The sequence below is a fragment of the Coregonus lavaretus genome (assembly GCF_964263955.1).
Source record: "Coregonus lavaretus genome assembly, contig: HAP1_SCAFFOLD_843, whole genome shotgun sequence".
Classification (NCBI taxonomy): Eukaryota; Metazoa; Chordata; class Actinopteri; order Salmoniformes; family Salmonidae; genus Coregonus; species Coregonus lavaretus.
In genome coordinates, this window is record NW_028165129.1 from 1 (window position 1) to 144,179 (window position 144,179).

General features: G+C 44.0%; 1 protein-coding gene across 1 annotated transcript; it reads left to right on the forward strand.

Moving 5' to 3' along the window:
- Positions 1-451: 451 nt before the first annotated feature.
- On the forward strand, positions 452-103,967 carry LOC311116245 (contactin-5-like; the record flags this gene model as incomplete). Its single annotated transcript, XM_084191355.1, has 11 exons — positions 452-520; positions 1,401-1,473; positions 5,063-5,221; positions 10,728-10,877; positions 14,907-14,977; positions 35,085-35,319; positions 39,695-39,804; positions 39,965-40,151; positions 41,437-41,549; positions 73,595-73,763; positions 103,849-103,967. The coding sequence occupies 11 exons, from the start codon at positions 452-454 to the stop codon at positions 103,965-103,967; spliced, it is 1,455 nt and encodes a 484-aa protein (XP_084047481.1).
- Positions 103,968-144,179: the final 40,212 nt, after the last annotated feature.

The following is a 144,179-nucleotide window of genomic DNA, read 5'->3' on the forward strand; positions in this document are numbered from 1 at the left end:
CTTATTAGAAGCTACCATGTTTTGTTTTCTGACACACTATCGAACCCATTTAATTGAGCGTGACATAGATATCGGAGATGCTAAGCCTATTAAACAGAGATTTTATCGTGTATCTCAGGAGAAGAGACTGCAGTTGGAAACAGAGGTGCAGTATATGTTGGACAATGGTATTGCGGAGCCATGTTGTTCAAATTGGGCTTCACCCTGTCTTCTGGTCAAGAAGTCTGATTCCACTTTTAGACATTGCACTGATAATAGAAAAGTTAACAATGTTACTAAAGCAGACCTTTACTCTCTTCCTAGGATGGAGGACTGTATTTATCAAGTTGGGTCGGCAAAGTATGTTAGCAAATTTGATCTCTTAAAGGGATATTGGCAAGTACCCCTTACCAAAAGAGCTTGTGAGATTGCTGCCTTTATAACTCCATCTGGTTTGTTCTCATATACAGTGATGCCTTTCGGCTTGCGGAATGCTCCAGCCACCTTCCAGAGGCTGCTGGGTGGTCTCAGGTCTGGAAGGGTGTGCCGTCTATTTGGATGACGTGGTCGTATACTCAGACTCTTGGGAGGAGCATGTCTGTAGAGTGCAAGCCCTGTTCAAAAGACTGGTGTGGGCCAGGTTGACTATCAATTTGACAAAGTGTGAGTTTGCTAAAGCTACAGTCACATACCTGGGCAAGGTTGTGGGTCAGGGTGTTTGTCCCGTGGAAGCCAAGGTTCAGGCTGTGAAGCAGTTCCCACAGCCCTCCACAAAGAAATAACTGATGCGCTTCCTGGGAATGGTGGGGTACTACCGTGCTTTCTGTAAAGACTTTTCGGTAGTAGTGTCCCCCCTGACCAATCTGTTGAAGGCTGAATTTATCTGGTCCACCCAGTGTCAAGAGGCATTTGATGCAGTTAAGGCTCTTTTGTGTTTGGCACCTGTGTTGGCAGCACCACATTTTGGGAAACTTTTCAAATTGCAGGTACATGCCAGTCAAATTGGTGCTGGGGCTGTGCTTCTCCGGGAAAATGATGACAATGTTGAGTGTCCAGTCAGTTTCTTTTCCCAGAAATGTAATAAGTATCAGCAAAACCATTCTGTAATTGAAAAGGAGGCTTTATGTCTCATTTGGGCTTTACAGCACTTCGAGGTCTATGTTGGTTCTGGTTTAACCCCTGTAACTGTGTTTACTGACCACAACCCACTTATTTTTCTGAAGTCCCTGCAAAATCCAAACCAGCGCCTGATGCGTTGGGCTTTGTTCTTGCAACCATTCAACCTTGATATTAGACATATTAGTGGTAAGGATAATATCATTGCTGATGCTCTGTCCCGTGCTCCTTTAGCCTGTTTGTATTCTCTCTCTGCTGACCCCTGCGGGCTGTCTGCGCCTCTTTTCTCTTAAATTGCTCCCCAGGTACCAGGGCTGCTGAGTTTGAGGACGGACAGTCAGCTAGGGAACACGGGGCTACTGTTAGAAGCCGGGACTGGTATCCGTTTTTTTTGGTTTTTGGGAGGAATTTTGGATTGTTTTAAATATGTTGGGTCGTAATTTGGGTTGAGGGTGGGACCCTCATTTTAAGGAGGGGGGTGTCACGGCCCCTCTGCAGTGCAGGGGCGGTTCCTCCTGCAGACAGAGGAGGGTCGTTAGTGATTGGTGTGATTGGAGCCACCTGGGCTCAGGGTATTTAAAACTGCTTCACTAACCCCTCTCTCTCTCTCTCTCTCTCTCTCTCTCTCTCTCTCTCTCTCTCTCTCTCTCTCTCTCTCTCTCTCTCTCTCTCTCTCTCTCTCTCTCTCTCTCTCTCTCTCTCTCTCTCTCTCTCTCTCTCTCTCTCTCTCTCTCTCTCTCTCTCTCTCTCTCTCTCTCTCTCTCTCTCTCTCTCTCTCTCTCTCTCTCTCTCTCTCTCTCTCTCTCTCCATGCTCCTCCAGGTATGATCCTGTTTTGTTTGTTCCTTTGTAGGTTTACTTAGTTTCCACTCAGTCATGTTCACACACACAGATTCATGCATCCATGAACCTTACCTACACCCTACATCATGACATTTCCCCACCTCATTCCTTTTCTCTTTGTTTCAAGTTAATCGTTTTTGGTTTACAATAAAGAACCTTTTGATTGGCCTATACCTGTTCATGTCTCCTCATTTTTGCCACAGGCTCTGAGCCGGTTTCTCTGGTCAAGGGTCCTGATATTACTCCTGTGTTCTGCTGTCCTTGTTTTCAGAGCTCGTTTTGTTTTACCTACATAGCATAGACCACTTGATCAGGTGTATCACATTTTTGTGTGGAACATGTAATGATGCCCTTAATCTTAATGGCCTGGCCCGTAAAAGGGTGATTGAACATTGTACATTTGTTCGTGAAGTTACACTGGGTACATCCTCCACATCTATAGATGCCGTCCGGAACATTAGTGGTTTCATACACCTCGGTTTTAATGACTGACTGACTGCTGCGGAGCCATACAGACCAGACAGGGAAGCATATTTCACACTGTTCATCCAGACTAAAAAATTAATCCTCCCCTGCTGGCTAGCTGGTTCCCATGGCGACACAGAATGCATATTAATATCCCTCCTCGGAATGCAAATGTACTTTTCAAACCGACCCTTTTATGGACCCTTTGAGACACACAATGTTGGTTTTCATTGGCCAGCAGCAGAACCCTTGACACCAGCACCAGCTGTCAGGCGCAGTCGTTTACAGCTGGTCTCTCACGGCTCCTCTTGTCCTCTCCTTCAGACTGTTTGGTGGATGTGTTGCACCACTTATAGATTATATTTACTGCAGATGAAGCTGCTGAGGTAAGCATATGTTTGGCAGTTTGAAACAGAAGAAGGGTCGACTGCCACACCACCACACAATCATAAAGTAAATAAAATGTAAACCCTCATTCCGTATTGCGGGGTGCACAGGCTTGCAGATTCGGCCTTTAAATGAATACGGAATGAGGGTTTACATTTTATTTACTTTATGATTGTGTGGTGGTGTGGCAGTGATTGTGTGGTGGTGTGGCAGGCCTCCCACTTCTTGTGTTGTGTTTTCACTTTGAATGAAAACAAGGGGGTGGAGCCCTGAGCCCACTTGGGCTGGCCTTCTGGGCAAGATGTGTCTTTGCGCTAAATCAAACGACCCTGCTGGAGTAGGAGAGGAAGGGAAAGCCAATTGCTACAGCCGCCAGAAACAAACACCGAAGAATCCAACAAGCTGAACTGTCTGGTAGCAGGGACAACGTTTTCAGAACATTTTGACAGAGACAAACATCATCCTCCGTTCTTGGATCTGCATCAACTCGACCCCAAAAGATAAATTTGATGTGGTGCTGTAAGCAGTGTTACATGTGTCATGCGAATGTAACCATCCTATGACTTGATGACCCATGATGCACCATGTAACGCAGATGAGCCATTGTTTACTTAACTGACCATGTTGGATATTCATTCACTGTGTAGGAATCAATGCCATAATATATAGGTCTTTGTCCCCCTGTGTGCTGAGGGTGTCAGGTTCTTGTCCAGTTCTGGCATTTAGGTCACCATAGACTAGTACATGTCCCTGGGCCTGGAAATTATTGATTTCCCTCTTTCCTGGATGGACCCATCCCAGCCTTGTGCAGGTCTACCATTTAAGGGATTTTAGTCGGGGGATATATAGGTAGCACACAGGAGGACATTTTTCTCTGTTGAGATAATTTCCTTTTGAATTTCTAACCAAATGTAAAATGTTCCTGTTTTGATGAATTTAATAGAGTGAGTTAGGTCTGCTCTATACCAAATTAGCATACCCCCGGAGTCCCTTCCCTGTTTCACACCTGGTAGTTTGGTGGATGGGACTACCAGCTCTCTGTAACCTAGAGGGCAACCAGTGGGTCCATCTCCTCTATACCATGTTTCTTGTAGGATGACAATGTCTGTATTTCTGATTTCTTTGGTCAAGTCCAGGTTCCTGCTCTTTAGGCCAAAGGCAGATAACCTCAGGCCTTGGATATTCCAGGATGAAACAGTAAAAGCTTTGTGAGATAGTGAAGGCTTTGTGTTTTGAGGCACAGTCACGGGAAATACTTGCGTTTACCCGCTGTATTTTTTTAAAATCTTTGAAATGCAAGAGAAAGGCCACAATATAACATCGCAGTTTAGGCGCAATTTAGATTCTGGCCACTAGATGGCATCATTGTCTGTGCAAAGTTTCAGATTGATCCATTGAAGCATTGCAAGACTGGACTATTTTGTATCAAGTATGCCCAAATGTGCCGAATTGGTAAATTGATAAATTTTCAAGTACATAACTATAGAGAACATACAAAAATGATATGGTAATACAAAATGTAAGTTTACACACTCCCAGGAAAGTCATACATGATGGATCATTAGCTTATACACTAACTTTCACACATCTAGATGGCCCGGGCAGGGTGGGTGTGGAGCCAGAGACAGCAGGGGTTCAAACTGTAGAACCCAGATCCTACATTTGAATATAAAAATTGATTTTATCAAACAAAACCATGCTACATTTTATCTCTGGGAACCTTAGGATGACAAATCAGAGCAAGATTACTGAATGTAAGTACATTATTTACCTTCAGAGGTGAATGTATCAAACCAGTTGCCGTGATAATTTTGTTGTTGTTGTGCACTCTCCTCAAACAATAGCATGGTATTTTTTCACTGTAATAGCTACTGTAAATTGGATATCGCAGTTAGATTAACATGAATTTAAGCTTTCTGCCCATATAAGACATGTCTATGTCCTGGAAAGTTTGCTGTTACTTACAACAGTCATGCTAATCACATTAGCGCACATTAGCTCAACCGTCCCGTATATGGGACACCAATCCCGTAGAGGTTAAAGTACAAAAGGGAGAATAAACCAACATAAATATGGGTTGTATTTATAAAGGTGTTTGTTCTTCACTGGTTGCCCTTTTCTTGTGGCAACAGGTCACAAATCTTGCAAACTGTGGTATTTCACCCAATCTCTCTCTCTCTCTCTCTCTATCTATCTATCTATCTATCTATCTCTCTCTCTCTCTATCTATCTATCTATCTCTCCTCACCTCTTTCTCTCTCTGATCCCTCTAGGCCCTCCAGGACCCCCTGGTGTGGTGATAGTAGAGGAGATCACAGCCACTACAGCCACCCTGTCGTGGAGTAGAGGGGTGGACAACCACAGCCCCATCAGCAGCTACAACCTTCAGGCCCGGAGCCCCTTCTCCCTGGGCTGGCAGACCCTCAGGACAGGTATGTTGTCCTGTTTTAGGCCAGAGATGTTAAGCTGCATAGAGGATGTATTGCCTTGTGGAAACCAATATGGAGGCCAGAGAATTTCAGTTGCATAGACAATGTATTGCCTTGTGGAAACCAATATGGAGGCCAGAGAATTTCAGTTGCATAGACAATGTATTGTCTTGTGGAAACCAATATGAAGGAAATAAAAACTCTACATTCAGGATGGCCCCAAATGGTGACTAATGCTTTTTGTTCCAGACCCCCACATGCTTCTGCTGCTCTGTTAATGTCAGAGGATGACTGCTGACTCAGTAGGTGTAATCTGCTGCTGCTGCTCTGTTAATGTCAGAGGATGACTGCTGACTCAGTAGGTGTAATCTGCAGCTGCTGCTGCTCTGTTAATGTCAGAGGATGACTGCTGACTCAGTAGCTGTAATCTGCTGCTGCTCTGTTAATATCAGAGGATGACTGCTGACTCAGTAGGTGTAATCTGCTGCTGCTGCTGCTCTGTTAATGTCAGAGGATGACTGCTGACTCAGTAGCTGTAATCTGCTGCTGCTCTGTTAATGTCAGAGGATGACTGCTGACTCAGTAGCTGAAATCTGCTGCTGCTGCTCTGTTAATGTCAGAGGATGACTGCTGACTCAGTAGCTGTAATCTGCTGCTGCTGCTCTGTTAATATCAGAGGATGACTGCTGACTCAGTAGGTGTAATCTGCTGCTGCTGCTCTGTTAATGTCAGAGGATGACTGCTGACTCAGTAGGTGTAATCTGCTGCTGCTGCTGCTCTGTTAATGTCAGAGGATGACTGCTGACTCAGTAGGTGTAATCTGCTGCTGCTGTTCTGTTAATGTCAGAGGATGACTGCTGACTCAGTAGGTGTAATCTGCTGCTGCTGTTCTGTTAATGTCAGAGGATGACTGCTGACTCAGTAGGTGTAATCTGCTGCTGCTGTTCTGTTAATGTCAGAGGATGACTGCTGACTCAGTAGGTGTAATCTGCTGCTGCTGCTGCTCTGTTAATGTCAGAGGATGACTGCTGACTCAGTAGGTGTAATCTGCAGCTGCTGTTCTGTTAATGTCAGAGGATGACTGCTGACTCAGTAGCTGAAATCTGCTGCTGCTGCTGTTCTGTTAATGTCAGAGGATGACTGCTGACTCAGTAGGTGTAATCTGCTGCTGCTCTGTTAATGTCAGAGGATGACTGCTGACTCAGTAGGTGTAATCTGCTGCTGCTCTGTTAATGTCAGAGGATGACTGCTGACTCAGTAGGTGTAATCTGCTGCTGCTCTGTTAATGTCAGAGGATGACTGCTGACTCAGTAGGTGTAATCTGCTGCTGCTGCTGTTCTGTTAATGTCAGAGGATGACTGCTGACTCAGTAGGTGTAATCTGCTGCTGCTGCTGCTCTGTTAATGTCAGAGGATGACTGCTGACTCAGTAGGTGTAATCTGCTGCTGCTCTGTTAATGTCAGAGGATGACTGCTGACTCAGTAGGTGTAATCTGCAGCTGCTGCTGTTCTATTAATGTCAGAGGATGACTGCTGACTCAGTAGGTGTAATCTGCTGCTGCTGCTGTTCTATTAATGTCAGAGGATGACTGCTGACTCAGTAGGTGTAATCTGCTGCTGCTGCTGTTCTATTAATGTCAGAGGATGACTGCTGACTCAGTAGGTGTAATCTGCTGCTGCTGCTGTTCTATTAATGTCAGAGGATGACTGCTGACTCAGTAGGTGTAATCTGCAGCTGCTGCTGTTCTGTTAATGTCAGAGGATGACTGCTGACTCAGTAGGTGTAATCTGCTGCTGCTGCTCTGTTAATGTCAGAGGATGACTGCTGACTCAGTAGGTGTAATCTGCTGCTGCTGCTGCTCTGTTAATGTCAGAGGATGACTGCTGACTCAGTAGGTGTAATATTCTGCTGCTGCGTACGGAGGATGAGAATAATAGTAAAGTTTAGAGTTTAGAGTTTAGAGTTTAGAGCTCCATAATGAATAATGTCCATAGATGTAGGATGATTCACACTGAATGGGAGGACAGAGTATTAGGCTTTGTTCAACAACATGGATTGGGAGGAAAGACCATTAGGCCTTGATCAACAACACAGAACCGGAGGAAAGACCATTAGGCCTTGATCAACAACACTGACTTGGAGAAAATAGTATTAGGGTCCCAGTGATGCATGTGGAAAGAGCATACAGGGAATGAGGGCTTTTAGCTGTAGGGTTGTATCCTGAATGAAACCCTATTCCCTATATACTGCACAATCTTTGACCAGGGCCCATTGGGTTCTGCTTAAAAGCAGTGTACTATATAGGTGATACGATGCCATTTGGGACACACTGTTCTCCTTTCTTGCCAACAGAGTTATCAGCATGTGTTTGAAGAGCAGTTAGCTTGCAGAGTGCCCTGGTGTTAATGTGGAATGGCTTGATAAGAGGAGAGAGGCAGTAGCTCTACACAGTGATCTGAAGACATGGGGGATGGGAGACTTGATAAGAGGAGAGAGGCAGTAGCTCAGCGACTAATGTGCGCATACACTTTTACATATGGGTGGTCCCGGGGATCAAACCCACTACCCTGGCATTACAAGCGCCATGCTATGTTCCGGCATTCTTCCGATGGCATTGAGGACTACACCACATCAGTCATTGGCTTCATCAATAAGTGCATCGATGACGTCGTCCCACAGTGACCGTACGTACATACTCCAACCAGAAGCCATGGATTACAGGCAACATCCGCATTGAGCTAAAGGGTAGAAATGCCGCTTTCAAGGAGCGGGACTCTAACCGGGACGCTCATAAGAAATTCCGCTACGCCCTCCGACGAACCATCAAACAGGCAAAGAGTCAATACCGGACTAAGATTGAATCGTACTACACCAGCTCCGACGCTCGTCGGATGTGGCAGGGCTTGCAAAATATTACAGACAAAGGGAAGCACAGCCGCGAGCTGCCCAGTGACACGAGCCTTACAGACTTCTATGCTCGCTTCGAGGCAAGTAACACTGAAACATGCATAAGAGCATCAGCTGTTCCGGACAACTGTGTGGTCACGCTCTCCGTAGCCGATGTGAGTAAGACCTTTAAACAGGACAAAATTTACAAGGCCGCGGGGCCAGATGGATTACCAGGACATGTACTCTGAGCATGCGCTGACCAACTGGCAAGTGTCTTCACTGACAGTCTGTAATAAAAACATGTTTCAAGCAGACAACCATAGTCCCTGTGCCCAAGAACACTAAGATAACCTGCCTAAATGACTACCGACCCGTAGCACTCACGTCTGTAGCCATGAAGTGCTTTGAAAGGCTGGTCATGGCTCACATCAACATCATTATCCCAGAAACCCTAGACCCACTCCAATTCGCATACAGCCCCAACAGATCCACAGAAGATGCAATCACTATTGCACTTCACACTACCCTTTTCCCACCTGGACAAGAGGAACACCTACGTGAGAATGCTATTCATTGACTACAGCTCAGCGTTCAACACCATAGTGTCCTCAAAGCTCATCACTAAGCTAAGGACCCTGGGACTAAACACCTCCCTCTGCAACTGGATCCTGGATATCCTGATGGGCCGCACCTAGGTGGTAAAGATTGGTAACAACACATCTGCCACGCTGATCCTCAACACGGAGGCCCCTCAGGGGTGCATGCTCAGTCCCCTCCTGTACTCCCTGTTCACCCATGACTGCATAACCAGGCACGACTCCAACACCATCATTAAGTTTGCCGACGACACAACAGTGGTAGGCCTGATCACCGACAACGATGAGACAGCCTATAGGGAGGAGGTCAGAGACCTGGCCGTGTGGTGCCAGGATAACAATCTCTCCCTCAACGTGATCAAGACCAAGGAGATGATTGTGGACTACAGGGGAAAAAAGAGGACTGAGCACGCCCCCATTCTCATCGACAGGGCTGTAGTGGAACAGGTTGATAGCTTCAAGTTCCTTGGTGTCCACATCACCAACAAACTATCATGGTCCAAACACACCAAGACAGTTGTGAAGAGGGCATGACAAAGCCTATTCCCCCTCAGGAGACTGAAAAGATTTGGCATGGGTCCTCAGATCCTTAAAATGTTCTACAGCTGCACCATCGAGAGCATCCTGACTGGTTGCATCACTGCCTGGTATGGCAACTGCTCGGCATCCGACCACAAGGCACTACAGAGGGTAGTGCATACGGCCCAGTACATCACTGGGACCAAGGTTCCTGCCATCTAGGACCTCTATACCATGCGGTGTCAGAGGAAGGCCCTAAAAATTGTCAAAGACTGTAGCCACCCTAGTCATAGACTGTTCTCTCTGCTACCGCACGGCAAGCGGTACTGGAGCGCCAAGTCTAGGTCCAAAAGGCTTCTTAACAGCTTCTACCCCCAAGTCATAAGACTCCTGAACAGCTAATCATGGCTACCCGGACTATTTGCATTGTCTTTTACGCTGCTGCTACTCTGTTTATTATCTATGCATAGTCACTTTAACTCTACCCACATGTACATATTACCTCAATTACCTCAACTATCCGGTGCCCCCGCACATTGACTCTATACCGGTACCCCCCTGTGTATAGCCTCCCTACTGTTATTTTACTGCTGCTCTTTAATTATTAATTATAATTTTTTACTTATCTATTTTTTACTTAACACTTATTTTTCTTAAAACGGCATTGGTGGTTAAGGGCTTGTAAGTAAGCATTTCACTGTAAGGTCTACACCTGTTGTATTTGGCGCATGTGGCAAATACAATTTGATTTGATTTGATAATTGGTCAAAAGTACTGCTCTATAAAGGCAATTGGGTGCCATTTCAGACAAATCCATGTACTATTTTAGCCAACTGTTCATTGACTTGCCCTATGGGTAATTGTTTTAACATTAATAAGCTGAGTTTGTGGCTAGCTTGCCGTCATTGGCTAACCCAGCCAGCCAGTCAGCCAGCCAGCCAGCCAGTCAGCCAGCCAGCCAGTCCTGTCCTGTCCTGTCCTGTCATAGTTATCTTTATATTATTGAAAAGTAAGCCATAATAAGGAATCGGAGAGTACGATACAATATAACTGTAGTGGATTATCAGATCGTATAGTATTCAGTTCAAATGTAGAGGAAGTGTATCTGCATTGTGGCAGGATTACATCATGTCATTCCATGAGTGCATTTCAATAACAGGGTTATGATTCCAATAGACAATGTTTTCCCTACTGTACAGTACTGTGGTGTCAACATGTTCTGTTTAATTCTGAGTCAACATCTCTGTTCTTGCTTCTGATGTATTTCTACTGTTCTGGCCCTGTTTATCATGCAGTTCTGGCCGCGAAACCAATGTCTGTCTCTCTGTCTCTCTATCTCTGTCTCTCCCCTCTCCCTCTCTCCCTCCCTCCCTCACTCCCTCCCTCCTCTCCCTCCCTCCCTCCCTCCCTCCCTCCCTCCCTCCCTCCCCCTCCCTCCCTCCCTCCCTCCCTCCCTCTCTCCCTCCCTCCCTCCCTCCCTCCCTCCCTCCCTCCATCCTCTCCAGACCCAGAGCCAGTGACAGGGGACATGGAGTCAGCCATGGCTGTGGAGCTCAACCCCTGGGTGGACTATGAGTTCAGGGTTGTAGCCAGTAACGCTATCGGGACAGGAGACCCCAGTGCCCCATCCAGGGGGGTCCGCACTAAAGAAGCAGGTAACTTCTCTCTCTCTGTGTGTGTGTGTGTGTGTGTGTGTGCGTGCGTGTAACTGTACACCAACACCACCTCTGTGGGTCCCTAATGGTTGAGTATAACTCCCCTTCAGGTGTTGGAGGTCTGGGTTGGGGTGTGGGACTAGTTGGTGTTGGACGTTGGGGTGTGGGTCTAGTTGTTGTAGGAGGTCTTGGTTGGGGTGTGGGTCTAGTTGGTGTTGGAGGTCTGGGTTGGGGTGTGGGTCTAGTTGGTGTTGGAGGTCTGGGTTTGGGTGTGGGTCTAGTTGGTGTTGGAAGTCTGGGATGGGGTGTGGGTCTAGTTGGTGTTGGAAGTCTGGGTTTGGGTGTGGGTCTAGTTGGTGTAGGAGGTCTTGGTTGGGGTGTGGGTCTAGTTGGTGTTGGAGGTCTGGGTTGGGGTGTGGGTCTAGTTGGTGTTGGAGGTCTGGGTTTGGGTGTGGGTCTAGTTGGTGTTGGAAGTCTGGGATGGGGTGTGGGTCTAGCAGGTGTTGGAGGTCTGGGTTGGGGTGTGGGTCGAGCAGGTGTTGGAAGTCTGGGTTTGGGTCTAGCAGGTGTTGGAGGTCTGGGTTGGGGTGTGGGTCTAGTTGGTGTTGGAGGTCTGGGTTGGGGTGTGGGTCTAGTTGGTGTTGGAGGTCTGGGTTGGGGTGTGGGTCTAGTTGGTGTTGAAGGTCTTGGTTGGGGTGTGGGTCTAGATGGTGTTGGGGGTTTGGGTTTCGGTCTAGCTGCGTGAGAACATACAGTATCTGACTACAGTTCAATCCAAAATAATTGTTTTCTCACTAAGCAAAAGCATGAATCTCACTCACGTGTTTTACTAACGTTTTTTTTTCTTACTCAAACTAGCAAAACAAAAGCACCCGTCTCAGCAGTAAACTAATTTAAAAATATAAATAAACAAAGCATTCATGAAATAAGTATATCCTTTTCAAAACGCTATGCAATAAAGTTGCTGGTAAAATAGGCGATTTACACTAGTGAACGTTGCTACGGTATGTGTGCATTCCAAATGACACCCTATGCCCTATGTAGTCCACTACTTTTGACCAGGGTTTGAAGCCTTCCACTTAGGACACAGCCTGTTTCTGTTCCGGACCGTGCTGACATATGGAATCATGTAGTAACCAAAAATGTTTTCAACAAATCTAAATATATTTTATATTTAAGATTCTTCAAGTATCCACTCTTTGCCTTGATGACAGCTTTGCACACTCTTGGCATTCTCTCAACCAGCTTCACCTGGAATGCTTTTCCAACAGTCTTGAAGGAGTTCCCACATATGCTGAGCACTTGTTGGTCAAATAGCCCTTACACAGCCTGGAGGTGTGTTGGGTCATTGTCCTGTTGAAAAGCAAATGATTGTCCCACTAAGCGCAAACCAGATGGGATGGCGTATTGCTGCAGAATGCTGTGGTAGCCATGCTGGTTAAGTGTGCCTTGAATTCTAAATAAATCACTGACAGTGTCACCAGCAAAGCATCCCCACACCATCACACCTCCTCCTCCATGCATCACGGTGGAAACCACACATGCGGAGATCATCCGTTCACCTACTCTGCGTCTCACAAAGTGGAACCAAAAATCTCAAATTCATACTCATCAGACCAAAGGACAGATTTCCATCGCTCTAATTTCCATTGCTCGTGTTTCTTGGCCCAAGCAAGTATCTTCTTATTATTGGTGTCCTTTAGTAGTGGTTTCTTTGCAGCAATTCGACCATGAAGGCCTGATTCACGCATGCTCCTCTGAACAGTTGATGTTGAGATGTGTCTGTTACTTGAACTCTGTGAAGCATTTATTTGGGCTGCAATTTCTGAGGCTGGTAACTCTAATGAACTTATCCTCTGCAGCAGAGGTAACTCTGGGTCTTCCATTCCTGTGGCGGTCATCATGAGAGCCAGTTTCATAATAGCGCTTGATGGTTTTTGCAAGTTCTAGACATTTTCCGGATTGACTGACCTTCAAATCAAATCAAATGTTATTTGCCACATGCTCCGAATACAACAGGTGTGGACCTTACAGTGAAATGCTTACTTACAAGCCCTTAACCAACAATGCAGCCCCCCCAAAAAATATATATATATTTGTAAAATAATCAGAAAAAATAACTAAAAAATCTGTACAAATATAAAAACAAAATAAAGGTAATGATGGACTGTAATTTGTCTTTGCTTATTTGAGCATTTATTTGGGCTGCAATTTCTGAGGCTTGTAACTCTAATGAACTCTTGGTCTTCCATTCCTGTGGCGGTCCTCATGAGAGCCAGTTTCATCATAGCTCTTGATGTTTTTTGTGACTGCACATGAAGAAACGTTCAAAGCTCTTGACATTTTCCATATTGACTGACCTTCATGTCTTAAAGTAATGATGGACTGTCGTTTCTCTTTGCATATTTGAGCTGTTCTTGCCATATGGACTTGGTCTTTTACCAAATAGGGCTATCTTCTGTATACCCCCCCCCCCCCCCCCCACCTTGTCACAACACAACTGATTGGCTCAAACGCATTGAGAAGGAAAGACATTCCACAAATTAACTTTTAACAAGGCACACCTGTTAATTGAAATGCATTGCAGGTGACTACCTGTCACAAGTGTCAGTGTAATGTGATGGATTGAAGTCAGGCGCAGGACACAGAACTCAATGAAAACGTACTTTACTGAATAAGTAAAGAATACAACACAGACTACCTCCACACAGGGAGGAACAAACCCGCTCACCAAACGGGAGGAACAAACCCGCTCACCAAACGACACACGAAACGAAAAACAAACACGCACAAAACACATTGGGAGCCGCTGGGTTAAATAGGGAAGGAGTAATCACATGGGGCAACAGGTATGTGACAATAGACAACAGGTAGATCATAGAAACATAGAACATAGATCGGCGGTAGCTAGTACTCCGGTGACGACGAACGCCGAAGCCTGCCCGAGCAAGGAGGAGGGGCAGCCTCGGCAGAATCCGTGACACTACCTCATGTGGCTGGTTGAGAGAACGTCAAGAGTGTACAAAGCTGTCATCAAGGCAAAGGGTGGCTACTTTGAAGAATCTCAAATATAAAATAGATTTTGATTTGTTTAACACTTTTTGGGTTACTACATGATTCCATATGTGTTATTTCATAGTGTTGATGTCTTCACTATTATTCTACAATGGAGAAAATAGTCCAAACAAAAGGAGGTGTGTCCAAACTTTTGACTGGTAGTGTATATATATATATATATATTTTTTTTAAAATATATTTTCCTTTGTTATTTCCCCCTAACCCTACCATCCTCCTAACTGAAAGGAAATCTTAACGCTACAGCATACAATGACATTATAGATGATTCTGTGCTTCCAAATTTGTGGCAACAGTTTGGGGAAGGCCCTTTCCTGTTTCAGCATGACAATGCCCCCGTGCACAAAGAGAGGTCCATACAGAAATGGTTTGTTGAGATTGGTGTGGATCGAACACGTTCGGGATGAATTCGAACGTCGACTGCGAGCCATGCCTAATCGCCCAACATCAGTGCCCGGCCTCACTAATGCTCTTGTGGCTGACTGGAAGCAAGTCCCTGAAGCAATGTTCCAACATCTAGTGGAAAGCCTTCCCAGAAGAGTGGAGGCTGTTATAGCAGCAAAAGGGGGGACCAACTCCATATTAATGCCCATGATTTTGGAATGAGATGTTTGAGGAGGTGTCCACATACTTTTGGTCGTGTAAAATATAAATAGTGATTTTTTTTATAATAAAAAAGTGTGTTCTAAATGGCATATACTGGTATTTTTCTACTTTTATGATTCCGTTTCGGTTTCTTGGGACAAGAGCTATGGGTCACCGATACTGTAGCTCTAGTGGTATTGAGTCCTGTTTTTCCACATTACAACTGGTCTTGAGCCTCTTGAAATGAGCAGCGCTATGGGTTGAGCAGAGTTGAACTGACTTGGTAAATAACAGTCAGCTATGGTCTTACAGGAGAGAATATATGACTTGTGATTGCTGGTGTTGTTTTTCTTGTGCCCTAACTTCCAGTCCCGTCGGTGGCCCCAGCTAACGTCAGTGGAGGCAACGGCCGCAGGCATGAACTGGTAACTTCCTGGGAGGTAAGGGCCTTTTTTAACCTCTACTCCACAACAACACTGCCCTCGCTAGCTCGCTCACACACACAGATATTCTCTCTCTCTCTCTCACTCACTCACTCACTCACTCACTCACTCACTCACTCACTCACTCACTCACTCACTCACTCACTCACTCACTCACTCACTCACTCACTCACTCACTCACTCACTCACTCACTCACTCACTCACTCACTCACTCACTCACCCTACCCTGTTAACCCCACTCCATAAAAACAGAACTCTCCTATTTCAGGTGCCTAGCTACTAGCATGTGACCCAGGAACTGTGTGTCTTTGATCCAAACCGAGGGCTCGAGTCAGAATAAGGCTATAAAGATAGCATATATACCCACAGCCTGGAGCTCCTACCCACAGCCTGGAGCTCCTACCCTCAGCCTGGAGCTCCTACCCTCAGCCTGGAGCTCCTACCCTCAGCCTGGAGCTCCTACCCTCAGCCTGGAGCTCCTACCCTCAGCCTGGAGCTCCTACCCTCAGCCTGGAGCTCCTACCCTCAGCCTGGAGCTCCTACCCACAGCCTGGAGCTCCTACCCTCAGCCTGAAGCTCCTACCCTCAGCCTGGAGCTCCTACCCTCAGCCTGGAGCTCCTACCCTCAGCCTGGAGCTCCTACCCTCAGCCTGGAGCTCCTACCCTCAGCCTGAAGCTCCTACCCAAGTTTGACGCGTTTACATATTTTAAAGTTTGGTTTGATAAGAGTAAGATTATAATACATTTGTCTCAATGTCCTGACGCAGGTATCAGCAGCGTTGCCTGTCTCAATGTCCTGGCGCAGGTATCAGCAGCGTTGCCTGTCTCAATGTCCTGGCGCAGGTATCAGCAGTGTTGCCTGTCTCAATGTCCTGGCGCAGGTATCAGCAGCGTTGCCTGTCTCAATGTCCTGGCGCAGGTATCAACAGCGTTGCCTGTCTCAATGTCCTGACGCATGTATCAGCAGCGTTGCCTGTCTCAATGTCCTGGCGCAGGTATCAGCAGCGTTGCCTGTATCAATGTCCTGGCGCAGGTATCAGCAGCGTTGCCTGTCTCAATGTCCTGACGCAGGTATCAGCAGCGTTGCCTGTCTCAATGTCCTGACGCAGGTATCAGCAGCGTTGCCTGTCTCAATGTCCTGGCGCAGGTATCAGCAGCGTTGCCTGTCTCAATGTCCTGGCGCAGGTATCAGCAGCGTTGCCTGTCTCAATGTCCTGGCGCAGGTATCAGCAGCGTTGCCTGTCTCAATGTCCTGATGCAGGTATCAGCAGCGTTGCCTGTCTCAATGTCCTGGCGCAGGTATCAGCAGCGTTGCCTGTCTCAATGTCCTGGCGCAGGTATCAGCAGCGTTGCCTGTCTCAATGTCCTGGCGCAGGTATCAGCAGCGTTGCCTGTCTCAATGTCCTGGCGCAGGTATCAGCAGCGTTGCCTGTCTCAATGTCCTGGCGCAGGTATCAGCAGCGTTGCCTGTCTCAATGTCCTGACGCAGGTATCAGCAGCGTTGCCTTTGTCGTGGAAATTACCACGAGGGACACCTGAAGTCAATCTTAAATGAATCATTCTTTATTATCAGCAAGCTGGAGAGGTCACAGTCAAACTTAGATGCATAAAGTACCGGTCTGAAGGGAGCTCTGCCGGGGAAGTCCCATTAGATCTCTTATATACTACTTACACAGACAAGTTACATGGTTCAAAGGGTTGGTTTCTGCATGTGACTGGCACCATCTCCTATCTTAACTTATAGAACATATTGTGGGCGTTCTGACAAAAGGTTAGAGGAGGGGGTCATGACCATCTGCCAAAAGGTCTGAGGAGGGGGTCATGACCGTCTGCCAAAAGGTCTGAGGAGGGGGTCATGACCGTCTGCCAAAAGGTCTGAGGAGGGGGTCATGACCGTCTGCCAAAAGGTCTGAGGAGGGGGTCATGACCGTCTGCCAAAAGGTCTGAGGAGGGGGTCATGACCGTCTTCCCCTTATATCTCTACCCAGCACCTACAGGAACCAATGATTGTATGAGACAAGATATACAATTCAAGGCTGTCTCCAGACTATACATTTTCCCTCCACATTCCCTACTTTTATCACTTCTATGATAATAATCGTTCAAAATGTATGAGATAGACACTTCATTCTGGGTTACACAATCTAATTAGCATGGTGATACTATCATCATAATAAAGGTTATACATCTATTAACGAGTGAATTTATCCAAAATACACAAACATACACAGCATGTTAATAACACAATTAGGCAAACTAAGCAAAAAAATAAACGCTGCAGCCCATTTGGCAACTTCCAAACAGGGATTCCAATCAAGTTGCAAGCATCTGGTTGTGGGGAATTATTCTTACTAACAGTGGCGATGTAGTCGGTGAGATCAGTCATATTAGAAGAGTGATCTGGGACAAAAGTGCAACATTCATTGCCAATGATTGCATGAGTGCCCCCCAATTTACACCATTTTTTTTTGTTCCCCATTCAATTGTTCCAAGGCATTTCGAGTAGCATTGCCAATTTTCTTTACGTGTCTAGGGATGTCAGGAATTTGGTCTAGGGCACATGCAACTCCATACCCAGAAAAAAAAAACACACCAAAGAACCTGGAGGCAGGTGCCTGAGTGTGAGTGATGTCAGCTAAAGACCTCTTATCTCTCCACATTCCAGGATGAGATTCCTCTCTCTCTCTCTCTCTCTCTCTCTCTCTCTCTCTCTCTCTCTCTCTCTCTCTCTCTCTCTCTTTGTCTCTCTCTCTCCTCTCTCTCTTCTCTCTCTGTCTCTCTCTCCTCTCTCTGTCTCTCTTCTCTCTCTGTCTCTCTCTGTCTCTCTCTGTCTCTCTCTGTCTCTCTCTGTCTCTCTCTGTCTCTCTCTCCTCTCTCTCTTTGTCTCTCTCTCTCCTCTGTCTCTCTCTCTCTGTCTCGCTCTCTCTGTCTCTCTCTCTCTCTCTGAATCATAGGACTTCTTCCTAATTATCAGTGTTTACATATTACATTTAAATGTCACCCAATGTCTCTAGCCTTTCTAGTGAGGGTGATCAGGCCTCACCAGAAAGTCAGAACAGAGGTCAGAGGTCATTCAACCCCATTAAGTGAGTGTTTCTTTCCCTTTTCTTCCCCTGTACCTCAGACTCATTTCAAACATTCCAAACATCTAGTGTACCAGGTTTACATTGGGGTTTTTCAGTACATTTCTTATCAAGAGAATTTACATGTGTGCAACGAAATCTCGGACAACAGATACTTCAGAATATTTCATTTGTGTGCCCTTTAAGGTGCATCCTTTCTAACCCTTTCTAACCCACTAAAACCAAAATGGAAATCAAACACAGTTTTGACACCACTAACAAATATTGATAACAGGTGTGTTGTGTGTGGGTGCTGGCGTGTGTGGTAAAACAAACAAAATGGCCGGGTCTTACTTAATTTGGGAGCTCCCTTAACAGCCGGATCCGAGTACCTTTATACTGTATAGTACACAGTCTCAATAACTGCTCTCCTAAGGCACCTGCCTCAGGAAGCCTTTCAAAGGGAGAGATACAGAATCATTGGTAAACCTGGTAGTGGACATTCATCAGTCCTGGAAGAAAATCAAGTTTACTGCATCTTGGGCAGGAAGTCTTCATAAAACATTGCGTATACAGAATCCTACTTCAGACACATCAGAGGATACAGTGTCCCGTTAAGATGTATTGGCACCTTCTAAAGTAAACAATCCCAGAGCCCCTTTCTTGTAATCTTATCATTTTGGCCTGTTGCATTGACATATGATCTGTACTGACTGTGACATCAACTAGTCAAAATGTGAAACCTGTTGTTTGACAAATCTGCTGGGTCCTTCAGAAAGCTGGTGCTTATCAGCTCAATATTCGGTACTAAAAACATTTACTTGGATCTACTTTAATTCCCGACACAGTTCCACGTAATGGAAACAGATTATTGTTTTAGATGACATGACCTTCTTACTTAACTCACTGGTGCTACCCGAATTACAGCTAACTTTTTCAAACAGAAATTTGCATCCTGTAGCACTAACTCCAAAAAGTTTTGGGACACTGTAAAGTCCATGGAGAATAAGAGCACTTCCTCCCAGCTGCCCACTGCACTGAGGCTAGGAAACACTATCACCACCGATAAATCTACAATAATCGAGAATTTCAACAAGCATTTTGCTACAGCTGGCCATGCTTTCCATCTGGCTACCACTAACCCGGCCACCAACTCTGCACCCTCTGCTGCAACTTGCCCATGCCCCCACCGCTTCTCCTTCACACAAATTCAGACAGCTGATGTTTTGAAAGCGCTGCAAAATCTGGACCCCTACAAATCAGCTGGGCTAGACAATCTGGACCCTTTCTTTCTAAAACTAGCCGCCGAAATTGTCGCTACCCCTATTACTAGTCTGTTCAACCTCTCTTTCATAACGTCTGAGATCCCCAGAGATTGGAAAGCTGCTGCGGTCATCCCCCTCTTCAAAGGGGGTGACACTCTAGATCCAAATTGCTACAGACCTATATCCATCCTGCCCTGCCTTTCGAAAGTATTCGAAAGCCAAGTTAACAAACAGATAATTGACCATTTCGAATACCACCGTACCTTCTCCGCTATGCAATCCGGTTTCCGAGCTGGTCACGGAAGCACTTCAGCCACGCTCATGGTCCTAAACAATATTATAACCGCGATTGATAATAGACAGTACTGTGCAGCCGTCTTCATCGACCTGGCCAAGGCTTTCGACTCTGTCAACCACCGCATTCTTATTGGCAGACTAAATAGCCTTGGTTTCTCAAATGACTGCCTCGCCTGGTTCACCAACTACTTCTCAGATAGAGTTCAGTGTGTCAAATCGGAGGGCCTGTTGTCTGGACCTATGGCAGTCTCTATGGGGGTGCCACAGGGTTCAATTCTTGGGCCGACACTTTTCTCCGTGTATATCAATGATGTCGCTCTTGCTGCTGGTGACTCTCAGATCCACCTCTACGCAGACGACACCATTTTGTATACATCTGGCCCTTCATTGGACACTGTGTTAACAAACCTCCAAACGAGCTTCAATGCCATACAACAATCCTTCAGTAGCCTCCAACTGCTCTTAAACACTAGTAAAACTAAATGCATGCTTTTCAATCGAACGCTGCTGGCACCCGCCCACCCGACTAGAATCACCACTCTCGACGCGTCTGACCTAGAGTATGTGGACAACTACAAATACCTAGGTGTCTGGTTAGACTGTAAACTCAACTTCCAGACTCACATAAAGAATCTCCAATCCAAAGTTAAATCTAGAATCGGCTTCCTATTTCGCAACAAAGCCTCCTTCACTCATGCTGCCAAACATGCCCTCGTAAAACTGACTATCCTACCGATCCTTGACTTCGGCGATGTCATTTACAAAATAGCCTCCAACACTCTACTCAGCAAATTGGATGTAGTCTATCACAGTGCCATCCGTTTTGTCTCCAAAGCCCCATACACTACCCACCACTGTGACCTGTACGCTCTTGTTGGCTGGTCCTCACTACATGTTCGTCGTCAAACCCACTGGCTCCAGGCCATCTATAAATCACTGCTAGGCAAATCCCCGCCTTATCTTAGCTCATTGGTCACCATAGCAGCACCCACCCGTAGTCTGCGCTCCAGCAGGTGTATCTCACTGGTCATTCCCAAAGCCAACACCTCCTTTGGCCGCCATTCCTTCCAGTTCTCTGCTGCCAATGACTGGAACGAATTGCAAAAATCTCTGAAGCTGGAGACTCTTATCTCCCTCAATAACTTTAAGCATCAGTTGTCAGAGCACCTTACCGATCACTGCACCTGTACACAGCCCATCTGAAATTAGCCCACCCAACTACCTCATCCCTATATTGTTATTTATTTTGCTCATTTGCACCCCAGTATCTCTATTTGCACATAATCTCTTGCACATCTAGCATTCCAGTGTTAATACTATTGTAATTATTCTGCACTATAGCCTATTTATTGCCTTACCTCCATAACTTGCTACATTTGCACACACTGTATATATATTTTCTGTTGTATTTCTGACTTTATGTTTTTTACCCCATATGTAACTCTGTGTTGCTGTTTTATTGCACTACTATGCTTTATCTTGGCCAGGTCGCAGTTGTAAATGAGAACCTGTTCTCAACTGGCTTACCTGGTTAAATAAAGGTGAAATAAAAAATAAAATAAAAATAAAAAACAGAACTGAGTAATAATAATTGGAAATTGTCAAGAACGTCTCTTATTCAATTACTCATACCTCTGTCCCACTGTGTCCCTTACAGCCTGTTTGAGTTCAGTGAGTACTGGCGGCCAATCTATTTGTCCTCAGGAAGCTTATCTCTAACCCAAACACCAGATTGCAGCCTCTAATATAATGTCCCAAGACTCAATCCCTCTGTTCGTCATGTGACCTTGTATTGAAACATTTATTTCTTCATATTACTAAGATATTATATTATTAGCGCGCTACAGTGGCTTGTGAAAGTATTCACCCCCCTTGGCATTTTCCCTATTTTGTTGCCTTACAACCTGGAATTGAATTTTTTTTTGGGGGGGTTTGTATTATTTGATCTACACAACATGCCTACCACTTTGAAGATGCAAAATATTTTTTTATTGTGAAACAAACAACAAATAAGACAAAAAATATATAAAAAACTTTAACCGTATCTTTATCAAATGATCCATAAAGGGACCAACCTGAACTTCTCAGAATACTTTTTACTTACGTACATCTACTTGTGGGTGTGCCAGTTCTATATTATGATAATTTTGTCCATTCTTACTTTATCAAATCTCTAGTCACCCATTATACTCTTCTTCACAAATTCTTCCTTTACATTTCTTACATTTTTAGTCATTTAGCAGACACTCTTATCCAGAGCGACTTACAGTTAGTGAGTGCATGCATTTTATTTCATACACTAGTGTTCTTTTCATACAGGGGTTTAAATATTTACACTAGTGTTCTATTCATACAGGGATTTAAATATTTACACTAGTGTTCTATTTAACAGCGTATTCGGGAATAGTACTTTCTCCTTTAATCTCTTCACATACACAATAACGCTATAAATCAAACTCCACTGGTGAGACATGTTATCCTCTGTTGAGACATATTATCCTCTACCTGTAGATCTGACAGGCGGTGGTGGACAGAACCCGTAGATAACGTCATCTGACCAGAGTACCTTTTTTCATATGTTTGGGGAGTCTCCCACATGCCTTTTGGCAAACACCAAACGTGTTTCCTTATTTTTTGTCTTTAAGCAATGGCTTTTTTCTGACCACTCTTCCGTAAAGCCCAGCTCTGTGGTGTGTACGGCTTAAAGTGGTCCTATGGACAGATACTCCAATCTCCGCTGTGGAGCTTTGCAGCTCCTTCAGGGTTATCTTTGGTCTCTTTGTTGCCTCTGATTAATGCCCTCCTTGCCTGGTCTGTGTGTTTTGGTGGGCGGCACTCTCTTGGCAGGTTTGTTCTGGTGCCATATTCTTTCCATTTTTTAATAATGGATTTAATGGTGGTCCATGGGATGTTCAAAGTTTCTGATATTTTTTTATAACCCAACCCTGATCTGTACTTCTCCACAACTTTGTCCCTGACCTGTTTGGAGAGCTCCTTGGTCTTCATGGTGCCGCTTGCTTGGTGGTGCCCCTTGCTCAGTGGTGTTGCAGACTCTGGGGCCTTTCAGAACTTGTGTATATACACTGCTCAAAAAATTAAGGGAACACTTAAACAACACAATGTAACTCCAAGTCAGTCACACTTCTGTGAAATCAAACTGTCCACTTAGGAAGCAACACTGATTGACAATACATTTCATATGCTGTTGTGCAAATGGAATAGACAACAGGTGGAAATTATAGGCAATTAGTAAGACACCCCCAATAAAGAAGTGGTTCTGCAGGTGGTGACCACAGACCACTTCTCAGTTCTTATGCTTCCTGGCTGATGTTTTGGTCACTTTTGAATGCTGGCAGTGCTTTCACTCTAGTGGTAGCATGAGATGGAGTCTACAACCCACACAAGTGGCTCAGGTAGTGCAGCTCATCCAGGATGGCACATCAATGCGAGCTGTGGCAAGAAGGTTTGCTGTGTCTGTCAGCGTAGTGTCCAGAGCATGGAGGCGCTACCAGGAGACAGGCGAGTACATCAGGAGACATGGAGGAGGCCGTAGGAGGGCAACAACCCAGCAGCAGGACTACTACCTCCACCTTTGTGCAAGGAGGAGCAGGAGGAGCACTGCCAGAGCCCTGCAAAATGACCTCCAGCAGGCCACAAATGTGCATGTGTCTGCTCAAACGGTCAGAAACAGACTGGGTGGTATGAGGGCCCGACATCCACAGGTGGGGGTTGTGCTTACAGCCCAACACCGTGCAGGACGTTTGGCATTTGCCAGAGAACACCAAGATTGGCAAATTCGCCACTGGCGCCCTGTGCTCTTCACAGATGAAAGCAGGTTCACACTGAGCACATGTGACAGACGTGACAGAGTCTGGAGACGCCGTGGAGAACGTTCTGCTGCCTTAAACATCCTCCAGCATGACCGGTTTGGCGGTGGGTCAGTCATGGTGTTGGGTGGCATTTCTTTGGGGGGCAGCACAGCCCTCCATGTGCTCGCCAGAGGTAACCTGACTGCCATTAGGTACCGAGATGAGATCCTCAGACCCCTTGTGAGACCATATGCTGGTGCGGTTGGCCCTGGGTTCCTCCTAATGCAATACAATGCTAGACCTCATGTGACTGGAGTGTGTCAGCAGTTCCTGCAAGAGGAAGGAATTGATGCTATGGACTGGCCCGCCCGTTCCCCAGACCTGAATCCAATTGAGCACATCTGGGACATCATTTCTCGCTCCATCCACTAATGCCACGTTGCACCACAGACTGTCCAGGAGTTGGCGGATGCTTTAGTCCAGGTCTGGGAGGAGATCCCTCAGGAGAACATCCGCCACCTCATCAGGAGCATGCCCAGGCGTTGTAGGGAGGTCATACAAGCACGTGGAGGCCTCACACACTACTGAGCCTCATTTTGACTTGTTTTAAGGACATTACATTAAAGTTGGATCAGCCTGTAGTGTGGTTTTCCACTTTAATTTTGAGGGTGACTCCAAATCCAGACCTCCATGGGTTGATACATTTTATTTCCATTGATAATTTTTGTGTGATTTTGTTGTCAGCACATTCAACTCTGTAAAGAAAAAAGTATTTAATACGATTATTTCATTCATTCAGATCTAGGATGTGTTATTTTAGTATTCCCTTTATTTTTTTGAGCAGTGTATATATATTGAGATCATGTGACACTTAGAGTGCACACAGGTGGACTTTATTTAACTAATTATGTGACTTCTGAAGGTAATTGGTAGCACCAGATCTTATTTAGGGGTTTCATAGCAAAGTGGGTGAATACATATGCACGCACCACTTTTCCGTAATTTTTTAATTTTCTATTTTTTGAAACAAGTTATTTTTTTCATTTCACTTCACCAATTTGGACTATTTTGTGTATGTCCATTACATGAAATCCAAATAAAAATCAATTTAAATTACAGGTTGTAATGCAACAAAATAGGAAAAACGCCAAGGGGGATGAGTAGTTTTGCAAGGAACTTTAATTGCATATCAAACGAATTGCTATATCCCCCTCTTACTATGTAAAACACTTTATATGAATCTAATAAATTATTATTTATTATGGTTCAATGTAGGTTTTTCCTTTCTTGTTTAAAAAGTGATTTGGTTTATTCAGTCGTCGGTTTCAGTTGATATTTCTTATATTATTTTATATAATTATTATATTTGTTCTTTAGTGTAAAATGTGGATAATATTTGGTACCGTCTCTTACATGAGTATGTCGTACCAAGTAGCAGTTAGTTGTTTCAGATTTCCTGCTTTAATAAGAGACAATCTTGTTATTACAACATTATTGTTATAAAGCTGTTACATGTTTGTTGACATCTGATGGACTATATTGTTGTGCGCCGACAGTTCGGTTGCTAGTTAGTGTGTGCGGTGCCTGCATGTTTTGGTCTTATCTGCAGCAGTGTGGAATGAAAGATTATGAAGCTGTAGTCTCCCTAGAGAGCGGTAATCATCATTAACCTTCAGTCTCCATCCAATCCCCCATAAAGCCATGCAGGGATGTTTAGGAACCACTGCTGTCCCTCTCCTTCTTTACAACACAACTTCATCAATCTGCAGCCACGTTACCACCATATTAGGGTGGAATGTTTGTCATCTGAGAGAGCACCTTTGGCTCTATCTCAAGAGTAGTGGGGATAGAGAATTGGCTGAGTCTCAAATGGCACCGTAGGGATCTGGTCAAAAGTAGTGCACAATATAGGGAATAGGGTGCCATTTCGGATGCAGTCATTGTGATTGTGCAGAGGAAAGGACGCATAGTCAAGTGAACAAAGCTGTAGGATATGAAATGGGGGCAGTTAAAGGTGCTATTGACTGGGGAGTGAGGGACCAGATGTGGATGTAGGTGATGGTTATACTTATTAAGTACACCATGCAGGTCCAACTGTCACTGATATATCACCTATGGTTCATGGTCAAAAGTTGTACACTATATAGGGAATAGGGTGCCATTTGGAACGCATGGCAGGAGAAGCACACCTTAGTGTAGCATTATGGGGGATAAAGGCCCAGGTTCCAGATAGTAGGATGTTTATCTGGGCTGTTCGGCAGTGCTCTGATGTTCGGCAGTGCTCTGCTCCAGATAGTAGGATGTTTATCTGGGCTGTTCGGCAGTGCTCTGATGTTCGGCAGTGCTCTGCTCCAGATAGTAGGATGTTTATCTGGGAAAAGAAGAGGACCATTCCAATCTACGGAGCTGTAGTGGAGCAGGTTGAGAGCTTCAAGTTCCTTGGTGTCCACATCACCAACAAACTATCATGGTCCAAACACACCAAGACAGTCGTGAAGAGGGCACGACAAAGCCTATTCCCCCTCAGGAGACTGAAAATATTTGGCATGGGTCCTCAGATCCTCAAAGGGTTGTACAGCTGCACCATCGAGAGCATGCTGACTGGTTGCATCACTGCCTAGTATGGCAACTGCTCGGCCTCCGACCGCAAGGCGCTACAGAGGGTAGTGTGTACAGCCCAGTATATCACTGGGATATAAGCTCCCTGCCATCTAGGATGTGTGTGTGTGTGGGTGGGTGTGTGTGGGTCGGGGGGGGGACTGCTAAGGCTGGCTAAGGGAGCAGCCATCACACACGCACACACGCACGCACACACGCACCCACACACACATTCATCCTGCTTAATAACCTGACTGAGCCCAATACCTTGGCTGCCCCAGCCCCACACACAGCCCAAGCCCCACCCCCAGCCCACTCACACGCTCTGGCTGCCAGAAGCAGCTCTCACACCATCCTGCTCCGTCTGTTTCAATATTCATCTCCATTGATCACAGACATGCTGCAGCCAGAAAAATGTAGCTGGATCTGGACCCAGGGCTTAGTCCCAAATGCCACCTTATTCTCTATATAGTGCACTGCTTTAGACCAGGACCCATAGGACCCATAGGGCTCTGGTCAAATGTAGTGCACTATATAGAGAACAGGGTATCATTTGGGACACAGCCCAGGATAAATAATATGACTCAAAATGACAAGTCCTGAGAAAGAGGGACACGTCACACATGTAAGTAGGTCATGAGGACATTGACTTGTGATGCCCTCCAAATGGATGAGGACCTCCAAATGGATGATCATCACTGATGAGTGATCAGTTCTTACATCAGTGTTCGGTTTAAAGTGATTCATCATTCCACTTAGTAAGGGAAGGGAATCAGTAGTAAGGGAATCATAGTAAGGGTATCAGAATCAATCAGTAAGGGAATCAGAATCAATCCACTTGTATCTATAGTAAGGGAATCAGAATCAATCAGTAAGGGAATCAGAATCAATCAGTAAGGGAATCAGAATCAATCCACTTGTATCTATAGTAAGGGAATCAGAATCAATCAGTAAGGGAATCAGAATCAATCCACTTGTATCTATAGTAAGGGAATCAGAATCAATCCATGTGTATCTATAGTAAGTGAATCAGAATCAATCCACTTGTATCTATAGTAAAGGAATCAGAATCAATCCACTTGTATCTATAGTAAGGGAATCAGAATCAATCCATGTGTATCTATAGTAAGTGAATCAGAATCAATCCACTTGTATCTATAGTAAGGGAATCAGAATCAATCCATGTGTATCTATAGTAAGTGAATCAGAATCAATCCACTTGTATCTATAGTAAGGGAATCAGAATCAATCTACTTGTATCTATAGTAAAGGAATCAGAATCAATCTACTTGTATCTATAGTAAAGGAATCAGAATCAATTCACTTCTATCTAAAGTAAGGGAAACAGAATCAATCCACTTCTATCTAAAGTAAGGGAAACAGAATCAATCCACTTCTATCTAAAGTAAGGGAAACAGAATCAATCCACTTCTATCTAAAGTAAGGGAATCAGAATCAATCCACTTCTATCTAAAGTAAGGGAATCAGAATCAATCAGTAAGGGAATCAGAATCAATCAGTAAGGGAATCAGAATCTCTCAATGTGAGAAAGACGGGGGTAGGTTTGAGGTTGGGAAAACCAAAGTCATGAGATGAACAGTCAACGTTTACAAAATATTCACACAATAGCTTACACCTCTAAGAATTTACCGACAGTAAACCCTACAAGTGCTTTATTGAGAGACAGGATATCTTCAGAAACAACACCAGTAAACCCTGTGCTATATTGAAAGACAGGATATCTTCAGAAACAACACCAAAGTGTTACTTGCTGATCACAATGAACAGAAGTGATGCTTGTCATCAAAGAGCATGACATTTACATTTCAGCCTGGGAAGCTACTGGGATTCAGCTGGGACTTTGTGACATTATGATTTAATTACTGTCTGTTTAGTGTTTCATTTGCAGACATTCATTTAATCATATCACCAAAGAGGTTATTGAAAAAAATCTAATGTAAATGAAGCATGCGAGTAATACAAAACGTAGTACATGGATGTTATTTCTAGATAAACCGCTGATGGTATTGTGTGACAGGGGCCGTAGACACAAGCGTCATTTCAAGGGAGCAGTGATTTACATTTTAACATTTTAGTCGTTTAGCAGACGCTCTTATCCAGAGGATTCGAACCAAGATCTCCAGGGGCACAGCTAGCACTGGGAGGCCAGTGATGTAGCGGTAAAGAAAATATGTGTTTAAACACTGTTCGCCCTTCCCCGTTCCTGAGTAAAGTAACGCTCCCTATATTTTCAATACATTTTTCCGGGATATAAACAAGGTATGTAAACAGAGTTTATGTGCGTTTACCCTCCACTACACCACTGTAAGGGAAGAATATATATGTACCTGACTGTCAGCTTGGGTCTCCTGCATGCCACAAAACTGTGTTAATCCACCGAGCTAGAGACTAACATTAGAATTAGTGTTCAAGCTAGATTAGATGAGATGCGCTTGTCTGCTTTGCTGCATGGTTGATTGGTCAGGTCTTCACTATTATTCTACAATGGAGAAAGTAGGAAAAATAAAGACAAACCCTGGAATGAGTAGGTGTGTCCAAACTTTTGACTAGTACTGTATGTTACCTCAGGGGTCCAACAAAGCAGAAGGGTTAAAGGGATGACATTTCCATATACTGTAGCTGTGACAGATTCCTCTCATTTCTCTACTCTGTTTTTGATTTGCTCTAGGTACAAGGTGATGTATATACAAGTTGCTCTAGGTACAAGTTGCTCTAGGTACAAGGTGCTCTTGGTACAAGGTGCTGTAGGTACAAGGTGCTCTAGGTAAAAATTGCTCTAGGTAAGAGTTGCTCTAGGTACAAGGTGCTGTATATACAAGGGTCTCTAGGTACAAGGTGCTGTATATACAAGGTGCTCTAGGTACAAGGGGCTCTAGGTACAAGGTGCTGTATATACAAGGGGTTCTAGGTACAAGGGGCTCAAGTACAAGTTGATCTAGATACAAGGTGTTCTAGATAAAAGGTGCTCAAGATACAAGGTGCTCTAGGTACAAGGTGCTCTAGGTACAAGGTGCACTCTGTACAAGGTGCTCTAGGTAGAAGTTGCTCAAGGTACAAGGTGCTCTAGGTACAAGTTGCTCTACGTACAAGGTGCTCTAGGTACAAGGGTCTCTAGGTAAGAGTAGCTCTAAGTACAAGGTGCTGTATATACAATGGGCTCTAGGTACAAGGTGCTGTATATACAAGTTGGTCAAGGTACATGGTAATCTAGGTACAAGTTGCTCTAGGTACAAGGGTATGTAGGTACAAGGTGCTCTAGGTACAAGGTGCTCTAGGTACAAGGTGCTCTCGGTACAAGGGGCTCTAGGTACAAGGTGCCATATATACAAGGGGCTCTAGGTACAAGGTGCTGTATATACAAGGTGGTCAAGGTACAGGGTGCTCTAGGTTCAAGGGTCTGTAGGTACAAGGTGCTCTAGGTACAAGTTGCTCTAGGTTCAAGGGTCTGTAGGTACAAGGTGCTCTAGGTACAAGGTGCTCTAGTTACAAGTTGCTCTAGTCAGAAGGGTCTCTAGGTAGAAGGGTCTCTAGGTACAAGTTGCTCTAGGTACAAGTTGCTCTAGGTACAAGGTGCTCTAGGTACAAGGTGCTGTATATACAAGGGGCTCTAGGTACAAGGTGCTCTAGGTACAAGGTGCTGTATATACAAAGTGCTCTAGGTACAAGGTGCTCAAGATACAAGGTGCTCTAGGTCAAGGTGCTCTAGGTACAAGTTTCTCTAGGTCAGGTGCTGTATATACAAGGTGGTCTAGGTACAGGGTGCTCTAGGTACAAGTTGCTCTAGGTTCAAGGGTCTGTAGGTACAAGGTGCTCTAGGTACAAGGTGCTTCCGGTACAATGTGCTCTAGGTACAAGGTGCTCTAGTTACAAGCTGCTCTAGGCAGAAGGGTCTCTAGGTACAAGTTGCTCTAGGTACAAGGTCCTCTAGGTACAAGGTGCTCTAGGTAAAATGTGCTCTTGGTACAAGGTGCTCTAGGTACAAGGTGCTGTATATACAAGGTGCTCTAGGTACAAGGGGCTCAAGATACAAGGTGCTCTAGGTACAAGGTGCTCTAGGTACAAGTTTCTCTAGGTCAGGTGCTGTATATACAAGGTGGTCTAGGTACAAGGTGCTCTATGTAAGAGTTGCTCTAGGTACAAGGTCCTCTAGGTACAAGGTGCTCTAGGTAAAATGTGCTCTTGGTACAAGGTGCTCTAGGTACAAGGTGCTGTATATACAAGGTGCTCTAGGTACAATGTGCTCAAGATACAAGGTGCTCTAGGTACAAGTTTCTCTAGGTAAAAGGTGCTGTATATACAAGGGTCTCTAGGTACAAGGTGCTGTATATACAAGGGGCTCTAGGTACAAGGTGCTGTATATACAAGGGGCTCTAGGTACAAGGTGCTCTAGGTACAAGGTGCTGTATATGCAAGGGCCTCTAGGTACAAGGTGCTCTAGGTACAAGGTGCTCTAGGTACAAGGTGCTCTAGGTACAAGGTGCTCTAGGTACAAGGTGATGTATATGCAAGGGCCTCTAGGTACAAGTTACTCTAGGTACAAGGTGCTCTAGGTACAAGGTGCTGTATATACAATTTGCTCTAGGTACAATGCACTCTAGGTACAAGAAGCTGAATATACAAGGGGCTCTAGGTACAAGGTGCTGTATATACAAGTTGCTCTAGGTACAATTAACTCTAGGTACAAGGTGCTCTCGGTACAAGGTGCTGTATATACAAGGGTCTCTAGGTACAAGGTGCTGTATATACAAGCTGCTCTAGGTACAAGGTGCTCTAGGTACAAGGTGCTCTAGGTACATGGTTCTGTATATACAAGGTGATCTAGGTACAAGCTTCTCAAGGTACAAGGTGCTCTAGGTACAATGTGCTCTAGGTACAAGGGGCTCTAGGTACAAGGTGCTCTAGGTACAAGGTGCTCTAGGTACAAGGTGCTCTAGGTACAAGGTGGTCTATGTACAAGGTGCTTTAGGTACAAGGTGCTCTATGTACAAGGTGCTCTAGGTACAAGGTGCTCTAGGTACAAGGTGCTCTAGGTACAAGGTGCTCTATGTACAAGGTGCTCTAGGTACAAGGGGCTCTAGGTACAATGGGCTCTAGGTACAAGGTGCTCTAGGTACAAGGGGCTCTAGGTACAAGGTGCTGTATATACAAGGGGCTCTAGGTACAAGGTGCTGTATATACAAGGGGCTCTAGGTACAAGGTGCTCTAGGTACAAGGTGCTGTATATGCAAGTTTCTCTAGGTACAAGGTGCTCTAGGTACAAGGTGCTCTAGGTACAAGGTGCTCTAGGTACAAGGTGCTCTAGGTACAAGGTGCTCTATGTACAAGGTGCTGTATATGCAAAGGGCCTCTAGGTACAAGTTACTCTAGGTACAAGGTACTCTAGGTACAAGGTGCTCTAGGTACAAGGTGCTCTATGTACAAGGTGCTTTAGGTACAAGGTGCTCTATGTACAAGGTGCTCTAGGTACAAGGTGCTCTAGGTACAAGGTGCTCTAGGTACAAGGTGCTCTATGTACAAGGTGCTCTAGGTACAAGGGGCTCTAGGTACAATGGGCTCTAGGTACAAGGTGCTCTAGGTACAAGGGGCTCTAGGTACAAGGTGCTGTATATACAAGGGGCTCTAGGTACAAGGTGCTGTATATACAAGGGGCTCTAGGTACAAGGTGCTGTATATACAAGGGGCTCTAGGTACAAGGTGCTCTAGGTACAAGGTGCTGTATATGCAAGTTTCTCTAGGTACAAGGTGCTCTAGGTACAAGGTGCTCTAGTTACAAGGTGCTCTAGGTACAAGGTGCTCTAGGTACAAGGTGCTCTATGTACAAGGTGCTGTATATGCAAAGGGCCTCTAGGTACAAGTTACTCTAGGTACAAGGTGCTCTAGGTACAAGGTGCTGTATATACAATTTGCTCTAGGTACAAGGGGCTCTAGGTACAAGGTGCTGTATATGCAAGGGCCTCTAGGTACAAGTTACTCAAGGTACAAGGTGCTCTAGGTACAAGGTGCTCTAGGTACAAGGGGCTCTAGGTACAAGGTGCTCTAGGTACAAGGTGCTCTATGTACAAGGTGCTCTAGGTACAAGGTGCTCTATGTACAAGGTACTTTAGGTACAAGGTGCTCTATGTACAAGGTGCTCTAGGTACAAGGTGCTCTATGTACAAGGGTCTCTAGGTACAAGGTGCTCTAGGTACAAGGGGCTCTAGGTACAAGGTGCTGTATATACAAGGGTCTCTAGGTACAAGGTGCTGTATATACAAGGGGCTCTAGGTACAAGGTGCTGTATATACAAGGGCCTCTAGGTACAAGGTGCTCTAGGTACAAGGTGCTCTAGGTACAAGGTGCTCTAGGTACAAGGTGCTGTATATGCAAGGGCCTCTAGGTACAAGTTACTCTAGGTACAAGGTGCTCTAGGTACAAGGTGCTGTATATAAAATTTGCTCTAGGTACAAGGGGCTCTAGGTACAAGGTGCTGTATATGCAAGGGCCTCTAGGTACAAGTTACTCTAGGTACAAGGTGCTCTAGGTACAAGGTGCTGTATATACAATGTGCTCTAGGTACAAGGCGCTCTAGGTACAAGAAGCTGTATATACAAGGGGCTCTAGGTACAAGGTGCTGTATATACAAGTTACTCTAGGTACAATTAACTCTAGGTACAAGGTGCTCTTGGTACAAGGTGCTGTATATACAAGGTGCTCTAGGTACAAGGTGCTCTAGGTACAAGGTGCTCTAGGTACAAGGTGCTCTATGTACAATGTGCTCTAGGTACAAGGTGCTCAAGGTACAAGGTGCTCTAGGTACAAGGTGCTCTAGGTACAAGGTGCTCTAGGTACAATGTGCTCTAGGTACATGGTTCTGTACATACAAGGTGATCTAGGTACAAGCTTCTCAAGGTACAAGGTGCTCTAGGTACAAGGTGCTCTAGGTACAAGGTGCTCTATGTACAAGGTGCTCTAGGTACAAGGTGCTCTAGGTACAAGGTGCTCTAGGTACATGGTTCTGTATATACAAGGTGATCTAGGTACAAGCTTCTCAAGGTACAAGGTGCTCTAGGTACAAGGTGCTCTAGGTACAAGGGGCTCTAGGTACAAGGTGCTCTAGGTACAAGGTGCTCTATGTACAAGGTGCTCTAGGTACAAGGTGCTGTAGGTACATGATTCTGTATTTACAAGGTGATCTAGGTACAAGCTTCTCAAGGTACAAGGTGCTCTAGGTACAAGGTGCTCTAGGTACAAGGTGCTCTATGTACAAGGTGCTCTAGGTACAAGGTGCTCTAGGTACAAGGTGCTCTAGGTACATGGTTCTGTATATACAAGGTGATCTAGGTACAAGCTTCTCAAGGTACAAGGTGCTCTAGGTACAAGGTGCTCTAGGTACAAGGGGCTCTAGGTACAAGGTGCTCTAGGTACAAGGTGCTCTATGTACAAGGTGCTCTAGGTACAAGGTGCTCTATGTACAAGGTGCTCTAGGTACAAGGTGCTCTAGGTACAAGGTGCTCTAGGTACAAGGTGCTGTATATACAAGGGGCTCTAGGTACAAAGTGCTCTAGTTACAATGTGCTCTAGGTACAAGGTGCTGTATATACAAGGTGCTCTAGGTACAAGTTACTCTAGGTACAAGGTGCTCTAGGTACAAGGTGCTGTATATACAAGGGTCTCTAGGTACAAGGTGCTGTATATACAAGGTGCTCTAGGTACAAGGTGCTGTATATACAAGGTGCTCTAGGTACAAGGTGCTCTAGGTACAATGTGCTCTAGGTACAAGGTGCTTCATATACAAGGTGCTCTAGGTACAAGGTGCTCTATGTACAAGGTGCTCTAGGTACAAGGTGCTGTATATACAAGGGTCTCTAGGTACAAGGTGCTGTATATACAAGGTGCTCTAGGTACAAGGTGCTCTAGGTACATGGTTCTGTATATACAAGGTGCTCTAGGTACAAGCTTCTCAAGGTACAAGGTGCTCTAGGTACAAGGTGCTGTATATACAAGGGGCTCTAGGTACAAGGGGCTCTAGGTACAAGGTGCTCTAGGTACAAGGTGCTGTATATACAAGGGTCTCTATGTACAAGGTGTTCTAGGTACAAGGTGCTCTAGGTACAAGCTTCTCAAGGTACAAGGTGCTCTAGGTACAAGGTGCTGTATATACAAGGGTCTCTAGGTACAAGGTGTTCTAGGTACAAGGTGCTCTAGGTACAAGCTTCTCAAGGTACAAGGGGCTCTAGGTACAAGGTGCTCTAGGTACAATGTGCTGTATATACAAGGGTCTCTAGGTACAAGGTGTTCTAGGTACAAGGTGCTCTAGGTACAAGCTTCTCAAGGTACAAGGTGCTCTAGGTACAAGGTGCTGTATATACAAGGGTCTCTAGGTACAAGGTGTTCTAGGTACAAGGTGCTCTAGGTACAAGCTTCTCAAGGTACAAGGGGCTCTAGGTACAATGTGCTCTAGGTACAAGGTGCTGTATATACAAGGGTCTCTAGGTACAAGGTGTTCTAGGTACAAGGGGCTCTAGGTACAAGGTGCTCTAGGTACAAGGTGCTGTATATACAAGGGTCTCTAGGTACAAGGTGTTCTAGGTACAAGGTGTTCTAGGTACAAGGTGCTCTAGGTACAAGCTTCTCAAGGTACAAGGTGCTCTAGGTACAAGGTGCTGTATATACAAGGGGCTCTAGGTACAAGGTGCTCTAGGTACAAGGTGCTCTAGGTACAAGGTGCTGTATATACAAGGGTCTCTAGGTACAAGGTGCTCTAGGTACAAGGTGCTCTAGGTACAAGGTACTCTAGGTACAAGGTGCTCTAGGTACAAGGTGCTCCAGGTACAAGTATCTGTATTATGATATTGTAAGCTAGATACGGGCGGCACGATATGCTCCTATAAGGCTCCTACTTGTATACAGTACAAATATTAATATCTACAGCAGGCTGGGCTGATATTTGAACGGATTAATGAACTTATGAATGTAAATGAATGTATTTGGTTCTTTACATGACCATTGTTGTGTCCATTGATTTGGGCTTCATGTCCAATCAAATAAAACATATCTTTCCTTGTTTTCCAGCCTGTGTCTGAGGAGTTTCAGAATGGCGAGGGATTTGGCTACATCGTGGCATTCCGAGCCAATGGTACGCGAGGCTGGAAGGAGAAAATGGTGACATCAGCAGATTCCACTACATACAAGTACAGAGACGAGACCTTCCCTCCCCTCACCCCCTTCCAAGTGAAGGTGGGAGTGTACAACAACATGGGAGACGGACCCTTCAGTGGAGTGGTCACTGTGTACTCTGCAGAGGGGGGTGAGTTCTCACACTCCCACATCTAAGGATGGCTTTGCAGGGGTTGGGAAGGTTGAAGTTCTTCAAAGAGAAGTGGCTCCTTCACCCCCTGTTTTATTTGTCCAATGTATTAGTGTTTGCTGAGGGGCTGACTTCTTATGTCATGTCCTAGGACAGGGTTCTTCAATTCCGGTCCTGGAGGGCCGAAACACCTCTGTTTTTCATCCTCTCCTTCTAATCAGGGGCTAATTCAGACCTGGGACACCAGGTGAGTGCAATTAACTACCAGGTAGAAATAAAAAACAGAAGTGTTTCGGCCCTCCAGGACCGGAATTGAAGAACCCTGTCCTATGAGTTCTTATGTCATGTCCTATGAGTTCTTATGTCATGTCCTATGAGTTCTTATGTCATGTCCTATGAGTTCTTATGTCATGTCCTATGAAAAGATCAGACCAAAAGATCAAAAGAGCACATCTTAGTCATCTAGGCAATGGGTTGCTTTGTTGATTTTGGAAATGTTGAACAGTTATTCAAAGAGAAGGACCTCCTACACTTAGGGGGCGTCCCAAATGACACCGTATTCCCTTTATAGTGCACTACTTTAGACCAGGGCCCATAGTAGTGTACTGTATCCTAGTCCCTTCATAGTGCACTACTTTAGACCAGGGCCCATAGTAGTGTACTGTATCCTAGTCCCTTCATAGTGCACTACTTTAGACCAGGGCCCATAAGGCACAGTTGTCAAACTCATTCCATGGAGGGCTGAGTGTCTGCAGGTTTTTACTCCTTCCTTGTACTTGAGTGATGAATGAAGATCACTGATTAGTAAGGAGTAGAGTGACTGAACCAGAGAACTCCCCTCACCTGGTTCTCTAGGTATTAAAGAGTGACTGAACCAGGGAACTCCCCTCACCTGGTTCTCTAGGTCTTAAAGAGTGACTGAACCAGGGAACTCCCCTCACCTGGTTCTCTAGGTCTTAAAGAGTGACTGAACCAGGGAACTCCCCTCACCTGGTTCTCTAGGTCTTAAAGAGTGACTGAACCAGGGAACTCCCCTCACCTGGTTCTCTAGGTCTTAAAGAGTGACTGAACCAGGGAACACCCCTCACCTGGTTCTCTAGGTCTTAAAGAGTGACTGAATGTACTGTGATGAGTATGTACTGATTGATCTTTACTGTGATGAGTATGTACTGATTGATCTTTACTGTGATGAGTATGTACTGATTGATCTTTACTGTGATGAGTATGTACTGATTGATCTTTACTGTGATGAGTATGTACTGATTGATCTTTACTGTGATGAGTATGTACTGATTGATCTTTACTGTGATGAGTATGTACTGATTGATCTTTACTGTGATGAGTATGTACTGATTGATCTTTACTGTGATGAGTATGTACTGATTGATCTTTACTGTGATGAGTATGTACTGATTGATCTTTACTGTGATGAGTATGTACTGATTGATGTTCACTGTGATGAATACAGTGAGGGAAAAAAGTATTTGATCACCTGCTGATTTTGTACGTTTGCCCTCTGACAAAGACAAGATCAGTCTATAATTTTAATGGTAGGTTTATTTGAACAGTGAGAGACAGAAAAACACATGTCAAAAATTTTATAAATCGATTTGCATTTTAATGAGGGAAATAAGTATTTGACCCCTCTGCAAAACATGACTTATTTGGTGGCAAAACCCTTGTTGGCAATCACAGAGGTCAGACGTTTCTTGTAGTAGGCCACCAGGTTTGCACACATCTCAGGAGGGATTTTGTCCCACTCGAACCTTCAGCTCCCTCCACAGATTTTCTATGGGATTAAGGTCTGGAGACTGGCTAGGCCACTCCAGGACCTTAATGTGCTTCTTCTTGAGCCACTCCTTTGTTGCCTTGGCCGTGTGTTTTGGATCATTGTCATGCTGGAATACCAATCCACGACCCATTTTCAATGCCCTGGCTGAGGGAAGGAGGTTCTCACCCAATATTTGACGGTACATGGTCCCGTCCATCGTCCCTTTGATGCGGTGAAGTTGTCCTGTCCCCTTAGCAGAAAAACACCCCCAAAGCATAATGTTTCCACCTCCATGTTTGACGGTGGGGATGGTGTTCTTGGGGTCATAGGCAGCATTCCTCCTCCTCCAAACACGGCGAGTTGAGTTGATGCCAAAGAGCTCCATTTTGGTCTCATCTGACCACAACACTTTCACCCAGTTCTCCTCTGAATCATTCAGATGTTCATTGGCAAACTTCAGACGGGCATGTATATGTGCTTTGTTGAGCAGGGGGACCTTGCGGGCACTGCAGGATTTTAGTCCTTCATGGCATAGTGTGTTACCAATTGTTTTCTTGGTGACTATGGTCCCAGCTGCCTTGAGATCATTGACAAGATCCTCCCGTGTAGTTCTGGGCTGATTCCTCACCGTTCTCATGATCATTGCAACTCCACGAGGTGAGATCAGTATGTACTGATTGATATTTACTGTGATGAGTATGTACTGATTGATCTTTACTGTGATGATTATGTACTGATTGATCTTTACTGTGATGAGTATGTACTCATTGATCTTTACTGTGATGAGTATGTACTGATTGATGTTCACTGTGATAAATATACAGTACCATGATGGGAGATTTGCACACTCTTGGCAAACTCTCAACCAGCTTCAATGATGAAGTCACCTGGAATGCATTCCAATTTACAGGTGTGTCTTGTTTAAAGTTAATTAGTGGAATTTGTTTCCTTCTTAATGCGTTTGAGCCGATCAAATTGGAGTGGGTCTAGAGTTTCTGGGATAATGGTGTTGATGTGAGCCATGACCAGCCTTTCAAAGCACTTCATGGCTACAGACGTGAGTGCTATGGGTCGGTAGTTATTTAGGCAGGTTACCTTGGGCACAGGGACTGTTTTCCTGTTCTGGAGTGTTCTTGGGCACAGGGACTATAGTGGTCTGTTTGAAACATGTTGGTATTACAGACTCAGTCAGGGACAGGTTGAAAATGTCAGTGAAGACTCTTGCCAGTTGGTCAGCGCATGCTCGGAGTACACGTCCTGGGAATCCATCTGGCCCTTCGGCCTTGTGAATGTTGACCTGTTTAAAGGTCTTCCTCACATCGGCTACGAAGAGCGTAATCACACAGTCGTCCGGAACAGCTGATGCTCTCAAGCGTGCTTCAGTGTTGCTTGCCTCGAAGCGAATTTAGAAATAATTTAGCTCGTCTGGTAGGCTCGTGTCACTGGGCAGCTTGCTGCTGTGCTTCCCTTAGTAATCTGTAATAGTTTGCAAGCCCTGCCACATCTGACGAGCGTCGGAGCCGGTGTTGTACGATTAAATCTTAGACCTGTATTGATGCTTTGCCTGTTTGATGGTTAGTCGGAGGGCATAGCGGGATTTCTTATAAGCTTCCGGGTTAGAGTCCCGCTCCTTGAAAGCGGCATTTCTACCCTTTAGCTCAGTGCGGATTTTGCCTGTAATCCATGGCTTCTGGTTGGGGTATGTACGTACGGTCACTGAGGGGACAACGTCATCGATTCACTTATTGATGAAGCCGGTGACTGATGTGGTGTACTCCTCAATGCTATCTGAAGAATCCCGGAACATGTTCCAGTCTGTGCTAGCGAAACAGTCTTGTAGCTTAGCATCTGCGTCATCTGACCACTTTTTTATTAACCGAGTCACTGGTGCTTCCTGCTTTAGTTCTTGCTTGTAAGCAGGAGGACAGAGTTATGGTCAGATTTTCCAAATGGAGGGTGAGGAAAAGCTTTGTACGCGTCTCTGTGTGTGGACAAAAGGTGGTCTAGAGTTTTTCTTCCTTTGGTTGCACATTTAACATGCTGGTAGAAATGAGGTAAAACGGATTTAAGTTTCCCTGCATTAAAGTCCCCGGCCACTAGGAGCGCCGCCTCTGGATGAGCGTTTTCCTGTTTGCTCATGGCCTTATACAGCTCATTGAGTGCGGTCTTAGTGCCAGCATCGGTTTGTGGTGGTAAATAGACAGCTATGAAAAATATAGATGAAACTCTCTTGGTAGATAGTGTGGTCTACAGCTTATCATGAGAAACTCTACCTCAGGCGAGCAAAACCTTGAGACTTCCACCAGCTATTAGTGTCTGTAGTGTAAATATTACAATTTCAACACCTCTATGCATCATTCTGTATCAATGTATCTTGTGTAAATATCTCAATTCAACACCTCTATGCATCATGCTGTATAAATATATAAGAGCTAGCATCAGTTATAGTGTAACACCATAATTCCTGTGTGTGTGTGTGTGTGTGTGTGTGTGTGTGTGTGTGTGTGTGTGTGTGTGTGTGTGTGTGTGTGTGTGTGTGGGTGTGTGTGTGTGTGTGTGTGTGTGTGTGTGTGTGTGTGTGTGTGTGTGTGTTTCCCTCCACAGAGCCCAGGGATGCCCCATCAGAGGTGAAAGCTTCCAGCATTTCCTCTTCGGAAATTAAAGTTACTTGGAGACCGCCCAACCCTGGTCATGGGAGACCACTTGGATACGAGGTGTGTGTGTGGGTGTGTGTGTGTGTGTGTTTGGGTGCATGTACTATATTCTCAAAGATTTTAATATTTTGCATTAGAGACATTTCACCTCTGTACTAAATACTAGGATAAAGGAAACAGTAATTCGAAAGAACCATGTCCAACTCTTCCTTTCTCTCAGGTGAGCTACTGTAAGGACAGTGAGCAGGAGGGGTCAAGGAACAAGAAGAAGACAGCAGGGAACGAGACGTCTATGGTGCTGACAGGGCTGGAGGGGAACAGAGTGTACCACATCACAGTCAGAGGCTTCAACAGTATCGGCCAGGGCCCTGCATCAACCGCTAGCACCGCCAGGACCAGGAAAGACCGTGAGTACAGCAACTCATACACTACCAACTCACACACTACCCACTCTCACACTACCAACTCTCACACTACCAACTCTCACACTACCAACTCTCACACTACCAACTCTCACACTACCAACTCACACACTACCAACTCTCACACTACCAACTCACACACTACCAACTCACACACTACCAACTCACACACTACCAACTCACACACTACCAACTCACACACTACCAACTCTCACACTACCCACTCTCACACTACCCACTCTCACACTACCAACTCACACACTACCAACTCTCACACTACCAACTATCACACTACCAACTCACACACTACCAACTCACACACTACCAACTCTCACACTACCAACTCTCACACTACCAACTCACACACTACCAACTCTCACACTACCAACTCTCACACTACCAACTCACACACTACCAACTCTCACACTACCAACTCACACACTACCAACTCACACACTACCAACTCACACACTACCAACTCTCACACTACCAACTCACACACTACCAACTCTCACACTACCAACTCTCACACTACCAACTCTCACACTACCAACTCTCACACTACCAACTCTCACACTACCAACTCTCACACTACCAACTCACACACTACCAACTCACACACTACCAACTCACACACTACCAACTCACACACTACCCACTCTCACACTACCAACTCACACACTACCAACTCAGACACCTAGCTCTGCAAAGTCCAGGAAACACAGTGTACACCAATACCAGCCATACTGTATATAGAGTCATTCCCTCATACCAGCCATACTGTATATAGAGTCATTCCCTCATACCAGCCATACTATATATAGAGTCATTCCCTCATACCAGCCATACTGTATATAGAGTCATTCCCTCATACCAGCCATACTATATATAGAGTCATTCCCTCATACCAGCCATACTGTATATAGAGACATTCCCTCATACCAGCCATACTGTATATAGAGTCATTCCCTCCTTTGATATACTGTATGTGCTGTTTATTGTAGCCAGCACCATTCCAGCAAGTCAAATTCCTTGTACATGTAAATGCCAATTAAATGTGATGCTGATTCTGATGCTGACTCTGATAAAGGTGATTCTGATAAATATAATTCTGATATGGAGACATTTTCTCATTCGACATGTTAATATTAGACATATTATATTTTATTTTGCGTACAAGAAACATGAATGTACCATAATTGACCTAACAGATTAAACCTCCCTGTGCATTTAGTTTTATTATTAACTGATAACTGTGCTTTCTCCTCAGCTCCAGTCCATCCTCCAGCCAATCTCATGTGGATTCAGGAAGGGACGAACGTGTCTCTAAACTGGGACCCAGTCAAGTCTAAAGACAACGAGTCAGATGTCATAGGATACAAGGTATGCCCACCTTACTGTACTCTACTGCCATTTCAGCTCATACTCATCCTATCTAGGAGCTGGTGTCCTGGCTCAATATCCATCCTGACCTGGTGTCCTGTCTCAATATCCATCCTGACCTGGTGTCCTGGCTCAATACCCATCCTGACCTGGTGTCCTGTCTCAATACCCATCCTGACCTGGTGTCCTGGCTCAATATCCATCCTGACCTGGTGTCCTGGCTCAATAGCCATCCTGACCTGGTGTCCTGTCTCAATACCCATCCTGACCTGGTGTCCTGTCTCAATACCCATCCTGACCTGGTGTCCTGGCTCAATATCCATCCTTTAATATATAATATGCCATTTAGCAGACACTTTTATCCAAAGCAACTTACAGTCATGCATGCATATTTTTTTTTTACATATGGGTGGTCCCGGGGATCGAACCCACTACCCTGGCGTTACAAGCGCCATGCTCTACCAATTGAGCTACAGAGGACCACACATATCCTGACCTAGTGTCCTGGCTCAATACCCATCCTGACCTGGTGTCCTGGCTCAATACCCATCCTGACCTGGTGTCCTGGCTCAATACCCATCCTGACCTGGTGTCCTGGCTCAATATCCATCCTGACCTTGTGTCTTGGCTCAATATCTATCCTGACCTGGTATCCTGGTTAAATACCAATCCTGACCTGGTGTCCTGGCTCAATACCCATCCTGATCTGGTGTCCTGGCTCAATATCTATCCTGACCTGGTGTCCTAGCTCAATATCCATCCTGACCTGGTGTCCTGGCTCAATACCCATCCTGATCTGGTGTCCTGGCTCAATATCCATCCTGACCTGGTGTCCTGGCTCAATATCCATCCTGACCTGGTCTCTTGGCTCAATATCTATCCTGACCTGGTGTCCTGGCTCAATACCAATCCTGACCTGGTGTCCTGGCTCAATACTCATCCTGATCTGGTGTCCTGGCACAATATCCATCCTGACCTGGTGTCCTGGCTCAATATCTATCCTGACCTGGTGTCCTAGCTCAATATCCATCCTGACCTGGTGTCCTGTCTCAATACCCATCCTGATCTGGTGTCCTGGCTCAATATCCATCCTGACCTGGTGTCCTGGCTCAATATCCATCCTGACCTGGTCTCTTGGCTCAATATCTATCCTGACCTGGTGTCCTGGCTCAATACCCATCCTGACCTTGTGTCCTGGCTCAATATCCATCCTGACCTGGTGTCCTGGCTCAATATCTATACTGACCTGGTGTCCTAGCTCAATATCCATCCTGACCTGGTGTCCTGGCTCAATACCCATCCTGATCTGGTGTCCTGGCTCAATATCCATCCTGACCTGGTGTCTTGGCTCAATGTCCATCCTGACCTGGTGTCTTGGCTCAATATTCATCCTGATCTGGTGTCCTAGCTCAATACCCATCCTGACCTGGTGTCCTGGCTCAATATCCATCCTGACCTGGTGTCCTGACTCAATACCCAACCTGACCTGGTGTCCTGACTTAATACCCATCCTGACCTGGTGTCCTGGCTCAATATCCATCCTGACCTGGTGTCCTGTCTCAATACACATCCTGACCTGGTGTCCTGGCTCAATATCCATCCTTTAATATATAATATGCCATTTAGCAGACACTTTTATCCAAAGCGACTTACAGTCATGCATGCATAATTCTTTTTTACATATGGGTGGTCCCGGGGATCGAACCCACTACCCTGGCGTTACAAGCGCCATGCTCTACCAATTGAGCTACAGAGGACCACCCATATCCTGACCTAGTGTCCTGGCTCAATACCCATCCTGACCTGGTGTCCTGGCTCAATACCCATCCTGATCTGGTGTCCTGGCTCAATATCCATCCTGACCTGGTGTCCTGGCTCAATATCCATCCTGACCTGGTGTCCTGGCACAATATCCATCCTGACCTGGTGTCCTGGCTAGATATCCATCCTGACCTGGTGTCCTGGCTCAATACACATCCTGACCTGGTGTCCTGGCTCAATATCCATCCTGACCTGGTGTCCTGGCTCAATATCCATCCTGACCTGGTGTCCTGACTCAATACCCATCCTGACCTGGTGTCCTGATTAATACCCATCCTGACCTGGTGTCCTGGCTCAATACCCATTCTGACCTGGTGTCCTGGCTCAATACCCATTCTGACCTGGTGTCCTGGCTCAATATCCATCCTGACCTGGTGTCCTTGCTCAATATCTATCCTGACCTGGTGTCCTGGCTCAATAACCATCCTGACCTGGTGTCCTGGCTCAATACACATCCTGACCTGGTGTCCTGGCTCAATATCCATCCTGACCTGGTGTCCTGACTCAATACCCAACCTGACCTGGTGTCCTGACTCAATACCCATCCTGACCTGGTGTCCTGGCTCAATATCCATCCTAACCTGGTGTCCTGGCTCAATACCCATTCTGACCTGGTTTCCTGGCTAAATATCCATCCTGACCTGGTGTCCTTGCTCAATATCCATCCTGACCTGGTGTCCTGGCTCAATACCCATCCTGACCTGGTTTCCTGGCTCAATACCCATCCTGACATAGTGTCCTGGCTCAATACCCACTCTGACCTGGTGTTCTGGCTCAATACCCATCCTGACCTGGTGTCCTGGCTCAATACCCATCCTGACCTGGTGTCCTGGCTCAATATCCATCCTGACCTGGTGTCTTGGCTCAATATCCATCCTCACCTGGTGTCCTGGCTCAATACCCATCCTCACCTGGTGTCCTGGCTCAATACCCATCCTGACCTGGTGTCCTGGCTCAATATCCATCCTGACCTGGTGTCCTGGCTCAATATCTATCCTGACCTGGTGTCCTAGCTCAATATCCATCCTGACCTGGTGTCCTGGCTCAATACCCATCCTGATCTGGTGTCCTGGCTCAATATCCATCCTGACCTGGTGTCCTGGCTCAATATCCATCCTGACCTGGTCTCTTGGCTCAATATCGATCCTGACCTTGTGTCCTGGCTCAATACCCATCCTGACCTTGTGTCCTGGCTCAATATCCATCCTGACCTGGTGTCCTGGCTCAATATCTATACTGACCTGGTGTCCTAGCTCAATACACATCCTGACCTGGTGTCCTGGCTCAATATCCATCCTGACCTTGTGTCTTGGCTCAATATCTATCCTGACCTGGTATCCTGGTTAAATACCAATCCTGTATATATCCATTTAATCACCCCCTGATAACTCATCCAACCATAGTATCATTCTGTATATATCCACTTAATCACCCCCTGATAACTCATCCAACCATACTATAATACTGTATAGATCCACTTAATCACCCCCTGATAACTCATCCAACCATACTATCATTCTGTATATATCCACTTAATCACCCCCTGATAACTCATCCAACCATACTATCATTCTGTAAATATCCACTTAATCACCCCCTGATAACTCACCCAACCATACTATCATACTGTATATAGCCAGTTAATCACCCCCTAATAACTCATCCAACCATACTTTCATACTGTATAGATCCACTTAATCACCTCCTGATAACTCATCCAATGTCACGATCGTCGTTAGAGGATGACCAAGGCGCAGCGTGATATGCGTACATTCTTTATTTTAAGTACACACATGAACCAAACCAACAAAACAAACGAAACGTGAAGTCCTGGGTTGAACACAAACCTTCCGGAACAAGATTCCACACCAAACTAGTGAAAACAGGCTGCCTAAGTATTTTCCCCAATCAGAGACAACGAGCTACAGCTGCCTCTGATTGGGAACCACCCTGGCCAACATAGATCTAAACGATCTAGAACACAACATAGAAACTAAACATAGAAAAATCCACACCCTGGCTCAACATATAAGAGTCCCCAGAGCCAGGGCGTGACATCCAACCATTCTATTATTCTGTATATATCCACTTAATCACCCCCTGATAACTAATCCAACCATAATGTCATTCCGTATATACCCACTTAATCACCCCCTGATAACTCATCCAACCATAATTTCATACTGTATAGATCCACTTAATCACCCCCTGATAACTCATCCAACCATACTATCATACTGTATAGATCCACTTAATCACCCCCTGATAACTCATTGTTATGTGAATTATTTAACAAACTATTTTAGTGTCTCTGTGCGTCTCCCAAAAGGTTGTAAGTTTTTTGGGATTTAAGTAACGGCCAGAGTCCCGGTCTGCATAGTCAGAGATATTTATTCATTGAGAATTCTGCCATCACAATTTCAGAGTCCATCTTTTATACTCATACGTCATACAAAAAGAAATCCCTCCCCTCTGTAGGCGGGCTGTAGTTTTCCACTCTAAAACTGCTCTACTGACCTTCAGTTCACACACACACACATATACACACATGCATACACACATACATACACACACACATATCCTACTCCCTGCATTACTCAGTTATTGCCGTTCTCACAATATTCTGCACCATGTTTTCATAACAGTTTCTCCCCTCCCTAAATTGGGAGGCCTCTTTTTCTTAGTTTCTCAGTTGTCTTTGTTGTCTGGCCTAACTCTTACTCACATTGCTAAATAGTGGCTCAATGCCATAGCCTTTACTGGTCCTACACTCACACATTTCTAACACATTATACACAGTTTCAGGGTGTAATAATTAGTCATTAATAATTAATCTATCAATTCCACCCTTTGACTAAATATTACACACATACAAAATATATGTTGTTATAGAAATGAATCACACTCATTGAAGTATATAAGTTGGTTTGCATATTAAAACATTACAGGTTCATCAGGTTACCCCATGATTAAAAGCATAACGTTACTTTTTAGCAATGGTAACTAGTACATCATACTTAAAATGAGACTTTAATACACAAAAGATCATTACAATAACTTTTAAACTAGAGATTTATAGTTCTAGGAAAACATCCAGTCTCAAATTATCTGGATCGTCGTCGTCCTCCACCAAGCCTGGTAGGTCATATCCTTCAGTTGGAGTCCGGGATTGGGCCGTATCTCACCATCTGTTGGGAAACCGCCTTGCTCACCAACCCTCAGACACAGGGAATAAGACAACATCCACAAAGAACAAGTATACCCATAGAAGCTATAACTTCACCCAGAATAGTTACAACAATAGTTTTCCATTTACCAAATATGTTATCAATCAATTTTCAATCAATTTTATTTTATATAGCCCTTCTTACATCAGCTAATATCTCGAAGTGCTGTACAGAAACCCAGCCTAAAACCCCAAACAGCTAGTAATGCAGGTGTAGAAGCACGGTGGCTAGGAAAAACTCCCTAGAAAGGCGAAAACCTAGGAAGAAACCTAGAGAGGAACCAGGCTATGAGGGGTGGCCAGTCCTCTTCTGGCTGTGCCGGATGGAGATTATAACAGAACCATGCCAAGATGTTCAAAAATGTTCATAAGTGACAAGCATGGTCAAATAATAATCAGGAATAAATCTCAGTTGGCTTTTCATAGCCGATCATTAAGAGTTGAAAACAGCAGGTCTGGGACAGGTAGGGGTTCCATAACCGCAGGCAGAACAGTTGAAACTGGAATAGCAGCAAGGCCAGGCGGACTGGGGACAGCAAGGAGTCACCACGGCCGGTAGTCCCGACGTATGGTCCTAGGGCTCAGGTCTCTCAGTTGGCTTTTCATAGCCGATCCTTAAGAGTTGAAAACAGCAGGTCTGGGACAGGTAGGGGTTTCGTAGCCGCAGGCAGAACAGTTGAAACTGGAATAGCAGCAAGGCCAGGCGGACTGGGGACAGCAAGGTGTCATCATGCCCGGTAGTCCTGACGTATGGTCCTAGGGCTCAGGTTCTCAGAGAGAAAGAGAGAACGAGAGAATTAGAGAGAGCATACTTAAATTCACACAGGACACTGGATAAGACAGGAGAAGTACTCCAGGTATAACCAACTAACCCCAGCCCCCAGGTATAACCAACTAACCGTTTAGGGAGCTATCAATACCAGAGTTCTCAGCCAGTTCGTTCGCCAGCGTGGTGAGTCCCTGAAGCGATTTGGTCACGGACCCGTCCGGTGCTGTATTGTTGGGGATGAAAGTACAGCACATAGATCCAAACAGAACACAAACTCCGTCCCGTTCAGCCAAAAGCATATCTAAAGCTATTCTATTCTGCCATGTCATTAAGCTAGTTGCCGCTGTCTGCTCAGCTAATCCCTTTATTGCATCACGAGTGTGGTTTATAAATCTTTGCTGGTTATAGTGAACATAATTCATCCAATCTACGTTTTTATTAATTGTTGACCACCAGAAAATACTTGATTCAAACCCAGCTGCGATCTGATTCCTAGCTTTAAATTGTTCTGGAACCCTCGAGGTACTGCTATCCCATCAATATATATCCTTTCATCAAAGGATCCCAGGAGGAGGTCCTACTTTCTACGTGACAACTCACCAGTCTCTGACACGTTAGATTTTTTGCATATGTAGGTGAGTTCACAATCTGTTATCACCACACAACCATCAGATGTCAGCACGGGCCTGGTTTTGGGTCCTAAAATCCTCTGGCTTCAACAAAGAGGAGAGATTAGTCATGGTCTCTTTAGGTGTGACATTCTCTGTGTGGGAGCAGGAGCTAAGATGCCCTACCCTGTATCCTATCCTTACTAGTCCTAGAAAAACAATAATAAGAATCCCCTGAGACTTCAAACGGAGGCAACCTAGGTCAGGGTGACTTTGTTATCAGGGGATACAGAAAGTGCAAGTTACTACAAGACTCTTTCACCACATTCCCAGGTGGCTTGCATGGAGGATAAACCTGACACAGAGTTAAAGCCTGTCAAGGGGAACGGAGTAGTTGTTAACCTTGGTTTGGCTGTCCTACAGGCATAACAGTCCTCTTTAGACCGTATACTGAATCCATTCCAACCACAGGTTAAAATCTATTTACTCCGTTTCCATCTGTACTACTTCCTTCAGGTCTATAGTTTGCACTGTCTCACTACCTCCCTCAGAGAGGTTTACTCTATAGTTGAAGAAGATATCTCACTTGTCAGGTCTGTAATTTTTTTTTAGCATAATTCAGACTTTCAGACAGTACCTACCCTCATATGGGTCGCACTGCCATTTCTGATAATTCCCTACTTCCACAATACTACACCTGTCCCTAAACAGTGTATGGAGATTGACATATCCCCCCCCGCTTGGTATAAGCAACTACATAGTCCCAGGATGTACATAGTGACATACATATGGTGATGTCCTTCCCTAAAGTCCCTAGTATTTCCCCTTTCCCTACGTCTAGCTGTCTCCTATGCCTTTTCAACTTGTGTTAGGTTAACTACCACTTCTGGCTGAAACAGGAGGGTCCGTGTGTGTTAGGAATATGGCCCCCACAATCAGACAGCTACCTACCGTCGGGAGACCTGTGAATCCCCACCCTCGCCCTGAGAACATGTCAGACGCCAGAAGCCAACCCATTGCTTCACCTTCTATTGAACTCACACAGGGATGATCAGACAGGGTAAGGGAATCTTCGTTAAGGAGCCAACCCCCGAGCCCTAGTGGTGATCGGTTCTTTCTCCTAACTCTGTGTTTGTTCGTCAGGTGTAACTGGGTTTACCTTTTTGCCATGTGTGACATGCACCCAGGTGGATCTAATAGGACTTGGTAGGGCCCTTCCCAACAGACCTGCTTCCAGTTTTTCTTCTTTAGGGACTGGATCCACACCTAGTCTCCTGGTTAGATAGAGTGGGTCACCTTCTCCTTTAGTTCACCTGTGGGGCACAAAACCTCTGACATACAGGTGTGGTTAATAAACTACCTTCTCACGTGTTCTGCTAGGGTGCTCTCTAGTTCTATGTCTGCCTGTCTGGTCCTGCCAACTGTGGCATTCTGTAAGGTCTTCCAAACACTTTCTCAAAGGGGGATAACCCATCTTCATCTGGGGTTACTCTAAATTTCTTCCCTTCACTCCGTGATAACTCTATAAAATCAATTTCCAATTGCTGGAAAGGGTACTTAGCCGGAGGATACTCACCCTGAGGTGCCCTTTGTCTGCCCTGGTGATTATTTTGAGCACAGATAACACATCTTTTTTTAAATAATTAGTAATCCCATGTGCAACAAAGTGTTGTCTAATCTGTTCTACCATCCATCCCTCCTTTTGACACATGTCACTGCCCATGTGTCAATATTATCACCTACCTAACAATCACTTAGGTAATATTGGTAATTTATCATCCAATTGCCATCCCTTATTTTTATTTATTGGTAAAATAAACTATCTTAAAGTCCTCCTCTCATGCCTTTAGAATGTACCAGTGTGGATGATTAATTAACACCAGAAAGTTAAAACAGAGTTCAGAGGCAATTGAAATTCCATCCCATAGTATACCAAACATTACCATTATTCTAAATATTTAATAAATGTTACTTATCCCAAGTGTTCATTAATCCTCATGACATTCATTCTCATAAGAAATCATATATACCCCAAACTCAGCCAAAACCTAAAAAACTCCATAAAATTCACTGTGTGCTCCTCTAAGACCTATCACCCTTGACCTGCTGAAACCCCCCCAAAATTGAAACAACAAGGCTTTATAAACATCATACTAGGTGTGTTGTTTTTTATTTGAAAACCCCAATTAAAAAACAACAACCAAACAGCCAGGTCATGAGGACTCCTGATTTCTCTCTTCCCCTTCTGCCTACAGTTTCTTAACTGGTGCCCTTTCCTTGCACAGTAACTACACGGTTCCTCACATTCTCTAGCAAAATGTCCCGTTTTGTCACAATTGTAACACTTCCACTCACTCCTGTCTCCACTATTACCATTTCCTTCTTGTCTGTCTTTGCTACCGTAACCTCTCTTCTCTCCTAGGTATTGACTAATAGTCTCACTGTCTCTAATTCAACACAAAACCCCATCATCCAATGTACTCCCAGCAGAACTGAAAAACCCCCAAAACAGACTGTGATTTCCAGGACACTGCACCTTTGTTTCTGGCCTCACTATCTCCCCGGGAATTGGCCCTCCCTCAAGGTCCCTCCCAATCTGCTCTTGGTAAACTGCAAACCTTTTATTGCTTCTGGTTTCATAGGGTATTGCTTCTGATATGGCCTATGATTAGATTTGGGTATCACCTGTACTGGAATTACCCCTTTTATTAATCCTACGTCTGCTGGACCCCGGGACCACAAATGCTCTGGAACTTCTTTTAAATCTGACTCCTGTTGTTCTGTCAACAGGTATTCCTCTCCTCAGCATCTGCTATTCTCATCTAAATGTACTATCTGTGGATGGGCTGTGTTGATCGCCACTCACAATATTGACCCAATCAGTGATCCTCTTACCCTTGGATACCCACTGGCCCATGTCTTTCCAGTCCTCTGCTGGCTCCTTTGCTAGGGACACATGTGGGCTCCATATTTCCCTGAACAGTCTCTGACTTTGGGGCCCTATTTCCACCTCCACTACTGCGTGGGTGTTGTCATAGTGAAACCATTTCAAGGCTATAGTCCTTTCTGTGGTTTTAAATAATGCTTTCTCATAGATTGCATCTGGACCTGGGTGTTTGTTATACCAGAGAGTACAGTGTAGGTCATCGGGGGACATTTTAGTGGGGCCTGGTACTACATCATCAGCAAGTTCCATCAAGGTTCGGGGAATATCAGTTATTCCCCCCCTAAACAAATCTTGCCTATCCCAATAACATGGCTCCCCTTCCCCACAGACCACCATATTGTCTCTGACTATGTGTACTTTCATTCCCCTCTCAGCGGAAATGACAGCCACATTCAATTTAGTCATTACATCACGTCCTAGTAAATTTACCCGACACAGCTTAGATATCAGGATGGGTATGGTTGCCTCTCATCCTGATTGGTCATGTTTTAGGGTTATTGGGGCTGATAACCTTTCAATAAATTGATGACCAGAGGCAGATCGCACTATGATTTTCTCCCCATCAATCCTGACTCCATCTGGCTTGTCTGTTGCACAGGTTGCTGTCCTGCAGGCTCCCGTATCACAAAGGAATTTAATTTTTATACCCATTACTGTCAATGTCAAATAAGGTTTATGTTCCTGTTGAAGTGCTAAGTCAATAGTAGCCAATTCAAACACCTCACAATTTGGATCAAAGGGTTCCTTAGTCTTCCCCCCACTAGAGTCTACTATTTCTCCCTCAAGGACTAGTCACGCCTTATCTTCCTCTTCCTCACGCTCAAAGCTGGGGGATGGACTTCTCTCTCTCTCTCTTCTATCTTTTCTCTCTTTTCTCTCCTGTCTGACTTTCTCTGCCCTTGTCCTGTACTCCTCTACCTCTGGCTCTTCCTCACCTTCATCTTCCCTTCCTCCTCCAGCCCCTTCTTCCTCATAGGGAGGGTGGGGGGGCAACATTATTCCCCTGCACTCTCCTTCTCCTCCCTACGTATTCATCATCTGGATTTTCTCTCCATGCCTGGTCTGCCAAGTTTGGATATAACCTTTCTGCCCTCTGCTCTGGGGGAGGCACGGAGACCTCAACCTTCACTTCTCTTTCCCTCTCACTCACTTCTCTTTTCTTCCTGCCTTCTTTCTTGGCTCTGTCCTGTCTGTTATTCTGCTCATGATGGATTGCATGTCTCTCTGAGGCTATTACACAATTCAGTTATTTTCCCAACATACTCTCCGTGATCGGCCCATGGCAAAAGTGTCCTCTGGGCATCCCCTGAAACCCACTGCCCTCTAACGGCAGCCCAAACCTTACTATTCCTGTTTCGGGGTGGGTCATTCCTTCTACCGCTCTGGCCACGTCCTCTGTGTTCATGGCCTGTCTGCTAAATGGCATATTATTATTATTACTGTATACATCTAAGGTTGCTGGGGCCCCTTTCATTCCCCGCCAATAGATTAGGTAAGGCTATCAGTGGGTACTGGCCCCCTCCTACTCTCTCTCTCTCTCACTGCTTATTTCTCCTTTACACACCTTATGTATCTGTTTAAGCATGGATTCGAGTTTATCTGCGTCTAGACGTCCCTCAAAACCATACCTCTCCCTCCACCTGGTTACATAATGGAGATTTCTTCTATCCCTGGATTCCATTTTAATTACATCAAGCATTTCTCGTCCCCAGTAAATTCTGGGACCTCTTGTGAGGATTTGCCCCCCCATGGATGGTACTGTTAAAAATCCCTTAGCCACCTCTTCTATATAACAAGTCAATTTAACAAGTAATTCAAAATAGCTTCACACAACAATTCCTTGAATCACCCCTTCCTGCATATGTAATCTTGACTAGTCCCCCAGAATTATCTCATACTTTTACAGAGGGATTGATCCCCACAATGTAATCTTGATAATTCCTGACAGTCTCATACAACAGGAATGGGTTCTCCCTCCTCTATACAACCACCTCTCCCTGTATATGTAGTCTTGACTAGTCCCCCAGAATTATCTCATACTTTTACAGAGGGATTGATCCCCACAATGTAATCTTGATAATTCCTGACAGTCTCATACAACAGGAATGGGTTCTCCCTCCTCTATACAACCACCTCTCCCTGTATATGTAGTCTTGACTAGTCCCCCATAATTATCTCATACTTTTACAGAGGGATTGATCCCCACAATGTAATCTTGATAATTCCTGACAGTCTCATACAACAGGAATGGGTTCTCCCTCCTCTATACAACCACCTGGAATTATTCATGTGACTTTTGAGCAAACATTAGGTCTCACACGTATACAACCTTACATGATTATTGGTGTTGTATCGGTAACATGGAGTTTATAAGGCTCCAGAACGGATAGAGTTACAGCAAAATCTACAGTTGTTTGTGACTTTTGACTTTACTAATATTCTATTTCTCACACATGCTACTTTAATTCCTTCTGGTGTACTTTTTGTATTTGTTTAACTCGGATTATTTGTTGACTGTTCAATAATCTCTCACAGGTTACATCCCATAGGTGTACTTTTAATAGTTCCTTCTATTTCAACACTGGGTAGTTTCTTTTGGTAATGGCCTATTACCGTGAATCATTACGGACCCACCAACAGGTTGACTAGTCCCCCAGAATTATCTCCTACTCTACGGAGGAGTCTATCCTCACAATGTAATCTTGATAATTTACTCCTGAGTGGCGCAGTGGTCTAAGGCACTGCATCGCAGTGCTAACTGTGCCACTAGAGATCCTGGTTCGAATCCAGGCTCTGTCGCAGCCGGCCGCGACCGGGAGACTCAAGGGCGGCGCACAATTGGTCCAGGGTAGGGGAGGGAATGGCCGGCAGGGATGTAGCTCAGTTGATAGAGCATGGCGTTTGCAATGCCAGGGTGGGGGGCCAGTATAAAAAAAATATATATATATGTATTCACTAACTGTAAGTCGCTATGGATAAGAGCGTCTGCTAAATGACTAAAATGTAAATGTATAATTCCTGACAGTCAACCCCACATTTCACTTAAAATGGCTACGCATTGATCAATTTGCTACTTTTCAATATTTTAGCAAGTCCTCAAATCAATTTCACCAAGTTAATGAATAAAGACTACTGACCTTATCCTTGCAGCCGAGATTCAATGTAGGTTTGGATTCCGTCACCGTCTCTGTCATTAATCAGGTGTCCTCTGGCCTGTTTTAACCCTTAATGTCAAAGGGCAGGACTTTCTATTTACGAATGTATCATTCGCCCGTCGAAAGTTTTCAGAGTTACCTGGAATGACAGAAACAGGGTATTGGAATCCGGCTCGAAGGACCAAGCTGTTATGTGAATTATTTAACAAACTATTTTAGTGTCTCTGTGCGTCTCCCAAAAGGTTGTAAGTCTTTTGGGATTTAAGTAATGGCCAGAGTCCCGGTCTGCATAGTCAGAGATATTTATTCATTGAGAATTCTGCCATCACAATTTCAGAGTCCATCTTTTATACTCATACGTCATACAAAAATAAATCCCTCCCCTCTGTAGGCGGGCTGTAGTTTTCCACTCTAAAACTGCTCTACTGACCTTCAGTTCACACACACACACACATATACACACATGCATACACACATACATACACACACACATATCCTACTCCCTGCATTACTCAGTTATTGCCGTTCTCACAATATTCTGCACCATGTTTTCATAACAGTTTCTCCCCTCCCTAAATTGGGAGGCCTCTTTATCTTAGTTTCTCAGTTGTCTTTGTTGTCTGGCCTAACTCTTACTCACATTGCTAAATAGTGGCTCAATGCCATAGCCTTTACTGGTCCTACACTCACACATTTCTAACACATTATACACAGTTTCAGGGTGTAATAATTAGTCATTAATAATTAATCTATCACTCATCCAATTGCTCAATATCTATCCTGACCTGGTGTCCTGGCTCAATATCCATCCTGACCTGGTGTCCTGGCTCAATAACCATCCTGACCTGGTGTCCTGGCTCAATACACATCCTGACCTGGTGTCCTGGCTCAATATCCATCCTGACCTGGTGTCCTGGCTCAATATCCATCCTGACCTGGTGTCCTGACTCAATACCCAGCCTGACCTGGTGTCCTGACTCAATACCCATCCTGACCTGGTGTCCTGGCTCAATATCCATCCTAACCTGTTGTCCTGGCTCAATACCCATTCTGACCTGGTTTCCTGGCTAAATATCCATCCTGACCTGGTGTCCTTGCTCAATATCCATCCTGACCTGGTGTCCTGGCTCAATACCCATCCTGACATGGTTTCCTGGCTCAATACCCATCCTGACATAGTGTCCTGGCTCAATATCCATCCTGACCTGGTGTCCTGGCTCAATACCCACTCTGACCTGGTGTTCAGCTCAATATCCATCCTGACCTGGTGTCCTGGCTCAATATCCATCCTGACCTGGTGTCCTGGCTCAATATCCATCCTGACCTGGTGTCCTGGCTCAATACCCATCCTGATCTGGTGTCCTGGCTCAATATCCATCCTGACCTGGTGTCTTGGCTCAATACCCATCCTAACCTGGTGTCCTGGCTCAATACCCATCCTGATCTGGTGTCCTGGCTCAATAACCATCCTGACCTGGTGTCCTGGCTCAATATCCATTCTGACCATCTTACTATTATGGCCTCCTAATCACCCCTTGATAACTCATCCAACCATACTATCATACTGTATATATCCACTTAATCACCCCCTGATAACTCATCCAACCATACTATATATATCCACTTAATCACCCCCTGATAACTCATCCAACCATACTATCATACTGTATATATCCACTTAATCACCCCCTGATAACTCATCCAACCATACTATCATACTGTATATATCCACTTAATCAGCCCCTGATAACTCATCCAACCATACTATCATTCTGTATATATCCACTTAATCACCCCCTGATAACTCATCCAACCATACTATCATACTGTATATATCCACTTAATCACCCCCTGATAACTCATCCAACCATACTATCATACTGTAAATATCCACTTAATCACCCCCTGATAACTCATCCAACCATACTATCATACTGTATAGATCCACTTAATCACCCCCTGATAACTCATCCAACCATACTATCATACTGTAAATATCCACTTAATCACCCCCTGATAACTCATCCAACCATACTATCATACTGTAAATATCCACTTAATCACCCCCTGATAACTCATCCAACCATACTATCATACTGTATATATCCACTTAATCACCTCCTAATAACTCATCCAACCATACTATCATACTGTATATATCCACTTAATCACCCCCTGATAACTCATCCAACCATACTATCATTCTGTATATATCCACTTAATCACCCCCTGATAACTCATCCAACCATACTATCATACTGTATATATCCACTTAATCACCCCCTGATAACTCATCCAACCATAATATCATTCTGTATATATCCACTTAATCACCCCCTGATAACTCATCCAACCATACTATCATACTGTATATATCCACTTAATCACCCCCTGATAACTCATCCAACCATACTATCATACTGTATATATCCACTTAATCACCCCCTGATAACTCATCCAACCATACTATCATACTGTATATATCCACTTAATCACCCCCTGATAACTCATCCAACCATACTATCATACTGTAAATAGCCACTTAATCACCCCCTGATAACTCATCCAACCATACTATCATTCTGTATATATCCACTTAATCACCCCCTTATAACTCATCCAACCATGCTATCATACTGTATATATCCACTTAATCACCCCCTGATAACTCATCCAACCATACTATCATACTGTATATATCCACTTAATCACCCCCTGATAACTCATCCAACCATACTATATATATCCACTTAATCACCTCCTGATAACTCATCCAACCATACTATATATATCCACTTAATCACCCCCTGATAACTCATCCAACCATACTATATATATCCACCTAATCACCCCCTGATAACTCATCCAACCATACTATCATACTGTATATATCCACTTAATCACCCCCTGATAACTCATCCAACCATACTATCATTCTGTATATATCCACTTAATCACCCCCTGATAACTCATCCAACCATACTATCATTCTGTATATATCCACTTAATCACCCCCTGATAACTCATCCAACCATACTATCATACTGTAAATAGCCACTTAATCACCCCCTGATAACTCATCCAACCATACTATCATACTGTAAATATCCACTTAATCACCCCCTGATAACTCATCCAACCATACTATCATACTGTAAATATCCACTTAATCACCCCCTGATAACTCATCCAACCATACTATCATACTGTATAGATCCACTTAATCACCCCCTGATAACTCATCCAACCATACTATCATACTGTAAATATCCACTTAATCACCCCCTGATAACTCATCCAACCATACTATCATACTGTAAATATCCACTTAATCACCCCCTGATAACTCATCCAACCATACTATCATACTGTATATATCCACTTAATCACCTCCTGATAACTCATCCAACCATACTATCATACTGTATATATCCACTTAATCACCCCCTGATAACTCATCCAACCATACTATCATTCTGTATATATCCACTTAATCACCCCCTGATAACTCATCCAACCATACTATCATACTGTATAGATCCACTTAATCACCCCCTGATAACTCATCCAACCATACTATCATTCTGTATATATCCACTTAATCACCCCCTGATAACTCATCCAACCATACTATCATACTGTATATATCCACTTAATCACCCCCTGATAACTCATCCAACCATACTATCATACTGTATATATCCACTTAATCACCCCCTGATAACTCATCCAACCATACTATCATACTGTATATATCCACTTAATCACCCCCTGATAACTCATCCAACCATACTATCATACTGTAAATAGCCACTTAATCACCCCCTGATAACTCATCCAACCATACTATCATTCTGTATATATCCACTTAATCACCCCCTTATAACTCATCCAACCATGCTATCATACTGTATATATCCACTTAATCACCCCCTGATAACTCATCCAACCATACTATCATTCTGTATATATCCACTTAATCACCCCCTGAGAACTCATCCAACCATACTATCATACTGTATATATCCACTTAATCACCCCCTGATAACTCATCCAACCATACTATATATATCCACTTAATCACCTCCTGATAACTCATCCAACCATACTATATATATCCACTTAATCACCCCCTGATAACTCATCCAACCATACTATATATATCCACCTAATCACCCCCTGATAACTCATCCAACCATACTATCATACTGTATATATCCACTTAATCACCCCCTGATAACTCATCCAACCATACTATCATTCTGTATATATCCACTTAATCACCCCCTGATAACTCATCCAACCATACTATCATACTGTAAATAGCCACTTAATCACCCCCTGATAACTCATCCAACCATACTATCATACTGTAAATATCCACTTAATCACCCCCTGATAACTCATCCAACCATACTATATATATCCACTTAATCACCCCCTGATAACTCATCCAACCATACTATCATTCTGTATATATCCACTTAATCACCCCCTGATAACTCATCCAACCATACTTTCATACTGTATAATGCCACTTAATCACCCCCTGATAACTCATCCAACCATACTATCATACTATATATATCCACTTAATCACCCCCTGATAACTCATCCAACCATACTTTCATACTGTATAATGCCACTTAATCACCCCCTGATAACTCATCCAACCATACTATCATACTGTATATATCCAGTTAATCACCCCCTGATAACTCATCCAACCATACTATCATACTGTATAGATCCATTTAATCACCCCCTGATAACTCATCCAACCATACTATCATACTGTATATAGCCACTTAATCACCCCCTGATAACTCATCCAACCATACTATCATACTGTATATATCCACTTAATCACCCCCTGATAACTCATCCAACCATACTATCATACTGTATATATCCACTTAATCACCCCCTGATAACTCATCCAACCATACTATCATTCTGTATATATCCACTTAATCACCCCCTGATAACTCATCCAACCATACTATCATTCTGTATATATCCACTTAATCACCCCCTGATAACTCATCCAACCATACTATCATACTGTATATATCCACTTAATCACCCCCTGATAACTCATCCAACCATACTATCATACTGTAAATATCCACTTAATCACCCCCTGATAACTCATCCAACCATACTATCATACTGTATATATCCACTTAATCACCCCCTGATAACTCATCCAACCATACTATCATTCTGTATAGATCCACTTAATCACCCCCTGATAACTCATCCAACCATACTATCATACTGTATATATCCACTTAATCACCCCCTGATAACTCATCCAACCATACTATCATTCTGTATATGTCCACTTAATCACCCCCTGATAACTCATCCAACCATACTATCATACTGTATATATCCACTTAATCACCCCCTGATAACTCATCCAACCATACTATCATACTGTATATATCCACTTAATCACCCCCTGATAACTCATCCAACCATACTATCATACTGTAAATATCCACTTAATCACCCCCTGATAACTCATCCAACCATCCAACCATACTATATATATCCACTTAATCACCCCCTGATAACTCATCCAACCATACTATATATATCCACCTAATCACCCCCTGATAACTCATCCAACCATACTATCATACTGTATATATCCACTTAATCACCCCCTGATAACTCATCCAACCATACTATCATTCTGTATATATCCACTTAATCACCCCCTGATAACTCATCCAACCATACTATCATTCTGTATATATCCACTTAATCACCCCCTGATAACTCATCCAACCATACTATCATACTGTAAATAGCCACTTAATCACCCCCTGATAACTCATCCAACCATACTATCATACTGTAAATATCCACTTAATCACCCCCTGATAACTCATCCAACCATACTATATATATCCACTTAATCACCCCCTGATAACTCATCCAACCATACTATCATTCTGTATATATCCACTTAATCACCCCCTGATAACTCATCCAACCATACAATCATTCTGTATATATCCACTTAATCACCCCCTGATAACTCATCCAACCATACTTTCATACTGTATAATGCCACTTAATCACCCCCTGATAACTCATCCAACCATACTATCATACTATATATATCCACTTAATCACCCCCTGATAACTCATCCAACCATACTTTCATACTGTATAATGCCACTTAATCACCCCCTGATAACTCATCCAACCATACTATCATACTGTATATATCCAGTTAATCACCCCCTGATAACTCATCCAACCATACTATCATACTGTATAGATCCATTTAATCACCCCCTGATAACTCATCCAACCATACTATCATACTGTATAGATCCATTTAATCACCCCCTGATAACTCATCCAACCATACTATCATACTGTATAGATCCATTTAATCACCCCCTGATAACTCACCCAACCATGCTATCATACTGTATATATCCACTTAATCACCCCCTGATAACTCATCGAAACATACTATCATACTGTATATAGCCACTTAATCACCCCCTGATAACTCATCCAACCATACTATCATACTATATATATCCACTTAATCACCCCCTGATAACTCATGCAACCATACTATCATTCTGTAAATATCCACTTAATCACCCCCTGATAACTCATCCAACCATACTATCATACTGTATATATCCACTTAATCACCCCCTGATAACTCATCCAACCATACTATCATACTGTATATATCCACTTAATCACCCCCTGATAACTCATCCAACCATACTATCATACTGTATATAACCACTTAATCACCCCCTGATAACTCATCCAACCATACTATATATATATCCACTTAATCACCCCCTGATAACTCATCCAACCATACTATCATTCTGTATATATCCACTTAATCACCCCCTGATAACTCATCCAACCATACTTTCATACTGTATATATCCACTTAATCACCCCCTGATAACTCATCCAACCATATTATCATTCTGTATATATCCACTTAATCACCCCCTGATAACTCATCCAACCATACTATCATACTGTATATATCCACTTAATCACCCCCTGATAACTAATCCAACCATACTATCATACTATATATATCCACTTAATCACCCCCTGATAACTCATCCAACCATACTATCATTCTGTATATATCCACTTAATCACCCCCTGATAACTCATCCAACCATACTATCATACTGTAAATAGCCACTTAATTACCCCCTGATAACTCATCCAACCATACTATCATACTGTATATATCCACTTAATCACCCCCTGATAACTCATCCAACCATACTATCATACTGAATTGATCCACTTAATCACCCCCTGATAACTCATCCAACCATACTATCATACTGTATAGATCCACTTAATCACCCCCTGATAACTCATCCAACCATACTATCATACTGTATAGATCCACTTAATCACCCCCTGATAACTCATCCAACCATACTATCATACTGTATATATCCACTTAATCACCCCCTGATAACTCATCCAACCATACTATCATACTGTATATATCCACTTAATCACCCCTTGATAACTCATCCAACCATACTATCATAATGTATATATCCACTTAATCACCCCCTGATAACTCATCCAACCATACTATCATACTGTATATAACCACTTAATCACCCCCTGATAACTCATCCAACCATACTATCATACTGTATAGATCCACTTAATCACCCCCTGATAACTCATCCAACCATACTATCATACTGTATATGGTCCTCTGTAGCTCAGCTGGTAGAGCACGGCGCTTCTAACGCCAAGGTAGTGGGTTCGATCCCCGGACAACCCATACACAAAAAAAATTATAATGTATGCACGCATGACTGTAAGTTGCTTTGGATAAAAGCGTCTGCTAATTGGCATATTATATTATTTATCCACTTAATCACCCCCTGATAACTCATCCAACCAAACTATCATACTGTATATATCCACTTAATCACCCCCTGATAACTCATCCAACCATACTATCATTCTGTATATAGCCACTTAATCACCCCCTGATAACTCATCCAACCATACTATCATACTATATATATCCACTTAATCACCCCCTGATAACTCATCCAACCATACTATCATACTGTAAATATCCACTTAATCACCCCCTGATAACTCATCCAACCATACTATCATTCTGTATATAGCCACTTAATCACCCCCTGATAACTCATCCAACCATACTATCATTCTGTATATATCCACTTAATCACCCCCTGATAACTCATCCAACCATACTATCATTCTGTATATATCCACTTAATCACCCCCTGATAACTCATCCAACCATACTTTCATACTGTATATATCCACTTAATCACCCCCTGATAACTCATCCAACCAAACTATCATACTGTATATAGCCACTTAATCACCCCCTGATAACTCATCCAACCATACTATCATACTGAATAGATCCACTTAATCACCCCCTGATAACTCATCCAACCATACTATCATACTGTATAGATCCACTTAATCACCCCCTGATAACTCATCCAACCATACTATCATACTGTAAATAGCCACTTAATCACCCCCTGATAACTCATCCAACCATACTATCATACTGTATATATTCACTTAATCACCCCCTGATAACTCATCCAACCATACTATCATACTGTAAATAGCCACTTAATCACCCCCTGATAACTCATCCAACCATACTATCATTCTGTATATATCCACTTAATCACCCCCTTATAACTCATCCAACCATGCTATCATACTGTATATATCCACTTAATCACCCCCTGATAACTCATCCAACCATACTATCATTCTGTATTAATCCACTTAATCACCCCCTGAGAACTCATCCAACCATACTATCATACTGTATATATCCACTTAATCACCCCCTGATAACTCATCCAACCATACTATATATATCCACTTAATCACCTCCTGATAACTCATCCAACCATACTATATATATCCACTTAATCACCCCCTGATAACTCATCCAACCATACTATATATATCCACCTAATCACCCCCTGATAACTCATCCAACCATACTATCATTCTGTATATATCCACTTAATCACCCCCTGATAACTCATCCAACCATACTATCATTCTGTATATATCCACTTAATCACCCCCTGATAACTCATCCAACCATACTTTCATACTGTATATATCCACTTAATCACCCCCTGATAACTCATCCAACCAAACTATCATACTGTATATAGCCACTTAATCACCCCCTGATAACTCATCCAACCATACTATCATACTGAATAGATCCACTTAATCACCCCCTGATAACTCATCCAACCATACTATCATACTGTATAGATCCACTTAATCACCCCCTGATAACTCATCCAACCATACTATCATACTGTAAATAGCCACTTAATCACCCCCTGATAACTCATCCAACCATACTATCATACTGTATATATTCACTTAATCACCCCCTGATAACTCATCCAACCATACTATCATACTGTAAATAGCCACTTAATCACCCCCTGATAACTCATCCAACCATACTATCATTCTGTATATATCCACTTAATCACCCCCTTATAACTCATCCAACCATGCTATCATACTGTATATATCCACTTAATCACCCCCTGATAACTCATCCAACCATACTATCATTCTGTATATATCCACTTAATCACCCCCTGAGAACTCATCCAACCATACTATCATACTGTATATATCCACTTAATCACCCCCTGATAACTCATCCAACCATACTATATATATCCACTTAATCACCTCCTGATAACTCATCCAACCATACTATATATATCCACTTAATCACCCCCTGATAACTCATCCAACCATACTATATATATCCACCTAATCACCCCCTGATAACTCATCCAACCATACTATCATACTGTATATATCCACTTAATCACCCCCTGATAACTCATCCAACCATACTATCATTCTGTATATATCCACTTAATCACCCCCTGATAACTCATCCAACCATACTATCATTCTGTATATATCCACTTAATCACCCCCTGATAACTCATCCAACCATACTATCATACTGTAAATAGCCACTTAATCACCCCCTGATAACTCATCCAACCATACTATCATACTGTAAATAGCCACTTAATCACCCCCTGATAACTCATCCAACCATACTATCATACTGTATATATTCACTTAATCACCCCCTGATAACTCATCCAACCATACTATCATACTGTAAATAGCCACTTAATCACCCCCTGATAACTCATCCAACCATACTATCATTCTGTATATATCCACTTAATCACCCCCTTATAACTCATCCAACCATGCTATCATACTGTATATATCCACTTAATCACCCCCTGATAACTCATCCAACCATACTATCATTCTGTATTAATCCACTTAATCACCCCCTGAGAACTCATCCAACCATACTATCATACTGTATATATCCACTTAATCACCCCCTGATAACTCATCCAACCATACTATATATATCCACTTAATCACCTCCTGATAACTCATCCAACCATACTATATATATCCACTTAATCACCCCCTGATAACTCATCCAACCATACTATATATATCCACCTAATCACCCCCTGATAACTCATCCAACCATACTATCATTCTGTATATATCCACTTAATCACCCCCTGATAACTCATCCAACCATACTATCATTCTGTATATATCCACTTAATCACCCCCTGATAACTCATCCAACCATACTTTCATACTGTATATATCCACTTAATCACCCCCTGATAACTCATCCAACCAAACTATCATACTGTATATAGCCACTTAATCACCCCCTGATAACTCATCCAACCATACTATCATACTGAATAGATCCACTTAATCACCCCCTGATAACTCATCCAACCATACTATCATACTGTATAGATCCACTTAATCACCCCCTGATAACTCATCCAACCATACTATCATACTGTAAATAGCCACTTAATCACCCCCTGATAACTCATCCAACCATACTATCATACTGTATAGATCCACTTAATCACCCCCTGATAACTCATCCAACCATACTATCATACTGTAAATAGCCACTTAATCACCCCCTGATAACTCATCCAACCATACTATCATACTGTATATATTCACTTAATCACCCCCTGATAACTCATCCAACCATACTATCATACTGTAAATAGCCACTTAATCACCCCCTGATAACTCATCCAACCATACTATCATTCTGTATATATCCACTTAATCACCCCCTTATAACTCATCCAACCATGCTATCATACTGTATATATCCACTTAATCACCCCCTGATAACTCATCCAACCATACTATCATTCTGTATTAATCCACTTAATCACCACCTGAGAACTCATCCAACCATACTATCATACTGTATATATCCACTTAATCACCCCCTGATAACTCATCCAACCATACTATATATATCCACTTAATCACCTCCTGATAACTCATCCAACCATACTATATATATCCACTTAATCACCCCCTGATAACTCATCCAACCATACTATATATATCCACCTAATCACCCCCTGATAACTCATCCAACCATACTATCATTCTGTATATATCCACTTAATCACCCCCTGATAACTCATCCAACCATACTATCATTCTGTATATATCCACTTAATCACCCCCTGATAACTCATCCAACCATACTTTCATACTGTATATATCCACTTAATCACCCCCTGATAACTCATCCAACCAAACTATCATACTGTATATAGCCACTTAATCACCCCCTGATAACTCATCCAACCATACTATCATACTGAATAGATCCACTTAATCACCCCCTGATAACTCATCCAACCATACTATCATACTGTATAGATCCACTTAATCACCCCCTGATAACTCATCCAACCATACTATCATACTGTAAATAGCCACTTAATCACCCCCTGATAACTCATCCAACCATACTATCATACTGTATATATTCACTTAATCACCCCCTGATAACTCATCCAACCATACTATCATACTGTAAATAGCCACTTAATCACCCCCTGATAACTCATCCAACCATACTATCATTCTGTATATATCCACTTAATCACCCCCTTATAACTCATCCAACCATGCTATCATACTGTATATATCCACTTAATCACCCCCTGATAACTCATCCAACCATACTATCATTCTGTATATATCCACTTAATCACCCCCTGAGAACTCATCCAACCATACTATCATACTGTATATATCCACTTAATCACCCCCTGATAACTCATCCAACCATACTATATATATCCACTTAATCACCTCCTGATAACTCATCCAACCATACTATATATATCCACTTAATCACCCCCTGATAACTCATCCAACCATACTATATATATCCACCTAATCACCCCCTGATAACTCATCCAACCATACTATCATACTGTATATATCCACTTAATCACCCCCTGATAACTCATCCAACCATACTATCATTCTGTATATATCCACTTAATCACCCCCTGATAACTCATCCAACCATACTATCATTCTGTATATATCCACTTAATCACCCCCTGATAACTCATCCAACCATACTATCATACTGTAAATAGCCACTTAATCACCCCCTGATAACTCATCCAACCATACTATCATACTGTAAATAGCCACTTAATCACCCCCTGATAACTCATCCAACCATACTATCATACTGTATATATTCACTTAATCACCCCCTGATAACTCATCCAACCATACTATCATACTGTAAATAGCCACTTAATCACCCCCTGATAACTCATCCAACCATACTATCATTCTGTATATATCCACTTAATCACCCCCTTATAACTCATCCAACCATGCTATCATACTGTATATATCCACTTAATCACCCCCTGATAACTCATCCAACCATACTATCATTCTGTATTAATCCACTTAATCACCCCCTGAGAACTCATCCAACCATACTATCATACTGTATATATCCACTTAATCACCCCCTGATAACTCATCCAACCATACTATATATATCCACTTAATCACCTCCTGATAACTCATCCAACCATACTATATATATCCACTTAATCACCCCCTGATAACTCATCCAACCATACTATATATATCCACCTAATCACCCCCTGATAACTCATCCAACCATACTATCATTCTGTATATATCCACTTAATCACCCCCTGATAACTCATCCAACCATACTATCATTCTGTATATATCCACTTAATCACCCCCTGATAACTCATCCAACCATACTTTCATACTGTATATATCCACTTAATCACCCCCTGATAACTCATCCAACCAAACTATCATACTGTATATAGCCACTTAATCACCCCCTGATAACTCATCCAACCATACTATGATACTGAATAGATCCACTTAATCACCCCCTGATAACTCATCCAACCATACTATCATACTGTATAGATCCACTTAATCACCCCCTGATAACTCATCCAACCATACTATCATACTGTAAATAGCCACTTAATCACCCCCTGATAACTCATCCAACCATACTATCATACTGTATATATTCACTTAATCACCCCCTGATAACTCATCCAACCATACTATCATACTGTAAATAGCCACTTAATCACCCCCTGATAACTCATCCAACCATACTATCATTCTGTATATATCCACTTAATCACCCCCTTATAACTCATCCAACCATGCTATCATACTGTATATATCCACTTAATCACCCCCTGATAACTCATCCAACCATACTATCATTCTGTATATATCCACTTAATCACCCCCTGAGAACTCATCCAACCATACTATCATACTGTATATATCCACTTAATCACCCCCTGATAACTCATCCAACCATACTATATATATCCACTTAATCACCTCCTGATAACTCATCCAACCATACTATATATATCCACTTAATCACCCCCTGATAACTCATCCAACCATACTATATATATCCACCTAATCACCCCCTGATAACTCATCCAACCATACTATCATACTGTATATATCCACTTAATCACCCCCTGATAACTCATCCAACCATACTATCATTCTGTATATATCCACTTAATCACCCCCTGATAACTCATCCAACCATACTATCATTCTGTATATATCCACTTAATCACCCCCTGATAACTCATCCAACCATACTATCATACTGTAAATAGCCACTTAATCACCCCCTGATAACTCATCCAACCATACTATCATACTGTAAATATCCACTTAATCACCCCCTGATAACTCATCCAACCATACTATATATATCCACTTAATCACCCCCTGATAACTCATCCAACCATACTATCATTCTGTATATATCCACTTAATCACCCCCTGATAACTCATCCAACCATACTTTCATACTGTATAATGCCACTTAATCACCCCCTGATAACTCATCCAACCATACTATCATACTATATATATCCACTTAATCACCCCCTGATAACTCATCCAACCATACTTTCATACTGTATAATGCCACTTAATCACCCCCTGATAACTCATCCAACCATACTATCATACTGTATATATCCACTTAATCACCCCCTGATAACTCATCCAACCATACTATCATTCTGTATATATCCACTTAATCACCCCCTGATAACTCATCCAACCATACTATCATTCTGTATATATCCACTTAATCACCCCCTGATAACTCATCCAACCATACTATCATACTGTAAATAGCCACTTAATCACCCCCTGATAACTCATCCAACCATACTATCATACTGTAAATATCCACTTAATCACCCCCTGATAACTCATCCAACCATACTATATATATCCACTTAATCACCCCCTGATAACTCATCCAACCATACTATCATTCTGTATATATCCACTTAATCACCCCCTGATAACTCATCCAACCATACTTTCATACTGTATAATGCCACTTAATCACCCCCTGATAACTCATCCAACCATACTATCATACTATATATATCCACTTAATCACCCCCTGATAACTCATCCAACCATACTTTCATACTGTATAATGCCACTTAATCACCCCCTGATAACTCATCCAACCATACTATCATACTGTATATATCCAGTTAATCACCCCCTGATAACTCATCCAACCATACTATCATACTGTATATATCCACTTAATCACCCCCTGATAACTCATCCAACCATACTATCATACTGTATATATCCACTTAATCACCCCCTGATAACTCATGCAACCATACTATCATTCTGTATAGATCCACTTAATCACCCCCTGATAACTCATCCAACCATACTATCATACTGTATATATCCACTTAATCACCCCCTGATAACTTATCCAACCATACTATCATTCTGTATATGTCCACTTAATCACCCCCTGATAACTCATCCAACCATACTATCATACTGTATATATCCACTTAATCACCCCCTGATAACTCATCCAACCATACTATCATACTGTATATATCCACTTAATCACCCCCTGATAACTCATCCAACCATATTATAATACTGTATAGATCCACTTAATCACCCCCTGATAACTCATCCAACCATACTATCATTCTGTATATATCCACTTAATCACCCCCTGATAACTCATCCAAACATACTATCATTCTTTATAGATCCACTTAATCACCCCCTGATAACTCATCCAACCATACTATCATACTGTATATATCCACTTAATCACCCCCTGATAACTCATCCAACCATACTATCATACTGTATATGGCCACTTAATCACCCCCTGATAACTCATCCAACCATACTATATATATCCACTTAATCACCCCCTGATAACTCATCCAACCATACTATCATTCTGTATATATCCACTTAATCACCCCCTGATAACTCATCCAACCATACTTTCATACTGTATATATCCACTTAATCACCCCCTGATAACTCATCCAACCATACTATCATTCTGTATATATCCACTTAATCACCCCCTGATAACTCATCCAACCATACTATCATACTGTATATATCCACTTAATCACCCCCTGATAACTAATCCAACCATACTATCATACTATATATATCCACTTAATCACCCCCTGATAACTCATCCAACCATACTATCATTCTGTATATATCCACTTAATCACCCCCTGATAACTCATCCAACCATACTATCATACTGTAAATAGCCACTTAATTACCCCCTGATAACTCATCCAACCATACTATCATACTGTATATATCCACTTAATCACCCCCTGATAACTCATCCAACCATACTATCATACTGAATAGATCCACTTAATCACCCCCTGATAACTCATCCAACCATACTATCATACTGTATAGATCCACTTAATCACCCCCTGATAACTCATCCAACCATACTATCATACTGTATAGATCCACTTAATCACCCCCTGATAACTCATCCAACCATACTATCATACTGTATAGATCCACTTAATCACCCCTTGATAACTCATCCAACCATACTATCATACTGTATATATCCACTTAATCACCCCCTGATAACTCATCCAACCATACTATCATACTGTATATATCCACTTAATCACCCCTTGATAACTCATCCAACCATACTATCATAATGTATATATCCACTTAATCACCCCCTGATAACTCATCCAACCATACTATCATACTGTATATGGTCCTCTGTAGCTCAGCTGGTAGAGCACGGCGCTTCTAACGCCAAGGTAGTGGGTTCGATCCCCGGACAACCCATACACAAAAAAAATTATAATGTATGCACGCATGACTGTAAGTTGCTTTGGATAAAAGCGTCTGCTAATTGGCATATTATATTATTTATCCACTTAATCACCCCCTGATAACTCATCCAACCAAACTATCATACTGTATATATCCACTTAATCACCCCCTGATAACTCATCCAACCATACTATCATTCTGTATATAGCCACTTAATCACCCCCTGATAACTCATCCAACCATACTATCATTCTGTATATATCCACTTAATCACCCCCTGATAACTCATCCAACCATACTATCATTCTGTATATATCCACTTAATCACCCCCTGATAACTCATCCAACCATACTTTCATACTGTATATATCCACTTAATCACCCCCTGATAACTCATCCAACCAAACTATCATACTGTATATAGCCACTTAATCACCCCCTGATAACTCATCCAACCATACTATCATTCTGTATATATCCACTTAATCACCCCCTGATAACTCATCCAACCAAACTATCATACTGTATATATCCACTTAATCACCCCCTGATAACTCATCCAACCATACTATCATACTGTAAATAGCCACTTAATCACCCCCTGATAACTCATCCAACCATACTATCATACTGTATATATTCACTTAATCACCCCCTGATAACTCATCCAACCATACTATCATACTGTATATGTCCACTTAATCACCCCCTGATAACTCATCCAACCATACTATCATTCTGTATATAGCCACTTAATCACCCCTTGATAACTCATCCAACCATACTATCATACTGAATAGATCCACTTAATCACCCCCTGATAACTCATCCAACCATACTATCATACTGTAAATAGCCACTTAATCACCCCTTGATAACTCATCCAACCATACTATCATACTGAATAGATCAACTTAATCACCCCCTGATAACTCATCCAACCATACTATCATACTGAATAGATCCACTTAATTACCCCCTGATAACTCATCCAACCATACTATCATACTGTATATATCCACTTAATCACCCCCTGATAACTCATCCAACCATACTTTCATACTAAACTAAAAACAGTTCGAAGTGTGAAACAGGCGTTGGTCTGAAGCCGAAAAATAATGAAATCCACATGAGCACCCCAATGTCTACTCCACCCATGCTCTACCAAGGTTTTCCAGCACACAGCTTTGACCTACTACAGTAGCTATGTTGGTCTATTGTACTTCAAACTATGTGTAGGCAGGTTGCTTAGGATTCAAACCTTTTTAAACTGACTTCAGCCATGTGAAAAACCTTCCAAATATTAATATGTCTAGCTAGCTTGCTTCTTTTGCTTGTAGATTGCTTGTCATCTGACTAGTGTTAGCTAGCTAGATACTGCTGTTAGCCTGCTACTAGCTAGCGGCTGTTGCGCAGTAACAGAGTTGCAGGTCTTGGTTTTAGAACACTGCGATTCGCCTGAAAAGGTAGCACATGGTTGGTTCTTAATGGACAGAAATGAGCATGTGAGATTGATAAATTATACATTCTAAACAGTTGCACCTATATATTTAGTCAATCCGGCATTTGTAATGTCCAATGGTCACGTTATGGGTGCTATAGTCTCATTTTAATCCAACGTCTAGAATTTCAGCTAACGTTAGGTGGGTGTAGCAAATACTCGGAGAACTCAATTGTTAACAACCATGTTCGTTTTTCTCTGTAATGACCGAACGACTCATGACGTGAGGCGTGGAGTGTGTTGTGTGCCTCCAATCAAGTTGATGTGACATTGGTGTCATTTTGGATTAGATTTGATGGTAGGGAGATTTTAATTTATTAGCCCTAGCTTCAACCAATGCCATACTGTTGTGGGCGCAATCACCTCCACAATAACATAGCCACCTAATCATCCCCAGCTCACTCATCCAACTCCTCTCATCTTCCCTGCCACTTTTCCCCAGGTCGTTGCTGTAAATGAGAATGTGTTGTCAACTTCTGAGTCATCTTACCTGGTACAATACAAACTATACATAGCCTATCCAGACACAGACAAACTGCCTATAACCAACACCATTAACACTCTGGAGCCAGTAACCTCAGGGCCAGCATATGTTTATTTTTCTGTCTTATTAGCTCTGGCAGAGTGACCCGCTGACTCAACATAGCCAACAGGTATACAACAAGCTCTACTGCGCCATCTTGACCTGAGGAAGGCTATTGCAACTGAAACATTCTATATGTGGCTGCAGGAATAAGACACTGTCTGTAGAAACATAGGTGCAGGCTTTTCTTTCTTTGCCATCATGTGTAATGTCACATATCTTCCTTCAGGGAACCAAGGTTAGGAGTCGTCAAACTCAGAAGAAATAGACATCCTTTACTTACAAATAAAGTCATTCATTTTGATTTATCACATCAGCAGTCTCAAGCATATTGTTTTTTTGTGTGTCCTACTAGAGGTGTTATTGGGTCAGGAGGGGTGTGTCCAACATTGATAATTATTTGATTAATTTATTACTTGACTGATTGATTAATTGGTTAATTGATTGTTTGCGTGTCCTACTACAGGTGTTGAGTGGGCTTGTCCACCATTGATTAATTGATTGTCCTACTACAGGTGTTGAGTGGGCTTGTCCACCATTGATTAATTGGTTAATTGATTGTTTGCGTTTCCTAATACAGGTGTTGAGTGGGCTTGTCCACCATTGATTAATTGATTGTCCTACTACAGGTGTTGAGTGGGCTTGTCCACCATTGATTAATTGGTTAATTGATTGTTTGCGTTTCCTAATACAGGTGTTGAGTGGGCTTGTCCACCATTGATGAATTGATTGTCCTACTACAGGTGTTACTGAGCCAGGAGGGGCGTGTCCACCACCAGGTGATGAGGACCATCAACCCCTCGGCCGTCCTCTCTCTCCCTGAGGGGGGCATATACATAATTGAGGTGCGGGCAGTGAGTGAGGGGGGAGAGGGAGCAGCCAGCTCCCAGGTCAGAGTACTCACCTCTTCAGGTAAGATAGACACTGGGGGATTGGGCTCAATCAAACTAATGTGCTACTGTATTTACTTGTTTCCAATGGTCAAGTACTATCACGTTTCAGGAGAAGACCCAGATGGAGACAGTGTCGAAGTAACAAAAGTTTATTACAAAAACAGGGGACAGGCAAATGACAGGTCAGTAATCCAGATCAGAGTCCAAAAGGTACAGAACGGCAGGCAGTCTCAGGGTCAGGGCAGGAAGAGGTCAGTAATCCAGGGTGGTTTGACAAGGTACAGAACGGCAGGCAGTCTCAGTGTCAGGGCAGGAAGAGGTCAGTAATCCAGGGTGGTGTGACAAGGTACAGAACGGCAGGCAGTCTCAGGGTCAGGGCAGGAAGAGGTCAGTAACCCAGGGTGGTTTGACAAGGTACAGAACGGCAGGCAGTCTCAGTGTCAGGGCAGGAAGAGGTCAGTAATCCAGGGTGGTGTGACAAGGTACAGAACGGCAGGCAGGCTCAGGGTCAGGGCAGGCAGAATGGTCAAAACCGGGAAAACTAGAAAACAGGAACTTGAGAAAGACTGAAGCGAGGGGAAAAACAGTTGTAGGCTTGACAAAACAAAACGAACTGGCAACAGACAAACACAGGTATTTTATTTATTTATTTATTTATTTATTTAACTAGGCAAGTCAGTTAAGAACAAATTCTTATTTACAATGACAGCCTACACCGGCCAAACCCGGACGACGCTGGGCCAATTGTTCGCTGCCCTATGGGACTCCCAATCACGTCCGGTTGTGATACAGCCTGGAATCGAACCAGGGGGTCTGTAGTAACACCTCAATCACTGAGATGCAGTGCCTTAGACCGCTGCGCCACTCAGGAGCCCAGGTATAAATACACTGGGGATAATGGGGAAGATGGGCGACACCTGGAGGGGGGTGGAGACAAGCACAAAGACAGGTGAAACAGATCAGGGTGTGACAAATACAATCACAGCATGGCTTTTGGAGTACTGGAACCTACTATTACTTCCAGGTAGACTTACCTTATAGGTACTGTATATACAGTGCATTCCGAAAGTATTCAGACCCCTTCACTTTTTCCACATTTTGTTACATTACAGCCTTATGCTAAAATGGATTAAATTATTTTTTCCCCCTCATCAATCTACACACAATACCCCATAATGAAAAAGTTAAACAGGTTTTTAGAAAAGTTTGCAAATGTATTTAAAATAAAAAACAGAAATACCTTATTTACATAAGTATTCAGACCCTTTGCTATGAGACTCGAAATTTAGCTGTACCCATTCATCATCCTTGAGATGTTTCTACAACTTGATTGGAGTCCACCTGTGGTAAATTCAATTGATTGGACATGATTTGGAAAGGCACACACCTGTCTATATAAAGTCCCACTGTTGACAGTGCATGTCAGAACAAAAACCAAGCCGTGAGGTCGAAGGAATTGACAGTAGAGCTCCGAGACAGGATTGTGTCGAGGCACAGATCTGGGGAAGGGTACCAAAACATTTCTGCAGCATTGAAGGTCCCCAAGTACACAGTGGCCTCCATATTCTTAAATGGAAGAAGTTTGGAACCACCAAGACTCTTCCTAGAGCTGGCCGCCCAGCCAAACTGAGTAATCGGGGGAGAAGGGCCTTGGTCAGGGAGGTGACCAAGAACCCGATGGTCACTCTGACAGAGCTCCACAGTTCCTCTGTGGAGATGGGAGAACCTTCCAGAAGGACAACCATCTCTGCAGCACGCCACCAATCAGGCCTTTATGGTAGAGTGGCCAGACGGAAGCCACTCCTCAGAAAAAAGGCACATGACAGCCCGCTTGGAGTTTGCCTGATGAAACCAAAATTGAACTGTTTGGCCTGAATGCCAAGCGTCACGTCTGGAGGAAACCTGGCACCATTCCTACGGTGAAGCATGGTGGTGGCAGCATCATGCTGTGGGGATGTTTTTCAGCAGAAGGGACTGGGGGACTAGGCAGCATCGAGGGAAAGATGATTGGAGAAAAGTACAGAGAGATCCATGATGAAAACCTGCTCCTGAGCTCTCAGGACCTCAGACTGGGGCGAAGGTTCACCAACAACCCTAAGCACACAGCCAAGACAATGCAGGAGTGGCTTCGGGACAAGTCTCTGAATGTCTTTGAGTGTCCCAGCCAGAGTCCGGACTTGAACCCGATCGAATATCTCTGGAGAGACCTGAAAATAGCTTTGCAGCGACGCTCCCAATCCAACCTGACAGAGCATGAGAGGATCTGCAGAGAAGAATGGGAGAAACTCCCCAAATACAGGTATGCCAAGCTTGTAGCCTCATACCCAATAAGATTTGAGGCTGTAATCGATGCCTAAGGTGCTTCAATAAAGTACTTATACTTATGTAAATGTGGTATTTCCGTTTAGTTTATTTTGTATACATTTTAGAACATTTCGAAAAAAGATTTTGTTGTGTCATTATGAGGTATTGTGTACAGCTAGTAGAACACCAGGATAGGGCTAATCAATACACTGGAACACCAGGATAGGGCTAATCAATACACTGGAACACCAGGATAGGGCTAATCAATACACTGGAACACCAGGATAGGGCTAATCTATACACTGGAACAACAGGATAGGGCTAATCAATACACTGGAACACCAGGATAGGGCTAATCAATACACTGGAACACCAGGATAGGGCTAATCAATACACTGGAAAACCAGGATAGGGCTAATCAATACACTGGAACACCAGGATAGGGCTAATCAATACACTGGAACACCAGGATAGGGCTAATCAATACACTGGAACACCAGGATAGGGCTAATCAAGACACTGGAACTCCAGGAAAGGGCTAATCAATACACTGGAACACCAGGAAAGGGCTAATCAATACACTGGAACACGAGGATAGGGCTAATCAATACACTGGAACACCAGGATAGGGCTAATCAATACACTGGAACACCAGGATAGGGCTAATCAATACACTGGAACACCAGACTAGGGCTAATCAAAACACTGGAACACCAGGAAAGGGCTAATCAATACACTGGAACACCAGGATAGGGCTAATCAATACACTGGAACACCAGGATAGTGTTAATCAATACACTGGAACACCAGGATAGGGCTAATCAATACACTGGAACACCAGGATAGTGCTAATCAATACACTGGAACACCAGACTAGGGCTAATCAATACACTGGAACACCAGGATAGGGCTAATCAATACACTGGAACACCAGGATAGTGCTAATCAATACACTGGAACACCAGGATAGGGCTAATCAATACACTGGAACACCAGGATAGGGCTAATCAATACACTGGAACACCAGGATAGGGCTAATCAATACACTGGAACACCAGGATATGGCTAATCAATACACTGGAACACCAGGATAGGGCTAATCAATACACTGGAACACCATGATAGAGTTAATAAACAGACTGGAATACTAGGCAAGGGCCGATAAACAGACAGAATGGAACACCAGGCTAGGAGTTAGTAAACAGACTGGAACACCAGGCTAGGAGTTAGTAAACAGACTGGAACACCAGGATAGGAGTTAGTAAACAGACTGGAACACCAGGTTAGGAGTTTAGTAAACAGACTGGAACACCAGGCTAGGAGTTAGTAAACAGACTGGAACACCAGGCTAGGAGTTAGCAAACAGACTGGAACACCAGGCTAGGAGTTAGTAAACAGACTGGAACACCAGGCTAGGAGTTAGTAAACAGACTGGAACACCAGGCTAGGAGTTAGTAAACAGACTGGAACACCAGGTTAGGAGTTAGTAAACAGACTGACTGGAACACCAGGCTAGGAGTTAGTAAACAGACTGGAACACCAGGCTAGGAGTTAGTAAACAGACTGGAACACCAGGCTAGGAGTTAGTAAACAGACTGGAACACCAGGCTAGGATTTAGTAAACAGACTGGAACACCAGGCTAGGATTTAGTAAACAGACTGGAACACCAGGCTAGGAGTTAGTAAACAGACTGGAACACCAGGCTAGGAGTTAGTAAACAGACTGGAACACCAGGCTAGGAGTTAGTAAACAGACTGGAACACCAGGCTAGGAGTTAGTAAACAGACTGACTGGAACACCAGGCTAGGAGTTAGTAAACAGACTGACTGGAACACCAGGCTAGGAGTTAGTAAACAGACTGGAACACCAGGCTAGGAGTTAGTAAACAGACTGGAACACCAGGCTAGGAGTTAGTAAACAGACTGACTGGAACACCAGGCTAGGAGTTAGTAAACAGACTGGAACACCAGGTTAGGAGTTACTAAACAGACTGGAACACCAGGCTAGGAGTTAGTAAACAGACTGACTGGAACACCAGGCTAGGAGTTAGTAAACAGACTGGAACACCAGGCTAGGAGTTAGTAAACAGACTGGAACACCAGGCTAGGAGTTAGTAAACAGACTGGAATACCAGGCTAGGAGTTAGTAAACAGACTGGAACACCAGGCTAGGAGTTAGTAAACAGACTGGAACACCAGGCTAGGAGTTAGTAAACAGACTGGAACACCAGGCTAGGAGTTAGTAAACAGACTGACTGGAACACCAGGCTAGGAGTTAGTAAACAGACTGACTGGAACACCAGGCTAGGAGTTAGTAAACAGACTGGAACACCAGGCTAGGAGTTAGTAAACAGAATGGAATACCAGGGTAGGAGTTAGTAAACAGACTGGAACACCAGGCTAGGAGTTAGTAAACAGACTGGAACACCAGGCTAGGAGTTAGTAAACAGACTGGAACACCAGGTTAGGAGTTAGTAAACAGACTGACTGGAACACCAGGCTAGGAGTTAGTAAACAGACTGGAACACCAGGCTAGGAGTTAGTAAACAGACTGGAACACCAGGCTAGGAGTTAGTAAACAGACTGGAACACCAGGCTAGGAGTTAGTAAACAGACTGGAACACCAGGCTAGGAGTTAGTAAACAGACTGGAACACCAGGCTAGGAGTTAGTAAACAGACTGGAACACCAGGCTAGGAGTTAGTAAACAGACTGGAACACCAGGCTAGGAGTTACTAAACAGACTGGAACTCCAGGGTAGGAGTTAGTAAACAGACTGGAACACCAGGCTAGGAGTTAGTAAACAGACTGGAACACCAGGCTAGGAGTTAGTAAACAGACTGGAACACCAGGCTAGGAGTTAGTAAACAGACTGGAACACCAGGCTAGGAGTTAGTAAACAGACTGGAACACCAGGCTAGGAGTTAGTAAACAGACTGGAACACCAGGCTAGGAGTTAGTAAACAGACTGGAACACCAGGCTAGGAGTTAGTAAACAGACTGGAACACCAGGTTAGGAGTTAGTAAACAGACTGGAACACCAGGCTAGGAGTTAGTAAACAGACTGGAACACCAGGTTAGGAGTTAGTAAACAGACTGGAACACCAGGCTAGGAGTTAGTAACAGATTGGAACACCAGGCTAGGAGTTAGTAAACAGACTGGAACACCAGGCTAGGAGTTAGTAAACAGACTGGAACACCAGGCTAGGAGTTAGTAAACAGACTGGAACACCAGGCTAGGAGTTAGTAAACAGACTGACTGGAACACCAGGCTAGGAGTTAGTAAACAGACTGGAACACCAGGCTAGGAGTTAGTAAACAGACTGGAACACCAGGCTAGGAGTTAGTAAACAGACTGGAACACCAGGCTAGGAGTTAGTAAACAGACTGGAACACCAGGCTAGGAGTTAGTAAACAGACTGGAACACCAGGCTAGGAGTTAGTAAACAGACTGGAACACCAGGCTAGGAGTTAGTAAACAGACTGACTGGAACACCAGGCTAGGAGTTAGTAAACAGACTGGAACACCAGGCTAGGAGTTAGTAAACAGACTGGAACACCAGGCTAGGAGTTAGTAAACAGACTGGAACACCAGGCTAGGAGTTAGTAAACAGACTGGAACACCAGGCTAGGAGTTAGTAAACAGACTGGAACACCAGGCTAGGAGTTAGTAAACAGACTGGAACACCAGGCTAGGAGTTAGTAAACAGACTGGAACACCAGGCTAGGAGTTAGTAAACAGACTGGAACACCAGGCTAGGAGTTAGTAAACAGACTGGAACACCAGGTTAGGAGTTAGTAAACAGACTGACAGGAAAACCAGGCTAGGAGTTAGTAAACAGACTGGAACACCAGGCTAGGAGTTAGTAAACAGACTGGAACACCAGGCTAGGAGTTAGTAAACAGACTGACTGGAACACCAGGCTAGGAGTTAGTAAACAGACTGGAACACCAGGCTAGGAGTTAGTAAACAGACTGGAACACCAGGCTAGGAGTTAGTAAACAGACTGGAACACCAGGCTAGGAGTTAGTAAACAGACTGGAACACCAGGCTAGGAGTTAGTAAACAGACTGGAACACCAGGCTAGGAGTTAGTAAACAGACTGGAACACCAGGCTAGGAGTTAGTAAACAGACTGGAACACCAGGCTAGGAGTTAGTAAACAGACTGGAACACCAGGCTAGGAGTTAGTAAACAGACTGGAACACCAGGCTAGGAGTTAGTAAACAGACTGGAACACCAGGCTAGGAGTTAGTAAACAGACTGGAACACCAGGCTAGGAGTTAGTAAACAGAATGGAACACCAGGCTAGGAGTTAGTAAACAGACTGGAACACCAGGCTAGGAGTTAGTAAACAGACTGGAACACCAGGCTAGGAGTTAGTAAACAGACTGGAACACCAGGCTAGGAGTTAGTAAACAGACTGGAACACCAGGCTAGGAGTTAGTAAACAGACTGACTGGAACACCAGGCTAGGAGTTAGTAAACAGACTGACTGGAACACCAGGCTAGGAGTTAGTAAACAGACTGGAACACCAGGTTAGGAGTTAGTAAACAGACTGGAACACCAGGCTAGGAGTTAGTAAACAGACTGGAACACCAGGCTAGGAGTTAGTAAACAGACTGACTGGAACACCAGGCTAGGAGTTAGTAAACAGACTGGAACACCAGGCTAGGAGTTAGTAAACAGAAGGAACACCAGGCTAGGAGTTAGTAAACAGACTGGAACACCAGGCTAGGAGTTAGTAAACAGACTGGAACACCAGGCTAGGAGGTAGTAAACAGACTGGAACACCAGGCTAGGAGTTAGTAAACAGACTGACTGGAACACCAGGCTAGGAGTTAGTAAACAGACTGGAACACCAGGTTAGGAGTTAGTAAACAGACTGGAACACCAGGCTAGGAGTTAGTAAACAGACTGGAACACCAGGCTAGGAGTTAGTAAACAGACTGGAACACCAGGCTAGGAGTTAGTAAACAGACTGGAACACCAGGCTAGGAGTTAGTAAACAGACTGGAACACCAGGCTAGGAGTTAGTAAACAGACTGACTGGAACACCAGGTTAGGAGTTAGTAAACAGACTGGAACACCAGGCTAGGAGTTAGTAAACAGACTGACTGGAACACCAGGCTAGGAGTTAGTAAACAGACTGGAACACCAGGCTAGGAGTTAGTAAACAGACTGGAACACCAGGCTAGGAGTTAGTAAACAGACTGGAACACCAGGCTAGGAGTTAGTAAACAGACTGGAACACCAGGCTAGGAGTTAGTAAACAGACTGGAACACCAGGTTAGGAGTTAGTAAACAGACTGGAACACCAGGCTAGGAGTTAGTAAACAGACTGGAACACCAGGCTAGGAGTTAGTAAACAGACTGGAACACCAGGCTAGGAGTTAGTAAACAGACTGACTGGAACACCAGGCTAGGAGTTAGTAAACAGACTGGAACACCAGGCTAGGAGTTAGTAAACAGACTGGAACACCAGGCTAGGAGTTAGTAAACAGACTGACTGGAACACCAGGCTAGGAGTTAGTAAACAGAATGGAACACCAGGCTAGGAGTTAGTAAACAGACTGGAACACCAGGCTAGGAGTTAGTAAACAGACTGACTGGAACACCAGGCTAGGAGTTAGTAAACAGAATGGAACACCAGGCTAGGAGTTAGTAAACAGACTGGAACACCAGGCTAGGAGTTAGTAAACAGACTGGAACACCAGGCTAGGAGTTAGTAAACAGACTGGAACACCAGGCTAGGAGTTAGTAAACAGACTGGAACACCAGGCTAGGAGTTAGTAAACAGACTGACTGGAACACCAGGCTAGGAGTTAGTAAACAGACTGGAACACCAGGTTAGGAGTTAGTAAACAGACTGGAACACCAGGCTAGGAGTTAGTAAACAGACTGGAACACCAGGCTAGGAGTTAGTAAACAGACTGGAACACCAGGCTAGGAGTTAGTAAACAGACTGGAACACCAGGCTAGGAGTTAGTAAACAGACTGGAACACCAGGCTAGGAGTTAGTAAACAGACTGACTGGAACACCAGGTTAGGAGTTAGTAAACAGACTGGAACACCAGGCTAGGAGTTAGTAAACAGACTGACTGGAACACCAGGCTAGGAGTTAGTAAACAGACTGGAACACCAGGCTAGGAGTTAGTAAACAGACTGGAACACCAGGCTAGGAGTTAGTAAACAGACTGGAACACCAGGCTAGGAGTTAGTAAACAGACTGGAACACCAGGCTAGGAGTTAGTAAACAGACTGGAACACCAGGTTAGGAGTTAGTAAACAGACTGGAACACCAGGCTAGGAGTTAGTAAACAGACTGGAACACCAGGCTAGGAGTTAGTAAACAGACTGGAACACCAGGCTAGGAGTTAGTAAACAGACTGACTGGAACACCAGGCTAGGAGTTAGTAAACAGACTGGAACACCAGGCTAGGAGTTAGTAAACAGACTGGAACACCAGGCTAGGAGTTAGTAAACAGACTGACTGGAACACCAGGCTAGGAGTTAGTAAACAGAATGGAACACCAGGCTAGGAGTTAGTAAACAGACTGGAACACCAGGCTAGGAGTTAGTAAACAGACTGACTGGAACACCAGGCTAGGAGTTAGTAAACAGAATGGAACACCAGGCTAGGAGTTAGTAAACAGACTGGAACACCAGGCTAGGAGTTAGTAAACAGACTGGAACACCAGGCTAGGAGTTAGTAAACAGACTGGAACACCAGGCTAGGAGTTAGTAAACAGACTGGAACACCAGGCTAGGAGTTAGTAAACAGACTGACTGGAACACCAGGCTAGGAGTTAGTAAACAGACTGGAACACCAGGTTAGGAGTTAGTAAACAGACTGGAACACCAGGCTAGGAGTTAGTAAACAGACTGGAACACCAGGCTAGGAGTTAGTAAACAGACTGGAACACCAGGCTAGGAGTTAGTAAACAGACTGGAACACCAGGCTAGGAGTTAGTAAACAGACTGGAACACCAGGCTAGGAGTTAGTAAACAGACTGACTGGAACACCAGGTTAGGAGTTAGTAAACAGACTGGAACACCAGGCTAGGAGTTAGTAAACAGACTGACTGGAACACCAGGCTAGGAGTTAGTAAACAGACTGGAACACCAGGCTAGGAGTTAGTAAACAGACTGGAACACCAGGCTAGGAGTTAGTAAACAGACTGGAACACCAGGCTAGGAGTTAGTAAACAGACTGGAACACCAGGCTAGGAGTTAGTAAACAGACTGGAACACCAGGCTAGGAGTTAGTAAACAGACTGGAACACCAGGCTAGGAGTTAGTAAACAGACTGGAACACCAGGTTAGGAGTTAGTAAACAGACTGGAACACCAGGTTAGGAGTTAGTAAACAGACTGGAACACCAGGCTAGGAGTTAGTAAACAGACTGGAACACCAGGCTAGGAGTTAGTAAACAGACTGGAACACCAGGCTAGGAGTTAGTAAACAGACTGACTGGAACACCAGGCTAGGAGTTAGTAAACAGACTGACTGGAACACCAGGCTAGGAGTTAGTAAACAGACTGACTGGAACACCAGGCTAGGAGTTAGTAAACAGACTGGAACACCAGGCTAGGAGTTAGTAAACAGACTGGAACACCAGGCTAGGAGTTAGTAAACAGACTGACTGGAACACCAGGCTAGGAGTTAGTAAACAGAATGGAACACCAGGCTAGGAGTTAGTAAACAGACTGGAACACCAGGCTAGGAGTTAGTAAACAGACTGACTGGATCACCAGGCTAGGAGTTAGTAAACAGAATGGAACACCAGGCTAGGAGTTAGTAAACAGACTGGAACACCAGTCTAGGAGTTAGTAAACAGACTGGAACACCAGGCTAGGAGTTAGTAAACAGACTGGAACACCAGGCTAGGAGTTAGTAAACAGACTGGAACACCAGGCTAGGAGTTAGTAAACAGACTGGAACACCAGGCTAGGAGTTAGTAAACAGACTGGAACACCAGGCTAGGAGTTAGTAAACAGACTGACTGGAACACCAGGCTAGGAATTAGTAAACAGACTGACTTGAACACCAGTCTAGGAGTTAGTAAACAGACTGGAACACCAGGCTAGGAGTTAGTAAACAGACTGGAACACCAGGCTAGGGTTAGTAAACAGACTGGAACACCAGGCTAGGAGTTAGTAAACAGACTGGAACACCAGGCTAGGGTTAGAAAACAGACTGGAACACCAGGCTAGGAGTTAGTAAACAGACTGGAACACCAGGCTAGGAGTTAGTAAACAGACTGACTGGAACACCAGGCTAGGAGTTAGTAAACAGACTGGGACACCAGGTTAGGAGTTAGTAAACAGACTGGAACACCAGGCTAGGAGTTAGTAAACAGACTGGAACACCAGGCTAGGAGTTAGTAAACAGACTGACTGGAACACCAGGCTAGGAGTTAGTAAACAGACTGGAACACCAGGCTAGGAGTTAGTAAACAAAGGAACACCAGGCTAGGAGTTAGTAAACAGACTGGAACACCAGGCTAGGAGTTAGTAAACAGACTGGAACACCAGGCTAGGAGTTAGTAAACAGACTGGAACACCAGGCTAGGAGTTAGTAAACAGACTGACTGGAACACCAGGCTAGGAGTTAGTAAACAGACTGGAACACCAGGTTAGGAGTTAGTAAACAGACTGGAACACCAGGCTAGGAGTTAGTAAACAGACTGGAACACCAGGCTAGGAGTTAGTAAACAGACTGGAACACCAGGCTAGGAGTTAGTAAACAGACTGGAACACCAGGCTAGGAGTTAGTAAACAGACTGGAACACCAGGCTAGGAGTTAGTAAACAGACTGACTGGAACACCAGGTTAGGAGTTAGTAAACAGACTGGAACACCAGGCTAGGAGTTAGTAAACAGACTGACTGGAACACCAGGCTAGGAGTTAGTAAACAGACTGGAACACCAGGCTAGGAGTTAGTAAACAGACTGGAACACCAAACTAGGAGTTAGTAAACAGACTGGAACACCAGGCTAGGAGTTAGTAAACAGACTGGAACACCAGGCTAGGAGTTAGTAAACAGACTGGAACACCAGGTTAGGAGTTAGTAAACAGATTTGAACACCAGGCTAGGAGTTAGTAAACAGACTGGAACACCAGGCTAGGAGTTAGTAAACAGACTGGAACACCAGGCTAGGAGTTAGTAAACAGACTGACTGGAACACCAGGCTAGGAGTTAGTAAACAGACTGGAACACCAGGCTAGGAGTTAGTAAACAGACTGGAACACCAGGCTAGGAGTTAGTAAACAGACTGGAACACCAGGCTAGGAGTTAGTAAACAGACTGGAACACCAGGCTAGGAGTTAGTAAACAGACTGGAACACCAGGCTAGGAGTTAGTAAACAGACTGACTGGAACACCAGGCTAGGAGTTAGTAAACAGACTGGAACACCAGGTTAGGAGTTAGTAAACAGACTGGAACACCAGGCTAGGAGTTAGTAAACAGACTGGAACACCAGGCTAGGAGTTAGTAAACAGACTGGAACACCAGGCTAGGAGTTAGTAAACAGACTGGAACACCAGGCTAGGAGTTAGTAAACAGACTGGAACACCAGGCTAGGAGTTAGTAAACAGACTGACTGGAACACCAGGTTAGGAGTTAGTAAACAGACTGGAACACCAGGCTAGGAGTTAGTAAACAGACTGACTGGAACACCAGGCTAGGAGTTAGTAAACAGACTGGAACACCAGGCTAGGAGTTAGTAAACAGACTGGAACACCAGGCTAGGAGTTAGTAAACAGACTGGAACACCAGGCTAGGAGTTAGTAAACAGACTGGAACACCAGGCTAGGAGTTAGTAAACAGACTGGAACACCAGGCTAGGAGTTAGTAAACAGACTGGAACACCAGGCTAGGAGTTAGTAAACAGACTGGAACACCAGGTTAGGAGTTAGTAAACAGACTGGAACACCAGGTTAGGAGTTAGTAAACAGACTGGAACACCAGGCTAGGAGTTAGTAAACAGACTGGAACACCAGGCTAGGAGTTAGTAAACAGACTGGAACACCAGGCTAGGAGTTAGTAAACAGACTGACTGGAACACCAGGCTAGGAGTTAGTAAACAGACTGACTGGAACACCAGGCTAGGAGTTAGTAAACAGACTGACTGGAACACCAGGCTAGGAGTTAGTAAACAGACTGGAACACCAGGCTAGGAGTTAGTAAACAGACTGGAACACCAGGCTAGGAGTTAGTAAACAGACTGACTGGAACACCAGGCTAGGAGTTAGTAAACAGAATGGAACACCAGGCTAGGAGTTAGTAAACAGACTGGAACACCAGGCTAGGAGTTAGTAAACAGACTGACTGGAACACCAGGCTAGGAGTTAGTAAACAGAATGGAACACCAGGCTAGGAGTTAGTAAACAGACTGGAACACCAGTCTAGGAGTTAGTAAACAGACTGGAACACCAGGCTAGGAGTTAGTAAACAGACTGGAACACCAGGCTAGGAGTTAGTAAACAGACTGGAACACCAGGCTAGGAGTTAGTAAACAGACTGGAACACCAGGCTAGGAGTTAGTAAACAGACTGACTGGAACACCAGGCTAGGAGTTAGTAAACAGACTGACTGGAACACCAGTCTAGGAGTTAGTAAACAGACTGGAACACCAGGCTAGGAGTTAGTAAACAGACTGGAACACCAGGCTAGGGTTAGTAAACAGACTGGAACACCAGGCTAGGAGTTAGTAAACAGACTGGAACACCAGGCTAGGGTTAGTAAACAGACTGGAACACCAGGCTAGGAGTTAGTAAACAGACTGGAACACCAGGCTAGGAGTTAGTAAACAGACTGACTGGAACACCAGGCTAGGAGTTAGTAAACAGACTGGAACACCAGGTTAGGAGTTAGTAAACAGACTGGAACACCAGGCTAGGAGTTAGTAAACAGACTGGAACACCAGGCTAGGAGTTAGTAAACAGACTGACTGGAACACCAGGCTAGGAGTTAGTAAACAGACTGGAACACCAGGCTAGGAGTTAGTAAACAGAAGGAACACCAGGCTAGGAGTTAGTAAACAGACTGGAACACCAGGCTAGGAGTTAGTAAACAGACTGGAACACCAGGCTAGGAGTTAGTAAACAGACTGGAACACCAGGCTAGGAGTTAGTAAACAGACTGACTGGAACACCAGGCTAGGAGTTAGTAAACAGACTGGAACACCAGGTTAGGAGTTAGTAAACAGACTGGAACACCAGGCTAGGAGTTAGTAAACAGACTGGAACACCAGGCTAGGAGTTAGTAAACAGACTGGAACACCAGGCTAGGAGTTAGTAAACAGACTGGAACACCAGGCTAGGAGTTAGTAAACAGACTGGAACACCAGGCTAGGAGTTAGTAAACAGACTGACTGGAACACCAGGTTAGGAGTTAGTAAACAGACTGGAACAACAGGCTAGGAGTTAGTAAACAGACTGACTGGAACACCAGGCTAGGAGTTAGTAAACAGACTGGAACACCAGGCTAGGAGTTAGTAAACAGACTGGAACACCAGGCTAGGAGTTAGTAAACAGACTGGAACACCAGGCTAGGAGTTAGTAAACAGACTGGAACACCAGGTTAGGAGTTAGTAAACAGACTGGAACACCAGGCTAGGAGTTAGTAAACAGACTGGAACACCAGGCTAGGAGTTAGTAAACAGACTGGAACACCAGGCTAGGAGTTAGTAAACAGACTGACTGGAACACCAGGCTAGGAGTTAGTAAACAGAATGGAACACCAGGCTAGGAGTTAGTAAACAGACTGGAACACCAGGCTAGGAGTTAGTAAACAGACTGACTGGAACACCAGGCTAGGAGTTAGTAAACAGAATGGAACACCAGGCTAGGAGTTAGTAAACAGACTGGAACACCAGGCTAGGAGTTAGTAAACAGACTGACTGGAACACCAGGCTAGGAGTTAGTAAACAGAATGGAACACCAGGCTAGGAGTTAGTAAACAGACTGGAACACCAGGCTAGGAGTTATTAAACAGACTGGAACACCAGGCTAGGAGTTAGTAAACAGACTGGAACACCAGGCTAGGAGTTAGTAAACAGACTGGAACACCAGGCTAGGAGTTAGTAAACAGACTGACTGGAACACCAGGCTAGGAGTTAGTAAACAGACTGGAACACCAGGTTAGGAGTTAGTAAACAGACTGGAACACCAGGCTAGGAGTTAGTAAACAGACTGGAACACCAGGCTAGGAGTTAGTAAACAGACTGGAACACCAGGCTAGGAGTTAGTAAACAGACTGGAACACCAGGCTAGGAGTTAGTAAACAGACTGGAACACCAGGCTAGGAGTTAGTAAACAGACTGACTGGAACACCAGGTTAGGAGTTAGTAAACAGACTGGAACACCAGGCTAGGAGTTAGTAAACAGACTGACTGGAACACCAGGCTAGGAGTTAGTAAACAGACTGGAACACCAGGCTAGGAGTTAGTAAACAGACTGGAACATCAGGCTAGGAGTTAGTAAACAGACTGGAACACCAGGCTAGGAGTTAGTAAACAGACTGGAACACCAGGCTAGGAGTTAGTAAACAGACTGGAACACCAGGTTAGGAGTTAGTAAACAGACTGGAACACCAGGCTAGGAGTTAGTAAACAGACTGGAACACCAGGCTAGGAGTTAGTAAACAGACTGGAACCCCAGGCTAGGAGTTAGTAAACAGACTGACTGGAACACCAGGCTAGGAGTTAGTAAACAGACTGACTGGAACACCAGGCTAGGAGTTAGTAAACAGACTGACTGGAACACCAGGCTAGGAGTTAGTAAACAGACTGGAACACCAGGCTAGGAGTTAGTAAACAGACTGGAACACCAGGTTAGGAGTTAGTAAACAGACTGACTGGAACACCAGGCTAGGAGTTAGTAAACAGAATGGAACACCAGGCTAGGAGTTAGTAAACAGACTGGAACACCAGGCTAGGAGTTAGTAAACAGACTGACTGGAACACCAGGCTAGGAGTTAGTAAACAGAATGGAACACCAGGCTAGGAGTTAGTAAACAGACTGGAACACCAGTCTAGGAGTTAGTAAACAGACTGGAACACCAGGCTAGGAGTTAGTAAACAGACTGGAACACCAGGCTAGGAGTTAGTAAACAGACTGGAACACCAGGCTAGGAGTTAGTAAACAGACTGGAACACCAAGCTAGGAGTTAGTAAACAGACTGGAACACTAGGCTAGAAGTTAGTAAACAGACTGACTGGAACACCAGGCTAGGAGTTAGTAAACAGACTGGAACACCAGGCTAGGAGTTAGTAAACAGACTGGAACACCAGGCTAGGAGTTAGTAAACAGACTGGAACACCAGGCTAGGAGATAGTAAACAGACTGGAACACCAGGCTAGGAGTTAGTAAACAGACTGGAACACCAGGCTAGGAGTTAGTAAAAAGACTGACTGGAACACCAGGCTAGGAGTTAGTAAACAGACTGACTGGAACACCAGGCTAGGAGTTAGTAAACAGACTGGAACACCAGGCTAGGAGTTAGTAAACAGACTGGAACACCAGGCTAGGGTTAGTAAACAGACTGGAACACAAGGCTAGGAGTTAGTAAACAGACTGGAACACCAGGCTAGGGTTAGTAAACAGACTGGAACACCAGGCTAGGAGTTAGTAAACAGACTGGAACACCAGGCTAGGAGTTAGTAAACAGACTGGAACACCAGGCTAGGAGTTAGTAAACAGACTGGAACACCAGGCTAGGAGTTAGTAAACAGACTGGAACACCAGGCTAGGAGTTAGTAAACAGACTGGAACACCAGGCTAGGAGTTAGTAAACAGACTGGAACACCAGGCTAGGAGTTAGTAAACAGACTGAAACACCAGGCTAGGAGTTAGTAAACAGACTGGAACACCAGGCTAGGAGTTAGTAAACAGACTGGAACACCAGGCTAGGAGTTAGTAAACAGACTGGAACACCAGGCTAGGAGTTAGTAAACAGACTGGAACACCAGGTTAGGAGTTAGTAAACAGACTGGAACACCAGGCTAGGAGTTAGTAACAGACTGGAACACCAGGCTAGGAGTTAGTAAACAGACTGGAACACCAGGCTAGGAGTTAGTAAACAGACTGGAAAACCAGGCTAGGAGTTAGTAAACAGACTGGAACACCAGGCTAGGAGTTAGTAAACAGACTGACTGGAACACCAGGCTAGGAGTTAGTAAACAGACTGGAACACCAGGCTAGGAGTTAGTAAACAGAATGGAACACCAGGCTAGGAGTTAGTAAACAGACTGGAAAACCAGGCTAGGAGTTAGTAAACAGACTGGAACACCAGGCTAGGAGTTAGTAAACAGACTGACTGGAACACCAGGCTAGGAGTTAGTAAACAGACTGGAACACCAGGCTAGGAGTTAGTAAACAGAATGGAACACCAGGCTAGGAGTTAGTAAACAGACTGGAACACCAGTCTAGGAGTTAGTAAACAGACTGGAACACCAGGCTAGGAGTTAGTAAACAGACTGGAACACCAGTTTAGGAGTTAGTAAACAGACTGGAACACCAGGCTAGGAGTTAGTAAACAGACTGGAACACCAAGCTAGGAGTTAGTAAACAGACTGGAACACTAGGCTAGAAGTTAGTAAACAGACTGACTGGAACACCAGGCTAGGAGTTAGTAAACAGACTGTAACACCAGGCTAGGAGTTAGTAAACAGACTGGAACACCAGGCTAGGAGTTAGTAAACAGACTGGAACACCAGGCTAGGAGATAGTAAACAGACTGGAACACCAGGCTAGGAGTTAGTAAACAGACTGGAACACCAGGCTAGGAGTTAGTAAAAGACTGACTGGAACACCAGGCTAGGAGTTAGTAAACAGACTGACTGGAACACCAGGCTAGGAGTTAGTAAACAGACTGGAACACCAGGCTAGGAGTTAGTAAACAGACTGGAACACCAGGCTAGGGTTAGTAAACAGACTGGAACACAAGGCTAGGAGTTAGTAAACAGACTGGAACACCAGGCTAGGGTTAGTAAACAGACTGGAACACCAGGCTAGGAGTTAGTAAACAGACTGGAACACCAGGCTAGGAGTTAGTAAACAGACTGGAACACCAGGCTAGGAGTTAGTAAACAGACTGGAACACCAGGCTAGGAGTTAGTAAACAGACTGGAACACCAGGCTAGGAGTTAGTAAACAGACTGGAACACCAGGCTAGGAGTTAGTAAACAGACTGGAACACCAGGCTAGGAGTTAGTAAACAGACTGAAACACCAGGCTAGGAGTTAGTAAACAGACTGGAACACCAGGCTAGGAGTTAGTAAACAGACTGGAACACCAGGCTAGGAGTTAGTAAACAGACTGGAACACCAGGCTAGGAGTTAGTAAACAGACTGGAACACCAGGTTAGGAGTTAGTAAACAGACTGGAACACCAGGCTAGGAGTTAGTAACAGACTGGAACACCAGGCTAGGAGTTAGTAAACAGACTGGAACACCAGGCTAGGAGTTAGTAAACAGACTGGAACACCAGGCTAGGAGTTAGTAAACAGACTGACTGGAACACCAGGCTAGGAGTTAGTAAACAGACTGGAACACCAGGCTAGGAGTTAGTAAACAGACTGGAACACCAGGCTAGGAGTTAGTAAACAGACTGGAACACCAGGCTAGGAGTTAGTAAACAGACTGGAACACCAGGCTAGGAGTTAGTAAACAGACTGGAACACCAGGCTAGGAGTTAGTAAACAGACTGGAACACCAGGCTAGGAGTTAGTAAACAGACTGACTGGAACACCAGGCTAGGAGTTAGTAAACAGACTGGAACACCAGGCTAGGAGTTAGTAAACAGACTGGAACACCAGGCTAGGAGTTAGTAAACAGACTGACTGGAACACCAGGCTAGGAGTTAGTAAACAGACTGGAACACCAGGCTAGGAGTTAGTAAACAGACTGGAATACCAGGGTAGGAGTTAGTAAACAGACTGGAACACCAGGCTAGGAGTTAGTAAACAGACTGGAACACCAGGCTAGGAGTTAGTAAACAGACTGGAACACCAGGCTAGGAGTTAGTAAACAGACTGGAACACCAGGCTAGGAGTTAGTAAACAGACTGGAACACCAGGCTAGGAGTTATTAAACAGACTGGAACACCAGGCTAGGAGTTAGTAAACAGACTGGAACACCAGGCTAGGAGTTAGTAAACAGACTGGAACACCAGGTTAGGAGTTAGTAAACAGACTGACAGGAAAACCAGGCTAGGAGTTAGTAAACAGACTGGAACACCAGGCTAGGAGTTAGTAAACAGACTGGAACACCAGGCTAGGAGTTAGTAAACAGACTGACTGGAACACCAGGCTAGGAGTTAGTAAACAGACTGGAACACCAGGCTAGGAGTTAGTAAACAGACTGGAACACCAGGCTAGGAGTTAGTAAACAGACTGGAACACCAGGCTAGGAGTTAGTAAACAGACTGGAACACCAGGCTAGGAGTTAGTAAACAGACTGGAACACCAGGCTAGGAGTTAGTAAACAGACTGGAACACCAGGCTAGGAGTTAGTAAACAGACTGGAACACCAGGCTAGGAGTTAGTAAACAGACTGGAACACCAGGCTAGGAGTTAGTAAACAGACTGGAACACCAGGCTAGGAGTTAGTAAACAGAATGGAACACCAGGCTAGGAGTTAGTAAACAGACTGGAACACCAGGCTAGGAGTTAGTAAACAGACTGGAACACCAGGCTAGGAGTTAGTAAACAGACTGGAACACCAGGCTAGGAGTTAGTAAACAGAATGGAACACCAGGCTAGGAGTTAGTAAACAGACTGGAACACCAGGCTAGGAGTTAGTAAACAGACTGGAACACCAGGCTAGGAGTTAGTAAACAGACTGGAACACCAGGCTAGGAGTTAGTAAACAGACTGGAACACCAGGCTAGGAGTTAGTAAACAGACTGACTGGAACACCAGGCTAGGAGTTAGTAAACAGACTGACTGGAACACCAGGCTAGGAGTTAGTAAACAGACTGGAACACCAGGCTAGGAGTTAGTAAACAGACTGGAACACCAGGCTAGGGTTAGTAAACAGACTGGAACACCAGGCTAGGAGTTAGTAAACAGACTGGAACACCAGGCTAGGGTTAGTAAACAGACTGGAACACCAGGCTAGGAGTTAGTAAACAGACTGGAACACCAGGCTAGGAGTTAGTAAACAGACTGACTGGAACACCAGGCTAGGAGTTAGTAAACAGACTGGAACACCAGGTTAGGAGTTAGTAAACAGACTGGAACACCAGGCTAGGAGTTAGTAAACAGACTGGAACACCAGGCTAGGAGTTAGTAAACAGACTGACTGGAACACCAGGCTAGGAGTTAGTAAACAGACTGGAACACCAGGCTAGGAGTTAGTAAACAGAAGGAACACCAGGCTAGGAGTTAGTAAACAGACTGGAACACCGGGCTAGGAGTTAGTAAACAGACTGGAACACCAGGCTAGGAGTTAGTAAACAGACTGGAACACCAGGCTAGGAGTTAGTAAACAGACTGGAACACCAGGCTAGGAGTTAGTAAACAGACTGGAACACCAGGTTAGGAGTTAGTAAACAGACTGGAACACCAGGCTAGGAGTTAGTAAACAGACTGGAACACCAGGCTAGGAGTTAGTAAACAGACTGGAACACCAGGCTAGGAGTTAGTAAACAGACTGACTGGAACACCAGGCTAGGAGTTAGTAAACAGACTGGAACACCAGGCTAGGAGTTAGTAAACAGACTGACTGGAACACCAGGTTAGGAGTTAGTAAACAGACTGGAACACCAGGCTAGGAGTTAGTAAACAGACTGGAACACCAGGCTAGGAGTTAGTAAACAGACTGGAACACCAAGCTAGGAGTTAGTAAACAGACTGGAACACTAGGCTAGAAGTTAGTAAACAGACTGACTGGAACACCAGGCTAGGAGTTAGTAAACAGACTGTAACACCAGGCTAGGAGTTAGTAAACAGACTGGAACACCAGGCTAGGAGTTAGTAAACAGACTGGAACACCAGGCTAGGAGATAGTAAACAGACTGGAACACCAGGCTAGGAGTTAGTAAACAGACTGGAACACCAGGCTAGGAGTTAGTAAAAAGACTGACTGGAACACCAGGCTAGGAGTTAGTAAACAGACTGACTGGAACACCAGGCTAGGAGTTAGTAAACAGACTGGAACACCAGGCTAGGAGTTAGTAAACAGACTGGAACACCAGGCTAGGGTTAGTAAACAGACTGGAACACAAGGCTAGGAGTTAGTAAACAGACTGGAACACCAGGCTAGGGTTAGTAAACAGACTGGAACACCAGGCTAGGAGTTAGTAAACAGACTGGAACACCAGGCTAGGAGTTAGTAAACAGACTGGAACACCAGGCTAGGAGTTAGTAAACAGACTGGAACACCAGGCTAGGAGTTAGTAAACAGACTGGAACACCAGGCTAGGAGTTAGTAAACAGACTGGAACACCAGGCTAGGAGTTAGTAAACAGACTGGAACACCAGGCTAGGAGTTAGTAAACAGACTGAAACACCAGGCTAGGAGTTAGTAAACAGACTGGAACACCAGGCTAGGAGTTAGTAAACAGACTGGAACACCAGGCTAGGAGTTAGTAAACAGACTGGAACACCAGGCTAGGAGTTAGTAAACAGACTGGAACACCAGGTTAGGAGTTAGTAAACAGACTGGAACACCAGGCTAGGAGTTAGTAACAGACTGGAACACCAGGCTAGGAGTTAGTAAACAGACTGGAACACCAGGCTAGGAGTTAGTAAACAGACTGGAAAACCAGGCTAGGAGTTAGTAAACAGACTGGAACACCAGGCTAGGAGTTAGTAAACAGACTGACTGGAACACCAGGCTAGGAGTTAGTAAACAGACTGGAACACCAGGCTAGGAGTTAGTAAACAGACTGGAACACCAGGCTAGGAGTTAGTAAACAGACTGGAACACCAGGCTAGGAGTTAGTAAACAGACTGGAACACCAGGCTAGGAGTTAGTAAACAGACTGGAACACCAGGCTAGGAGTTAGTAAACAGACTGGAACACCAGGCTAGGAGTTAGTAAACAGACTGACTGGAACACCAGGCTAGGAGTTAGTAAACAGACTGGAACACCAGGCTAGGAGTTAGTAAACAGACTGGAACACCAGGCTAGGAGTTAGTAAACAGACTGACTGGAACACCAGGCTAGGAGTTAGTAAACAGACTGGAACACCAGGCTAGGAGTTAGTAAACAGACTGGAATACCAGGGTAGGAGTTAGTAAACAGACTGGAACACCAGGCTAGGAGTTAGTAAACAGACTGGAACACCAGGCTAGGAGTTAGTAAACAGACTGGAACACCAGGCTAGGAGTTAGTAAACAGACTGGAACACCAGGCTAGGAGTTAGTAAACAGACTGGAACACCAGGCTAGGAGTTATTAAACAGACTGGAACACCAGGCTAGGAGTTAGTAAACAGACTGGAACACCAGGCTAGGAGTTAGTAAACAGACTGGAACACCAGGTTAGGAGTTAGTAAACAGACTGACAGGAAAACCAGGCTAGGAGTTAGTAAACAGACTGGAACACCAGGCTAGGAGTTAGTAAACAGACTGGAACACCAGGCTAGGAGTTAGTAAACAGACTGACTGGAACACCAGGCTAGGAGTTAGTAAACAGACTGGAACACCAGGCTAGGAGTTAGTAAACAGACTGGAACACCAGGCTAGGAGTTAGTAAACAGACTGGAACACCAGGCTAGGAGTTAGTAAACAGACTGGAACACCAGGCTAGGAGTTAGTAAACAGACTGGAACACCAGGCTAGGAGTTAGTAAACAGACTGGAACACCAGGCTAGGAGTTAGTAAACAGACTGGAACACCAGGCTAGGAGTTAGTAAACAGACTGGAACACCAGGCTAGGAGTTAGTAAACAGACTGGAACACCAGGCTAGGAGTTAGTAAACAGAATGGAACACCAGGCTAGGAGTTAGTAAACAGACTGGAACACCAGGCTAGGAGTTAGTAAACAGACTGGAACACCAGGCTAGGAGTTAGTAAACAGACTGGAACACCAGGCTAGGAGTTAGTAAACAGAATGGAACACCAGGCTAGGAGTTAGTAAACAGACTGGAACACCAGGCTAGGAGTTAGTAAACAGACTGGAACACCAGGCTAGGAGTTAGTAAACAGACTGGAACACCAGGCTAGGAGTTAGTAAACAGACTGGAACACCAGGCTAGGAGTTAGTAAACAGACTGACTGGAACACCAGGCTAGGAGTTAGTAAACAGACTGACTGGAACACCAGGCTAGGAGTTAGTAAACAGACTGGAACACCAGGCTAGGAGTTAGTAAACAGACTGGAACACCAGGCTAGGGTTAGTAAACAGACTGGAACACCAGGCTAGGAGTTAGTAAACAGACTGGAACACCAGGCTAGGGTTAGTAAACAGACTGGAACACCAGGCTAGGAGTTAGTAAACAGACTGGAACACCAGGCTAGGAGTTAGTAAACAGACTGACTGGAACACCAGGCTAGGAGTTAGTAAACAGACTGGAACACCAGGTTAGGAGTTAGTAAACAGACTGGAACACCAGGCTAGGAGTTAGTAAACAGACTGGAACACCAGGCTAGGAGTTAGTAAACAGACTGACTGGAACACCAGGCTAGGAGTTAGTAAACAGACTGGAACACCAGGCTAGGAGTTAGTAAACAGAAGGAACACCAGGCTAGGAGTTAGTAAACAGACTGGAACACCGGGCTAGGAGTTAGTAAACAGACTGGAACACCAGGCTAGGAGTTAGTAAACAGACTGGAACACCAGGCTAGGAGTTAGTAAACAGACTGGAACACCAGGCTAGGAGTTAGTAAACAGACTGGAACACCAGGTTAGGAGTTAGTAAACAGACTGGAACACCAGGCTAGGAGTTAGTAAACAGACTGGAACACCAGGCTAGGAGTTAGTAAACAGACTGGAACACCAGGCTAGGAGTTAGTAAACAGACTGACTGGAACACCAGGCTAGGAGTTAGTAAACAGACTGGAACACCAGGCTAGGAGTTAGTAAACAGACTGACTGGAACACCAGGTTAGGAGTTAGTAAACAGACTGGAACACCAGGCTAGGAGTTAGTAAACAGACTGGAACACCAGGCTAGGAGTTAGTAAACAGACTGGAACACCAGGCTAGGAGTTAGTAAACAGACTGGAACACCAGGCTAGGAGTTAGTAAACAGACTGGAACACCAGGCTAGGAGTTAGTAAACAGACTGGAACACCAGGCTAGGAGTTAGTAAACAGACTGGAACACCAGGTTAGGAGTTAGTAAACAGACTGGAACACCAGGCTAGGAGTTAGTAAACAGACTGGAACACCAGGCTAGGAGTTAGTAAACAGACTGGAACACCAGGCTAGGAGTTAGTAAACAGACTGACTGGAACACCAGGCTAGGAGTTAGTAAACAGACTGGAACACCAGGCTAGGAGTTAGTAAACAGACTGGAACACCAGGCTAGGAGTTAGTAAACAGACTGACTGGAACACCAGGCTAGGAGTTAGTAAACAGAATGGAACACCAGGCTAGGAGTTAGTAAACAGACTGGAACACCAGGCTAGGAGTTAGTAAACAGACTGACTGGAACACCAGGCTAGGAGTTAGTAAACAGAATGGAACACCAGGCTAGGAGTTAGTAAACAGACTGGAACACCAGGCTAGGAGTTAGTAAACAGACTGGAACACCAGGCTAGGAGTTAGTAAACAGACTGGAACACCAGGCTAGGAGTTAGTAAACAGACTGGAACACAAAAAAAAAAAAAAAAAAATGTAAAATGTAAAATGTAAAATGAACACCAGGCTAGGAGTTAGTAAACAGACTGACTGGAACACCAGGCTAGGAGTTAGTAAACAGACTGGAACACCAGGCTAGGAGTTAGTAAACAAAGGAACACCAGGCTAGGAGTTAGTAAACAGACTGGAACACCAGGCTAGGAGTTAGTAAACAGACTGGAACACCAGGCTAGGAGTTAGTAAACAGACTGGAACACCAGGCTAGGAGTTAGTAAACAGACTGGAACACCAGGTTAGGAGTTAGTAAACAGACTGGAACACCAGGCTAGGAGTTAGTAAACAGACTGGAACACCAGGCTAGGAGTTAGTAAACAGACTGGAACACCAGGCTAGGAGTTAGTAAACAGACTGACTGGAACACCAGGCTAGGAGTTAGTAAACAGACTGGAACACCAGGCTAGGAGTTAGTAAACAGACTGACTGGAACACCAGGTTAGGAGTTAGTAAACAGACTGGAACACCAGGCTAGGAGTTAGTAAACAGACTGGAACACCAGGCTAGGAGTTAGTAAACAGACTGGAACACCAGGCTAGGAGTTAGTAAACAGACTGGAACACCAGGCTAGGAGTTAGTAAACAGACTGGAACACCAGGCTAGGAGTTAGTAAACAGACTGGAACACCAGGCTAGGAGTTAGTAAACAGACTGGAACACCAGGTTAGGAGTTAGTAAACAGACTGGAACACCAGGCTAGGAGTTAGTAAACAGACTGGAACACCAGGCTAGGAGTTAGTAAACAGACTGGAACACCAGGCTAGGAGTTAGTAAACAGACTGACTGGAACACCAGGCTAGGAGTTAGTAAACAGACTGGAACACCAGGCTAGGAGTTAGTAAACAGACTGGAACACCAGGCTAGGAGTTAGTAAACAGACTGACTGGAACACCAGGCTAGGAGTTAGTAAACAGAATGGAACACCAGGCTAGGAGTTAGTAAACAGACTGGAACACCAGGCTAGGAGTTAGTAAACAGACTGACTGGAACACCAGGCTAGGAGTTAGTAAACAGAATGGAACACCAGGCTAGGAGTTAGTAAACAGACTGGAACACCAGGCTAGGAGTTAGTAAACAGACTGGAACACCAGGCTAGGAGTTAGTAAACAGACTGGAACACCAGGCTAGGAGTTAGTAAACAGACTGGAACACAAAAAAAAAAAAAAAAAATGTAAAATGTAAAATGAACACCAGGCTAGGAGTTAGTAAACAGACTGACTGGAACACCAGGCTAGGAGTTAGTAAACAGACTGGAACACCAGGTTAGGAGTTAGTAAACAGACTGGAACACCAGGCTAGGAGTTAGTAAACAGACTGGAACACCAGGCTAGGAGTTAGTAAACAGACTGGAACACCAGGCTAGGAGTTAGTAAACAGACTGGAACACCAGGCTAGGAGTTAGTAAACAGACTGGAACACCAGGCTAGGAGTTAGTAAACAGACTGACTGGAACACCAGGTTAGGAGTTAGTAAACAGACTGGAACACCAGGCTAGGAGTTAGTAAACAGACTGACTGGAACACCAGGCTAGGAGTTAGTAAACAGACTGGAACACCAGGCTAGGAGTTAGTAAACAGACTGGAACACCAGGCTAGGAGTTAGTAAACAGACTGGAACACCAGGCTAGGAGTTAGTAAACAGACTGGAACACCAGGCTAGGAGTTAGTAAACAGACTGGAACACCAGGTTAGGAGTTAGTAAACAGACTGGAACACCAGGCTAGGAGTTAGTAAACAGACTGGAACACCAGGCTAGGAGTTAGTAAACAGACTGGAACACCAGGCTAGGAGTTAGTAAACAGACTGACTGGAACACCAGGCTAGGAGTTAGTAAACAGACTGGAACACCAGGCTAGGAGTTAGTAAACAGACTGGAACACCAGGCTAGGAGTTAGTAAACAGACTGACTGGAACACCAGGCTAGGAGTTAGTAAACAGAATGGAACACCAGGCTAGGAGTTAGTAAACAGACTGGAACACCAGGCTAGGAGTTAGTAAACAGACTGACTGGAACACCAGGCTAGGAGTTAGTAAACAGAATGGAACACCAGGCTAGGAGTTAGTAAACAGACTGGAACACCAGGCTAGGAGTTAGTAAACAGACTGGAACACCAGGCTAGGAGTTAGTAAACAGACTGGAACACCAGGCTAGGAGTTAGTAAACAGACTGGAACACCAGGCTAGGAGTTAGTAAACAGACTGGAACACCAGGCTAGGAGTTAGTAAACAGACTGGAACACCAGGGTAGGAGTTAGTAAACAGACTGGAACACCAGGCTAGGAGTTAGTAAACAGACTGACTGGAACACCAGGCTAGGAGTTAGTAAACAGACTGGAACACCAGGCTAGGAGTTAGTAAACAGACTGTAACACCAGGCTAGGAGTTAGTAAACAGACTGGAACACCAGGCTAGGAGTTAGTAAACAGACTGGAACACCAGGCTAGGAGTTAGTAAACAGACTGGAACACCAGGCTAGGAGTTAGTAAACAGACTGACTGGAACACCAGGCTAGGAGTTAGTAAACAGACTGACTGGAACACCAGGCTGGGAGTTAGTAAACAGACTGGAACACCAGGCTAGGAGTTAGTAAACAGACTGGAACACCAGGCTAGGAGTTAGTAAACAGACTGGAACACCAGGCTAGGATTTAGTAAACAGACTGGAACACCAGGCTAGGAGTTCATAAACAGACAAACATCAGCCCCCCCCCCCCCCCCCCACACACACACACACAAACTGTGCCACTGCACAGCCAAGTAAGTCTCAAACAAGCAAATGTTAAGTTTACCATAATTTGTAGAAACATGAGTAACAAGCTTTTTAGGCCAAACACATAAATGTGTATTTATTTCCCTTTCTCTCCCAGAGGAAAGATTCATTTATGCAGTTTCAAAGCCCCTAAGAGTTCATGTCAAGGATTAGCATACGTCAAACTGCTGCGTGTGCTTGTGAATATTTTAGCTTAAATTGTTTCTGTGAGAAGAAACCAGTCCTGACTAAAATTAGTTTCTGTTTATTGCAATTGTTTGGCTGTTCATCTGTTGTCTAATTAGTCTGTTGTCTAATTGGTATTTTGTCTAATTAGTGTGTTGTGAAGACTGTTGTCTAATTAGTATGTTGTGTAATTAGCATGCTGGCTAATTAGTCTGTTGTCTAATTCGTCTGTTGTCTAATTAGTATGTTGTCTAATTAGTCTGCTGTCTAATTAGTATGTTGTCTAATTAGTCTGCTGTCTAATTCGTCTGTTGTCTAATTCGTCGGTTGTCTAATTAGTATGTTGTCTAATTAGTATGTTGTCTAATTAGTCTGCTGTCTAATTCGTTGGTTGTCTAATTAGTACGTTGTGTAATTAGCATGCTGGCTAATTAGTCTGTTGTCTAATTATTCTGTTGTCGAATTAGTATGTTGTCTAATTAGTCTGCTGTCTAATTAGTCTGCTGTCTAATTCGTCTGCTGTCTAATTTGTCTGCTGTCTAATTCGTCTGCTGTCTAATTAGTCTGTTGTCTAATTAGTCTGTTGTCTAATTAGTCTGCTGTCTAATTAGTCTGCTGTCTAATTCGTCTGCTGTCTAATTCGTCTGCTGTCTAATTCGTCTGTTGTCTATTCTGGAATACTAACTGAATATAATGTTACACTGTATATTTAGTCCAAGCTATATGTGCAAGTTGTCGGTCTAATTGTTAACTTTTTCCTAAAATCATGAAACTTGGTACATATGTCGTTTCACTTCACCGATGGCACTATAGTGAATCGGAGCGATCTTCAATTTGGACCAGGGTTGGAATCAATTCCATTTAAATTCCAGTCAATTCAGAAAGTAAACGGACATTTAAATTCCAATTCTCTTCAACGCATTTTAATGAAACATTTTTGGAATTGGAATTTTGTTAATTTTCTGAATTGACTGCAATTGAAATTGAAATGACCCCAACGCTGGTCTGGACTCCAGGCTCCCTGGTCTGGACTCTTTAATCACTAGATGTTCTCTCCCCCCTGTCTACCCCCCCCCCACATCCCTTTATCCCTGTCTACCCCCACCCCCACCCCCACATCCCTTTATCCCCCTGTCTACCCCCACCCCCACATCCCTTTATCCCTGTCTACCTCCATCCCTCCGTCCCTCTGTCTCCCATACCTCCATCCCTCCATCCCTCTGTCTCTCATACCTCCATCCCTCTGTCTCCCATACCTCCATCCCTCCGTCCCTCTGTCTCCCATACCTCCATCCCTCCATCCCTCTGTCTCCCATACCTCCATCCCTCTGTCTCCCATCCCTCCATCCCTCTGTCTCCCATACCTCCATCCCTCTGTCTCCCATCCCTCCATCCCTCTGTCTACCCCCATACCTCCATCCCTCTCTCTCCCATACCTCCATCCCTCTGTCTCCCATACCTCCATCCCTCTGTCTCCCATCCCTCCAACCCTCTGTCTCCCATACCTCCATCCCTCCATCCCTCTGTCTCCCATACCTCCATCCCTCCATCCCTCTGTCTCCCATACCTCCATCCCTCTGTCTCCCATACCTCCATCCCTCTGTCTCCCATACCTCCATCACTCCGTCCCTCTGTCTCTCATACCTCCATCCCTCTGTCTCCCATACCTCCATCCCTCTGTCTCCCATACCTCCATCCCTCCATCCCTCTGTCTCCCATACCTCCATCCCTCTGTCTCCCATACCTCCATCCCTCCATCCCTCTGTCTCCCATACCTCCATCCCTCTGTCTCCCATACCTCCATCCCTCTGTCTCCCATACCTCCATCCCTCCATCCCTCTGTCTCCCATACCTCCATCCCTCTGTCTCCCATACCTCCATCCCTCTGTCTCCCATACCTCCATCACTCCGTCCCTCTGTCTCTCATACCTCCATCCCTCTGTCTCCCATACCTCCATCCCTCTGTCTCCCATACCTCCATCCCTCCATCCCTCTGTCTCCCATACCTCCATCCCTCTGTCTCCCATACCTCCATCCCTCCATCCCTCTGTCTCCCATACCTCCATCCCTCTGTTTCCCATACCTCCATCCCTCTGTCTCCCATACCTCCATCCCTCTGTCTCCCATACCTCCATCCCTCCATCCCTCTGTCTCCCATACCTCCATCCCTCTGTCTCCCATACCTCCATCCCTCTGTCTCCCATACCTCCATCACTCCGTCCCTCTGTCTCTCATACCTCCATCCCTCTGTCTCCCATACCTCCATCCCTCTGTCTCCCATACCTCCATCCCTCCATCCCTCTGTCTCCCATACCTCCATCCCTCCATCCCTCTGTCTCCCATACCTCCATCCCTCTGTCTCCCATACCTCCATCCCTCCATCCCTCTGTCTCCCATACCTCCATCCCTCCATCCCTCTGTCTCCCATACCTCCATCCCTCCATCCCTCTGTCTCCCATACCTCCATCCCTCTGTCTCCCATACCTCCATCCCTCTGTCTCCCATACCTCCATCCCTCTGTCTCCCATACCTCCATCCCTCCGTCCCTCTGTCTCCCATACCTCCATCCCTCTGTCTCCCATACCTCCATCCCTCCATCCCTCTGTCTCCCATACCTCCATCCCTCTGTCTCCCATACCTCCATCCCTCCATCCCTCTGTCTCCCATACCTCCATCCCTCTGTCTCCCATCCCTCCATCCCTCTGTCTACCCCCATACCTCCATCCCTCTGTCTCCCATACCTCCATCCCTCCATCCCTCTGTCTCCCATACCTCCATCCCTCCATCCCTCTCTCTCCCATACCTCCATCCCTCTGTCTCCCATACCTCCATCCCTCCATCCCTCTGTCTCCCATACCTCCATCCCTCTGTCTCCCATACCTCCATCCCTCTGTCTCCCATCCCTCCATCCCTCTGTCTACCCCCATACCTCCATCCCCCATCTCCCCACTCCTCCACCCTCCATTCCCCCCATTCCTCCATCCCCCATCTCCCCACTCCTTCACCCTCCATTCTCCCCATCCCTCCGTCTCCCCATCACCTCCACCGCTCCACCCCAGGTGTCCGGGTGAAGAGTGGCCAGTGTTCGGTTCACAGCCTGCTACCGTGGCGCCTGACATGGACATGGACTACTGCTCTGCTCCTCTCTGTTCCTCTGGTGCCTTCAGCTTCCTGGTGAGGCTCCTCCTCCATCCTGCCATCCTCCTATACATGGAGGGACCACTCCTCCCTCTTCCATCCCTCCCTTCCTCAGACTGTCTGCTTGCTCTGGCCTTACCCATAAGCCAACCAGGACTGGAGCCTGCTGAGGGGATCCACTTCTGACTCCAACAAACCAATGGATGGTCAACAAATTACATTCATCTCTTTTATTTACGTATACATTTTTCGGGAGCTGATCTAAACATTTTGTGATTTAATTTAAATTTGGCACTTCTTTCCAAACATCACTTGTGTTGTACTGTAACTGTACATTGTTGTGGAAAGTCTTTTAGTTTAATCATTTAGGATGCATCCCAAATGGCACCCTATTCCCTATTTAGTGCCCAATGGGCCTGGTCAAAAGTAGTGCACTATTTAGGAAATAGGGCATCTAACTGCTTCCAGACGGCTGGCGACTGGCATCTAACTGCTTCCAGACGGCTGGCGACTAGAATCTAACTACTTCCAGATGCCTGGAGACTAGCATCTATCTACTTCTAGACGGCCACAGCTCTGAGGCTCTACAGAGCGTGAACAATTCCCTGAAAGCTGCTACTGAGGCGGTCTGGCTGTCTCTGTCTGACTGTCTGGCTCTCTGTCTGACTGTCTGGCTCTCTGGCTGTCTCTGTCTGACTGTCTGGCTGTCTGGCTCTCTGTCTGACTGTCTGGCTGTCTGGCTCTCTGGCTGTCTTCTTCTGACTGTCTGGCTCTCTGGCTGTCTCTGTCTGACTGTCTGGCTCTCTGTCTGACTGTTTGGCTCTCTGTCTGACTGTCTGGCTCTCTGTCTGACTGTTTGGCTCTCTGTCTGACTGTCTGGCTCTCTGTCTGACTGTCTGGCTCTCTGTCTGACTGTCTGGCTCTCTGTCTGACTGTCTGGCTCTCTGGCTGTCTCTGTCTGACTGTCTGGCTCTCTGTCTGACTGTCTGGCTCTCTGGCTGTCTCTGTCTGACTGTCTGACTGTCTGGCTCTCTGGCTGTCTCTGTCTGACTGTCTGGCTCTCTGTCTGACTGTCTGGCTCTCTGTCTGACTGTCTGGCTCTCTGTCTGACTGTCTGGCTCTCTGTCTGACTGTCTGGCTCTCTGTCTGACTGTCTGGCTCTCTGTCTGACTGTCTGGCTGTCTCTGTCTGACTGTCTGGCTCTCTGTCTGACTGTCTGGCTCTCTGGCTGTCTCTGTCTGACTGTCTGGCTGTCTGGCTGTCTGTAAGGCTGTAATACTGGGATCAGCCTCTCTTCTCATTAGTTATCTGCATCCATGTACTCCTTGGCTGCCTAACAAGCATCACAGCAGCTCAGTAGAGATCAGTGTTTTCTTATTCACACAGAGAGAAGTGAAAGAAAAAACATGTTTTAGTAGCATGTTTTACCCCAGAAATGTTACTATTTCCAGACTAGCTTTTTGTACATTGTGTTACCTTTAGAAACAAAACAAAACAAGTGAGTGGTGTGTGTTTCAGGTAGGTCAAAGTTTCTGTTTTTCTAATAGCAAAGAGCTTGGTAATGTGTTGGACTGATGGGTGTATCAGAGTACACCTGTACACCTGGACTCACCTGTAGTGCCCAAACAGATCTTTAGACAAAGACTTGACGACTCTGTGGAAACTCATGTTGTCAGTACAAATAAATGTCTGTCTTTAATACATATTATTTTTCTGGTTGTCTATCTTAGGGCTTGGCGGTATACCATATTTTACAATATACCGGTATTGATGCACGGACCAGTTTGGGGTTTTACTTTACATTCTATAACGGTATTTGAATGTTTGGTTTGTTAAATGTGATATTCCGTGTGTAACGTCCATTATTATAGTTTACACGGTACTAGTCATCCCTCTCTGCTCTCTCTCTCCATGCCGCTTTCCACACAGACCTAGCCCCGCCCCCTGTCACTCAAAGAGCCGTGTTCAGTCTGCCTGGTCAATGCAGCACATGCAACAATGTCATGACAACGATGTTTCCACTTTGCTTTCCAAGTGTTCTATAACTACACTATTAGTTTGTGTTTCTTACATCTGCAAACATGGCTCCTGAGTGGAGCAGCGGTCTAAGGCACTGCAACTCAGTGCTAGAGGTGTCACTACAGACCGAGTGGCGCAGCGGTCTAAGGCACTGCAACTCAGTGCTTGAGGCGTCACTACAGACCCCGTGGTTCGATTCCAGGCTGTATCACAACCGGCCGTGATTGGGAGTCCCATAGGCAGCGCACAATTGGCCCAGCGTCGTCCGGGTTTGGCCGGTGTAGGCCGTCATTGTAAATAAGAATTTGTTCTTAACTGACTTGCCTAGTTAAATTAAACATTTTTAAAAACAGCTGGTTTCATAGCAAGTTTTAGCTAAATCGTGTTAGCCGCTAACGCTAATCACTAGATAGCTGGCTAACTAGCTAGCTAATAATAATAATAATAATATAATATAATAATATGCCATTTAGCAGACGCTTAATAAATGTACTGAGTCAGAGCAAACGTAGCTAGCTAAAACAGCCTAGTCTGTCTACTTGGCTGAGGCCATATGGTTGTTTTAGTCTCTACTTGGCTGAGGCCATATGGTTGTTTTAGTCTCTACTTGGCTGAGGCCATATGGTTGTTTTATTCTGTCTACTTTGAGGCCATATGGTTGTTTTATTCTGTCTACTTTGAGGCCATATGGTTGTTTTATTCTGTCTAGGAGACTATTCAGGATTGAGGGAAAGATGAATAAAGAAAAGTACAGAGAGATCCTTCATGAAAACCTGCTTCAGAGCACACAGGACCTCAGACTGGGGCGAAGGTTCACTTTCCAACAGGACAACGACCTAAGCACACAGCCAAGACAACGCAGGATTGGCTTCGGGACAAGTCTCTGAATGTCCTTGAGTGGCCCAGCCAGAGCCCGAACGAACATCTCTGGAGAGACCTGAAAATAGGTGTGTAGCGATTCTCCCCTACCAACCTGACAGAGCTTGAGAGGATCTGCAGAGAATAATGGGAGAAACTCCCCAAATACAGGTGTGCCAAGATTGTTGCGTCATACCCAAGAAGACTTGAAGCTGTAAAGGCTGCCAAAGGTTTTAGTCAACTTTCCAGGACATAGACATGTCTTATATGGGCAGAAAGCTTAAATTATTGTTAATCTAACTACAGTGTCCAATTTACAGTAGATATTACAGCTAAAAAAAATACCTTGCTATTGTTTGAGGATAGTGCACAACAACTAAACACATTTATCAAGGCAACTGGTTTGATACATTCACCTCTAGAGGTAAATAATGTATTTACATTCATTAATCTTGCTCTGATTTGTCATCCTGAGGGTCCCAGAGATCAAATGTGGAGTAGTTTTGTTTGAAAAAATGAATTTTTATATTCAAATGTAGGAACTGGGAGATACAGTTTGACCTCTGACTCCTCACCCACCCCGCCCGGCCATCTAGATGTGTGAAGGTTAGTGTATTTTCTGTAGGGAAGCTAATGATACATCATTTATGACATTCCTGGGAGTGTGCAAACTTAAATGTTGTATTACCATAGCATTTTTGTATGTTCTCTATAGTTATGTACTTGAAAACCAATTCGGCACATGTGGGAAAACTCCTGGCAGACTTGATACAAAATATTGTATACTGGATCACTCTGAAACTTTGCACACACACTGCTGCCATCTGGTGGACAACATATCAATTCATCTAGAATCCTACATCACTGTCTGGTATTTCTCTTGCATTTCAAAGATGATGCAAAAAAATTAAAATAGAAAACGCATGTTTTTTTGTTTGTATTATCTTTTACCAGATCTAATGTGTTATATTCTCCTACATTGATTTCACATTTCCGCAAACTTCAAAGTGGTTCCTTTCAAATGTAATCAAGAATATGCATATCCTTGCTTCAGGTCCTGAGCTACAGGCAGTTAGATTTGGGTATGTCATTTTAGGGGGGGGGGGGGGGGGGGAAAGAAAATAAAAAAAGGGTCCAATCCTTAAGAGGGTAAAGGGTCTGTAAATGTGATATTTCAGTTTTGTATTTTTATAAATTTGCAAACATTTAAAAAAACCTGTTTTTGCTTTGTCATTATGGGTATTGTGTGTAGATTGATGATGGAAAAAAACGATTTAATCAATTTTAGAATAAGGCTGTAACGTAACAAAATGTGGAAAAAGTCAGGTGTCTGAATACTTTCACAATGCACTGTATCTGACATTGTATTCCCATTCGAACTTAGATGTGCTTTTAAATGTTTGAAAGCGCAGTGATAGACATTTGGGTGACAACTTAACCAACAATAAGACATTGTTTTTCCATTGGAATTTTGTTGTGCTTTTAGTTGGTTGAAAGCATAGTGATAACATATTGGAAATTCAGCTAACTTTTGGCTGTCTTTTTGAGTGGGTGAATACACTAAGTATACCAAACATTAGGAACACCTTCCTAATATTGAATTGCATACCCTGCCTTTTGCCCTCAGAACTGCCTCAATTCGTCTGGGCATGGACTCTACAAGGTTCTACAGGGATGCTGGCTCCAATGCTTCCCACAGTTGTGTCAAGTTAGCTGGATGTCCTTTGGGTGGTGGATCATTCTTAATACACACGGGAAACTGTTGAGCGTCCGAGTGGCGCAGCGGTCTAAGGCACTGCATCTCAGTGCTTGAGTTGTCACTACAGACCCCCTGGTTCGATTCCAGGCTGTATCACAACCAGCCGTGATTGGGAGTCCCATAGGGCGGCGCACAATTGGCCCAGTGTCGTCCGGGTTTGGCAGGTGTAGGCCGTCATTGTAAATAAGAGTTTGTTTTTAACTGACTTGCATAGTTAAATAAAGGTAAAATACATTTTAAAAAATAACCCAGCAGCGTTGCAGTTCATAACACACCTGGCATCTACTACCATACCCCGTTCAAAGGCACTTAAATATTTTGTCTTGACCCTTCACCCTCTGAATGGAACACATACACAATCCATGTCTCAAGGCTTAAAAATCCTTCTTTAACCTGTCTCCTCCCCTTCATCTATACTGAAGTAGATTTAACAAGTGGCATCAATAAAGGATCAATTATGATTCCAAGATGGCATAGCAGTGCGGTCGTATATTATGTTGTGTCCTCGTGTAAATAGCCTGTTTTTTTGTTTGTTTTTTGTCTTTTTTCGTATATATTTCTCTATCTCACTTTCCATCATTAACTAAATATACTTTCCTGCAACCCGCCTCACCCAATGTGGAACAGATTCTATTATTTCTTCATACCTTTTATCAAGAACCCACGGCTGAAACTAGCCAGCTAGCCAGCTAACTAGCCACTTGCTATTAGCTATTGCTATTAGCCACTTTTAGTTGTTTTCACCACTGTCCGTGGCCTGCAATACCTACCAGCCAGCTCTAGCCTGGACAATTATCGGCCAGCTTGCACAGCGTGCTATCGACCCAGAGCATTTCAGATTTTCTGCCGGAATCACTGAATCACTGGACCTTAACACCGGATCATCACAACTAGGTAGCTGCAACCGAATGGATGCTGTTGTTGGCTAATCACCACTAATCACCACTTGTCTCAAAGCTAGCACCACTTAGCCTTGAGCTAGCCTCAAGCCAGGCCCATCTCCAGGCTATCCACCTCTCTGTCAACCGGACGGGACCTCCTAGTGTCGACACGGAGCCCCGCCGATCCATCATGACTGGTCTGCTGACGTAATCGTCTGATGTGGTTTCAACAGGCTTCCCGTTGCGACGACCACAAAGATCCTTCTGCTAGCCCCAGCCCGCTAGCACGCGCAATCAACAGCCATGCCTCCTGCTCGCCTGTGCTGTAGCAGCCTACGAACTGCTCCCGGACTTACCTATTGCGGTTCACTGAACCTTATGATCACTCAGCTACACATCTGATGCCCGCTGGACTGTTCCTTTACACGGTACCCCATCCTGTTTATCTGTTTAGCCTCAGCCCAAACTTTCATCGCCATTACCAGTTGTTGTCTTAGCTCTCTCTAATAACACCTGTGATTGCTTTATGCCTTTCTCCCATGTCAATATGCCTTGCCTATTGCTGTTCCACTTAGTTCTTATTATACATTTCACTGTAGAGCCCAAAGTCCCTCTCAAACTGCCTCAAATAGCTCCTTTGTTCCACCCCCCATACACGCGGAGACCGGCTCAATCGGTACCTCCAGTGATCTCTTTCATCGTTACCCAATGCTTAGGTTTACCTCCACTGTACTCATATCCTTCCATATCCTTGTCTGTACATAATGCCCTGAATCTATTCTACAACGCCCGGAAAATGCCCCGTTTATTCTCTGTACCCAACGCACTAGAAGACCAGTTCTTAGCTTTTAGCCATATACTTATTCTATTCAAATCAAATCTTTTCAGTCTCCTGAGGGGGAATAGGCTTTGTCGTGCCCTCTTCACGACTGTCTTGGTGTGTTTGGACCATGATAGTTCGTTGGTGATGTGGACACCAAGGAACTTGAAGCTCTCAACCTGTTCCACTACAGCCCCGTCGATGAGAATGGGGGCGTGCTCAGTCCTTTTTTTTTTCCTGTAGTCCACAATCATCTCCTTTGTCTTGGTCACGTTGAGTTGGAGATGGTTGTTGTCCTGGCACCACATGGCCAGGTCTCTGACCTCCTCCCTATAGGCTGTCGTATCGTTGTCGGTGATCAGGCCTACCACTGTTGTGTCGTCGGCAAACTTAATGATGGTGTTGGAGTTGTGCCTGGCCATGCAGTCATGGGTGAACAGGGAGTACAGGAGGGGACTGAGCACGCACCCCTGAGGGGCCCCCGTGTTGAGGATCAGTGTGGCAGATGTGTTGTTACCTACCCTTACCACCTGGGGGCGGCCCGTCAGGAAGTCCAGGATCCAGTTGCAGAGGGAGGTGTTTAGTCCCAGGATCCTTAGCTTAGTGATGAGCTTAGAGGGCACTATGGTGTTGAATGCTGAGCTGTAGTCAATGAATAGCATTCTCACGTAGGTGTTCCTCTTGTCCAGGTGGGAAAGGGCAGTGTGGAGTGCAGTAGAGATTGCATCATCTGTGGATCTGTTGGGGCGGTATGCAAATTGGAGTGGGTCTAGGGTTTCTGGGATAATGCTGTTGATGTGAGCCATGACCAGCCTTTCAAAGCACTTCATGGCTACAGACGTCAGTGCTATGGGTCGGTAGTCATTTAGGCAGGTTATCTTAGAGTCCTTGGGCACGGGGACTATGGTGGTCTGCTTGAAACATGTTGGTATTACAGACTCAGTCAGGGACATGTTGAAAATGTCAGTGAAGACACTTGCCAGTTGGTCAGCACATGCTAGGAGTACACATCCTGGTAATCCGTCTGGCCCTGCGGCCTTGCTTAAAAGTCTTACTCACATCGGCTACGGAGAGCGTGATCACATAGTCATCCGGAACAGCTGGTGCTCTCATGCATCCTCCTCTGTTCCTCTGGTGATGTAGAGGTTAACCCAGGCCCTGTAGCCCCCAGGTGCTATCATTTGTTGACTTCTGTAACAGTAAAAGCCTTGGTTTCTTGCATGTTAACATCAGAAGCCTCCTCCCCAACTTTGAGTTATTCACTGCGTTACCACACTCTGCCAACCCAGATGTTCTAGCAGTGTCTGAATCCTGGCTTAGTAGGATAGTCAGTTTTACAAGGGCATGTCTGGCAGCATGAGTGAAGGAGGCTTTGTTGCGAAATAGGAAGCCGATTCTAGATTTAACTTTGGATTGGAGATTCTTAATGTGAGTCTGGAAGGAGAGTTTACGGTCTAACCAGACACCTAGGTATTTGTAGTTGTCCACATACTGTAGGTCAGACCCACCGAGAGTAGTGACTCTAGTCGGGTATGCGGGTGCCAGCAGCGTTCGATTGAAGAGCATGCATTTAGTTTTACTAGTGTTTAAGAGCAGTTGGAGGCTACGGAAGAAGTGTTGTATGGCATTGAAGCTCTTTTGGAGGTTTGTTAACACAGTGTCCAATGAAGGGCCAGATGTATACAAAATGGTGTCGTCTGCGTAGAGGTGGATCTGAGAGTCACCAGCAGCAAGAGCGACATCATTGATATACACAGAGAAAAGAGTCGGCCCAAGAATTGAACCCTGTGGCATCCCCATAGAGACTGCCAGAGGTCCAGACAACAGGCCCTCCGATTTGACACATTGAACTCTATCTGAGAAGTAGTTGGTGAACCAGGCGAGGCAGTCATTTGAGAAACCAAGGCTATTTAGTCTGCCAATAAGAATGCGGTGGTTGACAGAGTCAAAAGCCTTGGCCAGGTCGATGAAGACGGCTGCACAGTACTGTCTATTATCGATCGCAGTTATAATATCGTTTAGGACCTTGAGCGTGGCTGAGGTGCACCCATGACGGTGATCTGTTTGTTAACTTGGCTTTCAAAAACTTTCGAAAGGCAGGGCAGGATGGATATAGGTCTGTAACAGTTTGGATCTAGAGTGTCACCCCCTTTGAAGAGGGGGATGACCGCGGCAGCTTTCCAATCTCTGGGGATCTCAGACGTTACAAAAGAGAGGTTGAACAGGCTAGTAATAAGGGTTGCGACAATTTCGGCGGCTAATTTTTAGAAAGAAAGGGTCCAGATTGTCTAGCCCAGATGATTTGTATGGGTCCAGATTTTGCAACTCTTTCAGAACATCAGTGGTCTGAATTTGTGTAAAGGAGAAGCTGGGGGGGGCATGGGCAAGTTGCAGCGGAGGGTGCAGAGATGGTAGCCGGGGTTGTGGTAGTGTTAGAAATTGAAATACGGTGGGATTCGAAATGGTCGGTGATCTGTTTGTTAACTTGGCTTTCAAATACTTTCAAAAGGCAGGGCAGGATGGATATAGGTGGGTGCATAGCTGGTGGCCGGGGTAGTGGTAGCCAGGTGGGACGCATGGCCAGCCGTAGCAAAATGATTGTTGAAATTCTCGATTATTGTAGCTTTATCGGTGGTGATAGTGTTTCCTAGCCTCAGTGCAGTGGGCAGCTGAGAGGAGGTGCTCTCATTCTCCATGGACTTTACAGTGTCCCAAAACCTTTTGGAGTTAGTGCTACAGGATGCAAATTTCTGTTTGAAAAAGCTAGCCTTTGCTTTCCTAACTGCTTGTGTATATTGGTTCCTAACTTCCCTGAAAAGTTGCATATCGCGGGGGCTATTCGATGCTAATGCAGTACGCCACAGGATGTTTTTGTGCTGGTCAAGGGCAGTCAAATCTGGGGAGAACCAGGTGCTATATCTGTTCTTAGTACTGCATTTTTTGAATGGGGCATGTTTATTTAAGATTGAGAGGAAAGCACTTTTTAAAGAACAACCAGGCATCCTTTACTGACGGAATGAGATCGATATCCATCCAGGATACCTGGGCCAGGTCAATTAGGAAGGCCTGCTCGCTAAAGTGTTTTAGGGAGCGTTTGACAGTGATGAGGGGTGGTCGTTTGACCGCGGACCTGTTTACGGACGCAGGCAATAAGGCAGTGATCGCTGAGATCCTGGTTGAAGACAGCGGAGGTGTATTTAGAGGGTAAGTTAGTCAGGATAATATCTATGAGGGTGCCCATGTTTACGGATTTAGGGTTGTACCTGGTAGGTTCCTTAAATATTTGTGTGAGATTGAGGGCATCTAGTTTGGATTGTAGGATGGCCGGGGTGTTAAGCATATCCCAGTTTAGGTCACCAAGCAGTACGAACTCTGAGGATAGATGGGGGGCAATCAATTCATATATGGTGTACAGGGCACAGCTGGGGGCTGAGGGGGGGCTGTAGCAAGTGGCAACAGTGAGAGACTTATTTCTGGAAAGGTGGATTTTTAGAAGTAGGAGCTCAAACTGTTTGGGCACAGACCTGGATAGTATGATAGAGCTCTGCCTTCCTAAGACAGGATTCAGACACTTCTAGAACATCAGGGTTGGCGGAGTGTGCTAACGCAGTGAATAACTCAAACTTAGGGAGGAGGCTTCTGATGTTAACATGCAAAAAACCAAGGCTTTTATGGTTACAGAAGTCAACAAATGATAGTTCCTGGGGAGTAGGAGTGATACTGAGGGCTGCAGGGCCTGGGTTAACCTCTGCATCACCAGAGGAATAGAGGAGGACTAGAATAAGGATACGGCTAAAGGCTTTAAGAACTGGTCTTCTAGTGCGTTTGGTACAGAGAAAAGGGGCAGATTTCCGGGCGTTGTAGAATAGATTCAGGGCATTATGTACAGACAAGGATACATTGGAGGTAAATCTAAGCGTTGGGTAACAATGAAAGAGATAGTATCACTGGAGGTACCGATTGAGCCGGTCTCCGCGTGTATGGGGGTGGAACAAAGGAGCTATTTGAGGCAGTTTGAGAGGGACTTTGGGCTCTACAGTGAAATGTATAATAAGAACTAAGTGGAACAGCAATAGGCAAGGCATATTGACATGGGAGAGAGGCATAAAGCAATCACAGGTGTTATTCGAGAAAGCTAAGACAACAACTGGTAATGGCGATGAAAGTTTGGGCTGAGGCTAAATAGATAAACAGGACAGATAAACAGGATAGGGTACCGTTTAAAGGAACAGTCCAGCAGGCATCAGCTGTTCAGCTGAGTGATCATAAGGTCCAGTGAACAACAATATGTGAGTCCGGGAGCAGTTCGAATTGGTGCTACAGCACAGGCGAGCAGGAAGCACAGCTGTTGTTTGCGTGTGCTAGCGGGCCGTGGCTAGCAGATGGATCTTCATGGTCGTCGCAACGGGAAGACTGTTGAAACCACAGACGATTACGTCGGTAGACCAGTCGTGATGGATCGGCGGGGCTCCGTGTCGACACTAGGAGGTCCCGTCCGGTTGACAGAGAGGTAGATAGCCGGGAGATGGGCCTGACTCGAGGCTAGCTCAAGGCTGATTAGCCAACAACTACATCCATTTGGTTGCAGCTAGCTAGTTGCGATGATCCAGTGTTAAAGGTCCAGTGATTCAGTGATTCCGGCAGAAAATCTGATATGTTCTGGGTCGATAACGCGCTGTGCAGACAGTGCAGACTGGCCGATAATAGTCCAGGCTAGAGCTGGCTGGTAGATAGTGCAGGCCACGGACAATGGTGAAAAACCGCTAACGGAGGCTAATAGCAGGTAGCTAGTTAGCTGGCTACTCCGGTCCGGTAGACAGAGAGGTAGATAGCCGGGAAATGGGCCTGGCTCAAGGCTAGCTCAAGGCTAACTGGTGCTTGCTTCAGGGGCAGTGGTGATTAGCCAACAGCAACATCCATTCGACATCCATTCGGTTGCGGCTAGCTAGTTGCGATCCGGTTTTAAGGTCCAGTGATTCAGTTATTCCGGCAGACAATCTGATGTTCTGGGTGAAAACCGCAAACGGTGGCTAATAGCAAGTAGCTAGTTAGCTGGCTAGCTAGTTTCAACTGGAGATTCTAGATAAAAGTTAAGTAAATAATAGAGTCCGTTCCACATTGAGCGAGGCGGGTTGCAGGAAAGTATATTTAGAAGAAGGATGAAAAGTGTGATATGGAAATATATACGAAAAAGACAAAAAAATAAAAAATAAATAGGCTATTTACACTGACACACAACAGAGTACACGACCACACTGCTACGCCATCTTGGATAGTGGTAAAGTATTGTTCTAGGTTAGTTGTAGTTCCACATACAGGGTAACTATAGCTCCACATACAGGTTATATATAGGTACAGGTTAGGTACACTTCCACATACAGGTTAGTTATAGATACAGGTTAGGTATAGCTCCACATACAGGATAAGTATAGTTCTAGGTTAGTTAGGTATTGTTCCAAATACAGGTTAGGTATCGTTCCAGGTTAGATATAGTTCCACATAAGGGTTAAGTACAGTTCCACATACAGGGTAAGTATAGCTGCGCATACAGGTTAGGAATAGATACAGGTTAGGAATAGATACATGTTAGGAATAGATACAGGTTAGGTATAGATACAGGTTAGGAATAGATACAGGTTAGGAATAGATACAGGTTAGGAATAGATACAGGTTAGGTATAGACACAGGTTAGGAATAGATACAGGTTATGAATAGATACAGGTTAGGTATAGATACAGGTTAGGAATAGATACAGGTTAGGAATAGATACATGTTAGGAATAGATACAGGTTAGGAATAGATACAGGTTAGGAATAGATACAGGTTAGGAATAGATACAGGTTAGGAATAGATACAGGTTAGGAATAGATACAGGTTAGGAATAGATACAGGTTAGGTATAGACACAGGTTAGGTATAGATACAGGTTAGGTATAGATACAGGTTAGGTATAGATACAGGTTAGGAATAGATACAGGTTAGGAATAGATACAGGTTAGGAATAGATACAGGTTAGGTATAGATACAGGTTAGGTATAGATATAGGTTAGGAATAGATACAGGTTAGGAATAGATACAGGTTAGGAATAGATACAGGTTAGGTATAGATACAGGTTAGGTATAGATACAGGTTAGGAATAGATACAGGTTAGGAATAGATACAGGTTAGGTATAGATACAGGTTAGGTATAGATACAGGTTAGGAATAGATACAGGTTAGGAATAGATACAGGTTAGGAATAGATACAGGTTAGGTATAGATACAGGTTAGGTATAGATACAGGTTAGGTATAGATATAGGTTAGGTATAGATACAGGTTAGGTATAGATACAGGTTAGGCATAGATAGAGGTTAGGCATAGATACAGGTTAGGTATAGATACAGGTTAGGAATAGATACAGGTTAGGTATAGATACAGGTTAGGAATAGATACAGGTTAGGAATAGATACAGGTTAGGAATAGATACAGGTTAGGTATAGATACAGGTTAGGTATAGACACAGGTTAGGTATAGATACAGGTTAGGAATAGATACAGGTTAGGAATAGATACAGGTTAGGAATAGATACAGGTTAGGTATATATACAGGTTAGGAATAAAAACAGGTTAGGAATAGATACAGGTTAGGTATAGATACAGGTTAGGAATAGATACAGGTTAGGTATAGATACAGGTTAGGAATAGATACAGGTTAGGAATAGATGCAAGTTAGGTATAGATACAGGTTAGGAATAGATACAGGTTAGGAATAGATACAGGTTAGGAATAGATACAGGTTAGGTATAGACACAGGTTAGGTATAGATACAGGTTAGGTATAGATACAGGTTAGGTATAGATACAGGTTAGGTATAGATACAGGTTAGGAATAGATACAGGTTAGGTATAGATACAGGTTAGGTATAGATACAGGTTAGGAATAGATACAGGTTAGGAATAGATACAGGTTAGGAATAGATACAGGTTAGGAATAGATACAGGTTAGGAATAGATACAGGTTAGGTATAGATACAGGTTAGGAATAGATACAGGTTAGGTATAGATACATGTTAGGAATAGATACAGGTTAGGAATAGATACAGGTTAGGTATAGATACAGGTTAGGTATAGATACAGGTTAGGAATAGATACAGGTTAGGAATAGATACAGGTTAGGAATAGATACAGGTTAGGTATAGATACAGGTTAGGTATAGATACAGGTTAGGTATAGATACAGGTTAGGTATAGATACAGGTTAGGTATAGATACAGGTTAGGAATAGATACAGGTGAGGCATAGATACAGGTTAGGTATAGATACAGGTTAGAAATATATACAGGTTAGGTATCGATACAGGTTAGGAATAGATACAGGTTAGGAATAGATACAGGTTAAGAATAGATACAGGTTAGGAATAGATACAGGTTAGGAATAGATACAGGTTAGGTATAGATACAGGTTAGGTATAGATACAGGTTAGGTATAGATACAGGTTAGGAATAGATACAGGTTAGGAATAGATACAGGTTAGGAATAGATACAGGTTAGGTATAGATACAGGTTAGGAATAGATACAGGTTAGGAATAGATACAGGTTAAGAATAGATACAGGTTAGGTATAGATACAGGTTAGGCATAGTTCCATATACAGGTTAGGTATAGATACAGGTTAGGAATAGATACAGGTTAGGTATAGTTCCACATACAGGTTGGGTAAGTCCCCTGTAGCTCAGTTGGTAGAGCATGGCGCTTGCAACGCCAGGGTTGTGGGTTCGTTTCCCACGGGGGGCCAGTATGAAAAATGTATGCACTCACTAACTGTAAGTCGCTCTGGATAAGAGTGTCTGCTAAAATGAAAAAAAAAAAAAAAGTACAGTTCCTCATAGATGTTAGGTACAGTTCCACACAAAGGTTAGGTACAGTTCCTCATACATGTTAGGTACAGTTCCACACAAAGGTTAGGTACAGTTCCTCATAGATGTTAGGTACTGTTCCACACAAAGGTTAGGTACAGTTCCTCATAGATGTTAGGTACTGTTCCACACAAAGGTTAGGTACAGTTCCTCATACATGTTAGGTACTGTTCCACACAAAGGTTAGGTACAATTCCACACAAAGGTTAGGTACAGTTCCTCATACATGTTAGGTACAGTTCCACACAAAGGTTAGGTACAGTTCCTCATACATGTTAGGTACAGTTCCACACAAAGGTTAGGTACAGTTCCTCATACATGTTAGGTACAGTTCCACACAAAGGTTAGGTACAGTTCCACACAAAGGTTAGGTACAGTTCCTCATACATGTTAGGTACAGTTCCACACAACGGTTAGGTACAGTTCCTCATACATATTAGATACTGTTCCACACAAAGGTTAGGTACAGTTCCTCATACGTTAGGTACAGTTCCACACAAAGGTTAGGTACAGTTCCTCATACATGTTAGGTACAGTTCCACACAAAGGTTAGGTACAGTTCCTCATACATGTTAGGTGCTGTTCCACACAAAGGTTAGGTACAGTTCCTCATACATGTTAGGTACTGTTCCACACAAAGGTTAGGTACAGTTCCTCATACATGTTAGGTACTGTTCCACACAAAGGTTAGGTACAGTTCCACACAAAGGTTAGGTACAGTTCCACACAAAGGTTAGGTACAGTTCCTCATACATGTTAGATACAGTTCCATATACAGGTTAGGTATCGTTCCATATACAGATTAGGTATCGTTCCATATACAGGTTAGGTATCGTTCCATATACAGGTTAGGTATCGTTCCATATACAGGTTAGGTATCGTTCCATATACAGGTTAGGTATAGTTCCTCATACAGGTTAGGTATCGTTCCATATACAGGTTAGGTATCGTTTCATATACAGGTTAGGTATAGTTCCATATACAGGTTAGGTATCGTTCCATATACAGGTTAGGTATAGTTCCATATACAGGTTATGTTTAGTTCCATATACAGGTTAGGTATCGTTCCATATACAGGTTAGGTATCGTTCCATATACAGGTTAGGTATAGTTCCATATACAGGTTAGGTATAGTTCCATATACAGGTTAGGTATAGTTCCATATACAGGTTAGGTATCGTTCCATATACAGGTTAGGTATCGTTCCATATACAGGTTAGGTATCGTTCCATATACAGGTTAGGTATAGTTCCATATACAGGTTAGGTATCGTTCCATATACAGGTTAGGTATCGTTCCATATACAGGTTAGGTATAGTTCCATATACAGGTTAGGTATCGTTCCATATACAGGTTAGGTATCGTTCCATATACAGGTTAGGTATCGTTCCATATACAGGTTAGGTATTTGTATTTGTATTTATCATGGATCTCCTTTAGCTGCTGCCAAGGCAGTATTTACTCTTCCTGGGGTCCAGCAAAATTAAGACAGTTATACATTTTAAAAACCTTACAATACATTCATAACAGATTTCACAACATATTAAGTGTGTGCCCTCAGGCCTCTACTCTACTACCACATATCTATAACACAAAATCCATGTGTACATGTGTGTATAGTGCGTATGTTATCGTGTGGTTGTATGCATGTGTCTATGTTTGTGTTGCTTCACAGTCCCCGCTGGTCCATAAGGTGTATTTTTATCTGTTTTCTCTGTTGTCTATAGGCCGTCTATAGGCCGCTCCGAGTTCAACGATGTGCCCCACTTGACCGTAGCTCGCTCGGTCTGACCGCAGTGACTGTGTCTGTGTGTGTCTGTGTGTGTCTGTGTGTGTCTGTGTGTGTCTGTGTGTGTCTGTGTGTATGAGAGTAAAACTGTCCAACAGGGGGGGCAGAGCAGGCAGCCCCTGTGGAGGCAGGCCACTCTCTCCCCCCTTTCTTTTGGCCTGCTGTCCCTCTGGAGTTCCAAGTCGGTAAGCTGTACTCTCAGGCCCATGGGAGATGTCTTTTGAACAGGCAGGGAGTGCATAATTAGAGATATGGAGCTCCAGAGGTCACAAGGTCAATGTGGGCCTGCATGGAAGTCAGCAGGGCCACAATGGTGCAACAGCTTTAACAGAATCAAACAAAAAAAAAGTGCCCTAAAGGTTATTCTAGCTGCGTGCAGCGGTTCATTCAGTCTGACCCATCCGAGTTGTTCCCCCACAGGATAACATGGGTATACATGTAATGCTCTAACTCTGCTCCTGTTTATGCAATTAGCAAAATTCCTTCTGCCACATGTTCAGGGTCACCTGTAGCTCTACAGATATCAATATGAATACAGTACATGGTCCCCTTCATATCTTAAACGGGAAATTTTAACAATAAATATTATGTCAAATTCCATTGTAACTAATTGCCATGGGAAAGCAGTCAAGTCAGCCATCCCATTGATAAATTCATCAAAAACAGTCAAAGGACAGAACATTTGAAATGTATTTCTACAGTAGAGTATCCCAGTAGTGGACTTTATTAGTTAAAGCCATAGTGTACATTTTTTGTAACAGGTATGGAATTGACTGAATGATTAATTGATTTAATGGTAAAAGACTGAATTTGAATATGTTTGACTGTGAGCTGACAGCAAGGGAGGAGTTGGAGGTGTGTTTTAGTGGGAGGAGTGTGTTGTGGAAATAGAATGTATTTGACTAGAGGCTGACAGCATGGGAGGGGTGGAGGGAGTGGTCTCAGATGTGTTTATAAGCAGCAACTAAGCAGCCTGGAGCATTGTACTTCCTGGATAGCTGAAGTGATTGTGTAAAGGTTTTTATTTACTGTTATTTCACTTTTCAATAATATAGATGGCTCCAGTGCGTTCTCTATTTTGTTCATGTCCACTTTGCTTTAAGGTTGTGGTTGGCTTCAGTCAGCACCTTAGGCAAGTACACAACGTTCGGAACACTGAGGAGAGGATTCTCCTCTGTAATTGGCAGTGGGGCCGTGTCAATATCAGGCAGGAGCGGTGTCCAGTGACAGGATGCTCCACCCATGTCAGCAGGCTGGACCGGCATATGGACTCCCATACAGAGCTCAACAGAGCACAGAGGAGACAGGCTTTAGAGGAGGTGAAGAGACGTCTGACAATGGAGAGGCTGGCGGCATTGAGGGCGTCGATCCCTGCCATCCCAGTGGCCACCGATTTTGATATTGTGGAGACTGCGAGGCAAGAAGAAGAGGAGGATAACTTTTTAGATACTTTTGCAGAGGAAGAGGAGGAAGAGGGCTGCACATATGATTACTGCCACTGCCAAGCACCACTTTTGAGGCTGCAGAAAGCTGTGAAAGAGAGGGATGAGGCCCTGACCAAGAAAAGTGAGACCATCATGTCCATTAAAGAGGACAACCTGAAGCTGATCTCTGAGCTGCATAGAGTGAGGAAGAGGTACCAGCTACTGAAAAGGCAGATGGGGATTCTCAGGGTGAGTCCGGCAAAGGAGAGGTCGGCAAAGAGGTCCCTCAGCTTTCAGGCCGAGGCAGACACAGCCCAAGAGGAGCTGCAGCTGGACCAAGTGACAGGTTCAGGGGACCAGACAGAGGAGGCTACAGCGTCCGGATCTGGCAGCAAACTTCTCTTCCCGGGCTCTGCCATTAGTAAGTACTGTTTCTTTGCAATAGTGGCAAGTGTTTGAAACAGTTTTTTTTTTTTTTTAAACAGCTTGACTGATTCATGTTGCCTCATGAGATTGTAATTCTTGTCTAAAATGTTATGTTTCTTTGACAGGTGTGTTTCTTGAGGGATTCAGGAAGACCTGTGAGGGCCCCAATCCAAATTATAAACTAATAGAAAATTGTGCCGGAAAGATCAAAGGGGTGACGCAATTTTTGAACTACATGGCGAAGGATGAGACCTACCAATCCAATCTCATTTTCCTGACTAACCATGACAAAATAAGGGGGTAAGCAGAGTTCTTTCTTTTTAGTCTCATCAGCGTTCATTAACAATGCAGTAATTGATTGTATGATTTGTGTGTGTGTGTATGTGTGTGTGTGTGTGTGTGTGTGTGTGTGTGTGTGTGTGTGTGTGTGTGTGTGTGTGTGTGTGTGTGTGTGTGTGTAAAGGTGAAAGACAGCAAGGAAGCCAAGGTGGTTTCCAGAAAGACCCTGCTGGAGTGCCAGTCTCTTGCCAAGGCCAAGATCCCAGAAGTGCTGAGTAAGTGTTTCTAAATCTGTGATGTCACTGTTATTACACACTTATAAACGTCAGACATGTATAGAGTGCAGTGTAAAGATGCCTGTTATTATTTTCATGTCCCCACAGAAACCTTGGAAGAAACAAGGACACAGAAAAATCAGTACCAGTTTAATGGATACCTGTGGGCCTACTTTACCTCCATATACGGCCATAGACCGGGCCTGGATAAGAACATGTTGGTGGAGGAGGTGGAGGAGGCTAAATGTGACCAGTCTGGGATGTATCTGATCAGTGTAAGTCTATAAACGTACACCTGAATGTGTTTATTTGTTTGTTTGGTTGGTTGGTTGTTTTTGGAAACAATTGCAGTCGCCTTTGCGTCATTTGTGTGTTTTTTCTGTTCAATTTCTAATAGGTGGAGGAACACAAAACGAATAGAGACCATGGCATGGTCCAGATGTCGCTGACAAAGGATGAGTACACTTGGTTTTCAGACTTCCTCAAATTCAAGCACTGCCTCCCAGGGGGAAAGAAGTCCCAGCACTTCTTTTTCAATTCTACAAGCACTCAGCTCAAGAACCTGCCTGCCTACCTGAGGGAGGTGTGGAAGGAGATGGGTCTGCCTGAAACTCCTACCTTCACTGACCTGCGGACCTCCATTGTCACTCATCTAAGTCAGATTAGATATGAATAGAAGTATTGTAAGATCCTATTCCACTGTTGTCTGAAATAATATAAATTATTTTTATTTATTTGTGTCTGTGTGTGTGTGTGTGTGTGTGTGTGTGTGTGTGTGTGTGTTTCTTTTTTGCTTGTGTCTTACAGGTCAAAAACATGCTCCCGAAGGCTGACAGGGAAAGGGTGGCCAACTTCATGTGCCACGACATCCAGACGGCAGATACATTTTATGCCATCAATTTAAATCCGTCCCAAGCCAGTGAAACCAGGGCACTCTTCGAGGCAACATTAAAGGGAGAAGATACCTCTGTCACCACCGAGAACCAGGCCTCCACCTCTTCAAAAAGAAAGCGGAAGGCAAGAGAGGAGGACTCCCTCTCCGAGGGGAGCACCACCCCCGAAGAGACCAAGGTGATGTACCAGGAGTCTGGCCCGTCCTCCAGGGACTCGGAGGAGGAAGAGGTCGAGGATGAGGAACGGACGGCCAGACAACCTGTGGTAAGATCAGCTATTCCGACACCACACATTAGATTACCAAATGTGCTTGTACACCATGTAACAGTCAAACATGCATTTTTTAATATATATATGTTCTCTTTTGTGTTTGCTGTGCCTGAAGACACCCTCCAAGTTGACCATGCCTGAGCTGGAGCAGTACCATACCCCGAGCAAGAAGCAGCTCATCCTCAGGCGCCGCATGGTGGTCGCCGTCAGCCCCCTGCTAGTCTCACCCATCAAATTGAAGAGCAAGTCGCCCCTCACCTCCCCCATTGTCACGATGCAAGGTATGCAGCAGCTGAATTCAAATGAAGACCGACTCAAAAAAGCCATTGCCTCAAGGAGGAGGAAGCTGGATGAGAAGGTGCACAAGGAAAGAGGGGAGACCTCTGTCAGCCAGAAGGAAGGGGAGCCGACCCACTTCAAGACTCAACAAGGGGAGGAAGGAAACAGCAGCACCTCTTACCAAGACTCTTAAAGACTCTCACATTTACACTGTTCTGATTTTGTGTTGTGTGGTTTTCTATTTTAGTGTGCTTGTTCAGATCATAAAATGTGTGTAATTTATTCAAACTGTCTAATCTATTTTCCATGTTGGTGTGATTCTTTATAATGTTCCAAGGTTTGCTCTGTTTAATAAAACATGTTTTTGAGTAATTTATTATGTTGTGCTTTTTTTAAGGTTTGGATTTGGTCTGTGTCACTTATATTGCAAGTGTTGAACCTGCACTGTCTTGTCTTTATTTTTTTTTACAATAATCTTAATCCATTGTGTCTGTGAATGTTGGTAAAAACAATAATCTTAATTAATTTCTCTCTGTTATTTATCAGAGTAAATTACTTAGGAAATAGTCCATTTCAAAACCTTCTCAGAGTGTGAACACAATGCAGCTGCCAACTAGGTTTATTGTTGGTTTGACTTAGAGTTTTCAGAGGTTTATGTCCTGAAATAATGGTGTTTTTTCAACTTGGTAGCTTCATTTAGCACCTATATCCACTCTATTCTTTTGTGTTCCTTAACTTAGTTTGGTTCATTTAAAAAGGAGAATGCAATAACACATTAGCTCTAATCCAGAGCGATTTACAGGAGCAATTAGGGTTAAGTGCCTTGCTTAAGGGCACATCAACAGATTTTTCACCTAGTCGGCTCAGGGATTAGAACCAGCAACCTTTCGGTTACTGGCACAACGCTCTTAACCACTAAGCTACCTGCCGCCCTAACACTACTTTACCCTAACCCAAACCCTTGTGGTATTGGCTAATAACAATTCAATTGAACAAGTATCTTTTATAACAATAACATCTTTAATAAAACTTCAAAAACAATTTTCAATATAGGAAGAAATGATGACACTTGCGTTGACAATCTAGACAGATTTACACAAAGGAATAATTATTTGATCAACATTCTCATGCAAAAAATATAAAAACTCTTCTTCTGCGACAGACAGTTCTGCTTGTGTTGCCTGGGTATACCCATCCTGTACATCCCAACCAGCTACACTCCAGTCTGGCCCAATGGGAGATTCCAGCAGTCCTACAATGTCCCATTCGGTAAACATTGGAGGCTGACGGTTTTTAATCGAAGAGCCCTTAATTTAGATAGGGCTAGTTCTCTTCTCAGGATGTCAAGCTGCGTTGTGGCTTCTGAATGCTGAAAAAAAACAGAAAAAACAAGAAATGTTTGAGGGTTTGATTCTGGTTAAGCAGTTGAACAAACACAAATAGGACTTAAAAATGTATCAAAGCTAGGACTTACATCTTGCCTGTGTACTGTCATCATGTGACGCAATAGCCGTGCATATTTTATTTTGCAAATGGGACAGTGTGTGTTCTGTACTCCTATTTTGCCTCTCACTAAGGCCTAAAGGAAGGCTCTTTCCATCGTGTTCATCACTTTGTGGACAATCCTTAAGTGAAAACGAAGGACAGCATAACTTCGCTGACAAATGGGGCAACACAACATTGTTGAGCTCATCTGTGAGGGGAAAATATAAAAAGTCTCACCATGCATTGTTTTAAAAACATTTCCCCAACATGACAGCTAGAGTAGACCCCCACCCCTACATACACCTTGCTCTGACTCTCCCCAAAGCTGCACACAGTCTCCCAAGAGTCACACAATAATCTGACAGGCCACTCTGCACAAGCTGTATTTTGAAAAGAGAATTATAAAAACATTTTAAAGGTGTACCTACAAGATGTTTGTCAAAGTTCCTCACTATGAGGAATCTTCAGTGTGTATTGTTCTCTCAGATTGTTAAACTCTGAGTGAATGACATACTCATTTACATGCGAGAAAGCTACTTCGAATACACACAGACACTAGGTGACAAAAGGGGCATGATACAAGTTCAAAAGCCAATCACAGGAGGGGTCAAGAAAAGAGAGAGAAGTGAAGAGCTACATATTTCCACAAAACACACTACTTAATAAACACACCACTTAATGAACACAACTTACATTTACATTTACGTCATTTAGCAGATGCTCTTATCTATAGCGACTTACAGATTGGTGCATTCACCTTATAGCCAGTGGGCTTAACCACTTTACAATATGTTTTATTTATTTTTTTATGTTGGGGGGGGGTAGAAGGATTACTTTATCCTATCCCAGGTATTCCTTAAAGAGGTGGGGTTTCAAGTGTCTCCGGAAAGTGGTGAGTGACTCCGCTGTCCTGGCATCGTGAGGGAGCTTGTTCCACCATTGGGGTGCCAGAGCAGTGAACAGTTTTGACTGGGCTGAGCGGGAACTGTGCTTCCGCAGAGGTAGGGGAGCCAGCAGGCCAGAGGTGGATGAACGCAATGCCCTCGTTTGGGTGTAGGGACTGATGAGAGCCTGAAGGTACGGAGGTGCCGTTCCCCTCACAGCTCCGTAGGCAAGCACCATGGTCTTGTAGCAGATGCGAGTTTCAACTGGAAGCCAGTGGAGTGTGCGGAGGAGCGGGGTGACGTGAGAGAATTTGGGAAGGTCGAACACCAGACGGGCTGCAGCGTTCTGGATGAGTTGTAGGGGTTTAATGGCACAGGCAGGGAGCCCAGCCAACAACGAGTTGCAGTAATCTAGACGGGAGATGACAAGTGCCTGGATTAGGACCTGTGCCGCTTCCTTGTAAGGCAGGGTCGTACTCTCCGAATGTTGTAGAGCATGAACCTACAGGATCGGGTCACCGATCATAGGATGCCACCTTTCTAACAAGTTAGTTTGTCAAATTTCTACCCTGCTAGAGCTGCCCCGGTCAACTTTATTGTGAGGTGGAAACTTCTAGGAGCAGCAACGGCTCAGCCGTGAAGTGGTAGGCCACACAAGCTCACAGAATGGGACCGCCGAGTGCTGAAGCGCGTAAAACTTGTCTGTTCTCGGTTGCAACACTCACTACCGAGTTCCAAACTGCTTCTGGAAGCAACATCAGCCCAATAACTGTTCATTGAGAGATTCATGAAATGGGTTCCCATTGCCAAGCAGCTGCACACAAGCCTAAGATCACCATGTGCAATGCCAAGCGTCGGCTGGAGTGGTGTAAAGCTCGCCACCGTTGGACTCTGGAGCAATGGAAACGCGTTCTCTGGAGTGATGAATCACGCTTCACCATCTGGCAGTCCTACGGACAAAACTTGTTTGGCGAATGCCAGGAGAATGCTACCTGCCCGAATGCATAGTGCCAACTGTAAAGTTTGGTGGAGGAGGTATAATGGTCTGGGGCTGTTTTTCATGGTTAGTGCTAGGCCCCTTAGTTCCAGTGAAGGGAAATCTTAACTCTACAGCATACAATGACATTCTAGATGATTCTGTGCCTCCAACTTTGTGGAAACAGTTTGGGGAAGACCCTTACGGCCAATATCAGTGGGGGGACCAACTTCATATTAATGCCCATGATTTTGGAACGAGATGTTGGACAGAGCAGATGTCATGTAGTGTATCTACCTCCATCACTCCAGTATCCTTATAGTATATATATATATATATATATATATATATATATATATATATATATATATATATATATATATACTTTTGTATGACATTGGAAATATAGTATTGGAACTGACCCTGTATAAAGCTTGCTTAATTCTGTTTTTTTTCTACCTTATGTTATTTTTAGTACTACTTTGATATTGACTACTGCATTGTTGTGTTTAGAGTTTGCAAGAAAGGCATTTCACTGTACTTGTGCACGTGACATAAAAAACTTGAAACTTGATTGTAGGAAGGGGTTGATTTTCTTAAATGGATAATTACAACAAACTAACAGGTTGGAAAGTGAAAATCTTAAATAAAATAAAAATAAATACAATAATCATGACAAAAACGTTATTGTTAAGAGAGAATTTAACTAGGACTATAACATAATAAAGATTTGAAATATTGAAATATTTTATGGCTTATGTTTCTCATGGAAGTTGTTGAATAACACCCGGGGACAAAGTAAAAATTCTTACAGCCACTGAAAAGAAGTGTTCAAAATGTATTTAACTCCCCTTCAAGATCCATATTTGAATATAAGGACACCTGCCTTTATATTTAAAGCCTTTTGGAATCCACATTTTTACACTAAAGAATAAGTTATATTTAGCTAACTAACCAACAACTTTAAGCATGTATTTGAGAGACAACAAGTCCTCATTTTGCAAATGTATTTGTTTTCAATAAACATTGGAGAAGAAAAATAGCTTACATGTTGTCGACAATCTAAGCCAACCCCATCTGTTTTGACTCATAGTTGCGCACACGTCGGTTTTGTTGCTAAGTAACCAACCCATCTATAGCAGGGGTGTCAGACTGACTAATGGTTTTAGTTATTTCCTTTCAATTCATTTCAATTAAAACCTAGACAACCAGGTGAGGGCAGTTTCTAACTAATCAATTAAAACCTAGACAACCAGGTGAGGGCAGTTTCTAACTAATCAATTAAAACCTAGACAACCAGGTGAGGGCAGTTTCTAACTAATCAATTAAAACCTAGACAACCAGGTGAGGGCAGTTTCTAACTAATCAATTAAAACCTAGACAACCAGGTGAGGGCAGTTTCTAACTAATCAATTAAAACCTAGACAACCAGGTGAGGGCAGTTTCTAACTAATCAATTAAAACCTAGACAACCAGGTGAGGGCAGTTTCTAACTAATCAATTAAAACCTAGACAACCAGGTGAGGGCAGTTTCTAACTAATCAATTAAAACCTAGACAACCTGGTGAGGGCAGTTTCTAACTAATCAATGATGTTAATTGATCAATCAAGGACAAGGAAGGAGCTAAAATCTGCAGAGCTAAAAGAGTTTAACACCCGTCCTATAGATACAGTATAGCTATGTTTCATACAGCCAGAAGAGGGCACCAAAGACAAACACTGGGGACTGTGTCCCTGCCAGGCACCAGAACCAGCTAGAGTACTAGAGCCAACGGAGAGAGGGACGATGAAAAGAAAGATGGAGAGAGGGAGAGAGAGATGGGGAAAGAGAGAGAGAGAGAGAGATGGGGAAAGAGAAGAGAGAGAGAGAGAGAGAGAGAGAGAGAGAGAAAGAGAGAGAGAGAGAGAGAGAGAGAGAGAGAGAGAGAGAGAGAGAGAGAGAGAGAGAGAGAGAGAGAGAGAGAGAGAGGGAGAGAGAGAGAGAGAGAGAGAAAGAGAGAGAGAGAGAGGAGAGAGAGAGAGAGAGAGAGAGTCATCACTTGTAACACAGGCTGTCCAATGTTCAAAACATTGCATTGTGCATTCATATCTTTAAAGAAATCTTACACTTGCACAATCATTGATTCAAAATACAAATGTATTGTGAAATACCAATGAAACGTTAATTTAGATCACCCACACACAAGCAACCGATAGTTTCACTGTGTCATTGTTCGTACAATCATTACAGTTTTTGCCCATTGCTTACACACTAAAACCGAATGCTTAGACCAAAGCCTCAATACCTAAACTCCCTGTAGCATGCCTTAAACACAGTGTAACCATAGCTTAAACACAATGTCAACTTTGCACTTTGTATTTCTGTTTGCATTTCTGTAACACACTTATTGCGAAACACTACACACGTTTTGTTACATTAGACACGTTGTTCAAAAACGAAATCACCTGTTATCATTGGGAAAACACTCTGTTCAAAATACAAAACTAATCTGGCAATTGTATGCACTTACATACACACCTGAAAACACTTGCACAGAAAACAGAACACCAATCAGTCTGAGCCTTAGCACTACAAATGGGCCTCAGGTAAGCCATTTTTACAGTTTTTTCTGAATGCTTAAGCGCTAATCGTGATTCTTGTAGCACAATTTCTAAAACTATTAATACGTATAGCAAAACCACTCACTGAGTTTGCAAAACTAAAAGCACAAACACTGCTTTGCACTCAGTTTACAATTTTGTAACACACACTTTGCAAAACTGTAGGCACAATTCACTGCACAACACTCTTTTTGCAGAACTTTAAACACAACTCACTGCTTACACTCAATTACCAAATTTCCAACACACTCCTAGCAAAATTATACACATGTATGGCTATCATTAACACTATTTTGCCAACTGTCTGGCACACTTGCACATGTGAAAACTGTTGTAGATAATTAGTTCACTTTGCAATCAGCCTAAGCACTATAAATAAGCCACAGGTAAGCTGTCTGTGTGGAGTACAATGGAAGGAGCAGTAAGAGGGAGAAGAGTGAGAATCAGAGGAGGCCAAGGAGGCCGAGGGAGAGGACGTGGAGTTGAAGAAGTTGGAGGAAGAGGACGTGGAGTTGAAGAAGCGAGAGGGTTAGAGGAAGTTAGAGGAAGAGGACAAGGAGGAGCAAGAAGAGGACGAGGAGGGGAAAGAGGAAGGGTAAGAAGAGTAAGAAATAGAATAACTGATGACATCAGAGCTACAATAGTGGACCATGTCATCAACCATGGGATGACCCTGAGGGAAGCTGGCCAACGGGTTCAGCCTAATTTGAGCCGCTACACTGTGGCAAGCATCATTAGGACATTTCGAAATGAGAATCGGTAACTACTTTGTAGCACTGCCATACTCTAATGAGAAACACAACAGTACCATACATGCAAAAATACTGAAATTGTTACTTTACAGAATTGCTAGACGTCCAGATGTTGGGGGCAGAGGAAGAATGTTCACTCCAGAGCAAGAGACCCATATAGTGAACATGGTGATTACCAATAATGCAATAAGACTGCGCGAAATACAGCAGCGCATAATTGATAATGACACCATCTTTCAAAATATACACAGTGTAAGTATTTCTGCACTAAGTCGTGTACTTGCGCGCCACAGAATAAGAATGAAGCAAATTTACAGAGTTCCTTTCGAGAGAAACACAGAATGTGTAAAGCAACTGCGATATGACTATGTGCAGGTAAGCTATAGTGTCATTGGTTCTGAATTTGGAAGTGCATACTGTAGTGCTGTGCATGGGCCTGATGTGTTGCATTTGTTTTGTCTTGTCCAGAGAGTGATGGAACTAGAAGCAGATGCCATGGGACATGAGCTACTTTTTGTAGATGAGGCCGGTTTTAACCTCAGTAAAACCAGGAGACGTGGCAGGAACATTATTGGACACCGTGCCATCATCAATGTCCCAGGACAACGTGGTGGTAACATAACCATGTGTGCAGCTATAAGCCAAAATGGTGTTGTTCACCATCATGCAACCTTAGGCCCATACAACACTGCACACATTATTGCATTCCTGGACACCTTACATGACATGCTCACTGTTCAGAGACCAGAGCATACCCGATATGTCATCATATGGGACAATGTTAGTTTCCATAGGGCTGCTTTGGTCCGCAACTGGTTTACAGACCACCCATTCTTCATGGCACTCAACCTCCCTCCATACTCTCCATTCTTAAATCCCATCGAGGAGTTCTTCTCTGCCTGGCGCTGGAAAGTGTACGACCGTCATCCTCATCAACAGGTAGCCCTTTTACAGGCAATGGAGGAGGCATGTGGAGATATTGACCAGGCATCATGTCAGGCCTGGATACGGCATTCAAGGAGATATTTTCCCCGGTGCCTTGGACGGGAGGATATCGCATGCGATGTGGACAAAATTTTGTGGCCGGACCCAGAAAGACGACATGATGTAGGCTGATTGTTTTTCTTTTTTTTGTGAAATTACTATTTTGTGTTCTGACTTTGTCTTGGTTTTGATGAGTGTGAATAAACACCAATACTTGAAGTTTGGATCCTTGTATGTTTACATGACACTATGACAAAAGTATGACCTCAAATTGACATCTGTACACAGAGAAAGCAAAAGCCAGATGTGTTTTGTATTCATACCATCAGTGTGTAGTTGGCACATTGTGTGCTTAGTAGATGATGGCTTGTGTTTACTGTTTGATACGAAAACACCATTTTTAAGAAGGTGTGAAGAGTTAATCTAGCTGTGTTCGCTTTTGCAAGAGAACTACAATGTTTTGATAATTGTGTGAAAGGTTTTCTTATTTGTGTGTAGAGTTTTGCAAAAATAGCCAATAGTTACAAAAAATGTGCTTAACCAATCAGAAAAAACTGTAACTTTGCAAGCATGGAGGCAATGAGAGTCAGAGTAAGAGGAGGACAAAGAGAGAGAGGAGTCGGATGTGGAAGAGGACGTGGAAGAGGATGAGGACCAGTGCGGAGACATATATCAGATGACATCAGGGCTACTCTGGTGGACCATGTGATAAATCATGGCCTGTCCATGAGGGAGGCTGGGCAAAGAGTCCACCCTAACCTCAGTCGCTACACAGTAGCATCGATAATAAGGACATTCCGACTGGAGAACAGGTATATCTTCAAGTTTCTACTCCAGACTGTACCTACTGTATGTGTCACATGATTCTGTATCATATTACAGTATTACTGTACTAACTATACTATACAAAAATGGGTAGTACTGTGAAGTACTGTATATGTAAAGGAATACCATTGTGATGTTGCAGTACTGTGTACAGTTTGAAAGTACAGTATGTGAAAAATAACCTAACCAATGACATCTTGTGGTGGCATTTTCTACAGAATGGTTGGACGACCTCCTCAAGGTGGAAGGGAACGGCTCTTCACTCAACAACAAGAGCTTGCCATCATTAAAATGGTGCGAGAAAATAATGCAATCCGACTTCGTGAGTTGCAACAAGGCATAATTGCAAATGGAAATGAATTCAACAATATCAACAGGGTCAGCATTTCTACACTAAGTCGCATCCTACAGAAACATAACTTCAGAATGAAGCAGCTGTACAGGGTGCCATTTGAGAGGAACAGTGTCAGGGTCAAGGACTTGCGCCATGATTATGTGCAGGTATGTGTCACTTTACTTTACATACTATATATTGTGATGTGGGAATGAGGGTTTATGCTGCCACCTGCCCTGCCTGTAGCTTGTAGTTTTGGTCTATACTCACCCAACCCAGCCCCTACTTGTGTGAAAATATAGACATTGTAGTTCCTGTATGTGTTTTCAGTAACAATATTCAATATTTTCTGTTACAGACGGTTCTGGAGTTTGATGCCGCCGAACTGCCGCATTAGTTCATCTACGTGGATAAGGCAGGCTTCAATCTGGCCAAAACCAGGCGTTGGGGCCGTAACGTAGTTGGACAAAGGGCTGTTGTAAATGTCCCTGGGCAGCGTGGGGGAAATATCACCTTGTGTGCTGCAATTAGTGTCGAAGGAGTCCTGCATCATCATGCCACTCTAGGTCCCTACAATACAGGACAGATCATTGCATTTCTAGATGCACTACAGTTGTGCAGGACAGACCACAGCAGCCCAGGTTTGTTGTCATCTGGGATAATGTTAGTTTCCACCGGGCTGCTCTGGTCCGAGATTGGTTCAACAACCATAATCATTTCACAGTTTTATACCTTTCCCCTTACAGCCCCTCTCTAAATGCAATCGAGGAATTCTTTTCAGCGTGGCGGTGGAAAGTATATGATCGGCAACCACATGCCCGCATGACTCTTCTGCAAGCAATGGAAGAGGCATGTGGAGACATTCAATCAATCAATCAATCAATTTTATTTTATATAGCCCTTCTTACATCAGCTAATATCTCGAAGTGCTGTACAGAAACCCAGCCTAAAACCCCAAACAGCTAGTAATGCAGGTGTAGAAGCACGGTGGCTAGGAAAAACTCCCTAGAAAGGCGAAAACCTAGGAAGAAACCTAGAGAGGAACCAGGCTATGAGGGGTGGCCAGTCCTCTTCTGGCTGTGCCGGGTGAAGATTATAACAGAACCATGCCAAGATGTTCAAAAATGTTCATAAGTGACAAGCATGGTCAAATAATAATCAGGAATAAATCTCAGTTGGCTTTTCATAGCCGATCATTAAGAGTTGAAAACAGCAGGTCTGGGACAGGTAGGGGTTCCATAACCGCAGGCAGAACAGTTGAAACTGGAATAGCAGCAAGGCCAGGCGGACTGGGGACAGCAAGGAGTCACCACGGCCGGTAGTCCCGACGTATGGTCCTAGGGCTCAGGTCTCTCAGTTGGCTTTTCATAGCCGATCATTAAGAGTTGAAAACAGCAGGTCTGGGACAGGTAGGGGTTTCGTAACCGCAGGCAGAACAGTTGAAACTGGAATAGCAGCAAGGCCAGGCGGACTGGGAACAGCAAGGTGTCATCATGCCCGGTAGTCCTGACGTATGGTCCTAGGGCTCAGGTTCTCAGAGAGAAAGAGAGAACGAGAGAATTAGAGAGAGCATACTTAAATTCACACAGGACACTGGATAAGACAGGAGAAGTACTCCAGGTATAACCAACTAACCCCAGCCCCCCGACACATAAACTACTGCAGCATAAATACTGGAGGCTGAGACAGGAGCGGTCCGGAGACACTGTGGCCCCATCCGAAGAAACCCCCGGACAGGGCCAAACAGGAAGGATATAACCCCACCCACTCTGCCAAAGCACAGCCCCCGCACCACTAAAGGGATATCCTCAACCACCAACTTACAATCCTGAGACAAGGCCGAGTATAGCCCACAGAGGTCTCCACCACAGCACAAACCAAGGGGGGGCGCCAACCCAGACAGGAAGATCACGTCAGTAACTCAACCCACTCAAGTGACGCACCCCTCCCAGGGACGGCATGAAAGAGCACCAGCAAGCCAGTGACTCAGCCCCTGCAACAGGGTTAGAGGCAGAGAACCCCAGTGGAGAGGGGAACCGGCCTGGCAGAGACAGCAAGGGCTGTTCGTTGCTCCAGAGCCTTTCCGTTCACCTTCACACTCCTGGGCCAGACTACACTCAATCATATGACCTACTGAAGAGATAAGTCTTCAGTAAAGACTTAAAGGTTGAGACCGAGTCTGCGTCTCTCACATGGGTAGGCAGACTGTTCCATAAAAATGGAGATCTATAGGAGAAAGCCCTGCCTCCCGCTGTTTGCTTAGAAATTCTAGGGACAATTAGGAGGCCTGCGTCTTGTGACCGTAGCGTACGTATTGGTATGTACGGCAGGACCAACTCGGAAAGATAGGTAGGAGCAAGCCCATGTAACGCTTTATAGGTTAACAGTAAAACCTTGAAATCAGCCCTTGCCTTAACAGGAAGCCAGTGTAGGGAAGCTAGCACTGGAGTAATATGATCAAATTTCTTGGTTCTAGTCAGGATTCTAGCAGCCGTATTTAGCACTAACTGAAGTTTATTTAGTGCTTTATCCGGGTAGCCGGAAAATAGAGCATTGCAGTAGTCTAACCTAGAAGTAACAAATGCATGGATTAATTTTTCTGCATCATTTTTGGACAGAAAATTTCTGATTTTTGCAATGTTACGTAGATGGAAAAAAGCTGTCCTTGAAACAGTCTTGATATGTTCGTCAAAAGAGAGATCAGGGTCAAGAGTAACGCCGAGGTCCTTCACAGTTTTATTTGAGACGACTTTACAACCATCAAGATGAATTGTCAGATTTAACAGAAGATCTCTTTGTTTCTTGGGACCTAGAACAAGCATCTCTGTTTTGTCCGAGTTTAAAAGTAAAAAGTTTTCAGCCATCCACTTCCTTATGTCTGAAACACAGACTTCTAGCGAGGGCAATTTTGGGGCTTCACCATGTTTCATTGAAATGTACAGCTGTGTGTCATCCGCATAGCAGTGAAAGTTAACATTATGTTTTCGAATAACATCCCCAAGAGGTAAAATATATAGTGAAAACAATAGTGGTCCTAAAACGGAACCTTGAGGAACACCGAAATGTACAGTTGATTTGTCGGTGGACAGACCATTCACAGAGACAAACTGATATCTTTCCGACAGGTAAGATCTAAACCAGGCCAGAACTTGTCCGTGTAGACCAATTTGGGTTTCCAGTCTCTCCAAAAGAATGTGGTGATCGATGGTGTCAAAGGCAGCACTAAGGTCTAGTAGCACGAGGACAGATGCAGAGCCTCGGTCTGACGCCATTAAAAGGTCATTTACCACCTTCACAAGTGCAGTCTCAGTGCTATGATGGGGTCTAAAACCAGACTGAAGCATTTCGTATACATTGTTTGTCTTCAGAAAGGCAGTGAGTTGCTGCGCAACAGCTTTTTCTAAAATTTTTGAGAGGAATGGAAGATTCGATATAGGCCGATAGTTTTTTATATTTTCCGGTTCAAGGTTTGGCTTTTTCAAGAGAGGCTTTATCACTGCCACTTTTAGTGAGTTTGGTACACATCCGGTGGATAGAGAGCTGTTTATTATGTTCAACATAGGAGGGCCAAGCACAGGAAGCAGCTCCTTCAGCAGTTTAGTAGGAATAGGATCCAGTATGCAGCTTGAAGGTTTAGAGGCCATGATTATTTTCATCATTGTGTCAAGAGATATAGTACTAAAACACTTAAGTGTCTCTCCCGATCCCAGGCCCTCGCAGAGCTGTGCAGATCCAGGACAGCTAAGCCCTGGAGGAATACGCAGATTCAAAGAGGAGTCCGTAATTTGCTTTCTAATGGTCATGATCTTTTCCTCAAAGAAGTTCATGAATTTATTACTGCTGAAGTGAAAGCCATCCTCTCTTGGGGAATGCTGCTTTTTAGTTAGCTTTGCAACAGTATCAAAAAGAAATTTTGGATTGTTCTTATTTTCCTCGATTAAGTTGGAAAAGTAGGATGATCGAGCAGCAGTGAGGGCTCTTCGGTACTGCACGGTACTGTCTTTCCAAGCTAGTCGGAAGACTTGCAGTTTGGTGTGGCGCCATTTCCGTTCCAATTTCCTGGAAGCTTGCTTCAAAGCTCGGGTATTTTCTGTATACCAGGGAGCTAGTTTCTTATGACAAATGTTTTTCGTTTTTAGGGGTGCAACTGCATCTAGGGTATTGCGCAAGGTTAAATTGAGTTCCTCAGTTAAGTGGTTAACTGATTTTTGTCCTCTGACGTCCTTGGGTAGGCAGAAGGAGTCTGGAAGGGCATCAAGGAATTTTTGTGTTGTCTGAGAATTTATAGCACGACTTTTGATGCTCCTTGGTTGGGGTCTGAGCAGATTATTTGTTGCGATTGCAAACGTAATAAAATGGTGGTCCGATAGTCCAGGATTTTGTGGAAAAACATTAAGATCTACAACATTTATTCCATGGGACAAAACTAGGTCCAGAGTATGACTGTGGCAGTGAGTAGGTCCAGAGACATGTTGGACAAAACCCACTGAGTCGATGATGGCTCCGAAATACTTTTGGAGTGGGTCTGTGGACTTCTCCATGTGAATATTAAAATCACCAAAAATTAGAATATGATCTGCTATGACTACAAGGTCTGATAGGAATTCAGGAAACTCAGAGAGGAACGCTGTATATGGCCCAGGAGGCCTGTAAACAGTAGCTATAAAAAGTGATTGAGTAGGCTGCATAGATTTCATGACTAGAAGCTCAAAAGATGAAAACGCCATTTTTTTTTTTTTAAATTGAAATTTGCTATCGTAAATGTTAGCAACACCTCCGCCTTTGCGGGATGCACGGGGAATATGGTCACTAGTGTAACCAGGAGGTGAGGCCTCATTTAACACAGCAAATTCATCAGGCTTAAGCCATGTTTCAGTCAGGCCAATCACATCAAGATTATGATCAGTGATTAGTTCATTGACTATGACTGCCTTTGAAGTGAGGGATCTAACATTAAGTAACCCTATTTTGAGATGTGAGGTATCACGATCTCTTTCAATAATGGCAGGAATGGAGGAGGTCTTTATCCTAATAAGATTGCTAGGGTGAACACCGCCATGTTTAGTTTTGCCCAACCTAGGTCGAGGCACAGACACAGTCTCAATGGGTATGGCTGAGCTGACTACACTGACTATGCTATTGGCAGACTCCACTAAGCTGGCAGGTTGGCTAACAGCCTGCTGCCTGGCCTGCACCCTATTTCACTGTGGGGCTAGAGGAGTTAGAGCCCTATCTATGTTGGTAGATAAGAGGAGAGCACCCCTCCAGCTAGGATGGAGTCCGTCACTCCTCAGCAGGTCAGGCTTGGTCCTGTTTGTGGGTGAGTCCCAGAAAGAGGGCCAATTATCCACAAATTTTATCTTTTGGGAGGGGCAGAAAACAGTTTTCAACCAGCGATTGAGTGCTGAGACTCTGCTGTAGAGCTCGTCACTTCCCCTAACTGGGAGGGGGCCAGAGACAATTACTCGATGCCGACACATCTTTCTAGCTGATTTACACGCTGAAGCTATGTTGCACTTGGTGACCTCTGACTGTTTCATCCTAACATCGTTGGTGCCGACGTGGATAACAATATCTCTATACTCTCTACACTCGCCAGTTTTAGCTTTAGCCAGCACCATCTTTAGATTAGCCTTAACGTCGGTAGCCCTGCCCCCTGGTAAACAGTGTATGATCGCTGGGTGATTCGTTTTAAGTCTAATACTGCGGGTAATGGAGTCGCCAATGACTAGGGTTTTCAATTTGTCAGAGCTAATGGTGGGAGCCTTCGGCGTCTCAGACCCCGTAACGGGAGGAGTAGAGACAAGAGAAGACTCAGACTCAGACTCCGACTCGCTACATAATGGGGAAAACCGGTTGAAGGTTTCTGTCGGCTGAATGAGCGACACCGGTTGAGCATTCCAACAGTATTTCCCTCCAGAAGCCATGAGAAAGTTGTCCGGCTGCGGGGACTGTGCGGGGGGATTTATACTAACGTTACTGTCTGTACTTACTGGTGGCACAGACGCTGTTTCTTCCTTTCCTACACTGAAATTACCCTTGCCTAACGATTGCGTCTGAAGCTGGGCTTGTAGCACAGCTATTCTCGCCGTAAGGCGATCGTTCTCCTGTATATTATGAGTACAGCGACTGCAATTAGAAGACATCATGTTAATGTTACTACTTAGCTTCGGCTGTTGAAGATGTTGACGAACCATGTCCAGATAAAGCGTCCGGAGTGAAAAAGTTGAATAAGGGAAAAAAGTTGCGATGGAAAAAAGGAAAATAAAGTAAAGTTGGCAGCTAAAACGCACAGGAAAATGACTCTTCTGTCTCGGGATAAAACGTCCGGGGTGAAAAAGTTTAACGAAAAAAGATGAGTGAGGACAAAACTAAAAAGTTGGTAAATTTGTTGAACACAGAGATTGATTAAACGTTTATTAAAAGTAAAACGTGAATAGTTTGGCAGGTAGCCAAGTAGCAACAAACAGCACAGCAGCACGGAGACAATGCGGAAGCGAGACGGAAGTCACAATGGTCAAACTATTGAGGTGGGATCAATCCAAGGGTGGATTCGGCACACAAGGCGATATTTTCCCCGATGCCTAGCCCGCGAGGACATTGCCTGTGATGTTGACGAGGTCTTGTGGCCAGATCCGAACAGAAGGCGTGATCCATAATCCCCCCCGCCCCCCACCACACACACGCACACACACACAAAACAAGTATATGTTTTTTCCCCCAATAGCAATTTATCCAGTAATTGTTTTGTTTTTTTTTACTTTTGTTTGTTGCTAAATTTGATGTTAAGAATTTCTGTAAGAATGTTTGTTTTTTTGTAAAAACTTTTTTGTAAATACTGTTTGATTACTGCAGAAATTCTACTTTTGAGTTTTACAGAAGACAATGACAATAAAATGACAATAAAAATAGAAACACGAAGACTGCAGTGTTTTATATAAAGCCCATCAGTGTGTTTCTGGTGATATGAAAGTGTAATTCAAATGTTGCTTGTGTGTATGGTTTTGTTGCAAGAATTTCATTTGTAGAAAGGAGCGTTAAGTTTTGATGGCAGTGTTTCATTTTGGCATATATGTGAGTTGTTAATCTCCAAGTGCTATGTCTGATTGGCTTGTGTGTTGAGTTTTGACATAATGAGCCAAATTCTGCAAAAAGTGTGTAAGCAATAGGCAAAAACTGTAAATATTGTAGTACAAAATAGGTGATACATGTTTCATTATGGTACTACATGTAAATACATCCCTGTAAAAGTACTGCAGAAGTAGAGAGAATACCACAGACACAGTGGAATCATTGAACAAAATCTGAAATATATTGATAAAAAACAATACAGTACTGTAAAACATCAAATGCAGTGTTCCTCAACTTGCTTGCTTGTATTGTGAAAAGCTAAACATAGGAGTGATTACTGTACTTCTACATTTTCATCAACTCTGTCTTGTGGTTTTGGCCACAGGTTCTCATCTACATCACAATGGATGTTTTCATTAGCCAAACATCTTGGAAAAAACCTTTGGCCATGGCGAATCCAGGCCTGACACTGGTCTGCCGTGATGTCATTGCATGCATCATCCATGGCCTGGAGAAGAGTGACTTGTTCATGAGGGCGCCTATCATAAACCTTCCATCCCTTCCATTCCTCAATCGGGTTAAGGAAAGGAGAGTATGGGGGTAAATACAGGGTGGTAAATTGTGCATGGGCCTGAAACCATGCTTGCACCATATGAGCATGGTGGAACCTGACATTATCCCACACAATGACATAGGTCACGCCACCAGCTCTACAGGCCTTATCGAGCTCATCAAGGAAGGTTACAAGGGGACCATAGAAACGGTGTCTGATAAAGAATGATGATGAAATATTACATCCAAGATGGCATCTGCCATAGACAAGGGTGGAAATAAAAACAATATGCAGGTTTTCTTTTAAATGTGTTGTTTATTTTAAAGTGCAGATACCCAAAACTGAAATTTAAGTTGAACATATAAATATATTACAAAATTACAGATGTACATTTTAAAAAGGGGTTTAAGGATATTTTTGAGTCCCATCAGCTATTGGTGATTTCGTGCTGACTGGCCTAGCTGTCAAGCCATTCCAAAATCTTATCCTTCTCCACCAAAATATTTTCTTGACACCCCATAGTCAAACAACAGTTCTTCCTGCACCGGAATGTCTCGTTGGGCAATGAAAAGGATGACGTTCCACACTTTGCCATCCTCTTCAAGTTGCTGAAGCTGACCTTTAATGTTGCTTCTCTTTCTGGAGTGGTTGATCCTCCGTCCAATTGTGTCCTTCTCTGGGTGGCAAGGGCACAGTCTTGGCATCTATGCAGCACGTTTTCCCTGATACATCCCTGTAGAAATATAGGTACCCCATCTCGTCTTCATCTGTTGCTGCCAAAAGTTCTTTCCCCTGCTTCCCTGAGAGTGGGAGACCGTGGTAGTCACAGACGACTTCCCCTTCAGCAAATTTCCGTGTTGTCATGACCTTTCTTCCTTTGACAGGGTCATTGGAAATGTACAATCCTCTCCACTTCTGGGACTTCATCAGTTTCATAATTGCTTTGTTTTAATTTTTTGTGTCAATGTTGGTTGAAGGTTGCCAGTAACGAAGGACATCCTCCACCTTCACTTTGTTCTTCTCCCAGTTCTGTTGTTTAATGTATTTCTCTGCTTTTCTGGCAGTGGGTTCTCTTCTGGGGAAGTGAGCTGTAACAATGCAAAGATAAAAATACATGTGTTATTATTAATGTCATTTACTCAATAGCAGAAGCCCTTATCCAGGACTACTTACAGTCGTAGTTATGTGACTAAATCAAGTACATTCTCGTAATACCTAATATGTTAAAATTGTATTCAGTCTATTGTATTTTAGCTGCATCTTACCGATCACATAATCCCGTCTCATTTTCTCTTGCTGGTTTTTCCACTTGTCAAAGCAGTGTCTCTCATGCCTTCCTGCAATCAGTAGTCTGTCCTTCTTTTTGATTGATTGTCCATCAATTGTGACAGGGAAGCTTTGATAGAAGAGGTTCAAGGCCTGTGCCTCATCCAACGTTTGGCTGCTGGACAATGCTCCTGTTCTACAACTTGTGCTTGCGGAGGAGGGGCCTGCAGTCTCATTACTTGAAAAAGGGAAAATAACAAAAAAGTGTTAGCCATATGTAACAACTTTACAAGACATTGTAAAGGGTCATTTATATAATGAGTATAAATACTTACTCAGATTCACTGGACATGGCAACTTTGGAGATCAGCTTCATTCCCATGCAGGCATTGAGTGGTGTCTTCATGCGGTAGTGCCTGTCAGCTGTAGCAGTTGTATGGGCCAAGTAGTCAGCAACAAGTGCCTTCTCTGCATTCGTGAAGTTGGCTTTGGTATGTGTCTCAAAGATTCGCCTTGCTACCTGGCTGGTGATGTTGGGGAGTTTGTATCTGATGAAAGAACAAGATAAAACAGTTTTGGTTTTAGAAAACTGTACTGTCATAAAAGTATTGTGTAATGATAAAAAACAGTGTTGTTCTTAACAGTGTTCGACTTACTTGGCATGAAACCTTTGTAGGTCATTGGAAGGGTTGTAGATGGCTCTTCCAACTGTGGAAATGAAGAATCTCTCATCTTCTTCCACGTCATCACAGTTTTCAAGAAAAGCTGGTCGAACGTGTCGGTAGTACGTATCCAACCACTGAAAATTTAGACCAAAAAAAACATATTTACCAGGTTTGTATTAAATCAATCTCATTCACAATAACCAGATTGTGGTAAATATACTTACTGCATCTTCCTCCTCGTCTAACGAAACGGTTGCCACCTGCTGTGTCCCTGTCTTGTGTTGCTTAACACAGATGACAGTCCATTTCTCACCATTTGGCAAGATGCACTCCTTCCTTGAGAGCCATTCGTTCAGCTACAATAAAAAATGTGACATATCAATAAAACATATGCCAAAAAAGCAAATACGATTCAACATTATAGCAATGAAATGACATTAGTTAACTTACGGTCATATTTTTTACAACTCCAGCCCTTTGGAGATGTTTCAGCATGAGCAGAGACTCCAGGTAGTACAGCATGAGCAGTTGTTCAGGTTCATCCAAAGATTCTTCACTCTTGGCCTTCCCAATGACACCCAGAAAGTCTTTCTTGGCCACCTCTAAGACTGCCACACATTCTTTTGGTGTCTTTGCAACTGTCATCATCTGTGTGTACCTGCAGAAAAACAATAATACATTAATGATTTGAAGAACGACAACAATATACACTTAAAACGTTAACTACATTTCCGTGAGAATCAATTTTAAATATATACACCTTTTCCCGGTAATTTCCTGAGACACCTGCTTGCTCATGGACTTCTGTAAGTCATTCAGGCAGTCCTGGAAATGCTTGCATTGCTCATACAAGCTCCTTTCTGTCTGGATGAGGTTTGTTGACGTCGTGATGTAGCGAAGAAACCTCTTCAGATTCTTCATGTAGTTCGCAATTGTTTGCTTCTTCTGTCCAATGTTTGCAAGCTTGGTAAAAAAGGACCTGCTTTGCTCCAATTTATTGACAAAATCCAGGGAAGGTTTGGTGGATTCCATGTAAAACAAGAACCTAGACACATTTGCAACCTGTACATGAAAATGAAAATAATGTTAGTTGCATAGTTAATAACTACTTTGTAATTAAGTAATTCTCATTAAAATATTTCAACAGTTAAATTAAAGTAAAATTGCTGTACATACCTCCTGTTTGAAATTGGGAATGTTGTGGTCATCACGGAGATATTTGGCAAATCCAGCCAGCAGATCACAATCCAGAGGGTGCTTTTGGTACAAACCACTCATTTGCATTGCCTTTCTCAGTTTGTTGTCACATGACTGGTTCATTGGTCTGGAAAACATTTGGTATGCAGATTAGAATCAATAAAATACATCCATGTTCACTTATATACTTATGTGTAGTAGTTGTTTATGAGATTATTTATATTTGTATTTACTTACGGTTGGTACAAGGCAGACTGGTTATCCTCCGTGTTGTTGTCTGATTCAGCATCTGCATCTGCATCTTCAGTTGGTGTCAACACATGAGCCACTTCCACTTGGCTGAAATATCATACAGATAAACAAAAACAATTATATTATATTACAATCAAACATAATTGGACAACAGTTATAATGAGTTGAAATATGATGTAACTTGCATATATATTATTTTATCAGTGTAAGAAATAGCTTACACAGGTGCTTGTTTGACTTCTGGCTTGTTCTTAACAATATGACCCGTTTCTTCAAGCTTCTGGATCAGGAGTCGGAGTGCGTCTTGTTGTATAACAATACAGCTCAGTAAACTGTAGTCAAAGATCCTGCCTTTGCAAAGATGCTCTATCATGGAATTTCGGGCAGTGGTGACTTCTTGAACAATCTCTTGTTTTGCACACTCTGCTGAGGTGTAGAGAGAGGGTGTCCTGGTTCTTCAAGCAAAATCTGCAGACAAGAGGGATCCTTCTTTGTTTTCTGTAAGACAGTAAATGCACAGTAAGTACATGTAATGAAGTTA